We start from the raw sequence: 144,179 nt of genomic DNA, 5'->3' as shown, positions 1-144,179 counted from the left end.
GTAGCACTAGAAAGCTGAAATTTGGTACCAATATATATATCAACCACGCCGGCAAAATGGTTAAATAAAAAGTGGAAAAAAATGTTTTGTTAGGGTACCCCCCCTACATGTAAAGTGGGGACAATTTTTTTTTTCATTCCAACCACAACGTGTGATATATTGTTGGATAGGTATTTAAAAATGAATAAGGGTTTACTAAAATCGTTGTTTGGTAATATTAATATTTTCGGAAATAATCGCTCATAAACGAAAAAAAAGTGTCCCCCCCTCTAACTTTTGAACCATATGTGTAAAAATTATGAAAAAAATCACAAAAGTAGAACTTAATAACAACTTTCTAGGAAAATTATTTTAAACTTGATAGGTTCAGTAGTTTAAAAAAAAAATACGGAAAACTACGGAACCCTACACTGAGCGTGGCCCGACACGCACTTGGCCGGTTTATTTTACCTTCTTGACCCTTAAATCTTAATAACAAATGGTTAGGAGGCCATTGGAACTTTAAAATAATTTTGGCCAACTTTTTGGGTCAAATACCAGTCTGTGCAGCAGTAACAGATGGGCGATTATTCAATCTATCAATTTATTTTATTTAGGAAATATTGGTGACTAGGTTAGGTACTAAAAACTCACTTGCACATTTATTGAACTGTATCCTTTCCTATTTATATAGTACTGTCCAACATCTCCACCGACTTTTGGAATTCGCATATGTGTGCAGTCAACAGCCCCTATCACTTGTCGAAACCCACACAATGAATAAAAACCAGCAATCACATTATTCTGCTCTGCATCAGTTTGTGGCATTTTAATCCACTGAGCTCTTTGAGCAACTATAGCCAAGGCAACTTGTTTGCATATAAGTGATATTGTTGGCTGACTCATTCCACTAATATCTCCTGCATCATCTTGAAACTGTTGACAAAAAAGAACACTGGGTTACAAATTAAAAACAAGATTTATGAAGATACTTAATTAAAAATAATTATGAAGGTACACGCCCCTGAATATACCCAAGATGAAATTGATATAAATTTGAAAATTGATTGTCTATTTACCTCTTCACGGGCCCATGTTCTAATTGCTGCCAAAACTTTCAGATGGGGTGGTATAAAGCCACCTCTTGAATCACCAGCTAGGTCATTTTTCACCATGTCGATGATAAAACATGCAGTAGATCGATGAAATCTGTATTTCGATTTAAAATCCTTTTCCTGAAGTTCTTCCAGTGGATTCTTACGTATTTTATAAAATTTTACATGCCTGAATAATGGCATCAAGTTCCCCACCTCATTTAATTCATCTAAATCCCTTAAATCGTCAATAAAATAATCTCTCTCCATTTTCTTTGAACAACAGATAAATCACACGCGATGCGATGGTAATTATGGTAAAGCCGAAAAAAGCCATAGATTACAAAGAAACGTCAAAATAGACAGCTACTCTATGCTTACTCAGTCGTTAAACTATGTGGTACCTAGGATTAACTTTTACTCCGAGAGTAAAGTCTGATTAGTATACTCCCTGCTTACTCTGCATTTATTAATACTGAATTTCACTAATCATGAGTTACACCGCGGATTATAGTTACGACTACTTTACTCCATGTTTATTAATAATACTGTAGGGCAGCAGAGGGGGAGCAGTACCAATTTATAGGTGTTTTTGTTCCGCGATGCACTTAATGGTATTATTGGCCATGATCATCACAGGTATATGTATAGAAGTGCTCCAATAAAGGAAAAAACCTCAACTCCAAAAAATAATCCTGTTACTAAAATAAAGTATTTCATTAATAGACTTTGTTTATTTGTGATGTTCTTGAGTAACTAGTAAAGAAATAGAAATATTTTTTACAGAAAAAGGGTACATAGCATCTTATATAGAATTAGCTTTTGCCCGCGGTTTCGCTCGCGTACTAAAAGAATTCTTATTCAAACATATACAAATAATAAAATTTTCATTTGGATCCGTAGGTTTCTATGCAGACGTTTGTCTGCGTTTTTTTCAATTACTCATATTACTATTGTTTTTAAAAAAGAAATGCTTACAGTGGTTATACAAATGTTACACAGCAACCACAGCGTAGGTAGTAGGTACGAGTAGGTATGTATTCTATATACACTGAGGAAATTACATATTGTACAACAGAACTCACATAGCTCCGTATCTGGGCACTATTGTCGGTAGGTAAAAAGTACTTTCTCGCATTATTGCTTACAATTACAGATTGCCGACCGATTACCCCTATCCCTATCCCTAACCCTACCCCTATCCCTATTAGGGTTTGTTGGGATTTTCCGCCAAGCAAAGAACCGGGAAATGAACTTGAAGGCTGTAGGCATAAACCCTATAATTTATGAATTTATTATGCACACCACACTATTGGCGCTTTGTAAATAATTTGTAATTGTTCAAAAATACTTCTTTTCATTCATAAAACATTGTATTGTGTAGTTACTAAATAGTCATAAGTTTAGCATTTCAATATGTGCAATACTACTTTTATGATTAACACAGTAATTGTTATTCCTGTAATTGTTTCTTCTGCTGTATGTTGTATTAAATATTGTATGTTTGTGCTGATTGCCAAGTTGCCAATGCTCCCAATAAATTTAAAAAAATATTAGCTTTGTCAACTTTGACACTAGGACTTAGCTGAAATGTCAATCGTTGACGCTGAACCATGGACTTTCAATCTATGCGCTAAACGCCGATCGAAATTCAGTCTAGCTCTGTCATGTCAATACGGAAAAGTGATAGAGATAGCTAAGCTACGATAACGATGTTAATCATAATCGTTTGTGCATTTGGCTACGTGCCCTGCCAAAAAATTAGATACAATATTTACTTGTTTCAAAATGCTTTTTCTACTCACTTTTGTATCAAATTATAATCTTCATATACACCCCATAATGGCTTATCGCCTTCAAAAGTTCTATAAATGGAAAATGTTATTAGACTTTGTCGTTATCTATGTCGATGTCGTTGTAATTGATGTTTGATATGTACAAAAACGCTGAATTTTAGGTTTTTAGTTTTCGTTTCACATCAATTTATTAAATACTTAGCCTGTTACTCAAGAATATTACAAAATAAACAAAGTCACAGAATGAGATACTTTATTTTAGTAATAGGATAATTTTTTTGAAGTTTTTTCCTTTGGTTCACTTCTAATATATACGCACGAGATATGGTGTTATGGTGACTACAGGTACAAGTATTGTGCATTGAGGAACTAACATGCCCATGAATTGGTACTGCCTGCTGCTGTAGGTAATCAGTTGATTCTTAACTGCCTCAATCATTATCAATTTGAACAATCTTCTACGTTGGGTTTGCTGAATTCCATACGGCTGGCATGGAAATATTGTTTTCAATAATATCTTCTTTTTCTGAAAGCAACCAATATAATCATCTCAACTGTAGCTAAACAGTACAAAATGATGAATAAATATAACTCATTACCTTTGTAAAAGTATCAAACACTCGTTTCATCACTGGTTTATCTTTTTATCGAACTACTGACTAACTGCTACATTTAAGCTGTTCTTGAATTTCACGTAATATTATAAATTAATACATATTAGTCATAATTGTATTTAAAATTGCAAATATAATCGAGAAAATGTTGCGGGATTGTTATATAATTTGACAGTAATGACACATCACAGTGAATTGGTGGTTTACTTTTACGCTAGTGACTGTCAATGATTACTCACGTAAAGTATTGAGTTTTCACTAGAGACTGTCAAATAGTTCTGGTTCTATTGACTTCATACAATCAGAAAGAGAGCGCCTTAGCTGTAAAGTTAGGAACGTATTGAAAACTCGGAGTAAACACGTTAATAACTTATGGTACCGATGAAAATTTTAGTACGTGAGCGTTTCCGCTTGGAGCGCTGTTCAGTTTTTCCATACATTTTCCGTAACTCTCACTGAAAACGTAACGTATTTTTTAACTCAAAAAAGTCATGGTAAGGCTACGGTCTGAAGTATATAGTGAAAGTAACGTGTCTGTGGCATTCAAACACTTTCATGATACGTTTGTACTCTTCTATAATTTGTGTTTTCCCATCTTAAAAATAAAAATATCAAATAAATCTAAATCATGTAATTGGTTAACAAAAGGTATCATGAACTCTGTAAAAACCAAGAGACGTTTACGTTTTAACTATTACAAATATCCAAGAGGACACGCTAGTTATATAAATGCTAAGCAGAAGTTTAATAACTATTCAAAACTTCTTAAACGTTGCATACATCAAGCTCAACGATGTGCCAATGCAAGATATGTTTCCCGATCAAAAAACGTATGTAGAGCGACGTGGGATGTAATTAAAACCGCTACTGTTGCTCAATCACGTGATGCTTACATCGAAAAATTAACCGTTAACAATAATAATATATCAAATCCAAATGATATTGCGAATGCTTTTAACGATTTTTATATAAATTTAACAAATTCAGACCAGGCTAATAAGATCTCTACAATGCCTACATCTGCCAACTTACTAATACAACCGAACAACGCAAGCATGTTTTTGATGCCAACTGATCAGAACGAAATTTGTAAAACTATTAATGAGCTTAAACCCACAAATTCAGCTGGTTATGATGATATCCAGACCAACGTATTAAAGATATGCAAACATGAGATCGCGGAAGTACTCTGCTATTTAATCAATATGTCATTTATAAGTGGAGTTTTTCCTGTAACCCTAAAAAGAGCTTTAATTAAGCCGCTATTTAAAAAAGGTAGTAAAGAAAATGTAGAAAACTTTAGACCGATTGCGCTTATTCCAGTTTTCTCTAAAATATTTGAAAAAGTTTTTTATAGACGCATAACCTCATTCTTAAACAAGTTTAATTTAATTAGAGCGGAACAATTTGGTTTTCAGAAAGGTAAATCAACCACTTTAGCGGCATACACATTAACAAATGACATATTACAGTACATGAACCAGAGTTTGCCAGTAGCCGCAATCTTTTTTGATATGAGCCGGGCTTTTGATTTTGTCTGCCATAAAACCTTGCTGGCAAAATGTGAACTCTACGGCATACGGGGAGTCGTTAATGACTGGCTCAGAGATTATTTACATGATAGGACTCAGTTTGTGGAGATACTACAAATCAATTCTAACAAAACAGTAACTGCTTATCAATCGTCCACTAAGCTTAATAATGTCGGAGTCCCTCAGGGTAGTATTTTGGGACCTTTACTGTTCCTACTGTACATTAACGATTTACCAAATGTAACGAGGTTCAAATGTACTCTATTTGCTGATGACCTGTCCGTCGTCATTCCCTGTAATAACCCGAGCTCATATAATATGAGCATTAATGATACAATTAAAAGCATTGTAGCCTGGTTAAATCAGAATAATTTGAATGTCAATTTACAAAAGACAACGTTCATCCAGTTTGTAAATAGGAATGCTCAGAAACAACCTCTTACAGTTAGTTTTTCTAATAATAGTGTCATAGAGTCCCAGCAGACAAACTTTTTGGGTATGTGTTTGGATGATACTTTGTCTTGGAATGAACATGTCAATAAGGTGTGCGGCAAAATAAACTCGTTTGCTTTTGCCTTGTGGAAGCTGTCAAAAATTAGTAATAAAGAGACTGCATTACAGGCATATCATGGCTATGTTTGCTCTATTCTAAGATATGGTATTCTAGTTTGGGGAAATTCTAGTTATGCTCATCAAGCCCTGTTAGCACAGAAACAGTGTATCAGAGCTATTTGCAACGTGGACCTAATGACCTCATGCAAGCCTCTATTTACAAGTATGAAACTTCTGACCGTGCCGTGCATGTATTTATATGAAATTTGTTTGTTTGTCAGAATGCATCCCGAACTCTTTACTACTTATAAGGACATTTGTAGGTTTAACACGAGGTATCCAAATCGTCTCGTCATACCAGCTAAAAAGATAGTCTTGTATGGAAAGAGCGCTTATTGTATGGCGATAAAAATTTATAACTGTCTTCAAGATGATTTAAAAGTCTTGCCATTAAATGTATTTAAGCGTAAACTTAAAAGCTGGTTGGTACAGGAATGTTTTTATTCAATTGATGAATTTTTTGACTACTTTAGATATAATTAAAAGACTAGGACAATTGTAATTTGAAATTAGTTTAAGTATGACATATTGAATATTTATTAGCTTGGGAATTATAAGAATTGACATGTACCTACAAAATTTCGCTTAGAAAACTAGAGTTGTATATATTATGTTTGTGTTTTTTGCATGCCAGCTGCTGGTGAAATATGCATGTCCTAAATTATATTAAGTCCACCTTGTATACCATATTTTATGCAAAATAAAGATATTTGATATTTGGCTGTTGGCAACATTGATATTAAAAAGAAATGTTCTTAATTCAAACCATTTTTGTTTATTGTTTCCATAGGAACAAAAGATCTGCCTCTTCTAATATGTTCGCCTAATGTATCTGTTGTGCTAAACAAATAAAACTATTTTTTTTTCCTATCATCAAGATTTTAATTTACAGTTCGCTGGTTATCACAACCACTATGGCTCTTCAGTATTGTCCGCCCTAGGGTTGCAAATAGACAAAAAACAATAGTCATTTGTTATACAAGAGTGCAAAGTTGTATTTTAACGCCGAGTGTGGAATTGAAAAACGAGCAAGCGAAAGGATTCTATAGATGAACCACGAGCGAAGCGAGTGGTTCGAGAATAGAATCCTGAGCTTGCGAGTTTTTCAATTCCACACTCGGCGTTAAAATACAACTTTGCACTCTTGTATAACAAATGACTATTGTTTTTTGTCACAGAACACCCCACTAGAAGCCAAATGCAAGCGATATTGTTCGAGACGCAAATCACCAATCCTTGCGGGGTGAGGCGGGCGCGCACGGTGCTGCCATTGGTCGTTTCAAATAATGGCGCGCCTTTATGATTAGCAGTAGGGATGGGAATGGGACATGTCTATTATAGACAATGGAACCGGTACTAGTACTGTGGTGAATTTGTTTTGCAACAAATTATAATATTATAATTAAATTATAATAAGGCCTAGTTACCCTTCGGGTTGGAAGGTCAGATGGCAGTCGCTTTCATAAAACTAGTGCCTACGCCAAATCTTGGTAGTAGTTTCCAAAGCGGACCCCAGGCTCCCATGAGCCGTGGCGAATGCCGATGCCGGGATAACGCAAGGAGGATGATAATTGTGATAGCATCTCAATAAAAATCATTCTAGTAACTAATAACTAAACTGTGCATTTTTACTTACGTTTACTAAGTTAAATAACCAACTAAATATTCTAAACTAATCAATGAACTAAATACCACTACAGACTCTACAGATTCTAGATAATTATTCACTATTACAAATCTGCTTTCTTTTATATTTCATAAAATGGTAGCAAATGGTACGAACGGCAGTACGAAGTTCCCGCAACAGACATAAACTAACATGGCCCCATGCCTAGTCGTTTACGTGAAAGGGATAGCATATCACATTGTTAACTCGGTAAAGAGGGATGGACGCGCCTCGGCGCCGCTCAGCACAACCATATTGACCAGTATAAATGAACTCCGCGGACAATAAACAATATTCAACAAAATAATTAATTTGACTTAACTGTGGAATGTTGTTCCATCTTTTTTACATGTAGAAGTATTAGAAGACTTGCCACACCACTTTATGCTGTAAGAGACCATTGTTTGCAACCAAAATTGATTATTTAAGATTTTTTCCCGAGCGGACACGGACACTGTTAGCGGGTCGTATACTTGGGCGCTACTGATCGGTGTCGCACGCGTTCAAACTTTTATAAACCTGATTTGTCTTATGCTTGGTGACCGCGAGTCGCCCTGTAAGGGCCATCTTGTTGTATTGATCTGTGTTTTTTGTCTATTTGCAACCTCATTCTTAAACAAGTTTAATTTAATTAGAGCGGAACAATTTGGTTTTCAGAAAGGTAAATCAACCACTTTAGCGGCATACACATTAACAAATGACATATTACAGTACATGAACCAGAGTTTGCCAGTAGCCGCAATCTTTTTTGATATGAGCCGGGCTTTTGATTTTGTCTGCCATAAAACCTTGCTGGCAAAATGTGAACTCTACGGCATACGGGGAGTCGTTAATGACTGGCTCAGAGATTATTTACATGATAGGACTCAGTTTGTGGAGATACTACAAATCAATTCTAACAAAACAGTAACTGCTTATCAATCGTCCACTAAGCTTAATAGTGTCGGAGTCCCTCAGGGTAGTATTTTGGGACCTTTACTGTTCCTACTGTACATTAACGATTTACCAAATGTAACGAGGTTCAAATGTACTCTATTTGCTGATGACCTGTCCGTCGTCATTCCCTGTAATAACCCGAGCTCATATAATATGAGCATTAATGATACAATTAAAAGCATTGTAGCCTGGTTAAATCAGAATAATTTGAATGTCAATTTACAAAAGACAACGTTCATCCAGTTTGTAAATAGGAATGCTCAGAAACAACCTCTTACAGTTAGTTTTTCTAATAATAGTGTCATAGAGTCCCAGCAGACAAACTTTTTGGGTATGTGTTTGGATGATACTTTGTCTTGGAATGAACATGTCAATAAGGTGTGCGGCAAAATAAACTCGTTTGCTTTTGCCTTGTGGAAGCTGTCAAAAATTAGTAATAAAGAGACTGCATTACAGGCATATCATGGCTATGTTTGCTCTATTCTAAGATATGGTATTCTAGTTTGGGGAAATTCTAGTTATGCTCATCAAGCCCTGTTAGCACAGAAACAGTGTATCAGAGCTATTTGCAACGTGGACCTAATGACCTCATGCAAGCCTCTATTTACAAGTATGAAACTTCTGACCGTGCCGTGCATGTATTTATATGAAATTTGTTTGTTTGTCAGAATGCATCCCGAACTCTTTACTACTTATAAGGACATTTGTAGGTTTAACACGAGGTATCCAAATCGTCTCGTCATACCAGCTAAAAAGATAGTCTTGTATGGAAAGAGCGCTTATTGTATGGCGATAAAAATTTATAACTGTCTTCAAGATGATTTAAAAGTCTTGCCATGCATTGCATGTATTTAAGCGTAAACTTAAAAGCTGGTTGGTACAGGAATGTTTTTATTCAATTGATGAATTTTTTGACTACTTTAGATATAATTAAAAGACTAGGACAATTGTAATTTGAAATTAGTTTAAGTATGACATATTGAATATTTATTAGCTTGGGAATTATAAGAATTGACATGTACCTACAAAATTTCGCTTAGAAAACTAGAGTTGTATATATTATGTTTGTGTTTTTTGCATGCCAGCTGCTGGTGAAATATGCATGTCCTAAATTATATTAAGTCCACCTTGTATACCATATTTTATGCAAAATAAAGATATTTGATATTTGATATTTGGCTGTTGGCAACATTGATATTAAAAAGAAATGTTCTTAATTCAAACCATTTTTGTTTATTGTTTCCATAGGAACAAAAGATCTGCCTCTTCTAATATGTTCGCCTAATGTATCTGTTGTGCTAAACAAATAAAACTATTTTTTTTTTCCTATCATCAAGATTTTAATTTACAGTTCGCTGGTTATCACAACCACTATGGCTCTTCAGTATTGTCCGCCCTAGGGTTGCAAATAGACAAAAAACAATAGTCATTTGTTATACAAGAGTGCAAAGTTGTATTTTAACGCCGAGCGTGGAATTGAAAAACGAGCAAGCGAAAGGATTCTATAGATGAACCACGAGCGAAGCGAGTGGTTCGAGAATAGAATCCTGAGCTTGCGAGTTTTTCAATACACGAGAAGTAAAATACATTTGCACCCGAGTGTAACACAAAACTTTTCCCCTCACTATAGCGACGAAAGTACAACGCAAAAAACGCGTTTATCACTACTTCCAGTAGTTCCACAGGTGGTAAAACATCTTCATCACTAGATTAACCCACTTTTATCAATTTTAAAGCAGAAAATTTGCCTCTATTCAAGGTCAAATTACTTTATATATATATATTAGTGGATAAAATGCGTTTTTACCTGCTGGTATTAAAGGACAAAACACGTGTTTCCGAGCTAGTGAGGGGAAAATGTTTTTTTTTTCAGAATTGTGAAAAAAACATGAAAAAAAAAACGAGCATCATAGATTTTTTTTTCTAAATTTGTTTTTTTTTTCAGATGAACAAATAATACGATTATAATGGTTTTTTGTAATTTGTAACGTTTCAAGAACAATAACGTACATTTTAATTCGATAAACATTCAGTATACAAACGTTTATTGGGGAATCCCCGATGCAGCGTGGAGCGTGGAGAGTCCGTGGTGTTGCCAACAGTAAATAGCGACAACTGCTAACTACAGATTTCGTAAATGTTAGTTTGTTAAAACCAGAAATTAAAATTATTAAATGAAATTCGTTTAATAGTTAACATAAAGTCCGAAAAATCGTATAAAATATTAACTACTTTGCAAATTTTGAGATTTAGTACTTTAGAAAAAAACACACCTACTCCAAAAAAAAAACTGTTTTTTTTCACGGTTTTTTTTCATGTTTTTTTTTTCAAGCCAAAAAAAAAACCGTTTTTTTGCAACCCTAGTCCGTTCGTGCCATCGGCATTTCGTTCAGCTTTAGTTTGAAATCAATGTGGAGTTAGTAACATCATGTAGATTATCAAATTGTCTTTGTGAATTAAATTATTCAAAGATCAGCGGTAGTAGGCGTAAGATTATAACAGCCTACGCATGCATCATCCGTATACGTGGTTAGGTTTTCATAATCCGAAGTCTGAGTGAGAAGTCATATTACATGTACAAAGCTTTTAGCTTAAGTGGCTTGTTTTCTGCACATGCCGTGTTCAATTTATTGTTATTCCACATTATGAAGAGTGAAAGTAGCTTTCCATATGTATATATGTAGCTGAAGTTAATATAGGCAGTAACGAATTTAAGTAGCTCCAATTCTCCACGGGTTAATAAACCTCAATTTCATCTAAAGACCGGCGAGGCCGTCAAAACTAGTCAAAATCGCTGCTTACTTACATTGGTATATTTAATTATAAGTTATATTTATATCTATAGGTACGTAGCTGTTGTTCTAAACTGAGGCCAGCCGTATAGACAGAAAAGTTTAAAAACGCCGAGGAGGAAGAAATCTGGTCCGTAATTAAAGCGGGAGACGATTTAGCCAACGATGTCTATTAGAGACCACGTAGGGTTGCCAGTGCCACTGAATGTTACCGCTGTTGAAATTAACTGGAAAGTGAAGTTACCATTATAGTCTGCAATTTTTGCTAATAGGAATAGGTCAGTGAGGAACCTTCCATGTGAAACCAATGGTCCTAGGTTCGAATCCGAGTAAGGGGGGGGGGGGGGTTCTTTTATTGGCTACGTCATGTACATATAGATATCTAATTGTTGCAGCGTACAGCGTCAGGTAAACCCAGGTGTTGCTGGGAGATTGATTGAAACGCCTACGATCACTGAAGAGTTATGTAAGTACAAGAGAAGAGTCGTGTAATATAAGGAAACCTACAGATTTTCTAACTATATTTACTTACCGTACAGACTCATAAGTGTATGACCATGAATGTATGATTTGAAACTTAGAATACCGTGTATTTTTTTGCAGTCAGAACAAACCTTTCATTACGAGTGAATGATAATAAAACTACATTATTATATTATCAAAATACATAATTATAAGTTTAAATTGACGTTCAGGAATTGATCATCGGTAATAATTTACGTGACATCAGCTAGAGGCAACCCTGACATCAGCGACCTCATCAGCATTTTTCGTTTCAACAAATTTCTGGGCCTCGCACGTAAGGCCCATTTCATAACCAGGAAACCATCATTTATCGGAAACTCTTTTGAGTTGACATTCGAATAAAATGCATTTGCATAATGTCATTGTCATCGCGGAAAATGTCAGATACAGCAGGCACAAGAATGACGTCGTGCAAGAATGCCTTTACTTAGGTCAGGAGATGATATGTATTATGAATTATCGTTAAGAGGTGTAAAAAACAAACCGACCTTCAAACCCCTCTACCCCCGGCTTTAGAGGTAGGTACGGCCGGGGACTTTGGTTATGTTAAGGTCCTAACTAGCCCAAACAAAGTTACTAGTGCGACCGACCAGATGAGTGCGACCTACGTCAATTGTTTTGTTCTTCGCATTACTCTCTAGGGTACAGCGCAGCGCGGCAAATCTCGACTGGGGGGCAAATATAACTGGTCCATTTTTCCATGTTTTACAATGTTTGCATTATTAAATAGAGTGTCCACCGGTTAGTTGTAGAACTCAACATCATAGTGTAATAATGGAATAATGGAAAAAATGGATTAGTTACAATTGCTCCCCAGTCGAGATTTGCTCGCTGTACCTTATACATATACTTAAACCTTTTTACCTTTTTAATGCATAGTCTAACAGCGTTCAAAATAGTCATTGATTAATGGAAAAGTCTAGAAAACAAAAAAATAAACGTTTTAATTGCGAGAAAACACGAGGACTAAAGGATATAGATGCAATAACGTAGGCACGTGCAATAACGTGGACTAATTCCAATAAGGCCTAGTTACCCATTGGGTTGGAAGGTCAGATGGCAGTCGCTTTCGTAAAAACTAGTGCCTACGCCAAATCTTGGTATTAGTTGTCAAAGCGGACCCCAGGCTCCCATGAGCCGTGGCAAATGCCGGGATAACGCAAGGAGGATGATGATGAACGTAGGCACGTGCAATTCACACTCATTCAGTGTCAGTAAGAGAGAAAATCATAAAAAAATGAGTTCCATAAATAATATTGAACCTAAAATAACGTAAACATAACGTTGAAACAATAAAAGCTTATATTTAGACACGTCACACGCCACCGTTTCCCGGGTCGTAATTTGTCAATCGTAATTCCGGCGTCGAGTCGAGAGGCATAGGGCGCGAGAGAACCAAAGAAATGTTTCCCGTAATATCGGCGCGGAGAGACGCGACAAAAAGGCAATCGATCACGCTTCCACCTGGGTGGAGATGGCAATCCGAATGCCTGATACGCGTTAACTACCGAAACCGATGACAAACACACGACAAAATCAACCTTCTCGCTTCCCGGACTGGGCTCAAATTCTGCCGTAAGTCACAGTTATAAACACACGGGCTACATTTTACGCGATTCGTTTCGTCTGCCCCCTGCTTTTCGTCCGGGATAATGCTTCCTGTGATATTGGCGTAATATTTCTTTGCGATACCGTTTGTTATCTGCGTGTGGAACGGGCTCGTTTTCATCCATATTCGTTTGCCGAACGTTCGTTTTGGAATGATGTAGGCAACCAATAAATATTTTCGTACAAATACATCTTAACTATAGTAATCTATGAGTCGATTAGGTATTATTTTATCAGTAAGGTACATAGGGGCAAATCTCGACTGGGGGACAATTTTAACTAATCCATTTTTAGGGTTCCGTAGTCAACTAGGAACCCTTATAGTTTCGCCATGTCTGTCTGTCCGTCCGTCCGCGGATAATCTCAGTCACCGTTAGCACTAGAAAGCTGAAATTTGGTACCAATATCATTTCTCTAGAAAATTTCAGTCATTTGACTAAATCCCTGACTCTGTTTAGTGATATCACAAAATCGGCTAATAGACACGCCACGTTTTGTCATTTCACTAGATTTGTTTAGGGATTTGATAAAATCCCTGAACAACGACAGTGAGTTGACGAAACGAACTCAAAAAGTCAACTAGTTTTAACATTTCCCTAAACAAATTTAGGGAAATGATAAAGTCTCAACTGGTGATTTGATCAAATGTCTGAACTGGTTTCGTGAAATGACAAAACCAATAATCTAATATATCCAATTAGATTTATTAGACTCTTGCCTTTATCACTTGATTTGATTGAATCCTTAACTAGATTAGTGAAGTGGTTTTTTGAGAGTTTTTGGTTTTCTATAAATAAGAAAAAAATAGAATAAGTGAAGAAACAAAGCTAGAAATGTTTCATTTTAAATTATTTTCATATTTATTAAAACATTTTGTCTTTTCACTGAACTTGTTTAGCGAAATGAATGATAAAATGGATTCACCATTTTGACATCCTGCGTGATTTGATCATATCCCTTAGTGATTTGATGAAATCTCTGTTTTGACCATTTCCCTGCGACATGTATATCAATCACGCCGACAAAGTGGTAAAATAAAAAGTGGAAAAAAATGCTTTGTTAGGGTACCCCCCCTACATGTAAAGTGGGGACTGATTTTTTTTTCATTCCAACCCCAACGTGTGATATATTGTTGGATAGGTATTTAAAAATTAATAAGGGTTTACTAAAATTGTTTTTTGATAATATTAGTGTTTTCGGAAATAATCGCTCCTAAAGGAAAAAAAAGTGTGTCCCCCCCTCTAACTTTTGAACCATAATTTTAATAAAAAATATGAAAAAAATCACAAAAGTAGAACTTTATAAAGACTTTCTAGGAAAATTGTTTTGAACTTGATATGGTTCAGTAGATTTCGAGAAAAATACGGAAAACTACAGAACCCTACACTGAGCGTGGCCCGACACGCTCTTGGCCGGTTTTTTTCCATTATTACACTATGATGTTGAGCTCTACATATATCCACTGAACACGCCTACCATATATAATCGGTGGACACTCTATTTAATAATGTAAACATAGTAAAACATTGAAAAAATGGACCAGTTACATTTGCCCCCCAGACGAGATTTGCCCCTATGTACCTTATCACTGATTTATTTTTGAGATTTAGTTCTAGAAATAGGTAGGATCAATCTTTGTTATAAAGCCTCCTACACGGTTGTATTTTTATAACTGGCAATGAATGACATGGGTTGGCTGAGTAAAAACGCTTGGTGTTAATTCATCGAAATTAATAAAGAGGCAAGATTAAGGGTACCTACACGTTTTTATTGTTTTGGTTTCTGTATCTATATGACTGTATTCTCAGTTACCACCTCCGTAAGTATTCCCGCTTATAAAATTACATCATGTAGGTAGAACGCTATTCCCTTTCTTATGTTTATCTAATAACCTTTAACTACCTAATCATTTTGTAAGAGCTTGTCTATCCTGGTTCTCAATTATGTACCTACACATTTGTTTCGGGTTTGGAACTTGTTGGCAAAAAGAATATAAGCAAAGTGTAATTCATTAAAAAATATGTTTTTGTGTCAGGACTGTGATGTAGGTAACATCAGAAGAAATAAATTGAAGCATATTTCTATTGAGAGTTAATTAAATTATTTCCGCATGCCGAGTACAGTCTTAAAATTGAAATATTTCTTGATTTCTCGAGTTATGTGAATACTAAGTAAACACACCGTAGGATCCATCGTGTTTTTACTTAATTTGAAATGGTGCTCCCGTGCTCCACACTGGCTGTTATAAATGTTATTGACAGCCAGTGTGGGAGCTACATCAAAATTATATTAAATACTTTAATGTTACATTTGTGCAAAATATGAATATGTGAACACTAAATAGTTAATGAGTTATTTTCGCATAAAAAGACAATTATTTACTCAAAAATACAATCTTTATCTGCTTTACGCATGATGGAATGAGATTTTTCCATAGTTTGTGTGTTTCCATCATAAGCTAGCTATGTCGCTGACAGTATGTCAACAGGCGAACCACTGTCAGTGAAAATATTTCCTATGACAGTACGTCGACAGACAGCACTGTCAGTTGAAAGCCTAGACGTTCACATATCCGTATCGTAAGCATCGGATTCATTTTCGTCTACTGACACATACGGATGTTGCGGCGGTACTACGGTTCGGATTAATTGTGGATGCACTTGTCTTGTGTGACTTTTTACAAAAATAACAATCAAATACGTAATGTGTGTGCTGTGGGTAATATATTAATGTCCTTAGTTATAAAATTGAAACACAGTAAAATTCTATTTATACAATAACTGTTACAACTTATCCGACTGATCTATCGTCCAAAGCACATTATCACGTTGTAAAAAGAACATCCGTAGTTATTAGGGGGTTTTATAGGTTCCCCTCTCAATAATAAATGACGTATTGATATTAATGGATTATTCTTTGCGAGATGTGGATATTCTGGAACAATTAACAAAATATATTACTTATCAACGTGATACGAACTATGACATAATATTTATAAATAATGGAACAAGCGCTACATATTAGTAATATAAGAAAATTCATACGCTTTAATAACAATGTTTTTTTTAACGTATACTCGTATTTGACGTCACGACAGGATTTGTGTTCATTGAACATGAAATTTTAGTATGTAGAAGACGTAGAAGCACTTACCATATTCCTTTAATTCAGTAATATCCGCAACATCAATTGGTATAATTACTAAAATAAATAATACAAAATATGACAATAATGCTACCAATTTCATTTGTGTTATTTTAATGTGGTTCAGAGTAATTAAAATGAACACAATGTTTAACATATCAGTGTCATTAGACACTGGTTGGGTAATCACAAAATACGATCAGAGGCTATTTTTCGGTCCAGAGATATTATAAACAGTGATCGGAACTGTGGGAGCAAAACTTTAACAAAACTTGCTAAGTGGACATTTTAGAGTACTTACAGCCATGAAAATATTAATATCCTTGTAGTAATGTATTAATCTTGGATGATTCAGGCATAGAATCAAATTTAACACTGATCTGAAAATAATAATCTTGTTTTTATTTAAAATTTATGTCAGCTCTAAGGTTTTGTTAAAGTTTTGCTCCCATAGTTCCGATCACTGATTATAAAACATGCATCCAGAGCAAAACAGATTATAATATTAAGCAAGGTAACGTCAATTTATTAGACGTCTTTCACATCACGGAACAATGGTATTCCGGACCTTTGGGAGGTCTACGCCAATACACTCTACGTATTAGCTTCGGCTCCGTGTCCGAGTAGAATAGACGTCGAATCGAAGTTTGCTCCCTATTGCTACTTCTATGAAATATAATGGGTACATCGAGCGGATGCTGCCGTTGCCCGTGTAAGGTTTTAGAGTTGGAATCTAAATATGTTTTTTTCGCAAAAAAATCACTTTTGACACAAGCTTTTATCGCCGACTGTACGTTTCTTTCAACAGTCATCTACTGCTCTCCGAGACGTTTCTAAAAACCCCTTACTCGATAAGGATACGACATTTTATTACAGAGTTCCTAATGGCCACTTTCTGCTCTATCATCAAATCAGCTCCATAATATCATAATATTGCATTGTCATGTCGTGATTTACATATAGGTATGTGTGCAAAATTTTAGCTCAATCGGGAATCGGGAAATGGGTCTAAATTGCATGATTTGATTACAGACAGACAACAGATGAACTGCACTATTAGTGCGTGAAATAATTAAAAAAACCGCCTTCAAAAATAAGCGCATTACAAAACACGGAGAAACTAAAAAGCAAAATATAATAAACCTTTGAATTCAGAACTATTATCGGATTGCAATAATCTAAACATCCAAATTATAAACAAATCAATTATTTTTGGAGTCGGTACCAGCCCTGTTCCTCGTCTTGCTATTGCCTGTTTGCCCCACCCAACCATACGCAGGCTAGCTCCGACTCCAAAAATATTGGGTTGGTAAGAAAGTAATGAGCGATCGATTGAATTCCACATAAAATTTTTGAGAGAGTTCTAGAATCTTCTATGGACGAAAGAATATAAAGGGCGAGTCGCATAGTTTCTCGTCAGTCATTCACTAGCTGTCGCCGAGCTAATATAAGGAAGAAAATGGACGAATTAAGATTGCATGTAAGGCATTGCTTACTATATGAATTTCAGTCTGGCCATTCAGCCGCCGAAGCAGTGCGTAATATATGTCAGCGTGTTGCTCCTGAAGTTGTGTCTGAGGCCACGGCGAAACGATGGTTCCAGCGGTTTCGTAGTGGCGACTTTTCATTATCAGATCAACCTAAGTCTGGTCGACCGGTGAAGATTGATGTAGCCAAATTAAAAACCTTAATTGAAGGAGATCCGAGGCTAACGAGTCGTACTCTTGCTACCGAGTTAGGCTGCTCTCATGTCACCATAGAAACACATTTACACGAGTTGGGAAAAAACTACAAATACAGTGTTTGGATACCGCACGAACTTGATAGAGATCAACTAAACCGCCGTGCCGATATCTGCATACAACTTCTGTCTTTTCGCCGCACATTCAACTGGTTGGACCATCTTATCACTGGAGATGAATGATGGGTCTTATATATAAATCACACACGCAAACGTCAGTGGCTAGCTCTAAACGAAAAAGGAATAGAGGCACCAAAAACAGAGCCTCACCCGAAAAAAGTTATGCTGTCCGTTTGGTGGGATATTCATGGTATTATTCACTGGGAACTCCTACCAAGTGGAATGACTGTTACCGCATCAGTATACTGTAATCAGCTTGAAAATTTAAACCAAAAAGTCTGTCAGAATCGTCCACAGCATGCTAAAGTTTTTTTCTTACACGACAATGCTCGCCCACACATTGCAAAAGTGACTCGGCTAAAGCTATTGGAGCTAGGTTGGAAAGTGATACCTCATCCACCGTACTCTCCAGACTTGGCACCTACGGATTACGCATTGTTCAGATCGCTAAGCAATGCCTTGAATGAAAAAAAGTTCGATGATCAAGTCCATCTACGACAGTACATAGCTGAGTTTTTTTAATCTAAACCTAAGAACTTCTTCGCCGATGCTATTCATTTTTTACCAGAACGATGGAGACAAGTAGTAGATAACGAAGGCCGTTATATTTTTGATAAATGATTAAAATAATAAATTAAATAAAAATTACAATTTTGGTTATGATTCGCTCATTACTTTCTTACCAACCCAATAATTTGATTTGTTTATAATTTGGATGTTTAGATTATTGCAATCCGATAATAATTCTGAATTCAATCGCTTATTTTTGAAAGCGGTTTTTTTTAAGTTTATTTATTTGTTGATTTTTAGTGCTTCCTATTGATATTATAAGTATCAGTCCGAATATGCGTACAGTAGTGAAAGAATTATCCTTTAACTCCTAATCATTGAGGAGTTGACCTTCCATCATCAGCTGAGCCACATAAAATTATTACCATCAGACGTAAATACTGGTGTACCTTTGAAAAATACACTAAAAACATTACAAGTGCCTATAACATTTGAAGAGTCCCCTCGATTTCTCCAAGATCCCATCATCAGACCCCGACTTGGTGCCAATGGGACCATCTCGTGGTTATACCCGTCCGATTAAAAAAAAATTGAAAATCGGTTCACGATTCTCGGAGATATCAGATAAAATGCTTACAAAAAACAATATAAAATAAATAAAAATAAAAAGAACATTCAGTCGAATTGAGAACCTCCTCCTTTTTTTGAAGTCGGTTAAAAACCGGTCATCTACCTTAAAATAAATACCAATTTTGGAAATTTTGTTGCCAGTACTCGTAAACTCGCCTTATAAGGTCCCATTCAAGTGTTGAGGGGTGTGCACCCAGTTACATAACTAAACTAACTAACACACACAATAAAGTGATTACTACTACTACTAAATAATTATATTAGTTACACGTACTCAAATGCCCTGAGAATCTAAGATTCAATAATTGTTGTATCTTGCCTTGCCCTGCTACCTATCATACTAATAAATAATTTATTTGCATTAATATTAAGTAACTCTCGGTATTTAAATTGATCTCCTGTGACGAATCTTGGATCACTCTAATCCAAGTCTCAGTCGCGAGATAAAGCTGAAACTTAACCCGTTCACTGACGGTACGTCGACAGGCGTCAGCGAAAATACGTCGCTGTTAGTGACAGTACGTTGACAGATATAGTACTGTCGTGATAGGGTTATAATAGAATTATAAAGTAGGGATCTAAAATCTGCATTATTTTGTAATATAGAAAGATTGTTGGTTATCGCATTGAAAAACGGTTAATTAGTCTGTGTAATTTATATCGCGCTCGACTTGGCGGGGGCACTGCCGTGCCCCCAGATTAATATTATTTTAGGGTTTTTCTTGTAACTATGATTAAAATACTATAATCTCTGTAAACATATTTATAATGAAGTCAATATACAAACTTTGATTGTATGGATAAATCAATTATTTGCTTGCCGATTTGTACCATATCCTTTGCATATACAAATAAAATATATATATATATATATTTTTGGATCACCATAAGTACGTAAATATGCGCTGTAACATGGTTTATACACACACACACACACAGCCCTTGTCTGTACAAACACCGCCGTTATCTTGATATTTGTGTGCATGCACTCTGCAGACCCTGCTACAATTATTTGAATCGCAATGTTCGAACTTCGACCTAGCGTTTGTGTATGAGATGCTCAGGCGCTGGAAGACCGTCAATTCACGAAACGCTAAAACGAAGTAATAAAAATCTCTATCGCGCTTGCGTACCTATTGGCGCGACAGAGCATATCGTTTCGTTTGGCGTCGGAGAAATGCCATTCGGATACGGGGCCAGGCGCTGGAAGACCGTCAAATTCTAATTAAAGTAATAAAAAAACCGGCATAGTGCGAGTCGGACTCGCCCACCGAGGGTTCCGTACAAACTTTCAATAATCACAAGTTTCTCAGATAACTCTAGACTGTATAGTATACAGTATATACCAATGACTATTGTTGTATACAGCGCCATCTCTCGGTGAATTTGCTAACTAATTTGCGCGATCTGTATGGTATGTTGGTTTTTCAGGGACAAGTCTTTATGTTTACCGATTTCGGCAGTTTTTATTTTATTTCAAAGAAGATTACGTAAAATCTTGTATTCTTTTCAAGAAGGATATTATACATGCAAAGGTGGCTACCTGTATTATATAAGATAACAACAATTGTGATAATTATGTTTAATCTAATTTTGCGAACACTTATTTACAATATAATAGAATCACAATAAGTCCCATCTAATATTTGTTAAAAAATTACATTTTGCCATTTCTTTTATGCAACATTAATAAAGAAAACTATTGGCTATACGCATTCAGAAGTTTAGTGATTCCATAATTAAAAATTATATTTGACATAGACTTTTTTTCAGCTCAAAGCTCAAACAAATAACTTAATGCATTTTTTTTGGCGCGCTAGATGGCGCTACTAGTCGAGGAATTGACTCGATTAGGGCTGAGTTATGAAGGTGTTAATCTCATTAGTGGTTCAAGCGAAGGCACGGACACCTAAATAGTAAGTACATTTTTTTACTTTTGTGAATAAATTACATACCTTTTAATACAAACGCGTCTGAAACCCCAATACAAAAATATACGAGCATAACAGCCAATGTGAATGCGTGAAAACTTTTCATGGCTATCACTTAGTAAATGGGGAAATTATTCTGCCTCCATTTGGAAATACACGTTGGCTTTAAATGCATTCAATTACAAACATTTAATGAAAACATGGACACAATTAGCCAGTTCTATTCGCCGTGTGTTTATTGCTCGTACCTTATTTGTTACGCAATACGTAACTAACTGAAACTTCTGTAGTTTCATGTGCTTTAAACTTGTTGAGAAAACAAACGCGAGTTTTTTTTTTGAAATAGTTTATCCATACTTCCATGCTAATATTATAAATGAGAAAGTGTGTGTCTGTTTGTTTGTCCGTTTGCCGTTCGGTTACGCTGGCAGACCAGAGAAGTGATCAACCTAATCCAACATACGGACGGTTACCGCCAACGGAGGTCACTATTTATTTCAGTTATAAGTATTTCAGGTTGTTACGGATATTAGGTGTATTACATTTCATGTAGGTACCTATGACTATTTATAACAGTTCAGAATTCATCATAACAGTTCCTAATATCAACTGTAATATCCTAAAAATGATCTTTGTGTTGGTACTCATAGCCTAAGAGAAGTAAATAGAATGATGCTCTCATAATATTTGCATATACATAAATCCAATCATAATTTTAGCTCGGCAGGTACACATTTACACAATTCCAAGTCTTTTATTAAAAAAATGTATTTGCTTGACGCGTATTATCTAAAAAAATACTTGTCTGGGTTTTAGAAACACTGTTTTGTTTGTGATATATTATTATAATGGTTCTCGTATCATTTTTCAACAGCGTTTGCCTGCCTTAATTATATTTACTATCTAAGGTGAGTAAAATTGCGACTTTCATATTAAGAACTATGTAGACAGAGATATAAGTTACAAGACGAATTTCAGTTTATATAAGTTAAACAATAGGTAAACACGTTTAGGAGTGCTATTATACTCGTATCTACACGAGTTTTGAATTACAGATTTGCATATGTATTGTAAAATGTTTTACAGTATCATAATGGCACTTTAAAGTTTCGACATGAGCGAAAATGTTCCTTTAGTTTGCGCACTAGTGTACTAGTAGTAAAGAAGCTACATTTATCTATTGTACTGCACAGTGAGCTGCGAAATCGCAGGGAGAAATTATGAATGAATTCATTTAAATTATTATCCATGCACTTTTGCAGCTCACTGTACATTTATGTACCTACTGTAATAGTACATTACATCAGAGGCCGGGAAAATGAGGATTTCCGGCCAAGTGGATATATACGGCCGAGCGAGCGTGCGAGCGAGGCCGGATAGGGATACGAGGCCGGGAATCCGTTTTCACGCCGAGGCATGTATAGTGCTTTTCTCAAACATACAATGAAATAAAAAAAAATGCTCTAAAGGACAATATTTTATAAAAAAAAGTTACTTTGCAGGCCTAGGCCTGAAAAATAATATGAAATCCCTTTACAGTCCTCTCGAGTTGTTGCGCCCAAAAAGCGATACTTCCCAGCCCATTTTAAGGAACGTAAAGACAATATTTCATTGCATGTTTGAGAAATAGTACATTACGATGCAAAGCGATAACAGAGGACATTCGTAACGTGAGGCGATAAATTAAAACACGACCGAAAGCAGTGTTTTAAATTGATACTAGTTACGAAGTCACTATTCTCACGTGCGACATACGAATCATAGCCCCAGTACCTATATCCAATATAACCATGCATCCCGAGCAATCTCTTTGAAGTTTCAATATAGGCACAAATTGCAGTAATTCGAGAAAGTAGCACCATACCATGCTCTGTAATAGTACATTATTAGAGGAAATTCGAAACGAGTGGCGATAAATTAAAACACGGCCGAAGGAAGTGTTTTAAATCGACACGAGTTACGAATATTCTTTTCGCACGTGTATCGTACAACGTTTTTCAGTACATATGGCCCTCCGAAGTTTCGACCTGACAAGAAATGAACCACTTCTCGCACTAGTGCTTATAACAAGCACCATCTGTTCTGAAAAATAACATTTCAATTGCAACTGGTTGTGAAAAATAAATAAATCCATGAACGGCTGGATTGGTCCATTTCGCTCAACGAGCTATGGAGAGGGCTATGCTTAGAGGGATCCATCATGATGTGATCCGTCATTAGCTCACCGATTAGCAAATTGAATGGCAGTGGGCCACGTTAAGGACATTGACACGCCCTGTGACAAGATGGAGTGACGACATCCGCAAGTTGGCTGGTGTTGGCTGGATGAGATTAGTGCAATAAGGCCTATGTCCAGCAGTGGACGAGGATAGGCTGATAATGCCATTCTTATAACCCGCCATTCTTATAACCCCGTTGCCTGCAGCTAGCGATGCACTCGTAAAATATGCATCCTGGCGGAGGCTTCACGTGGATAGTTGTTTTTGCTTGGCGCTTTTCAAGGTGATGCGAAGATTCTGCAAAAAATTAGAAAACAACATTTAAATAAACAAATACAGCTGATACCATCTATAGTTGTATTACTTAGTATTATGTATAAAGCAAGCCAAGCGTGCAATCTATGTAATCCATCGCGCGCGTGATGCGAACCAACCAATTGCGTTTGTAGTGAATTCTTTGAAATATATTTTCGCTACACTATTCTAGTCAGAAATTGGAAACCCGCTGAGGTTTTAGCTTGTGCATATATTATTAATTGTTAAAACAGAGAACTGAATATCTAAATACGTAGGATTATGAAAATACGTACGAAAATATTTGTTTAAAATCGAAAATACGTAGGAAAATGTTTGTTTAAAATCCAAACTAGATTGCACCGGTTGTTTGTTTACAAGGCCGCGATGCTATATTTCAAGTCAATGAACCCAAGATTCAATAGGAATAGTTTTTGTTATACAAGGGGGCAAAGTTGTATTTTAACGCCGAGTGTGGAATTGAAAAACGAGCAAGTGAAAGTATTCTATAGTTGAACCACGAGCGAAGCGAGTGGTTCGAGAATAGAATCCTGAACTTGCGAGTTTTTTAACACACGAGAAGTAAAATACATTTGCACCCGAGTATAACACAAAACTTTTCCCCTCACTATAGCAAGGAAACTACAACGCAAAAAATGCGTTTATCACTGCTTCCAGTAGTTCCACAGGTGGTAAATCATCTTTATTACTAGATTCACCTACTTTTATCAGTTTTAAAGCAGTTAATTTGACTTTATTCAAGGTCAAATTACTTTACCCACTAGTGGATAAAATGCGTTTTTACCCGCTGGTATTAAAGGACAAAACACGTGCTTCCGAGCTAGTGAAGGGAAAACAAAATTATACGACCGGATGGAACGAAATACAAAATATATCTTATAGATTTATTGAATTTCCCTATTATTTTATTTAAGGTGTGTAAATTCATAGTGTAAATAGGTACATTTTATAATAATTTATTACGTACAGTAGGAACATTTTATAATAACGTGATTTTGGTTTGTCAACGCCCTGCCCTGGCCCCGTAGCCGAATGACATTTCTCCGACGCGAAACGAAAACGAAACGCCGCGAAAGCTTAGTCTGGCTCTGTCGCGCCAATACGCAAGAGCGATAGAGATAGATATCTACTAGCGTTTCGTTTCGTGAGCGTTTCGTGAGCGTTTGTGCCATTCGGCTACGTACCCTGTTTGGCTATGCAGCAGTAAAGACTAATTATTAACAGATTTAGGTACATTATCATCTATTTAAACTTAATTTCCTCAACTATTATCAGTAACTCTTTGAATAACGAATACTTATAATACATACCATCGGTTCCCTTGGCAATAGAGGCTGCCACCAAAAGTAAAACAACAAACACCAAATAAGTATTCATCACGAATGTCTTCTGCTTTCTGCTGCTTTGAAAGTCCCACTTATGAATTTATACATTTTCAAATCTGAAGTATGCATCCGCTAAGAGTACCAATAACTTAGTAGAATGATAGAAAAGATCAAAGTTTGTCATTTGCTCTCAATACATTTCCGGTAAATCAAAGTGAAAGTCACAACTGATCGTTAAGAAAGCAGCAATGTAGCAATAAAATTCATCTTAAGATAAATTCTCAATACAAAGTTTGTATAAATTAACGGAGCGAAGTCCCGAGATCGTGTCTTCTATTGATAATGAAATGGTAAAGGTGACGCAAAATTTACTCTATTACTTAAACCTAGTGTCTAAACGAGACTAGTATGAAGATATTCACTGATAGCATTAAGAATTCCGATAATGAGAATGTTCTCATTATATAATGTTTACTTTAGATTAGGTTTTCAGTGGAAAGGATATGATAACTATTGCAAATATTACGACAAATATAATAAAAACAATAGATAGGTATGCAGGGCGAAATAAAAAAGACCAGCTGTACTATGCATAGTGACTTTTGAGGTGATTCTTTTCGACGTAATTTCGCTCATTTCTATAGAACAATTTTTTTTGCGATTTCATCATTGGTCCCATAATAAAAGTTGTTCATTATGACCTCAAAATTCACTATGCAAAGTATGACTGGACCTTCAATTTGATGATCATGGGTTCATATTCGAATCGGAGCGGACACAACATGATTATGTTAGATCTCTTACATGTTCATCATTGGTCCCATAATTATTTTATCATATTCGAATCGGAGCGGACACAACATGATTATGTTAGATCTCTTACATGTTACATACAATATTATTTTATCAGTATACTATATTGTTCTCACAGCCTGTGTAAAGACGCAAAAATTCACTCCCAAAGTATTCGTACATTTTCCATTGATAAGTCAATCTGAAACCAAACTAACCCAGTTAACCGCCCGCGGCCGGTTGGCCGACCTGACCTCCGATAAATTATAGCCCGTATTGCCCCAAAAATATGCTGATTTTTCCTTACACACAAACGCCGGGATTTGGTGGTGAATATTTTAATGTCAGCCTCATTTCATGAGAATCGAGGTGGCACTTATTTTGCCCGAGTAAGTTTTATACGACTCCCTTTATGCGATATTACGTAAATACCCTTCAAGCAGTGCTAAAAGTAAGTAAAACTATTAATATTGTGATCCATATTCTTTATCTCTGTTGTCCTTAACTTATAATTGTCGTCGGTTAGTGCGATATAGTTACACATGAAATAAAAACTATGAAAACGTATTAAATCGCATAACAACTCTTTACAGCGTTTTTAACTAGTCAACGGGTGACTGAAATAGCCATTGTATGTAATGAACTACCTAAGTAACTTAGAAAAAGGGGTTATTTATCTTTACACACGCAGTCTGTGCATTTACTATTCGCTTAAAAACTAGTTACAGTTGCAAAACAAAACTTTAATTGAACGCATTATTAGCTCGTATCCCAACAAAGGATAATAGTGTACAAATCCAATTTAACTTCAGACTTCTACCATCGGCTTGAGATCAATATCTCCCTCCTTAAGGTCAACTTGTAGGAGAAATGATACGGTGGAGGGATAAGTTTGCAACGAATTGCTCCCTTGGTGTAATAGGGACTCATGTTACCGTAAACAACTTAGTCAGATATGACTTTATATTACTGATCGGGACAACAGTACGGGAGCACCATAAACCATGGAGGATCCTAACACAATTAATATTTAGTTTGGAACTTGGTATGATGCCATCAGATGGCATCAGATTCTGATGATTGATGTTCATAAAATAGTACTATTACGATACTAGTGTGGAAAAGAGGAAATTAGGAGTGGCGATAAATTAAAACACGACCGACAGGAGTGTTTTAAATCAACACCAGTTACGAATTTCCTCTTTGTATTTATTGCGCGTGTATTATAGTTACGACGTTTTTCAGTAAATATGGTCCTTTAAACTTTCGAGATACGCACATGAAGTACCAGTGTCTCGCACTAGTGCGAGAAAGTAGCACCTAATATTATGTCCTGAAATAGTTCTTGCTTTCAACCAATAAGTTAGACTCGAAAGTAACTAGAAGTATTATTTTTTCAAAAACTATGTTAATTAACTTATTTATTAAAAGAAGTTGTTTGAGTCGTGTCTGTCTGTCTGTGTGTCTGTCTGTCTATCTGTCTGTCTGTCTGTTTGTCTGTCTGTCTGTGTGTGTGTGTGTGTGTCTGTGGCATCGTAGCTCGCGAACGGATGAACGAATGATAGTCGGGAGTGTTTTTTATTAGCCATGTTTCATGAAAATCGGTCTACTATGTCGCGGTCGGGGGTTTTTTCAAAATTTTAATTTTGTGGTTAGGTTAATTTGCGATGAGTATTAGGAATAAATTATATAGTACATGGTGTGAATACTCATGGGTTAGGAAAATAACAACATCCTTATTTTACGTATGTATTACGTAAGATTTTAAAAATTAGAGGTAATATCTGGGGAATTAATTAAGAATAACATTCAAGTTAGTGTCAAGTATACAAGGGCCTTTTGTATCAACCTCCTTGTCATACTGCGATCTATCGCAAAAATGCGTATAATATGTGCATTGCTTTATATAATAACCTTCCTGATGATATGAGGCAAATGGATTATAATAAATTTTCGATAGTGCTGACCAAATGGCTAAATTCGCTCGCTTCTATTTTATTATATCACGTCTTTAGATAAAAAAAACTGTTATAAATACAAAAAAAAACTTTATTTCTGGCCTTGATTCGAAACCCTGACACCTGTGATGTGCTTGCGAACATTAGACCGACCTCTTACAACTGAGCTTCGCCCAGCCGGTCGGCGGTCGGCGAAATTAACGACCATATTTTGCGTTTACTAACTCGAAAATCCGCGTTTTCCGGGATCTAAGGCTAAGCTAGATCGATTTTTCACCCCCGGAAACCCCCACATAACAAATTTCTGCGAAATCGTTAGAGAGGTTTCCGAGATCGTCGGTATATACACCGTGTTTTATTTTGTTTTCCGTTAAATTCGACACGTTGTTAGGTTCATTATAAGGAACCACCCTGTATATAACTTTTAGTAAAAATCGCAGAAAAAATGTTTTCATCATTTTCATACATAATTAATGAATTAATGAATTAATTAAGAATAACATTCAAGTTAGTGTCAAGTATACAAGGGCCTTTTGTATCAACCTCCTTGTCATACTGCGATCTATCGCAAAAATGCGTATAATATGTGCATTGCTTTATATAATAACCTTCCTGATGATATGAGGCAAATGGATTATAATAAATTTTCGATAGTGCTGACCAAATGGCTAAATGATAATTGTTTTTATAGTATTAAGGAATTTATGGACTTTAAACTGTTACTGTAATTATAATGACTGGACATGTACTAATTTTATAATTATCTTGACTACATTTATTTTATTTTAATTTGCATTGTAATTTTATTGTGAATTTGTATTGATTGTAATTGTATTAATTTATGCTATGGAAATGCTATCGTGTTGATAATGTTTTCATGTTTTTATAATTTTTGCATGTCGTTCACCGACTGAATACTGTCACCTAATGTACCTCAACATCATGTACCATATTATGTTAATATTAAGTATTCTAGCAAATAAACTATTCTGATTCTGATTCTGATTCTGTAGTTGACGGCACATGTCAAAACAAATAACATTAGGAATTGGTAAAGGCTACGACACACGTGTTCAGCAATTATCTTTATTTTTTTAATAACTCGATAACCGCAAGAGTTGAGACGCTAGTATCTTAGAGAAATCAATTGTATTTAATGTAATGAATCTTCCCTTATAGTTAACGGAATTAAATAAAAACAGGGTGCATATATGTAAATAAATATACAAGAATTGCTCGTTTAAAGGTATACGATAATGCAATATGGTTTCCCAGTTTATTTACCTTGCCAGAATTTAATTAAACGAACCTAATTATTTGTTGCTTGAAGGGTTTTACTGAAGACTTTTAATAATATTATTACGCCTGATAAGTTTCAGAGTAGATATTTAATGTTACGTATGAATTTTTAGATGCCAATCTACGTAGGGTAAACTCGCCTCATTCGGTGACACGCCTAATTCGGTAAAACAACCAAAAGTCGTCTTTCAGAATAGTGCTTCAAAGCATGTTTCACCGAATAAGGCGTGTCATTGAATAAGGCGAGTTTACACTACTTAGATTATTTCAAACCAACATAAACCATGCCTTGAATATTTTCTTTTTCTATAGGTACCGATGCTGACATCTTGATGACACAATATTTATGAAAAAGTTCCAAACCAGGAAGATTTTCAATGTTAGCTACGTTTCGCTAAAGTGCAATGTGGATTTTTCGTGAAAAATAGATTTTTAGCTAGTTTATATACTGAATTATATAAAAAGTACTTACAGATTTCTTACTTATCGCGACTATCAGAGAATATTGCAGATCAAAATCAGACTCCCCATAGAAAACAACCTGATAAACATTTTAATTTTTAGCTACAATTATGAGAATTAAATGATGATTTTCACGAGTATTATCATCATCTTGAACAGAAAAATTACATTATTTATTTCTTGCTTTATTGATAAGCACATCAATTTATAATTTTCTGCCAAGAAATTTCCGTATATACTTAATTATTTATGATTGCTAAAGTTTTTTGGTTCACTTCACCAAGATATATTTTTATCATGTTTGTGCTAAAATTGGACGAATGAATCCAATTTTGCCAATCTTCCAATAATGAGGCAGACATTAATTAGTTCCGCTATATTATAATCACGTGTAAAAGGCCCAGGTTATAGGCAATTGAATAGTTTTTTTTAATACAAAATAAAACACTAAACAATTTCAAAGTTTTTTAAAGTATAATATGACACGTGGCAACCCAAGAACAAATGGACCTCTCGTTCGTTTTTGCCCAGAACGTGCAAGTTGTGGAATGAGCTACCTTCTGTGGTGTTTCCCTTGCGCTATGATATGGGGTTCTTCAAGAAGCAAGTATTTCAGTATCAGGCGGCTCGTCTGCTCGTTTGCTACCTATTTCATAAAAAAAAACGGCCAAGAGCGTGTCGGGCCACGCTCAGTGTACGGTTCCGTATAGTTTCCCGTATTTTTCTCAAAAACTACTGAACCTATTAAGTTCAAAACAATTTTAGAAAGTCTTTATAAAGTTCTACTTTTGTGATTTTTTTCATATTTTTTAAACATATGGTTCAAAAGTTAGAGGGGGGGGACACACACACTTTTTTTTCCTTTAGGAGCGATTATTTTCGAAAATATTAATATTATCAAAAAACGATTTTAGTAAACCCTTATTCATTTTTAAATACCTATCCAGCAATATATCACACGTTGGGGTTGGAATGAAAAAAAAAAAAACAGTCCCCACTTTACATGTACCCTAACAAAACATTTTTTTTTTTTCACTTTTTATTTTACCAATTTGTCAGCGTGATTGATATACATATTGGTACCAAATTTCAGCTTTCTAGTGCTAACAGTCGCTGAGTTTATCCGCGGACGGACGGACGGACGGACAGACATGGTGAAACTATGAGATTTCCTAGTTGACTACGGAACCCTAAAAAACACTATTGTCAAAACATGTTTCTGTATTTATTGTCTTCTGTAGTAACAATTTAAAGGTCAAAGGAAAAAATAATTAGACAGATAGTGATGAATCAATACTTAAATAAAAAAAATACGTCTCTTGTATAACCCTTAACCGATTTTGATGTACCTCTCGTTATAAGAATAATTTAACATTTCAGTTCAGCTTTAGTCTGGCAGCTGCAGTCCTGCAGTTGTAGTCGTGCGGTTAGAAATGGAATGGGACCTTCAACCAGCGGCAATAAGAAGGCCCACTCAAAGGTTATGACAGGTGGCGCCACCTTATTAGTCCATTGCACAGATAAAGAAGTTTATACGTGACAGCGAGAAGATGATATTTATTTTTCTCTCTCTCACATGTGAATGACAGTAGCATGTCAGACACTTTGCACAGGCGCCGCCTGGCGGGATAAAATACTAGTGTGTCTCCTCATTGGCAAATCACTATAGAGTTGCATCCTATAGGTTGGTACATAAACGTCTTATAAAAATACCTTATTCACGAATATTCAATAACTCTCAAATCCAGAAAGTAGGCTTGTCTGCTCGATAACAAGCATTCAGCCATTGATAAAAGGTTTCGCACTGAATTATCAATGTGCTGAAGCCGAATCGAACGAGTGCCTCCATTGAAAGATCGAGCATATTTGAGAGAATGAAGTGCGCTTTCTTGTTGGAAATTGTTATTGAAACTGAATTCAAGTTACAGTTTTTGGACTAAAAATTAAGTAACGAGCTCTCTTTTATGAAGAAGTAATTAATATAGGTGAGGTTTTCAGACATTTGATTTAATTTGGAAGCGTGCTGGGCCCATCACCTGATGGAAAGGAAACGATGAATTGGTTATGAAGATGGTTTATTTCTAGACCGGAGAATGGAAAGGCACTGATACAAATTAAGGAGATGTTTATAGTAGAAGTGCAAACGAATAATCCACAACGCACCAGTACATTCCTCTAACTTTATCTTGAAACATTTAAATTTTAGGTATGTTCTAAGTCCTTTTTTCTACAGTACTCCAGGCCCCGTAGCCGAATGGCATTTCTCCGACGCCAAACGAAAGCGATACGCCGCTGGCTCTGTCGCGCCAATACGCAAGCGCGATAGAGATAGATATCTACTAGCGCTTCGTTTCGTGAGCGTTTCGTGAGCGATTGTGCCATTCGGCTAGCCAACCAGCACTTAAATCTGTCAATTAGATTATTGTCAGCAATATCCAAATTAACTTCATTTGAGTAACGATAAGAAAGTCTATTTGTCTATAAGTTCATATGATTTTGACGACCGGTTTGGCTTAGTCGGTAGTGACCCTGCCTGCTACGCCGCGGTCCCGGGTTCGAATCCCAGTAAGGGCATTTATTTGTGTGATGAGCACAGATATTTGTTCCTGAGTCATGGATGTTTTCTATGTATTTAAGTATTTGTATATTATATAATTATATCGTTGTCTGAGTACCCATAACACAAGCTTTCTTGAGCTTACCGTGGGACTCAGTCAATCTGTGTAAGAATGTCCTATAATATTTATTTATTTTATTTATTTATTTATTTATATGATAACTGCTGAGCAGTAATCATATGAATATAGGAGTTCTGTTAATTTTTTTAAAGTACATTTAACAGATTTGTTTTCAATTGCAGTTATAAGTAGCTATTTAAAAGTAATTAATATTTTGGTTTATAATTTAAATCAAGACTGTACCTACTGACATGCGTTTTAAATATTAGATATTGCAAAACAAAGGTAAATATTATAGCATAATTCTATCATATAATTTATCATTCGACACTTAAATATTCTTGAACGCAACTACATTTTTCGTAATTGAGAACCGGCTTATTCTCTATTTGTTTTGTCTATGGCTTGTTCGGCGCGTGTTGGTCGCGTGTTTTGTAAACTTTGTCGAAACTATTTTAATGTTTTGTAGTTTATTATCGGTCGACGTTATTGTGCAAAATCTTAAGTTATTAATTATTATGAGTGATTCTGATGAATAATGTACTTAACTATAAATCAAGGCTATATGGCGCTGCTGTTACTGACAGTTTGTTACCTGAAAAGTCGAAGAAAGCGTACATGGAAATTAACCCATTTTATTGTTCTCGGATGTATTTGGCTGTCGTAGAAAAAGTATAGTATACAATTGTAACATTATGAAGGCTAACCTAACCGCGGTACTCAACTTTTATAGCCTTCATAAAGTTACCATTATAATAATATACTATTATGTAGCGACCTAATTTTTTTTTTTTTCATTTAATAAAGCATGCTGATTTTTACAACAATTTTGTACTATTATTTATTAGGTTATTTTTGACGTGGAGGTAGCGAAATCACCAATGTTGAAATGTACATAGTTAGATATGTACCTTTAGAAGTTTTGAGAACTTTAAAGTAATGTGTAGAAAATTTTTGCTTTGACATTGTAAAACCTATACTATACCGATTTTACATGACTCCGTAAACATTTTCCTGAAAAATCAGGAACAATTTAACACACCTTCTTCACAATTTTGAAAGAAAATGACAGTAAACTCAAGAGTATAAAAGTGACTTAAGAATTTGGTTAGAATAAGATCTTCTATAAAAAATTTGACTGAGTAATAATTCGAATTCCCTACTTCCTTATTGTAAATCTGCAAAACAACTTCCATATGTACTACTGGAATATAATTCTAACTCATCAAAACCCGGGTCAAACCGTGCCAGCCTTTCCGATCCCAAATATCTCCTTTATATATGCAAAGACAATAAAATACGAATTTAAATTGAGATTTATAGACATTGCGGGTCCATTGTAGGTCCCTAGAGATCCCTGGATAGATAGGAATACATGACACTATTAAAACTACAGGTAAGTTGCTGCTTACGGATTTACCGACGAAGGTAAAAACAATGGTATGAAAAATCTTTAGTTTTTCATGTTATACGTAAAATTATACAGGGATACATTGCGACAAGGGGAGGACATTCAATATTACTAACGAGAGTAAGTTAAATCGCGACGGCTTGCCGGAGCGATTTAAAGACTCGAGTTTGCAATATTCATACTCCCCGATACACAATCATGTTTTTCATCACACCTGGCAATATACTCGTAAAAATAAAATACAAATCCACTGTATTGCACAACCTCAGAAATGTACATACACACACATTACAATAAATTTGATTACAGAGTAAACAACAGTCGGCCTTATCGCTAAAGAGCGATCTCTTCCAGGCAACCTTTAATACTTATGCAGAAAATACTTATGTATTTAAAAAGATTAAAAAGTTAAATACGGTACTAGAAATTTCATAACTCCCATGGGAAAATGATTGGGAGCTCAGTCTACGTAAAAAATCACATTTAGTGTGAGAGTATAATAAAAAAAATCATACCCCGTGATCACTCGGGCAAAAATGGTGTCAGATAACAAAAAGGGCTATAGTCAACTGCTGAAAACATCAAAGTAGGTCTGTACTGAAGTGCATCGCGACTCGTACTGTCGGCCGTCGTCGGCAAAGCGATTGATCACGTCGCGGGGCACCCTCGTCGGCTCTCGACTAGTCTCGACATTCTTCGGAATCAGCCTGTCAATTAGATCGCAGCTTGCGTGGAACGAAATAAAGTCGGTGGCTTTGAGCTAATTTCTATTTATACATAAATATAATGGTTGAAACATCATGCTACCTACACAAAAACATAAAATGAAACAGCTTTTTTCGTAGATTGGTCGCATAGTAAAAGTTGCAGGTGACAAAAATAAATAAATAACTTGTTTACTAAAATACGTCAAGCTCGTCAGTGGTAAAAGAATGAAATATTTTTTTAATTGAAGATTAACTTGGCGCGCCAACATATTTTTGATTTGACTCGTTAAATTATATCCACTGTACTGATATAGTTGCTGTACCCGATTATAGATTTACATTGACCTTTTTCTTTTATGAATAACAGATTAGATAGCGATAACGATTAACATGTAAACTTATTACTCGTATCTACTGTTGCGTAAAGAGCAGCTTTTTTGTTACGTGTTCGCTGAGATCACAATTTTTCATTGCGCTACCTCGGAAGTTTAGTTCGCTGCAAGTTACGATGTTTTCTTACTTTTCTCCAACTTTTAAACGTCTAATAAAAAGGAAAGTTTTGCTATAAACACTGTGGAGCCACTTTGTTTTAATCACTTTATTTTAGCTGTCTCCTGCACGTGGGTTTGATTATTCTTACTAACAAATCATTAGTCCACGTTATGATATTAGGCACATTTATATACTTACTAAGTATTAGGTACGGTCACGGAATTGTTGATCCACTTCTGGCTCATTTTATCCTGGACACGTCATAGACTAAACTATGAAATACTTAACAAACTGATTGCGACATATAAATGGCTCAATAATTAAAGTCCTATGTGTACAGTCACCCAATTGCAACCCTAGGCCACTGTAGAACTATGTCATAGTGACGTTATAAATGAGATTGTAAGAAATCTCTTACTGCTTGTCATTTTGACATGGTTGTAGAGTGGCCTAGGGTTCCAATTGGTTGACTGTACCTATAAGTACAATTAATATAACAAGTATCATCACCTAATGTACTGGGTCCAACAGCGTTTCAGAAAAATCTTCAATTCTGTGTAATCGTAAAAAATGAGGAGTCCATACCTACATAACATGGAAAACTTAATTAAACTTTGACCTTTCTTACCGCGAACTCTGCAGATTTATCTATATTTAGAAAAGATATTTAGGGCATCAGATAGTCAGGAACATTTTGTTTGTTGTTTCATCCACTACTATCTTTGATGCTGATGGTACTGATCCCCAGTTATAAAGGGTAGCTAGGGATCAGAAGAATGAGTACAAAATACATAAGGAGAAACTGAGTACCCATGTGCGTAACTTTTTTTTTTGCAATTGACAACGTTTCAAAAATTTCAATGTCCCTAAATCGAAAACCATTTCGAGATATATCTCGAAACCTCTACCTATAGGTACGCCTGTAGATCACAAAAATATTTTTTTTTTTTTTTTTTTCCTTATTTTTAGTAGAAAATTCTTAAAAATAGTTTAAAGGGGAAGTGACGTTACACAGTTGAGTTAGGCTATTCAGATCTGCCACTATAACCAAAAAAAATCTTCCGGTTGGATGTCACTTGAGTTTGACTGTGACACTTATCATTGCTAGTAGAAAAGCGGATATTAGAGGTAAGGAGCGAAAGCTTTAAGTTTCAGAAGTGCGGATATAAAACCAGGTGGCCCTGCAATTGCAGGTACATAAGGGTTTGACACGTCATTTTCGACTGTTCTACTTTGACAGATTTCTCTCCTTATACTTCTACATTCCATAGCTCGTAGTTATTCAAATATTTGTTGACAGTGACACTTGACAGTCAGACGTCTCGGACTGTTTAAGCTGTCTAAGCTGACTGTTAAAACTTTTTTTAGGAATGATTTTGTCGTTGTCTTAGGTGTATGAAACAATACATGTGACGTCATAAAACTGTGTCTTGACGTTTGTAACTTACGCTCTTTCTGTTCGAAGTAGTAATAACCTAACCTAACCACAAAATTAAAATTTTGAAAAAACCCCCGACCGCGACCGATTTTCATGAAACATGTCTAAGAACACTCCCGACTAACTCAGCTTTCAGACAAAAAAAAACTAAATCAAAATCGGTTCATCCGTTCGAGAGCTACTATGCCACAGACAGACACACACACAGACAGACAGACAGACAAACAGACAGACAGACAGACAGACATACACACAGACAGACACGTCAAACTTATAACACCCCTTCGTTTTTGCGTCGGGGGTTAAAAAGGGATTTTCGCATTAAAATAACAGTTTTTGGGAAAAATAAAAAAATACGTGTACCTTTAAAATATTGAGTTCTTTCAAACCAAACAATAAAAAGTAGTAGTCGAAAATATGATATGTTGTCAATTGATAAATTTGTGGATTTCATCGGTACGACTCAGATATATACTACCCTGCAATCGGGAAGATAAATTATTAATTACGCTTACTAGAATCAACAATTACATATAAATGGCGTTTTAGCTATCAGGTAAAAGTACCTATTCTAAAACTTCAAAAATGCATGGTGGAGACCTGTTATGTACCTAGAACCTGTACCTTTTGTACCTAGAAATGATACACAGACGTACGTTAAATAAAGGTTAGGTATATCTGTTAGAGTTGCGAATGAAAATAAGATATATTTCAGAAGAATATATACGAGAACAGGGGAATTGTTCCCGTGTGTATTGGTCTCGAAGAACAATTAACAAAACCTTGATGGAAACAATCAAGTAGGTACTGGTCAGAACTCACAGTTAATGCATACTTAAACAAAACATTTATCACTATAAATTGTTTCATTTTCCTTTAGCAACTTGTTTGAAAGTAGCATAAATATCTGCCGTAGCCATAATGTCTCGATTCTTATTCTGTAGCAGCGTTGCTTCAACTTTACATTTTTCAAAGGGCCACACATTCGGAAAGTTTGCCATTGGCACCGTTATATTGTTCAGCTTTTGAAATCCCTGAAAAAAAGGAACATAATTTACATTTATGAAATAAAAGTATGGAAACGGATGCACGGCCGGTGTGATATGTTATTTATCTTAACATTATAGCATTTTTTTGTAAAGTTTAAGCGCGCAGAAATTTCATAACCTGATATTAAGGGATCCGTTACCGTTACATATTTCTGCCGTTCCTAAATAAAAGATACTATATAGTCGCTGAAGCACAAGGACGCTTCAACAGGCTATTTATATAAAGATACGAGCAAATATCGTTCTTTGATAAAAATCTTTTACTTAAGGACCTCAAATTTAATTAATTAACTACTAGGATACTTCTGCAAGCAATATGACAAATGTTTAAATTAAAAGCAAAATGTAACAAAATCCACTGCTTTGAGTAACATTCATTACACCTAATTTAATTATGTTTGTCGAGAAATACCTACACGTGTATTTAGAAGTAAAAAAAAACCGGCCAAGTGCGAGTCAGACTCACCCACCGAGGGATCCGTACAAACTTTCAACAGTTAAAATAATCTCAAGTTTCTCATATAACTCTAAAACCCTGATAGGGAATGTCCCAAGATTTCTAGGATACATTTTTGAAACCTTCCATTTCCGTTACCGACACACAAAATGTATTAAAAATGGTAACGGAATAGGAAAAACATTTGGACACTTTTTTTCTCCTATTAGGATTCTTATTAGGAAACCACATAGATTAAAAATATCCAAAACCAAAGAAAAGGGGTTGCAACTTTGAATACAACAACGGTTTAAGAACTCGCATGCAAACCTTTGAACCAGTGGGCCCATCCCCTAATCTACTTACCGGTGGTATTGGACAAATCACACCAATAAGCTTGAATGCTCCGCCAATATAAGGATCCGAGTACAAAGCGTCGCAGATCTTCGGAAACTTCATCTCCACAAAACTGCGTTTATACTCATTGTGAAGGAATTCGAAGAAGATTAGGTTGAGCTAAAAAAATATATTTTTATACATTTCGGTTTCCATAGCGTGCCCGTACGTCCTGACGTACTTGCGCATGTACAAAATCAAGTTTTGATAAATTTACTATCAAGTATTTCAAAGCTTATGTGTAATATATTTTGAAATTTGCCAGTCGCTTTTTGTCGCGGAAATTATTACGTCACAGTTTCCGTCACACCTCCACCATTTATTGGCTTGCACTTGTCATTCCATTTATTTGTGTTCATCGACATGCAACTGACACCAAATTTATCCATTTTCGAGATGAATTTGTGCTGTTAACTAGGTATCAGTTGACGTTGTGACGACTTTTTGACAAAATACCGACACACTTACTATGAGTTCAGATGAACAAAGCCCATGGGCACCCATCGACCTCACTGATCCATGAACTTAAAACCTACCCAGGCAGACAGGCAAATAGTGTGATACACGTTCGCACTTACAAATAGTGTGATAGCGACGGCCAGATGTTTTATCATTTATCGCGCGACCATATTTGCCTGCCAGAAATATATGACTATTGTGAAGAGGTCGCTGTTATTTTGATGTATACGGTGACACTTCAGTTAAATAGTTTTAAAGAAAATCCGCAACATGGTACGTATTAGATATACATATAAGTATGTCTGCCAGGCAAGTATGGTCGCGCGATAAATGATAAAACATCTGGCCGTCCCTATCACACTTACTAATAGTGCAATAGGGACGGGCTGATATTTTATCGTCTATCGCGCGACCATGCTACCCCTGCTGGTCAGGTTTATGTTAATAGGTATTAGGTATAGGTATGGCAACGTATTAATTGCTCCTAAAAATTCGGTTGGTAAAAAATACAAAAAAATAAACTATGCTAGTTTAATAATTACCGATACGTTGTTTCCAAATTCCATTTTAGTATTTGCTTCAATGTTAAGGTAGTATCCACTCTTCCTGCCGTACCTCCTCACGTTCATTAGCGCGGTTTTCTTGTCTATGTATTTTTCGTTGACGTACGTTAGCATTGCTCGTTCGGGTATTACTTGCAAAGTCTGATTATGTTATATGATAATTATTAATGACACAGATACATAATCTAGCACAAAAAAAATAAGTATAAAATAAAAAAAAATAACGATAGGGATTTCCTAAGCGTAATTTTATATAACTTTTTGATAACTTTACATTAATGAATACAATAATTAATTTCATTTTTGAAACAAGGAAGAATAAAAGGGTAGTTCTGCGATTATGAAACAAAAACTAGAAATCGGAACCTCTTATATTAACAAAACAATTTAAAAAAAAAATCACCAAATGGTCAAAATATTATGAATTATTTTATTTTCTTCAGGTAATGTAATAAATAACGTACTTTACTTAGGCAAGTCTAAAGTGTGACAACAACGTCAATGACCGGTTAACAATAATGGCATGTACATTGAAGCTAAACCTTTATTTTGTATTCGCTCGAAAAATTTTTAAACCGGTTTTAAGAACTTTCATAAAAGTTTCGTTCGATTAAACGGTTTAGAACAAAATAAATCGGTTTATATCGCAGTATGATAGGTAATACTGTTCAATTCTTCTCCTATCTATAGCAGCCTCTAAAGCGCCCTCTTCGGATATAGGCCTCCTCTTTCCTCCACGCTTGTCGGTCATTAATCCGCAAATACTGTTCTAACCAAACATTAAAAGTAGCTGCGTAATTTTTCTACGCGTCGATTTTAATCTCGTCGAATAAACCACATTTTGGTTAAAATAAAGTTCTCATGACGTTCGCGTTCTTTAAATAGTCTTTGTACAATCTAAATAAATGGTTTTAACCGGTAAAAACTAAACTGGTTCCGAGCCTTGGTTGAAAATAATATAATTACCAAAGAATGATTTTGTATACTTCATTTCCCACCCCTGACTAAAACTAAAACTAAATGAGATATATCATATAACTTACGGAAATATTTTCCCAGTATACCATGACGAAAAATAACACAGGTATCAGCCCATACATATTTGAAATTGATTCAATACTGTTTTTTTCCTTTGTAAATAAACTAATGCAACCATTTAAAACCGGATGCTTATTAAATTACCCAAAATTACTGTACTTATTGTGTGACAGTTTGATGCTATCAACTAATAATCAATGAGAATTATTTAGATAAAATTTATAAACCGTTTTAGAGCTAAAAATTACATCATTTTTTTAAAATTAATCTCTTATTTCTTATCTGCTACTTTCATTTCAGTCGAGAAACGTGTTTTTTTTTCGTTTTCCTTTAAGTTAATCGGAATTTGATGATACTCCCTCCCGGCCGATTTCGACGACGGCGACTGTTTCAATTTTAACGTAAGTTTGGCGAAAAAAAATTAGAAACTGTAAAACTATAGGTATTCTTTGTTTTCAATAAATTAAATTAAAAAAAAAATCCATTTCGTTGGTGCGCTCGCATGTAACTCGCATATCTAAGTTAGACTCCTTAGTCCTTAATAGGTCTGATACCAATCGTTAATTAAGTTATGCGCCCGTATGGAACACACACACTGTATAATTAATCAATACCAATGAATTCTGGTAAGCATAAGTATTTGACCTTATTCATTAATTGACAAACGTGTCGCAATCAGGTCATCTGGTGATATAATTTAATTGGGTCAACTTTTTAATTACTCCGCCAATGAAGCAAGTAATTTGGTGGAATTTTTACCTCCATTCCGAATCGTATGCTTTTAAACAAAAATTTACGGCGGAAATTCAATGAATTCAGGCCTGAAATCAAATACAGAAATACATCACTCCGTATTTGACAGGTAAGACTTCCTACCTTGGAAAAATCAAGACAAAATTTACGCTAATAAGATCATCATCATCATCATCATCATTTCAGTCATTAATCGCCCACTGCTGAGCATAGGCCTCCCTTCGTGTACCTACGCCACTTATGCCGGTCCTGGCCTAATCTCATCCAGAATAGTGCCCCGCAGTTTTTCGAATATCGTCCACCCAACGAGACAACGGATGCCAGGCGCTTCTTACATCCGATAGCGGCCACCATAACCATGAGTATTTTTTACGCGATTGATACCTATTCAGAATCGCGAAATCTTTCTATCCTGAAAGGAAAAAAAATGCCACCAGACTTCCGTAAATTTTTCAAACCTTCCATTCCGTTACCGCCATACAAATTGTATGAAAAAATGGTAACGGAATGAGAAAAAAAAGAGCTCGCGAACTTTTTTTCTCCTATAAGGTTTGAAAGAGCTCGCGATTCTGAGTGGAAACCACACAAAAATTTCCAAATCCAAGAAAAAAATGGGGTTGGACAACTTTAAAAAAAATGGGCCGACTACTAAAACCTTACTTTGACAAGAAACCTCTATGATACTATTATCTATGCCTGAAACTAAATAAACTATAGGTCAATAAGTAGTTTTATACCTATATTAAAAGCGGTGTATATAGAAAAAGCCCATAACCTATGTTCAGTCTTACCACTGAAGTATAAACTATAGATAAGCTTTCGCTTTAGCAGATTCGACATCGTGAGGAAACCGGACTAATTCCAATAAGGCCTAGTTACCCTTTGGGTTGGAAGGTCAGACGGCAGTCGCTTTCGTAAAAACTAGAGCCTACGCCAACTCTTGGGATTAGTTATCACAGCGGACCCCAGGCTACCATGACCCGCGGCAAATGCCGGGATAACGCAAGGAGGACGATGATGAATTATTGCTTTAGCAGATTGATCTGCGATACGAGTTTGAGCCATATCAATGTACGATTTCACTTGGAGGTTAATTAATGTTAGTCTCAAACTCAATACAAGCTTGCAATGCACAAAAACCCGAATATAAGGGAGGATACTTAGTACTAATAATTACCTAATTGTGATTACGTCAGATAAGCAAGTTTTCTCCAAATGAGGAAGTAGGTCAACCATGACAAGGATTGATTGAGATTTATGACAGCTGCCGTGCTTGTAATTAGCCACCTGGCGGGAAATAATGAAAAGAGGTTCGAGGGCGCTAACGGGATCCTACTATTAGCCTTCGATGTTCGTCATTATTTAAGTATAAAGTTTTTGTAGACATATATTTAAAACTAGCTTTTACCCGCGGCTTCGCCCGCGTAATAAAAGTATTCATTAAGATTTTTATTTGGATCCTTAGGTTTCTCTGTAGGTATATTTATCTGCGATTATTTCGATTGCACATAATACTTTTGCTTGCAATGATTGTAGAAATATTACACATCGACCATAGCGTAGGTAATTCTATATACGCTGGGGAAACCTTTATAAACATCCCACATAGCCCGTATTTCGACACTATGATCGGTGGGTAAAAAGTACTTTTTTCTATTATCCCTTAAAAATTTTTACATTTTGCTTATACTTATCGCAAACGTAATCTTCAAGCAAGCAAACAACGATCATCTTAGAGCACATTGATTGTAAGAGACCGCCGACCGATTATCCGTATCCCTCTAACGATACCCATATTATCCGTATCCGTATCCGTATCGCTATCGCTATCGCTATCCCTATCCCTATCCCTATCCCTATCCCTATCCCTATCCCTATCCCTATCCCTATCCGTTATCAAGATGTTCAATGATTTCTTATCAAGTGCTAAAATATAAAGTTTCATGGTTTTATCTTTTAAAATTAAGAAATCCCATACAAACTTTCAACCTCTTTTCAACCCCTTCATCCCTTTTTTTCGAAATAAAAAGTAGCCTATGTTCTGTCTCAGGGTCTAAAGATTGTCTGTTCCAAATTTCATCAAAATCGGTTGCGTGGTTTAAGCGGGAAAGCGTAACAGACAGACAGACAGAGTTACTTTCGCATTTATAATATTACTTGCTTTTACCCGCGGCTTTGCCCGCGTAATAAAAGTATTCATTAAGATTTTCATTTGGATCCGTAGGGACCGTAGGTTTCTCTGTAGGTATATTTATCTGCGATTATTTCGATTGCACGTAATACTTTTGCTTGCAATGATTGTAGAAATATTACACATCGACCACAGCGTAGGTAATTCTATATACGCTGGGGAAACCTTTATAAACATCCCACATAGCCCGTATTTCGACACTATGATCGGTAAAAAGTACTTTTTTCTATTATCCCTTACAATTTTTTACATTTTGCTTATACTTATCGCAAACGTAATCTTCAAGCAAGCAAACAACGATCGTCTTAGAGCACATTGATTGTAAGAGACCGCCGACCAATTATCCGTATCCCTCTAACGATACCCATATCCGTATCCGTATCCGTATCCGTATCCGTATCGCTATCGCTATCGCTATCGCTATCGCTATCGCTATCGCTGTCGCTATCCCTATAGCTATCCCTATCGCTATCCCTATCGCTTTCCCTATCGCTATCCCTATCGCTATCCCTATCCCTATCCCTATCCCTATCCCTATCCCTATCCCTATCCCTTATCAAGATGTTTAATGATATAACACTTTAAGTTCTCGCGCTTTGTACACATATTTAAAGTCACAACATACAGGTCGAACGCGATTAATTAACATTATTTTTACCTTTTTTCCCAACGTTTCGATTTAAAGTCACATACAGGTCGAACGCGATTAATTAACATTATTTTTACCTTTTTTCCCAACGTTTCGGCCAGGTTGCACTGGCCGTGGTCGCGGAAGACTGACGTCCCAGCAAAATGTCACCGGAGATGTAAACAACACAAAACTACCCGATATTAATTTATATAAATGTTCGGGGTAGACAAATAAATATAATCTACCCGCTTTTAGTTAATGTTTATTTCCCACCATGTTTATTTTAAAGGTAATAATCGCGTTCGACCTGTATGTGACTTTAAATATATGTTTAATGATTTCTTATCAAGTGCTAAAATATAAAGTTTCATGGTTTTATCTTTTAAAATTAAGAAATACCATACAAACTTTCAACCTATTTTTCAACTCCTTCATCCCTTTTTTTCGAAATAAAAAGTAGCCTATGTTCTGTCTCAGGGTCTAAAGATTGTCTGTTCCAAATTTCATCAAAATCGGTTGCGTGGTTTAAGCGGGAAAGCGTAACAGACAGACAGACAGACAGACAGACAGACAGACAGACAGACAGACAGACAGAGTTACTTTCGCATTTATAATATTAGTATGGAAGTATGGATAATCGCATTTACCTACTCCGTGCACTGTCAGTGCACGAATTCTAGCCGCCGCGAGCACTCATTTCTGATGACGGGTCTCGAAATGACTCGAAACATGTCGCGATATAATAACGTGAAATATATCGATTGTTGTATCACAGTTTATACTGACAAAAAAATCACTTTAGTTACGTGTATGGACATCCCCTGAAAAATTTTTTAGAATTTGGCGTCTTAACTGTGCAGCGGCTTACAAAATAAAGCTACTAGTATATGTATTTTTATGGGATAGGAGGCAAACGAGCAGACAGGTCACCTGATGGTAAGCGATCACCGCCGCCCATGGACACCCGAAACACCAGAGGTGTGTTTCCAAATACTATAAAAGTATACCTTTTAGTTTTCGAGTAAAATGGCTGTGACTAGAGATGCATGGGCCGAATATTCGGTACATATTCGGTATTCGGCATATACGGCGTTTTTCAATGTTCGTATTCGGCCGAATAGTTCGGTTACATTGCCGAATATTTACCGAATAAACAAAGTAAATAAATAGCGTAAGTTGTTTCGTAATTCATCGAATAATGACATCATTTTTCAGCATTCTAAGGAACCCCCAAAGGGAGTTAAAAATGTGTTGAAATATAAGTACCTACAATAATTATGTAAAAAAAGTAAAAAAAACGTAGCTTAAGAAAAAAAACCAAAATTTTCTTCTTCACTAAATTATAGGAATATTAAGAGCCTTAGTACCCATTACTAATCATTGAAAAGTGTTTAACTCTAAGCCAGGATTTAAAATATGGCGGAACCGAATATTCGGCCGAATGTTCGGTTCGGTAACAGCTGAACCGAATGTTCGGCCGAATATTCGTATTCGGCAAAGTCCATATTCGGTCCATCTCTAGCTGTGACCTATGGACGAACAGATAGATGCGCGAATATAACGAAACTACCTATAAGGGTTAAATTTTTGCCATTTTGGCTACGGAACCCTAAGTTGCCGACAGCTAAATGCATGTCAAAATCGGCCTGTTATTATGTTCTAAAGCTCATTACACGACTCACTGCGCACAAAAGGTACGAAAACATAAATAGCTCACTTATAATTAATAATTTTAGCAGTATAGTAATTTAACCTAAAGTAGAAATAATGGCATTTAATTAAAATTATATGTATATTATAGGACATTCTTACACATATTGACTGAGGCCCACGGTAAGCTCAAGAAGGCTTGTGTTGTGGGTACTCAGACAACGATATATATAATATATAAATACTTATATACATAGAAAACATCCATGACTCAGGAACAAATATCTGTGCTCATCACACAAATAAATGCCCTTACCGGGATTCGAACCCGGGACCGCGGCGTAGCAGGCAGGGTCACTACCGACTGCGCCAGACCGGTCGTCAAATTCTCTGAACCAATAATTAAATCCACGTTATTCAAACCAAAATATGAAACCGAATATTGCATTTAAACTAATGCTCTCTATAAACCTCAACTTTGTAAGGGCCAGCCGGCCTAGCCAAAGTGACATTCGTTGACGCTACGGGGCGCGATCGAAACGCAGTCTTGGTTTGTCACTACAGGGTGGCTAGCCGAATGGCACAATCGCTCACGAAACGCTCACGAAACGAAGCGCTAGTAGATATCTATCTCTATCGCGCTTGCGTATTGGCGCGACAGAGCCAGCGGCGTATCGCTTTCGTTTGGCGTCGGAGAAATGCCATTCGGCTACGGGGCCAGAAGAGCAATAGGGAGCTAGCTCTACGAAACACTTGCAAAGCGTCAATTGTGAACGTTGGCTAAGTATCTACTAAACTTCAGCGATAAATTTAAATCGCACTTCGTGCAGCTGAGACATTTACTTGCAACTTTCTCAGAAGCGAAGCATTCAGCTGCAATACGTATTGTAAACTTCAACGTCATTCACGTATTGGCAGCAATGACGGCTTTAGTTGTTTTTTTAGTTAGTTGAACATTTAAATTAGGCAGTAAAAATAATAAATTGAGATAGATATCATATCCGAAAGAAAAAAAACCGACCAAGACAAGTGCGAGTCGGACTCGCCCACCGAGGGTTCCGTACAAACAATCTTTCAAACTACCCATATAACCATAATCGGTCGCCGTTCCAACGCAAATCCTCCTATTTTGTGTACACACAGGTCTTCGGGTCTCAATGCTTAGTCGCAGTACGGTCGACGTTTAGTCGCGGCGACCCAAATGGGGACGATTGGTAACAGGCACAAATGGTCACAGAAGTGACAGAAGTGTGCACTACGCGTGCACACATTGTTACCGTTTGGCGACTACTTTCCCAAAATCATTCGTTCATTTCATTCTTTTCTAATGGCGACTGTCAGAGACGTCAAAGTAAAAAAGAAATAAAATCATTTGACATTAAAATGTAATGGCGTAAGAATTTGTTAAAGATAAAATATTGTTTGCATTTGTAATATAATGTGGGCTAATTACCATGGCCAATTAAATTGCTCGAGTGATTTCATAAAATAAGTCTAAATTTATCAACGCGCCATCAATTTACCTCAGTTTAACCAGTAATAATATTATTGACTACTCGGTGTTTGCGTGTTATGTATATTGATTGGTGAAGTTTTAGTGCTCCGGTGCATATACTATACTGAAATAATAAAAATAATGCCTAGAAAACCAATAAAGTTGTTAAAATATGGATTAAGACGGTAATATTCCATGTAAAAAATAGTCGCCAAACGGTCACCAAACGGTCGACAAACGGTCGCAAAATGGTCGCAGCGTACACGCGTGACCGAAAGCAGTGAATATTTATTATATTTTCAAAATGGCTTCTTGTATTATTTTTTTCCAGGTATCCTCAAACTTTATAAACAATTAAATATGCCGTCGTACTCAGTTGCCCTCACTAAAGAAGATTAAAAAAAAATTGTAACGTGCGTACCGAGCTGCTGGGTTGTAAAGGATCGGGGATCATATTATTATCGTCTTCTATAGAGCAACTAGTATTTTGCGGCATTTCACAATTGACACTTGTTGAAGTAGTCGTCATTAATATTACTATCAACATAAATTTCAGCGGTCTGTACTTCTTTTGTCAAGATTTTTGTATAGATAAGTGTCTACAAATTTGTAATGTTAAAGAGACATAAATAAAACGTAGTAGAGTAAATAATGTGTTTTTTTTTGTAACCCAAACAAAATACTTGTAGATACAAGTGCGGAAAAGAGGAAAATCGATACGAGTAGCGATAAATTAATACACGAACGAAGGGAGTGTTTTAAATCGACACGAGTTGTGAATGTCCTTTTCGCACGTGTATCGTACGACGATTTTCAGTACCTAAATCTAAGCTAAGAGTTTCGACCAGACAAGAAATGAATCATTGCTTGATTTGCTCGCACTACTGCGTTAAAAAAAGCAGCATCTGTACTGAAAAAAACTATCATTGCGCAACAGAAATTCTATTAATATCACAGTAAATACTCTATTTCATTTGATTCCTACTTTTATTGTGTAAAAGCAACACTACACTTCATTTTTATCGATGATGATGATGATGATGTATTCCTGTAATGTTATCCCTCACTAGAGACATAGGGCTCTCAGAAGAATCTTCCACTTTTCACAATCCTGGGCGACTGCTTCTAAATCCTTCCAGCCTAGTCCACTTGCGCCAGCCTCCTTTTCCACTGACCGCCTCCACGTGGCGTGGCGTGGTTTTTATCAATAAGAATTAAAAATTATATATTTAATACATTAAGTAACTATAAAGTGCTTATCTATTTGTATTATCATTCTGCACTTTTCTTAACTTTCCCACATTTCTATAAAATGTCGAAGAGTGCTTAAATGGTCGTCGTCGTTTATTATTATTTGATTCGCTCATATTTAAATGATTCAAAGCAACCAGTCCACAACTTCACAAGACAGTTTGAGAAACCTTCGTATTTCAGATTGTCATTTGCGGATACAGTGGTTTAGGAGCAGTTCGGTAATCAGACCTACACATGTGTGTACAAATTCTGACAATGTCACTGTCAGAAACTGTTCTGACAGTGACAATGACAGCCACAAATTCGTCCACATGTTGTTACCGTTATGTGTGCAAACGTCGACTAATAAAGTGTCGTTAAAAGTCATTCTGACAGTGAAATTGACAGCCACAAATTCGTACACATTTTGTTACCGTAACGAGTGCACACGACGACTACATTTTGTTATTGTATCAATACGGTCGCATTGTTTGCACGACGTTACCACGCGTTATGTCACATTTGACAGTTAAGTTACTGATTTGAAGATTTTGCGACTGAAACGGTTGTATGGGTACCTAGTAAAAATAATCTCATATTTTCATATAACTCTAATGACTTGACTAGAAGACAAAAGTATAGGCACTAATGAGTATTATAGTGTATAGCGCCATCTCCCGGTCAATTTGCTAACTAATTTGCGCGACCTGGTTTTTCAGAGATAATTCTTTATTATGTTAACCGATTTAAACAGTTTTTACTTAGTTGGACAGAAGATGGTTTACGTAACATCTCGTATTAATTTGAAGTACGATATACATCCGCAAGGGTGGGTAAATTGAAAGTAAAAATCTAAAAAGTTTTTTGTGAATTAAAAAAAAAGTATTCAAAATACAAACACGATTATATTTTTCCTGTAATAAATAGCATAAAACCAATGTTTACTAAAATTTTCATAATTTTTCGTTAGTAAGCTTCGGAGATAAGGGGGGGAACGGTATTTTTTTTTACATTTTCCTTCAAAATTATTTTTTTTTCCACAACAAAAAAATTATAAAAAATAGTTTATTTATGTTCAATTTGAGCTCTTTCCAACGATACCACACTTGACCTAGTAACTTGAAATTTACAGTTTGCCCCCCTTTCATTTTGGCCATTTTCTACAATTAAAATTAATATATTTAAAAAAATTATACTTTCTATTTGTAGAGATTTACAATGTTCACAACTATTCCAAATTTCAAGGTAATAGCATTAGTAGTTCTCGAGATATTTAGGAATGTGACAGACGGACAGACAGACGGACAGAGTCGCACCATAAGGGTTCCTGTTGTACCTTTTTGGTACGGAACCCTAAAAACGACAAGGCCCACTGGTGGCCGAGCCGGGAATCGAACCCGGGTCTTCAGCTTACGCGGCTAACGTCTTACCACTAGACCACCCGCCCGCCCTTTGACTACTTGAAAAAAGAACAAATCAAAAAATATTCAATAAATTAATTTGATTTGTTCCCTAGTTGTACAGTAAAAATAACCTTATAAAAAAGTTCGTTTCGAATTTACTTAAATGACATTTTAAATGTTTTCTTAACACATGCTGATAAAAAGCTAGTGTATTTATATTTTAAGGAAAATTGTACGACGGAAACATACCACAAGAGTTTTTTTTGTTATTTTTCGCTTGTTAATAATTTTGTTCATTATAAATTATAAAATAGGTACCTACATTTTGTGCTCTTATTTGTTTGCGCAGGTGCAGTGACCTTTATAACTTGAATGACCCCCAGTTTACCTCTCCAAATAGATTATTTCCGATTCACAAACCCATGTCAAATAGTAAAAATCAGCGTTTTTACATAGCAATTCTGTCTCGTAAAAGTGACAGTTAGATCGGAAATGTAAGAGTCGTGGAATGTGTGGGACCTTATAAATTTTGTGACTCTTATAGACTATACTAAGTGATAATTCAGTGTCATTAAGTACATTACACAAGTATTAGTAACAAGCATGGCAGGCAAGCATTACACAAGGGGAAACGCTGCAAGCATTCTGGGGTCTATGCCGGAGGCAGGGGATCTGAGGGCGGTTTTTTATATTTAATTATAACACTTGTGTTAGTTTTAGTCTTAAGGGTTTTAAGATTTAATTTTAAGTTAGATGTATTGCTCAAGTTTGTATGGTAACATTATGTTTTTAAATAACGAATTACATAGTATTAGTGAAAGGGGAATTTGTAAGTCAATTCGATTAAAAAAAACTACCTTCTGTTTTCTGAATGGATGTTTTATTTACCTCATATTTTCTTATGTTTGTTTATAAAGAAAATATGTATTCTAAATGAACAAAATTGTAATAAATAATGTAAAAAGAAAAGTAGAATATTTACCCTCGCTTTCTTTTTAAAACATAACGTATTACGTAAGACATAACCCAATTTATGTTCGAACCTTGGCGTTCAATCATGAAATTGACATCCCTTGGTACGCGGAATTTCTTAAAATAATCCGACCCAGGCAACAGGTGCTACGTGATAATGACTAAACAGCATTTGAATTTGTGATGACGGTACTCAACGATAGGGGAGAAGAACGCTGGAGGCCAGATTAAACAATGCTAAGAGATTAAACAAAGATACGCGTTTGAAACAGAAAGGCAAGTTGCTGTTGCTATAGCATATAATCTAAGAATTCATTTTAATTAGTTACTCGTCTCAAGTTTTGCTTTCATGCCCGTCTTTCTACGAGTTCTCACTAATCGCTGCGTTCAAATTTAACTAATGAATACTTTAATTGATGTATGTATGTAGGTCAAGTTACACATTAATTGCCTATTTGACTACGGTGAAATTTGTCGCCATAGTGATACTTCGCCGTTTATTGCACGAAATAGTAGGTAAATATTGTCACTGAGGCAAAATTGTCAGTGACACTAAACATATCACTTCTAACTGTCAATACCGCCGCAACGAAACAGGCCACTGATGACTAATTTAGATACTTGGCAGTTAAATCTACACACTAACGTGAACAAAAATATTAGGACACGCTTTTAGTAGGTACTTACCTGTTTGAGTTGTCAGATACTTTTGTTTATGTAAGTGTGTAGATGTACCTGAACACATAAGTTATAATTTATATCCCAGAGGTTTTATTCATTGCGTAGTTTTCATCATAACAACAATAAAGTTTCATTAATCTGTGCTAAAGGGGGAGTGACGTCGCCAGCCTCCAAATGTAACGGTGTGCGTAATACGGATCCTGGTTTAATGACATGAAAAATTAAGTTGCGTCGCATCTCGTGCCTTTTTGGACGGCTGAGAATTATCTTTGGTCGCCGCTGGCAATAGCCTTTTTTGCAGTTATAGGACAGTATATTGGATTTATAGAGGACAATGCAAAGATGTCGTATCAAAACTAGGTCAGTTTGAGTCTAATTGTATTGCTTGTAATTTGATATGGTCTGGCAAAATATAAGTAAACGGATAGCCATTTTTTTTATCTTTTTCTACATTTTCGATGCAATTTTATCAATTCATTATAAAACTCTGACAAAACTGTAGTTTTGATGGTGGTTTAAATAAAAACATTATTATTCACCATCTCTAAAAAGGTAACCACAGTTAAAATTAATATTTTTGTTGTATTACTGAGAGAGATGGTATTGATATAAATATTATTAGAAGTGTCGTCAATACAAAAATATAAACAAGAACTTAATTTCTTTGCCTATACGAAAGAGGAAGGAACACAAGAAAAACAGAAAATAAAAAGTACACAAATTTTTGAGGTTTACCAAAATTGTTATTGTGATCTATATTAATGGTATGATATGGTGTATTTCGAACAAGATTGATTGCATTATGACTATATTAGGGAGCTGAGTTACCTGTACTATGCAATTTACCTGCAATTTCACGTATAAACCGACATGAATAGCATGCTACCTTCCTGGAAAACGCTAGTTCCATATATTCCGATTCAGCTGAAGATAAAGCCACCGCAAACTGCTTCTTGGACTTCCAAGATACGTGACCTTCGCTTAAGATCTAACCAGTATTATAGGAGCTTGAGACAATCAGGCAATACGCCCAGTCCGCATCGCAAGATTTTAATGGATATTCAGTCTTCCTAAATCAATGACTAGTTTATTGTACCATTTCAGATACTGCAGAATGGCACAACAGTGTTTCTTAGTAAACATGCTGAACTGGCTCAATCTCTATGGGTCCAAAAAACTCGAAACGTAAGGGATATCCGGTGGTGAATTTACTGTCACATACATGACGTCTTATTACATTTTGATAAGAATAAACTCGATATCCGGTCGTGAGGTTACTGTCAAATACACGAAGCATACTATTAAGTTGTAATAAGCTTAAGATCCACTTCACTAACTTTTCTCCTTTTATTTTTACTAGGAATTCCGATGTGGAAAGTATATAAATTCACTGATTTAGTTCAACAGGAAATTAATACTTAGTAATATCAAATAATATTTCCTTAACAAAAAATATGTATTTAGACGAACATTGTCTGACCTCGAATTAAATTCAAATAGCACTATTACTTCATAGACAAATTGGATAACTATTCTGAAAATTACAAGTGACTTAAAAATATATTAATATTTATTGAGCCTCAGAACATCAATTGATCGAAATTAAATCTTAAACTACTAGAACTTGAAATTAAAAAGATAATATGTATTTGTATACGTACATTTATGTGTACCATCGAGTACATACCCTAATAGAGCAGAAATGTTATTTAATTTGTTCGAGAACGATCCCGCCAACTCGCGGCTACTCATATCCCCTCTCACTGCGCTCCCATTGGCTGATACAAGGTCAAGTAATAGGTGCTAGAGATGAGGTAGTGCGTAAGTAAGGTTTATCGATAAGGATATTTTAACCCCTTACGCGCTTTATGCACCACCGTGTGTGCAAGCCCCAAAAGTCCGTAACATTGCATGCACACACGGTGGAGCAGAAATCTATTACATACTACTATATATTATTATTAGTATAAAACACGGTATACAAAAAGGGAAAACTATATTTTCTTGGAAGTAAAAATGGTATAATAATCAGATTATAATTATTTTAAGTAAAAGTTATAAAATTTTCCAATCCCTAATTATGTATCTTCGAGTTTCTCAAGTTGTGTTTTTTATTTCGATTTAAATAGCAATTTATTATTTTACAAATTACTTGAACGTAATATTTAAATTAATACATATATCAGATAGAGATTTTACGAAATTCTGTCACCTAAATATACCCAAAACATATCTAATTACACCTAAGAAATAGGTACCTAATATACAATAAAGATTAAATAAATAAATAATCAATCAAGCTTAACATAATCGATAATATACAAATATTCGACATAAACCATTAATGCAAACATTAGTGCAAGATAACTTTCTCGTTTCTTTATTTAAATAGAGTGTGTTCATTATGTAGTAGGTTAGGTACACACAATAATATTCCTTACTCATTACTTAAATATCGATACACCACTTGATGCTATAAATTAAGCATGTACAACACTAGTGCAGACTGGAAAGAGATGGTGTGATGTGAATTGAGTTACGTGGAAGCAAGAGATAACGACATACGTCTAGCCTGCGTCATCACCTTTCACTTTTGTTGTTCAGTTTAACTTGGCCTCCGGACAAAATTTAATATCAAGTAGTTTATAATTTAAAATCGTAACTTACCGATGAAAAGTTATTCCTTATGTTTTAAAGTCTGTAAATGTTTTGCTGTTTTTTCTACGAAACTGAATAGAACAGCACGCCATTATAATAATAGTAAAACAAACTATAATTTATTTCGTAATTCGCAGAGACGTACGCACGGATCCAATACTGGTTTTGTACTGTTTTAGTGAGAGCGTGCGCTAACATTTATAAGTGACAAATCACATATCCGTTGCGCAGACGGACAGCCCCGGGTATGTCCTCGATGATGTGTACAAACTGCAACACCTTTAACTCAATGGGCCGAGTCAGTACAGACATGTACATTCCAAGAACTGGACATTCGGGGCAAGAATGGATTATTAATGTACATTTTTTCATTAATTACGGGGCTTTTAACATCAATCTACTTTCTGAAATAATTTTAATCTTTGCGTTTTTTGCTTAATCTAAAATCTCCAAGCATCGAACGTACCAATCAGCTTGTGCAATCCAATGAACCGACTAGCTTAGAAACGGAACTTTGCCATCGCCCAGTCACCTAAAGACTTAAGTAGCACGAATTAACTAAAACATACACCCTTTCGTCTAAACAAGTCAGTGTTATAATAAAGTGAGCGATACTTTACGCCGTCGCCATCTTGTTAGCGCCACGATAATCAAAATGGCGGACAACTCGGGCTAACAAGCTGCATTTATCAATACTGATGGTACTCCCGTTCCCAATGACCGACATTGTGATTTTTAATTAAATCTACAGCGATAAGCTTTTGTTCCTTCGTTCGTACAGAGCCTAAAGAGGAATCAGTTTAATGGTATGAAGGCTGTGAAGTAGAAGTTTTTTTGTAGCTATTTTTTTTTTTGAGAATGATCGTCCAACGCCTCCAACCCTCCATGCAAAGGTCGAAATCGAAATGTCGAGAGCACACTCGAAACGGTGATCTGATTAAGAAAAGTAAAAATTATCGATGTTATTTTATCCAAATAGTGAAAATACCTGCATTATGTACTATGTTTTTCTTTTTAAAAGACCGCAACCAAGAAAGTCCACAACCGAGGTGACTGTATACGAGTATTATAACATTAAAATAAAACTCTGGTTTAAACAACTAGACAAGACATAAAACTATTTACAAAAAGTCTAGTCTAGACATGTTGAACCTAGGAACTGTAAGTTATCTTTAGAAATAAACAACGTTGTTAGTTTTCAACACACATGAAAGCGGAGCAACTAACATCGCTAGTACACGAAGTGCATTTCGCCGTCTGCCAGGCTGACGCAGACTTTCTGCGCGATTCGAACTTTAAGATAATGTCAAGGAACCTATGTTAAATAATATGAATGAATTACATACACAATACATTATTTAAAATAACTAATATTATAAATGCGAAAGTAACTCTGTCTGTCTGTCTGTCTGTCTGTTACGCATTCCCGCTTAAACCACGCAACCGATTTTGTGAAATTTGGAACAGACAATCTTTAGACCCTGAGACAGAACATAGGCTACTTTTTATTTCGAAAAAAAGGGATGAAGGGGTTGAAAAAGAGGTTGAAAGTTTGTATGGGATTTCTTAATTTTAAAAGATAAAACCATGAAACTTTATATTTTAGCACTTGATAAGAAATCATTGAACATCTTGATAACGGATAGGGATAGGGATAGGGATAGGGATTGGGATAGGGATAGGGATAGGGATAGGGATAGGGATAGCGATAGCGATAGCGACAGCGACAGCGACAGCGACAGCGACAGCGACAGCGACAGCGACAGCGACAGCGACAGCGACAGCGACAGCGACAGCGACAGCGACAGCGACAGCGACAGCGACAGCGACAGCGACAGCGACAGCGACAGCGACAGCGACAGCGACAGCGACAGCGACAGCGACAGCGACAGCGACAGCGACAGCGACAGCGACAGCGACAGCGACAGCGACAGCGACAGCGACAGCGACAGCGACAGCGACAGCGACAGCGACAGCGACAGCGACAGCGACAGCGACAGCGACAGCGACAGCGACAGCGACAGCGACAGCGACAGCGACAGCGACAGCGACAGCGACAGCGACAGCGACAGCGACAGCGTCAGCGACAGCGACAGCGACAGCGACAGCGACAGCGACAGCGACAGCGACAGCGACAGCGACAGCGACAGCGACAGCGACAGCGACAGCGACAGCGTTAGCGATAGCGATACGGATACGGATACGGATACGGATACGGATACGGATACGGATAATATGGGTATCGTTAGAGGGATACGGATAATCGGTCGGCGGTCTCTTACAATCAATGTGCTCTAAGACGATCGTTGTTTGCTTGCTTGAAGGTTACGTTTGCGATAAGTATAAGCAAAATGTAAAAAAATTTAAGGGATGATAGAAAAAAGTACTTTTTACCCACCGATCATAGTGTCGAAATACGGGCTATGTGGGATGTTTATAAAGGTTTCCCGAGCGTATATAGAATTACCTACGCTGTGGTCGATGTGTAATATTTCTACAATCATTGCAAGCAAAAGTATTATGTGCAATCGAAATAATCGCAGATAAATATACCTACAGAGAAACCTAAGGATCCAAATGAAAATCTTAATGAATACTTTTATTACGCGGGCGAAGCCGCGGGTAAAAGCTAGTTTAAAATAAAATAAATACCACTAGAACCGATATATGAATCGAATACGCCAAAAGACCCCTTTAGATACAAACATAAACTCAAACCATGTTATATAAAACGGCTGTGAGCTGCAAGTAACAATTGCTTCAATCCGAATTTTACCGGAACCTGACATTCGCGATTAAGCGTATTTATAAAGTTGTTATCAGCATAAATCTGTATTCTCAAAGGGGTAGAAAGAATACATGAAACTGTTCAGGTTACAGTGTCAATTATTGTGATATTGCAGATCAGCAGTCATCACTAACATCGCAGTTGAAGCCATATCCCACAGTCGACTTCTACGACACCTACATGACGGAAGGGGTCAAAAGGGGTAGTGACATTCTTACGTGAAATTTTTGTTCGATCAAATAATGTTTTTTTTTTTTAGTAGGTATGTATAGGTAGACGTTTCCACGTCACACCTGATGGTAAGTGATGATGCGGTCTACGGTGTTTGACACTCAAGTCCCATCCATATCGTATTTATCTAAATATATAAAAGAAGAAGCTGACTGACTGACATATCAACGCACAGCCGAAACCCCTGGTCCTAGAGATTTCAAATTTGGCACGTAGGTTTCTTATATAGGGTAAAGGAGCACTAAGAAAGGAATTTTCAAAATTCACCTCCCAAGGGGGTCAAATGGGGGTTCAAAGTTTGTATGGGGAAACAAGATTAGTTTGCCTATTTTATTCGAAACTTCTCAGGAAGATTCCTTATGACATATGACTGAATACGTGTTTCAGGTTTTTTGAAAATTTAACCCCTAAAATGGTGAAAAGGGGGTGATAAAGTCAAAAAATCAATATGGGTATCGTTTTTATGGTTTATCGGGTCGCTGATCACGATAAATACAACGTTTTTAAAATCTAACGAGGCGGAAGTGAAATACCTTCTCCCCTGATGTGGTGCAATGGGGTTTAAATATCAAAAAAATATATAAAAGAAGATATTGACTGACTGACTGACATATCAACGCACAGCCGAAACCGCTGGTCCTAGAGATGTCAAATTTGGCACGTAGGTTCCTGTAGAGGAGCACTAATAAAGGATTATTCAAAATTCGCCTCCTAAGGGGGTCAAATGGGGGTTCAAAGTTTGTATGGGGAAACAATGTTAGTTTCACTGTTTTATTCGAAACTTCACAGGAGGGATCCTAAAAACATATGACTAAAGACGTGTTTCAGGTTTTTTGAAAATTTAACCCCTAAAAGGGTGAAAAGGGGGTGATAAAGTCAAAAAACTAATATGGGTATCGTTTTTACGGTTTATTGGGTCGCTGATCACGATAAATACAACGTTTTTAAAATCTAACGAGGCGGAAGTGAAATACCTTCTCCCCTGGTGTAGTGCAATGGGGTTTAAATATCAAAAAATATATAAAAGAAGAAACTGACTGACTGACTAACTGACATAATATATCAACACACAGCCGAAACCGCTGGTCCTAGAGATTTCAAATTTGGCACATAGGTTCCTTATTTGGTGTAGAGGAGCACTAAGAAAGGATTTTTCAAAATTCTCCTCTTAAAAGGGTGAAATTGGGGTTCAAAGTTTGTATGGGGAAACAAGATTAGTTTGACTATTTTATTTGAAACTTCACAGGAGGATTCCTAACTAATATGACTAAGTACATGTTTCAGGTTTTTTGAAAATTTGACCCCTAAATGGGTGCAAAGGGGGTAAAGTCAAAAACACAATATGGGTATCGTTTTTATGGTTTATCAGGTCGCTGATCACGATAAATACAACGATTTTAAAATCTAATGACGTGGAAAAGAGATTTTCTCCCCTGTTGTTGTGAAATGGGGTTAAAATATCCAAAATAGCCATAAGTATAGCTTTAGTTTTCATCTTTACTTCTGGTTCAAGAGATTTCAAATTGACACGGAAGTTCCTTAGAGGAGCACTAAGAAAGGATTTTTCAAAGTTCACCTCCTAGCATGATAATTTGACAGGGGCAAGGACAGGGACAGGGACAGGGACGGGGACGGGGACGGGGACGGGATAGGTTTAGGGATAGGGTTAGGGATAGGGATAGGGTTAGGGTTAGGGATAGGGATAGAAATAGGGATAGGAATAGGGGACGGGGATAGGGATAGGGGAGGGACGGGGGCAGGGACGGGACGGGACGGGGACGGGGACGGGACGGGGACAAGGATGGGGACAAGGATAGAGATAGGGACGGGGATAAGAATAGGGATTGGGGTCGGAATAATCGGTCGGCAATCGATATCTAGGCAGTGTAAAATGCAGGTGGCTCAGTGGGAAGGGATTAGTAAGTAGGCATCGGCGAGTATCCTGCATCCGTAATAACTATTACATTCAATGTGCTGTAAGAAGATCGTTGTTTGCTTGCCTTTGATATGTTTACGTTTGCAATAAGTATAAGCAAAATGGAAAAAATTGTAAGCGATAATGCAAGGAAGTACTTTTTACCCTACCGACCATAGCATCGAGATACTGGCTATGTGGGTTGTATGAAGTTTCCCCAGTATAAATATTTATATAGGTAAAATACATACATATTCGTACCTACTACCTACGCTGTGGTCGCTGTGTAACAATTCTACAATCATTGCAAGAATTTCTTTTAAAACAATAGTAATATGTGTAAGGTACAGTCAGCCAAAAAAGTGGTTTACCACTTTTCGATCAATAGAGTCGAAAAGTGGGAAACCACTTTCTTGGCTGACCGTACAGCAAATAGATCAGTTACAATGCCCCCCCCCCCCCAGTCGAGAATTGCCCCGCTTTACCTTAATCGAAATAATCGCGGACAGATGTACCTACAAAGAAATCTACGGATCCAAATGAAAATCTTATTTTTTGTAAACGTTTCAATAAGAATACTTTTATTACGCGGGCGAAGCCGCGGGTAAAAGCTAGTAGTGCTAATATTGTATGTATCTTAAATTTCGAATAGTGCCGTTTGTAATAACTAAATATATAGTTCATCGGAAAAGGCTTTGTACCGTAGAGGTGTAATCCTAAGAAGGTAAGTATTTATTTTGTAGTTAAGAACAAAGTGAATATTTAAATGTAAGTATTTGTTTTTTTTGCCAACCGTACCGTTTGCCACGAAAAGTGCACCTTGATAACGATCTCTAGTAATAACTCAGCCATGAGCTTTATTTATTCAGTTCTTGAATCAAAACCCTTCGGAACAACTGATAAATAGGTATTTGTTCTGTAAAGAGGCAATGTTGTTTAACAGCTTGATTCAACCAGTTAGTGAAATATTCCAAAGTTGAACCGGTGGTTTGATAAGTGGTATCTTGAGCGTCGCAATCAATTATAGGTTTATGGAAGCGTTATAAAAAAGGTAAAATAATATTATTTTCGACTAAGTTAAAATAATGTTGACTTTAAAAATATACTTATAAAGAAAATAAAGAATATAAAAATATAAAGAAAATCATATATGCATTTTGCACACAAAAACGCCTTAAATATGGATATGCATTTAAAATATTTGCATTTAAAATTAAATAATATATTAAACGTATAAAATCATAAGCAAAACATTTATCTCGGGTCTAATCGTAGAGTTAGGCACTACATTCCACCACTTGTGTGTGATTAGAATGCACATAAATGAATTATTTTATCATAGTAATGTTAGCGCTAGGCAAAATAATTGGATTGGTTTAATGTTTTGGGACAACTGAAAGTTTTCATTAACAATTGAGAATGTTTAGCACTTTTTTACAAATTACGGAATAGTTTAACATAGTAGTAATTTTTTTTTTTCAAAGTTTTCCACTTTTTTTTAACATGGATATTTTTACGCGATTCATACTCAGAATCACGAGGTCTTTCGATCCTGATAGGAGAAAAAAATATGTCCCAAGATTTCCATACATTTTTCAAACCTTCAATTCCGTTACCTACATATAAAATGTATTAAAAAATGGTAACGGAATGGGAAAAAAACCTTGGGACACTTTTTTTCTCCTATAAGGATTGAAAGAGCTCGCGATCCTGAGTGGAAACCACATAAAATATTCCAAATCCAAAAAAGTGGTGGGACAACTTCAAAAAAAATGGCCCAAATACTACATAGTTCAGGAATGTGAATTATCAGCAAGTAATCAATTTCTAGGCAGTCTCATGTGGCTACCATGAGCTTATACGAGTAATACTTTACTTGATAGTGTGAAAATACATAACGAGACATGACATTAATTGTATAGAGAAAGCGAACACCTGAACGGGGCGCTGTTCAGGTGTTCAAACGACTACTTGGGTGAATCAACTTTTCTTTGCCAGCAAAATTTCGCATACTTCGACTACATGTGGTCAAAAAATTTAATTGGGATTTAGTCTAATTAATGTATACTTATTATATTAAAGACAAATATACTAGCTACGCAATACAACATGTAATTATAACATTTCCTATTTTATAACTTTGTTTCGAGCAGTGACCCAGTGGACATAGCTGTCCCTCACTTTTGTATGAAAAAAGTGTCTCTTCCACTGGGTCACATATTGTTTTAATTAAAAATTAATCGTTTTTAAATTTTTCCCTAATTGGTATACGTGAAACAAGGATCTTTATTCACGATGGTAAGGTTAAAAATCACAAAAGTAGACTTAATAATAAGTAAGGGTAATTCTTGCAAAAAGCAAGAAAAAGTTGATTCACCCACTTACTAACCAATAATGTCATATTTTTTTTCTTGACAATCTGATACAATTATCATTCAGGATTTTAAACTGAAATTCACAATGTTAAAATAATTAAGAAACCCGTATTTTACCTATGTGATATTAAAGAGAAAACGATACCAAGATATTTTATGGCAGGGGCGGCGCCGGGGAGAGTTCCGTCTAGACTTGTGAATCTTCTGTGGAGTGTAAAATTAAATTTAGTACAAAGGTTTTCCACTGTAAAATATATACCTTCTGTAAGTAGTTACTTGTTTTACAAGCGAACAACGTTGTTTTACAGCTCGTGCTAATGTTGATCACCGAGCAAGCAAACCTTCTAAAATAGAATAGTGGCATGTTAAGCACTGACCTTGTCAGGGTTTCAATGTATCTTTTTTCCAAATTTTACATCAAACGGAACATGAAATGCTGGTTGACTGGTAGAGAATGCCATTAAGTTTGTAAATTTTTGTTTTATTTGTGCAATAAAGTTTAAATAAATAAATAAATAAATGTGTGTGTCTAAGCTAAGATCGCTTTCCATTTTCAAAATTTCATACCTACTTATGTAAGTTTCAATGAGCTTAAATTATGCGTCCATGTTCGTTAAAACCATAAACAAATTGCATAATTAATCTAATGTTTAATTTGTTTATTTTTTGTATGTCTTTTGTATTTTTTTTTGTAAGTCTTGTTTTGTATTTTGTAGTTTCACAGTGCCTTGGTGTAAACTGTAATGCTGTGTTACTTTTTTGATTTAATAAATAAATAAATAATTATATTAAAATGATAAAAAATTAAATAACTACGGGCCATTTTAGACACCGCGCCGGTTCCATATTTTTTGTTAAAAGTATTTATATTTCTGCGTTACATGCCAAAAACTAGACAAAAATTGTTTTTAGGGTTCCGTACCTCAAAGAGGAAAAACGGAACCCTTATAGGATCACTCGTGTGTCTGTCTGTCCCTCTGTTACAGCCGATTTCTCCGAAACTACTGGACCGATTTACTTGAAATTTGGTACACATATGTAAACCTGTGGCCCAAAGACGGACATGTAATTTAATTAAATGAAATTTAATCATAGGGGTCACTTTTGGGGGTAAACTTGAAAATTAAAAATCAAAGTTATTAAAACTATATTGTGTTATATATCAAATGAAAGAGCATTTTATGAGCATTTGAAATATATTTTTTTTAATTTTTAATTTTGGTACTTTAGAAGTAATTTAAGAAAATAGACAAAAAATGACCATTCCCCCCCCCCTTATCTCCGAAACTACTTAGCGTAAAATTTTCAAAAAAATACACGAGATAGCCCTCTACCTATAGATTACAGGAAAACCTATTAGAAATCTACAGTCAAGCGTAAGTCGGACTTACGAGAAAAAAACTCAAATTAAGATTTTCACTTACTGACGCTGCAAGCAGTACTAAACGTCTTAAAATTTTGTAAGCGTGATGGACAGGTAGAAAGAAATTCATTTCTGTCTTTTTCTTTTTAGAAATTGTTCAATTTTTTTTTTCATTTGCCAAAATGACTTAAGTTTCTACTAAAAAGGAGGCGCTTAAGACCGTTTGTAAGTGGACTGAGCAAAATTTTGTTCAAATCGGTCCAAAAAAAGGTCTCTGTTGACGAAAACATAGAATTTGTGCCAACGACAGCCCAAATCTGAAGTCCATTTTGCTCTATCTCTTATCGTTTCCGAGATATATACGTAAAGTCTTGAAAGTGCGAAAAGTTAACTTTGCTATCACAGTCGTTCAGGCGCTCATGAGTTTTTTGTATGGAAAAGTCGAAAACCGACTCGCACTTGACCAATGTTCATAGAACGTGTTGTGGTTTTTTACGCGGGTCCGCGACTGACGACGTTCGAATGTTTTGTTCGGAAATGTTTGAGGGTGGTTTCTTTGAAACGTCGCCGGCGGCGGGTGGTTCGACGGGCGAAGGTCACACGCCGCACGCGACGGTCTGTATTCGTTTTGTACAATAGCAACGGACGGCGGGTGGCGTCTTGATATGGAAAATGACTGACTTCACTAAAGATAATGATGAACTCATTGAGGTAATACTAGAGAGGACACTGCGAGCAAAACGTTTGCGCTACAAACATAAGTCCATTGGACTTATGTTTCTGCCTGCACACAAATAAAATGTAAAAATGCCTTCCTGCGCAACAAGATGCTGTTTAAGCCATACGAGAAAATCGAATAAAACTGACGTGTCACATTTCATCGGTTAGTATACACGCTATGTTAATCGATCTTTATTTAAGTAATTATTTCAATTAAGGGACGCGCTCCTCAAACGCGAAGCTATCGCTGCCATTTTGTTGAACGAAATCATAGATTAACCGCATCATAATCGCACAGACTTGACATGTAGGTAATGAAGTATAGTAATTGTGATTATATTCTGTTTGTAATATATAAAAGAGAAATGTTAAATTTATTTCACGTTATACTTATGAATACTACACAGTTCTAACACGAGTTGTAATCGATATTTTCATACAATAATAACCTACGATTTTCTTCAAGGGCAATTAAAGTAGGTATATGAAAAAAATCAATAATGTATTTTTGTTTCACTTAGTAGAACTTAAACATAGCACAATGTATGATAGTGCTAAAATTAAACTACTTACCCCCTTATTCATAAACGTTCACTAAAGTTATCAAGCCGATAAAGTTCGTTTGTCCTTTTCTATCACACCAATACGCCGAAAAGGGACAAACGAACTTTATCGGCTTGATAACTTTAGTGTGCGTTTATGAATAAGGGGGTTAGTATTTTACAAAAAGTATAAAAAAAGGTCTACATTAAGAGTGTCGCGTCTAGGTGGTCATTGGTCAAGTCTTACTCTATGACACGGTACCTCCCCACGCATGCGCCGCGCGCTGCCGGCCGGAGCACAGACTTTGTTTGGGGTGTAATTTCTAGTATGTTAGTACATAGTAATTCAATGGATGAATTGTACTTCTGTGAACTGTTTTCGATATACTTATCGAATATAATATATGATGTAATTTTTTCTTTACTACAATGCAAGTGTTTGAGTACCAAGTTAAAAATTTCACTTTCTTTTTGCCGGTTTCATACAAAAATATCGTTTGACTTGACTGTCTCTTTTTTTTGGGTAATATCAATATTTATATGGACGGATTAAGTCGCGTATAATCTTCTTCCTCTAAGAATTACAATGTAAGTATTTTTGCATTCATTTTGATCAGAGCACAACACAACAGTTCAAAAATCAGTCTACCAGAGCTTCTGAGTTCCGTCGCCGACGACGGGTGACCAAGGGTCAGAAAACCCACGCACCCGCGACCGACAGCGTGTGGCACAGCGGCACATGCGGCTCACATCCAAACGCCGCCGGGCGCGTGTGACGGGCCAGAGAAACCAGGGCCTTAGGGCTAGGTGATTATCGCCGCGCCGCAGAGGACGCGCTGAGGGGGGGCGGTGCCTACAGCAGTTGTAGTTGTATGCATACCTAGCTCACGCACACAGACGCGTCCGCTGGCGCCGCCAGGGGCGGCTCACTCCGCTATCCTATCGTTGCGCTACAAGTATATCCTGGCGGCCGCGAGCTGTGGCCGCGAGTTCGCGGCCTACTCAGGGGTGGTGCACATTCTCACGGAATGCACGTTCGCACTTTCTATTGTTACTTTACGTCGCGAGGTTTTTTAAGCGATGTCCACGGGTGGAATGGCTAATAATACTTAATTAAATAGACATATTGAATAAAATAAATACCAAAAGATATTCTTATACAGATCTACTACTGATTAAGTCCCACGGAAAAGTTCAATAAGGCTTTTGATGTTGGAACCTTGAACAAAAATATATAAATACAGCGTATATACCTAGAAAGTACTCAAGACTTGAATATAATAATATAACATTTAATGTGAGTATTAATTCGTTTGGATCCATTGGTAACCCTATCACCGGACGCCGCGCACGTGCGGCTCGTTTCTTTGTAAGAATGTTGTAGGTATTTAAAAAGACGGCATTTCGGAAACATCAAAGCAGTGGGCCTTCTTTACTTGTGCTATTATATATTCTGTGGCGCCGCGCCGGTGTCCACGTGCGCTCTCTGCAGTGTGCGCTGCCGCTGCCACGAAACGTTTACCTACTCCGTGTAATACTGATAAAAGAAAGTATTGACGTGAATTCACACGTTTCGGAAATGACTGTAGGTATTTTAAATATTTTAGCACAATATGTTTTTTGCCTCTTATTGCCTATTATACAATATATACATACCTACTATGGCAACTCTATCACAGCGCAGAATATGCAGAAGCCACATGGTGGTCTGCGACAGAAACTCAATAGACATTTTTAGAGTTTTTAAAATAAGTACCTAAGTAGGTACGTGAAGTAACATGGTAAATTAAAAAAATATCATTAGATACTTATTGCGAAGGTGTAAACAATTCCTTCGTTTTGCCACATATCAATAATTATCTATCTATATTAAATTCATTAATCCGTATACATTACATTTTTACAGTACGGTAATACTCACCCCGTTATTCATAAACGTACACTAAGTTATCAAGCCGATAAAGTTCGGTTGTCCCTTTCCGACGTATTGGTGTGATAGAAAGGGACAAACGAACTTTATCGGCTGGATAACTTTAGTGTACGTTTATGAATAAAGGTGTTAAAATTTATAGCTACGAAATTTTACATGAAATCATAAAACACCTACTTTAAAATAAAATAAAAAATGTTGAATTTGGTTAACATTATAAAAGACCTCACGCAAGCTGTGCTAATTAGTTCGCGAATTCGTCGAGAGGTGGCGCTAAACACAATTATGCTCATTAGAGAACCTATACTTCTAGCCTAGCCCAGTCTTTAGACTTATGTGAGTAACGTAAAAGTACCTAATAGTTTTGTAGGTACGGAACCCTTGGTGGGCGAGTCCGACTCGCACTTGGCCAGTTTTTTTTTTAAGGACATTTAGCTCGCGGTACAAAAGAGTAGCGAACTGTGAAACAAGTGGCAACTCAATTTATCAGCAGCTTGTTACCGCTGTCCGCGATCGCGATAGCAACTGTCCTTTTTACTCGTTGTGTAAGAAACCCATTTCAGCATTATCTTGGTACGCGGCACAGTGTCTGGTCTACGACAGTAGCTATAAAGTTATCTCAAAACGTTTAGGATTCCACATTAAAATCCTGGGTAGTTACTACAACTTAGGTTGAATTTAGTTTTAATTTTAAGCCTAAACAGTACTCATGTCAAACTTCAAATACATAATAATATATTGAAAAACTATTTATATTGAGGGCTGTCGTATCAACCATAGAGTATATTTAATAGTATGGTATAGAGTAAGTTTTTCAAATGCAGCGCCATCTATTATTAAGTTACGACAACTTTTCATGTGACTTTCTATGCCTAAAGGTTCCTTATACCACATAAAGTATGTGGACCCTTTAAACATGGAACGCCACATATTTATGGCGGGATTTTTAATTAGGTTTGATGTAATTATTCACCAACCAATAACATAAATAAGTATTTTCTACTCCCGTGTTGTTATTCGTCATTTACAGTGTCATGCATAGATCGTTAAAACCCTACATAAAAGATGCCCGCCCCCGCCCGGCGCCCGCGCACCCATGCATACGATATAGCTCTTAAAGCATTGTTAGGAAGCCTTTAAGGGATATAGCGTGGGTGCGCGGGGCGCCGGGGGCTGGCGACGTCGCGGGGGAGTGCGAGCGACAGGGTGAGTGCAGGAACACAGGGGAGGCCGACAAGTCAAAATACAGGAAATAGTGCGAATTTCACGAAAGTTATTCTAGAAAACTATTAAAAAGTAAGTGCATGGTCGTAGAAAAAGTATTGTATGCAACGGTGTTTAACTGAGTCAAAAAATACTCGTGGCGTCTTTATTAACAATTTTCGGCTTCGCCTCAAATTGTTACTCACGCCACTCGTCTTTTTTGACCTCACTTAAACGCCAGTTGCATAAAATACTATTTGTACACGGACTTATTTGCCAAAAAATATGACAATAATAAAATTTCAATTTATTTACATATAATTAACCATAGAATTTCGTTCGCTAGTTTACAGGTGGTACAGCGACATCTAGCGAAAAATTTGGACATCGGACAAAAATATTTATATGTACATTTTATTTTACGACAAGTCGTTAGCCAGTTTGCGGCAGTAACAGTGACATCTAGCGAACAACTTGCACTACGGCATATATGTACGTAATTGTTTTTCACGCCCTCCATCGTTGAGTTTCCTAAACATATCCTAAGTACATCGGATTTACTATTTCCTTTGACTGAAAACACCGTGGTATAAACAGCGTTTAGGAAACTTCTTGCCATACATTCTCTAACGGTAAATATAAATGATTTCAAAATTATCTATTTAAGTAAATAACTTTTATTTTCTTGCAGAAAACTGAGAAAAATGTTTTTATATATTTGTTGACTCATCAGGTTGACTTGTTGTAGTACAGTAGATGCTGTTTTGTGGAAACCAGCTGGAACAAGCCCGAGCATTAGGAAGAATCTTATTGATATCCATGAGTAACCGGCGTGTATCTGAAAATATGACGATCTTGTGTACTTACTAATTTCTTCCAAACACACAAGAAGAGGTAAAGTAACCTAAAACACTGCTAGGTTACCTACAGGAGCTGGATGTTTTGGGTAGAGTTACTTTCGTTTAACACGCAAAATACGCACAAAGGCGGGTTGTCGACTTGCGAAAAAGGCCCAAATAAAACTACACTCGCTCGAATCTAGAGCAGAGCCCAACTGGGGAAGTACCTCCGCCTTACAAATGACCGCTTTCCGCCGTTTTTAATGGGTTGGCAACGCGCATGTAACACTCCTTGAGTTGCAGGCGTCCATAGGTTACGGTGATCGCTTTCCATCAGGATGACCGTATGCTTGTTTGCCACCGACGTAGTACAAAAAAAAACTACCCAACTAGTTTCTTTTCAGCTGGGTTAGCGCCTAATTGGAGCGGCAATATCTCAACGCGACTTAGATCACACGTCTTTTTCTATTTGTAAGAATGACATAATATATTTCGCAGCGACATAATCTCACGCCAATTATGTGCTAGCACTAGCACTGCGGTTCAATATGGGTCTTTACTAATAATTTACTACATGATTAGTATCAGAGAACATTCTACGACCACTGATCGGGTAAAAGTAATTTATTCCGCCATTCGATTTTTATTAGTCATAAGAAAAAAAAATATGGGTAATATTTCTGTTGAGACACATAGGCTGCCATTTAAGTTGGGTACCGCCAGCGTTAAACAAATCCTAAGAAGATAATAAACAGGTAACTTCTCCATTAAATAAAATTTTAATATTCTGTTCTATACGTTAATGAAACTGTATACAGAGTGGGGCCTGTAACAAAGGCGAATAATTAAACTGTAGGCTATTCTCCTTATACTGATCAACATTTGTTCGGCGACTTTTAAAAATAACTTTTATTTTGATTTTTATCACCCTTGAAAGCTTTTTCTAAGAGGTAATGTATTGCGAATTCTGTTAAGTCTAAAGTGTGACAGACAACGTCAATGACAACAATAATGGCGTACATTGAAGCTAATATTTATTTTGTATGAAAAATTTAAAATTTAAAAACTTCATAATTTTTAAAAGTCACTGAACAAATGTTGATCAGTATAAGGAGTACAGCCTACAGTTCAATTTTTCGCCTTTGTTACAGGCCCCACCCTATATTTAGATAGGTACATACCAAATTGAATATCTGTCACTGGAATCCCAACAGCTAAATAAATAAATAGACTAGTAACCAACAAACACACTCTCATTGTTACGTACTTTTTCTGAATGATTAATTTAATTTGAACGGTTTAATAACAGGTAATCTTGCATATCAGGGTACCTTGGCAGAGTTACAATCGCTTACCTTTCGTAAGCGTTTCGTATCTAGCTCTCCCGATCGCTCTTCAGGGACGCGACAGAGCCAGCCAGCATATAGATCTCCATGACATGGCGTCGACGATTGTCACTTTGGTTAGGCCGGCAGCGCCAAAGTTAAATTTATGTCTAGCTATTATGAGTTTTATTACTTTCTTATCAAGGTAAATGCAATCAGAACGCTATTCATTCAATAAATCATAATTCCGATTGTAAAATTAGTGTAGGTAGATATGCAATTAATGTGCCCGTTAACATTAATGACAATAATGACTTTCCGAAACGACGAGACGGCATAATAATGAAATAAATCATTACATATTAAAGTATTTATACGTTCTGACTGTTCTAATCCTGATCGTGATACTTGAATATGCTGATATTTATTTGTTTTGTCAATTTTCTTGCAAATCATGAATGTTTCTTAGAAATAAATTTCAGAGCTAATCAAGTTCGATAGTTGGTAATAAATACCTTACATTTTTTTCTATTCGTCCAAAAACTCTTAAGGGAACACTGACTACTCGTTTTTCGGAAGGCTACACTGTCAGTTATTTCACCACAGTCATAAGATTACATCCCATTTATAATATAAAAAAAACACAAAAGCAACTGCTCATAAATATTTATAATAATAAAAAATATTTAAATATTGAAGCTGTAGTCAAATACTTTACATACATACAATCACGCCTGTATCCCATAAAGGGGTAGGCAGAGCACATGAAACTACTAAAGCTTCAGTGCCACTCTTGGCAAGTAAGGGGTTGAAAGAATATGAAACTGTGTATGTTCTACGTAAATAACAAAAAGAAACCAGACATTTTTCACATTACACACGGTCTTAAAAAAACGTTTTACAGAAAATTGTTTGTTTCTCTACTCTGATATTCTGCCCATTTCTCCCTGTGAACTCTTAATAATAAATAGAAAATATTAATTGCCATAATAGTGAAAGCGTAGCAGAAACAAAACACCATCAAATCTTTCAAAGACAAATCAGAAATCTTGTACACTTGCACTATGATGGGCGCATACATTATTACCCCGGTACAGACAAAAGCAAATGTAGCTAAAGTAATGCGTTTGCATTCACAGGGCCCACTAGTAGTGCACAAGGCATATAATACTCTTACATACATTATAAAGTTAAGTAGAACCAACACCACACACACGTAACTGATATATTCTAATTTAGTAAAATATCCAATAGTTATCCATACACCAGGTAGGATCCAACAAGAAACGGTCGATTTTATATAAACGTACTTAACCTCGAGTGTGAACACTTTTGCAAATTCAAGGTAAAACATACCACTGACCACAATCAACCAATGAGTGAAAACCATAAAAATGTAATATATCACATAATTGAAAACATCAGCCTTCTTTTGAGCAAAAACTCCAGCTAGAAAGGCTGTATTCGCCAGAAGTAAATTCAGGAATGCGAAATGTCTGAAGACACGGTAGCTGGGAATCAGGATCCAGAAAATGAGTCCAAACAGCACACTAGCCATCGACATTGAAGTCACTACACTGAATGTTAAAGTCAGAAAAACTGATTTCAACATGTCACTAATATCCTTGCAAGTAAAATGTCCCGTCCCGTTATCGCAAACCGCCTCAAAATTGTTGACATCGTTCTCTTCATAGTAAGACATTTCACTACACTAATATACTCACTACACTAAATTACTAGCCTTATATCTCTTCACTAGACTACTTAGCGTATACAGTGTATACAAATGACTAGTGTATTCGTAATTATGAATTTTTCCTTATACGCTGGTAAATAATAATAAATATCACTTCAAATTATATTGTATGCCTAATTAAATCGAACATTGCCGTCGCTTTTACTTCCACTTCAGTAAATCAAACCGACACATGGAATATGAATTGAAAGATAATAATAACTCTCACGAAATTAACGAACCGTACTCTTCTACGAATATGCATGTACGTAATTATAACCAATAATGGCATGCAATAAGACAAAATCATGCGTAATACAATCATATAAGGAAAATATAAAGACGAGACATTATAACAATTTATAGAAAGCCTCCAACTTTAGTTATATTTACCGTTAAATGGGGCGATTAGGGACAAAGCAGACATTTAAACCTCGATAAAATTTATTATTACATACGGGGCGCTGGTTTTTATACACAATGTACCGGCGGGCTCGTTTTTATTTTTGTATTTTAGTCGCTACCTGGCTGTTTAATTTTATAAAATGATACTCGTAACCACAATACAGGAGAGCCTTGTTGGGTATGTGGCAATTAAATAATATCCATTAGGCCGAAAATAAAAGTATTATGTCAATTTACCAATTTAATTTTTTTTTTAGGCCAGGTCAGAAGTACTCGAAACCGACGAGCTTGTATGAGAAACGTTATGAAGCGAAAATGATTTGTCAGGATCGTAGTAAATGGAAATCCGTGATCTCTGCCTACCCTTCTGGGAAACAGGTGTGATTGTATGTATGTATGTCAATTTTGTGACAATTCTATTTTAGTTAAAAATTTACGCTTCCGGCGGGACTTGAACCCGAAAGCGTAAATTTTTCCATTTTTTCCTTTAATATAAAAATGCTTAAAAAAGTAATTCTATTTTAGTTACATTGCTTAAAATAATGCATTGAAAATAATAGTTACTTAAAAAACCAAACTCGGAGAAATGTTTTTTTTTTAGGATTACGCAGGTAATTTTAGAGGATCACAGCCAATATGCTCAGAATGCCAATATGTTCCGGTATTTTTGGCGCTTCGGTTGTCACAGTGTATTCCATGCTGCTGACGAGCTACAAAAGTGCATGCCTATTTCGTTAATTAAATGGATGCGCAATGTGCACTTTGTAGAAAAATATACTTAATGGACCGATTAGGTTAAAATATATATTTTGCTTGCACTAAAAGTTGTCTTAATAAGAAAATCAAATACAAATGACAAAAGAAAACAGTAATAATTATAATTATTATATAATAGTTACTTTTGAATGGTATGTATAAAATCTTGGTCTCCTAATATTTACCCTTATTAACTAACTTATAGCCATTTTTGAAAAATGTTGGTATAGTAGATGGCACGACAATCCCTACTCCAGACAAATCCAGAACTAGTTTTCTCCCCGTGCCATAGTAATAAGCCTGCAGCACCAGCTTGGAACAATAACTGGGATTCGTACTTCGCAGGTCAGGAGTTATAAGGTAAGTTATGTGTTTAGTCTTTTTGGCGCCGCCTGAAGGGTTGTAGTAAGTGTGATCAGCCCACACGGCCGCTCCGTTAGCAGCCGCACGATCAGGGCAGCGATACAGCACTGTTGTCCAATCTGACGCGTGCTGGTCAAACCACTTATCGATATAATGCAGGTTTCCAAGAGAAAGATAAACCCACTTGCTTTGTTTTTTTGACCTATATTTGTGACGTGTATAAGAAAAATATGCAGATTACGAGTATCTTTAACCTAGTGTAGCAACCGTAGTGATAAACTAAACGATTTAGAAGATATATGGTTGTAAAGGACACGTCAAAATGCTATAACGTCCTTTACACCCATGATTTGATAGGGTCGTAAATGACAGTCTTAGATGATTTTTATACAAAGTCGGGGCGTAATTGTAACCGAAATGGTACAAATGTTGTGCTAAGTTTACAATTAAAAACTGGAAAAATGTATCAAAACGTACTTAATACCTATGGCATAGAATAGCTACATTAGTTTAATGCAGTGTATTATTTATCTAAGCTATCTTAGCAACAAAAAAGAACAAGACTATTTTATATCCAGTTTTGTAATAAAGAAACAATATTTGCTTAAAAACTATACTTTGGCAACAAATTCAAAGTAATTTTTTTAGTATTCGCCGCTGTCTGAATAGTCAGTAGGTTACGCATTCAGCCTTTAATTCTAGCAGGGAAACGCTTTCGTAGTATTATTATACTGTGGCGAGATGTAGGTAATAAAAAAAACACTATGGTAATCAGGGTACGTACCCAAATGCACAAACGCTCACGATAATATCTATTTCGTAGCTATATATCTTTATCGCTCTTGCGTATTGCACCAGACTGCATTTTTGTCGGCGTCTGGCGTCGACGATTGCCATTCAGCTACGCCGGCAGTAAACTTTAACAGTAGACTATACTAACATTTAGTGCGACAATAACAGGTGCGTTTCGCTAGCGAATGAGCGTTAGCGTTTGGTGACTTGGCTATGTACCCAGGTACTTAAAGCATTGACTATAATATTTCTAGGATTGAACTCATAATTAAGATTATTCTTATTTAACAGGTTTTAGACTAAATAACAATCTTCTGTTTTAAAATTATCAAAAATATGAATCAACATAGTAGGTAGTCTTGACTACAGTTACTATTATTTATTAGTTGGTCACAGTTTGTATACGCGTCCTAACTTGCGTTTATAAATAGGTACTTAACTCTTTAGTTATTCTTAGAACTTCTTTCTACTTTAGACTTAAAATTACTGTCGTATTAATATAGTCTGTTGTTCACAGTTGCTGATTAAAGTTTACGTGATTACCATTAGTGTTTTTATATTTACTTAAACTACGAAAGTGTTTCCCTGCTAGAATTAAATACTGAATGCGTAACTTATTGAGACAGCGGCGAGTACTAAAATAATAACTTTCCAAAATATTAGATAGTTTTTAAGCAAATTTTGTTTCTTTATTGCAAAACTGGATATAAAATAGTCTTGTTCTTTGTCTTTGCTAAATATTTAGATAAATATACACTGTAACACTATTGTGGCTATTCTATGTCATATTAACTACGTTTTGATACATTTTTTAAGTTTCTCAATTGTAAACTAAGCTAAAAACAGTTGCCATTTGTACCATTCCGGTTACATTTACGCCCCGAATTTGTATAAAAATCATCTAAGACCGTCATTTACGACCCTATCAACTCTAATTGTTCAAAAAAATCGTGGGTGTAAAGGACGTTCATAGCATTTTGACGTGTCCTTTACAACCATCTAACTTCTAAACCGTTTAGATTATCACTACGGTTGCTACACTAGGTTAAGGATACTAAAAATCTACATATTTTTCTATATACGTCATAAATATAGGTCAAAAAACAAAAAAGATATAAACATTTTTCTAAAAAAAAAGTTGTTTTTTGCTTCTCCTGAAAACCTGCATTTTGTCCTTTACGCCAATTGAACCCAAAGGTATCGTTATGTTTCGTAATTTGTCTATTATTGTCTTTGATTCCGTTCTGCCAGCCTCTGCCGCCTGGCATTTCCAAGACCCAGGTATCTGTAGTCATGATCGCAGCGTGCCCGATCAGACCGCCGATGCCCCGACCAGTAATCAATATGTCCCCCTTCCGAACGGTATTGACGAACCGTCTCTTGTTGTCCGCCGTACTGCGCTTCGTTATTTTCCTCGCGAACAAAGACTCCTGTGTATCGGGCAGAATTCCAAAGTTATTTAAAACGAGCCACTCTTCGTAATTAATCGGCTCAGTATCATTCATTGCAATGTATTCCCCGAACAAGTCTCTAAAGATATTCTGTTCATCTTTCAGAAATGACTGAAATGAATATTTTTCGGGATTTATTATTCCCGAGTCGACGCCAGTTTGGTACAATTTACTGGTGCTGTTTAAAGGTCCGTCACTTTTGTCTGAAAATAAGAAATCGCAGTTATAAATATGAATTAAAATACCATTTATTCATAAAACTTAGATTTATTCAGAAAACCATGACCAGATTGTTTAATTTATGTTATACTTAAGTCTTATTTATTTTAAAATGACTTATTTCAAATAATTAGCAAATAGAAGCTTGCAGCGTGGTACAATTTGATTGAAAAGCAGACTCCCAGTAGGTCTTCTCACAATTGGTTTGATACGGCATTTTTTAATATAAAATTCAGGAATAACATAATATTTATAAAAAGATGCGAATGTATGCTGCACTTATGCGAATTCATATCACTATCAGCGTCGAGTGAGTTGACTCAAGCACAAGTTAAAAGACATTCAGAATTTATCAAAATGTCCATTTACCAAAAAATAATAATTGATTTCAAAACAGCATGCCTCCAATAATTTTTTTTTTTTACGAAGTACTCACCAAACCCTACAGCGGGACTGAAAATCCCGCTCGCAAGCGCGATGCAGATGATTCCACCAACACACGGGAACGCTTTCATGGCGGCTGTGCGTTTAATAACGGTTTGATAATTCCTCCACTTAATATATGAGACTATGCGATAACTCTGATTAAATGTGTTGGATACTGCGGAATAGGGGATGTCCTGACAATGATCTGTGTCTGTTAGTTCTCATGATCAACTACATCTACGGAATTCTGCAACTTGTGATGATTTATAGTGGCGCTTGTGTGAAAATGCCATAAATAGGCACTAGGCAGGTGTTAAAAAGATACGTTTATCAGCTATTAGCGCCAACAATAATGATTGAGCAAACGAATGATGTTTTCTGTCTGAAATCTCTTTTGTAAACAGAACCCACCCACAATTCATGACAATATTACACCATTTTGATAGCGGTTAACATTCGAACTCGGTGCTCCCCTTAGCGTGTGAACTGTCTAAATTAGCTATGTTACGAACTTGACTCTAACTTACAAACAATAACCCATAATGGCTTAGTTTTTAGATTGCCGCTCAATTCATCCAAATGGCCTCCGTCCAATAGCGGACGCATCTTGGCTGACGATGAATGAAGCATCCAACTCGGTAGCTTGTTAAATATTATTTAGCTCTAAAAATTTAGGTCACTAGGTTAACTAAAAATACATAAGTAAAATAAAACAAACGTGGTAAGAATGCTTCATTTAGAGCTTATTAAAACAACATAATAAAACAATATAAATAAATTATAAGAGTATGGAACGGATCACGCGTTGTAGGGATATTCGGCGCCCGTACTGACTCTGTAAATTCCAGACCTGAAAAGAAATATATTTAGTTAGGTAGTTATTCGAGACAAGACAGAGCGCCTTTACAAGAAATACTAGCAAGGATGATAAAGAGGTTATTTTTATGCCCCAATAGAATACTTAGAAAAGTTAGAAACCTTTCTAGTTTATTAGATTTGACTAACACAAACAAGTATAAGATAAAAGATTAAGTCATGAAGTAAACCTCGTACCCTTCTTTGCTCAGGTCATTAGTGCCCAGAGCAAGAGCTGGACCACTCCTACATCCATTGTTAATCACAGCGTCATAATCGTCACACTTCAGACCCATGAGATGTCCTCCCATGTCCAAAGCCGCCGCAAACAGCTGCCACGCGCGATCATGGCCGCACTGATTATCTGTGCAGCCCGGTTGATTGTCGCCAGAGTTAGCGAAGAAGTCTACCGAGCCAAGGTTGCTGCCGATGCCAAGACCGCCGTAGTCAGTGTGGATGACTTCAACGTAATCGGCGTCAGTGGATCTGAGGCTGCGGGGATTCCCCACCCAGCTGTCACCAGCGGGGGATAAACCTGGGATATGAGAAAAGCAAATATTAGGTACAACTTATATGTAGGTACTATGACACCACCCTGATTGATGATGACCTTTTATACCAATACCTAATGACAAATAATTGACGACCGGTCTGGCCTAGCGCGTAATAGTGACCCTGCCTGCTACGCCGCGGTCCCGGGTTCGAATCCCGGTAAGGGCATTTATTTGTGTGTTCCTGAGTCATGTATGTTTTCTATGTATATAAGTATTTGTATATTATATATATCGTTGTCTGAGTACCCACAACACAAGCCTTCTTGAGCTTACCGTGGGACTCGGTCAATCTGTGTAAGAATGTCCTGTAATATTTATTTATTTATTATTATTATTAAATATTAAATTACCTTTAGGAAGTTTCAAGCTATCAGTGGTTATAGGTTTTATTTACCAAAAGCAAAAATACTAGTTATTAGTTCATATTTCTTATACCTCACTACATTGTGTTTATTTACCCGTAATTCTTTGGACTCGAGTATTCGCGTCTCTGCTAACGAGACCTGCTACATGTGCTCCAACATCGAAACCTAGGATGTGAACGAGTCTCCTATTGATCTTGCCAGCGTTATCCAAGCGACCAATCAGGGTTATGATGTCATCCGCGATATATGGCACGGAGTTGACAATTGTCGCGTAGTCCATAGAAGAGATAAACGGCCAGTCCACAAGAATTACAACCAGATTGCCGTCACTATTGATAAAAGCTGAAAAATTAAGCCAATGAATTATTAAGAGCAAATCATTGCATTAAACTTACAATTTCAGATAACTTATCTTAGTAATACGTCTTTATGGGTCTATATTTATTATAAAATACTTACATTCTCGGAGTTTAATACCGAAATCACTAAAAGCATTGCTGTCGCGGCCGTGGATCACTATAGCAACGTTTTTCGTCGCATCGAGAATCTGCAACTGACTAACAGCTGCATCGGAATTTGCTAAGTCAATGTAATCGGTTCCATTGGCAAGAAGATCTCTGTAAAAATGAATGTAGGCCAGTGAATGAATGATGATGATATGTGTGTAGAGGTAAATATTTGGAACAACTTTTTCACTTTGTATCTTTGTTTGGTCAAGTCAAGAGATGCCCATATGAAAAGTCCCTAGCCGTATCGTTTGAGCTGAAGAGGAGGTTAGGCGTTGAAGGTCCCATTTTTCTGTTTTTTGTTATTATCTCTTAAACTATGCCTCCTAGGAACTCCATAAACGATTTAGCTAGTTAATCTTGCTACAAGTTTAATCACACCTATATTTAATTACATGATGGATTCATTTGTCATAATATAAGTATTTGATTTTTTTTTGTGCGTAAATTTAAATATTTGTAAATGTTCAGTACACACATACCGCGAAGATACATAGTATCTGTTAAGAGTTCCCAGAAACCTGTGCTGTATTCTCTCATTTGCGACTGCTACATCGCATTGACACACTTTTACTGAAAAAAAAATACATAATTATTATTCATTCTGTCAAAAAGCGTAGTAAAACTTGAAATCGTACATTACAACTTAAGTGCATACTATAAAAAATTACATGTATAAAATATTTTGGATATATTTATGAAGGTAAGTTGGTTAATTAATAATAATACTCAATAACTTCAAATAATTATATCAGATGAATCAAGTAAATATTGAATGAATCACCATTGGGTATTTACCCGAATGAATGACTTGTTTCGTTTCAATTAGACTTAGCTGAATGTAACAAAATAGTTTATGCGACTGCCTACATATTGAAATGTATCATAATAAAACCGCCTTCAAAAATAAGCGTGTTACAAAACACGGAGAAACTAAAAAGCCAAAAATAATAAACCTTCGAATTCAGATTTCTTATCGGATTGCAATAATCTAAACATCCAAATTATAAACAAATCAATTATTTTTGTAGTCGGTACCAGACCTCCTCCACCACCTCCACAGACCTCGGTTCGCCTTGCTATTTCCAGTTTGCCCCACCCAACCATAGGTACTTACGCAGGCTGGCCCCGACTCCAACAATAATTGATTTGTTTATAATTTGGATGTTTAGATTATTGCAATCCGATAAGAATCTGAATTCGAAGGTTTATTATTTTTGGCTTTTTAATTTCTCCGTGTTTTGTAACATGCTTATTTTTGAAAGCGGTTTTATTTTTTGTTAAAAAGTTTATTTATTTGTTGATTTTTAGTGGTTCCTAGTGATATTATATGTATCAGTCCGAATATATGTACAGTAGTGAAAGAATTATCCTTTAACTCCTAACCATTGAGGAGTTGACCTTCCATCATCAGCTCAGCCACATAAAATTATTACCATCAGGCGTAAATAATGGTGTACCTTTGAAAAATACACTAAAAACATTACATGTGCCTGTAACATTTGAAGAGTTCCCTCGATTTCTCCAAGATCCCATCATCAGACCCCGACTTGGTGCCAATGGGACCATCTCGGGGTTATACCCGTTCGATCAAAAAAAAATTTTTGAAAATCGGTCCACGATTCTCGGATATATCGAGTAACATACATACAAAAAAAAAATAAAAAAAAACATTCAGTCGAATTGAGAACCTCCTCCTTTTTTGAAGTCGGTTAATAAAAAAAAAATTCAGTCGAATTGAGAACCTCCTCCTTTTTTGAAGTCGGTTAATGAGTAAGTAAACTTACATGTGACAGCAGCAATTACGACTAAAACAATTTTGGGATTCAACATATTGAACTGTTGGAACCAAACTGAATTGATTGAATTTAATAACTAGTTACCTTTTTATAGTAAAAGAGTCTTATAAAACATATTATCATACTAATAATCACATATCTGATATGTATTGATAATTATTTTTCATAGATCTTTATCTAAACATGCTTTCTCTGCCGATTAAGGGGAACTACCCTAGAGTTGATTTTTTTTATTATCTTTCTATCGAAAAAAATTTTTGTGTAAAATTGCTCAAGATACTGACCGTAATTAAGCAGCAACTCAATACAAAACTATGGCTTATATTTCCTAGTTTCTGCTTAGATAGAACTTTTGTCAAGAACAAGAACATGGGTCAAGTTTTTTTGTATGAAATGGCGACAGGTTACAGGCACAACTTGCGATCCCCGAATGCCTCTCAGGCTGAAGGGAAAAATTTATAAATCAGTTATCCGACCTGTCGTCCTGTATGGAAGTAAGACAAGTGCTAGGCCACCAAGACGAATGATGAGAGAAGACTGCATGTGAATGAAATGAGATGTGTATGTTGCGATGGATGTGTGGTGTGACAAGACTGGATAGGATTCGGAATGAGTATATAAGAGGAAGCCTGAGAGTAGCGCCAGTGACAGAGAAGTTGAGAGGAAGTAGATTAGCATGGTATATGGGCATGTAATGCGGAGGGATGAAAACAATGTTATAAAACGAGTGGTAAATATGAAGGTGAATGGATACAATGGTAGTGGAAGGCCTAAGAAAAGATGGATGGAATGTGTGAACAATGATATGAGAGTGAAAGGTATTAGTATGGAAATGACGGCTGATAGAGAGGATTTGAGGAAGATGATCTGCTGCGCCGACCCCAAATAATGGGAAAAGGGCAAGGGAATGATGATGACGGTCAAGTTTTTTTGTAATTTTAAGTATACTCTCAATAATTTGCGACCAAAATTCAGAGTAACAAAGTAGCAACAACTTTATAATCTAATTATAATATTATAGCAACGTATTTTATTTAAGGAAATGTACCATACAGCAGCGGCGTCAACGATGCAATAGTAATTTCGCAGCTGTTGACATCCGATTGTCTCGTTTAGTGTATTCTGATTAGTACGGTTACCATGGGCTGTCTTAGAAAGTGAATGAGTTTGTATATATGTTACTAGTTAGTTACTTTACTTAGAAAGTGAATGAGTTTGTATATGTATAGGCATCAAAATATGCAGTAAAATACAATTTGCCGTTTTAGCTTCCATTTTCAGAAACCTGGTTGAAATAATGATAAGGAGCAAATATTTCCCTCGCGGTAACCATTCATTTCATGTTGCAAAGCTGGAAATTTGGTTAAAACTTAGTTTAGCACCACACATAATAGGTATGAAACTTCTGACCACATTTCGCTCGCGTGACGTTTGAAGGAGAATTTAGGAATAGTGAAATTATATAAACGAAACTGCTTTATTATGTAACTAGCTTTTGCCCAAGGCTTCGCTCGCGTTAGAAAGAGACAAAAAGTAGCCTATGTCACTCTCCATCCCTTCAACTACCTCCACTTAAAAAACCACGTCAATTCGTCGCTCCGTTTTGCCGTGAAAGACGGACAAACAAACAGACACACACACTTTCCCATTTATAATATTAGTATGGATTTCGAATGCTTCTTATTCGATTTGCCCAAAATGAGTATCTACGAGTATAACCATCACACTTCAATAAATGCGAACCATCTTTTGTTAATTATGTATTGTTGTCAAGTCACATATTTTTATAATATTTAAAAGATCTTACAAATCGAATACTTAAGGATTCTGTAACTTTATCTTATTAAAATGTAATACTTGTTTCCCTCTTTTTTAAACCTAGGGTCATAAAGAAAAGGTCAGACAATTTAATCTTGTAAAAATAAAACCTTAATAGAATCAGATAAGCCGCTTCTGAAATTCCAGCGAAGTCTACTATTCTTAGTTAAAAATAGAGAAAGTATGGAAAGTAATGATGTATAATATAATTGAATTTGTCCTTAGCGAAATAGTAAAAAATAGGAAAAATATATCATTATTTTAGGTACTTAAACATGATGACGTTTGATCTATTAATTGAGTGTATAGAATTCGTCTGGTAAGCTCTCTAGTAAATAACATTATTTTGTGATAACAATTCTTAGAATAAATTATGAAAAGGCAATCAGTAGTAGTTCACCAAAGAAAACACTAATAGGTAGGTTAAAAGAAAATGAAATTTATTTATTCATCGAATAAACCTTAAATTGTTTAGGCATCGAAAAAATCACATCGTCATGTTCGTAAGATACTATTACGAACAGGAGGATGTGATGTTTTCAATGTATAATTTTATTGTCATCTTGTCTAATCCCCCGAGCGTGGGATATAGGCGGAGGGCGTCTGGTCAGCTGTCAATCGCAGAGAAACATTTGCAGGAACTTCGCATGCATGCACCGCCACTTTTGCCTCTGGTCAAACATAGGTCTTCACAGTTGTAACGGCAATGAGACTTTTTCTGAACGGCATTTACCCCTGAAACAAATAATTGTGCATGTTAGGCAACTTATTAGTACGCAACGTAATTTAACCTCTATCAGTCATATCTACATTTACCATATTCACGCTAAAAATAGTGCATTATAGGTAGGTACCTATATTGCCGACAAAAGCAGCGCCATCTATGTGTGGTGTAGTGTATGCGCGTTCTTAGGCGGTCGCATTTTACTGTATGGGATGGTATGATCTTATATTTAATCTATGATATTACACAGGACTTTATGATTTGATGAAATTGATGTATGTAGATATCGACAATCGGTAGTGACGCTTCCAAGTGGACCATATTTCTTACATTAAATATGTAAACCTAAAATTTGTAGGTTTTTCAGGGAGCTATATGCATTCTCAACTATATATTTAATATATCTAAAGGGGATTCAATACCTAGGTAGCCTCCATAGAATTTTAGACAAGTAACAAAAACTAAACAGATGAACCTATACAATCATGACGCGCCACACGCCCAAACATAATTATATAAAACTCTAATGCACTCACATGGATAACAAATAATGCAGGTAATGCACCTAGGAACATACCTTGAAAGTACACTAATACTAAAAACACTGCAAAACAAATCTTCATCACGCGAGTGTATTTCATGGCTAAATGCATCTTATTACACCTTATCGTTCGAGTGCCCGAGAGAACAGTCACTTCACGGAATGCAATAAAGGCGTAGGTAAACTATTCATCTTTGAACGCACGTCAGATTTAAATGAACGTAAGAAAAATAATGCTTTCCTAAACTAACCATTATTATGGTCTAGTGACAACAATACTGTGAGTAAAACTGAGGGACTACCGCGCGAACCTCTTATGACGAGTTGCCTCTGTGTCGCACTTATGTATGAATTTACAAGCGTGAAAGAGAATGAACAAGTCGAACGTGGTTCGTGGTAGGTCTTCTATTACCAGTTCGCATGGTTCGATTATTGACGCAATTCGTAAACTTCAAAGTGAACAAAATCTGTAGCGAAACTAATTAAGATTTTTTTTTTACTTCAACCTTATAGTGAAAATATATGGCATATTTTCGAATGTTTAATAATTATATCATTATTTTCGAATGTAATTATATTATATATCATTAAGGCCTTTCAAAACGCAAGTGCAGCTAATGCCATTTGAAATTAGAACTAAGTATTAGAAGTAGTTTTATGTAGACCTACCTTTAAATGTTATACAATTAAATCGAACTTTTATTTAAGTAGTATATCTACTGTCAGTTTTCAGCATATTTACTCACAGTTGGTAGTGCATATTTACTCATATTAAACCGTAAGAAAAGTGTGTGAAGCGAAAGTATGTAGTAAATGGAAATTGATCACCCCTCTGTGATTATGTATGTATGTATGTAATAGGTATGTTATAAAAATAATAAAAACTATTATAATCTAATCTATTTCGAATAAATATGGAAAGTTTAGATATACGAACACTTCTAATGCTATATGTAGTAATAATGTTTGATTTTTTTTTGCTGATTGAAAATATCTGAAAACATTTATATATTTCGTTGACTTTTATTTCATCTAAAATTGCTTAATGTTCATTTACATGAAGACTTACTCTATATTATGTAAACTTGTTATAAAAATTGTTCATAAATCGTCAAACCCAAAAATAATATAGGGTTTCTTTCAATTATTTCCATCTTTTCATTCATGTTTATTGATGCCAATCTAGGTAAAGCTTGAGATGTCCTTTAATTTTGGACGAGACAGTACCCACGCAGATCAAAGGCTTTTTAAATTACTGGACCGTAACGCCTACGTTAGCCCAGATTCTACCAAAATACTTTTATATTTTATGATTTATTATAACAGCATTGATATCACCCATTGTTTCGCCCCATGGTTGACTGGTTTAGAATCTAAAGGCATTAAGTCCGCTAATTGTACTTTTTTATGTGCAATAAATTTTAAAATAAATAAATAAGTATCATAATTTTATTATTTTTGAAAAGGAATACTTATCAAGAAAAAATCAGTTTTATTTATCGGAATAGCCAATTAACATTTCATGTAACCATTACGCAATCCAGACATCGTTAAAAAGTTTCGTTCTCTTCAGATACTGAAGCTTTATTTGAAACCGGATAAAAAATCAGAGGATTCTCGTCACGCGTGAATTCTTACCGTTGAGCTAAGAGGAGGCTCGAGCAACCCCGTGGGAAATTTAAAACTGTCCTGGAACACGGCAGTGTGAATGACGTTAAAGAAACTACGTTAAAAGGGAAGTCGCAATCGAAGACAAAAAAGTCTTGAGTCAAAGCCAATGCTCTGATAGGTAGTCAGTGAGATTATTTTCATAATTTACTGCATACGCGAGCGAAAACTGAAATAATACCTACAGTCAAGTGCAAAAATATGTCATCGAAAAAATCGTCTCATAAAATATTGTACTACGCTCTTATTACACCGGACTAAGATGCTATGGGACCACTAGATAATTTTTGTAAGTTGAAGTCAACCAAAACATAAAAAATGCCTCGTTACGTGATATTCAATTGCAACAACACAAAAATTATGAACAATCAAGAGCCTGAGACATATTTAAAATTACAGGCAAGAATCAACTTCAGTACAAAATTTGACACGCTCGGCCCCTATACAAATATATGAATTTGTTTCTTCTACCTAAATTAAGTTCTGTGTATGGGACATATGTTTGAGTAAAATGTGTACACTTATATTTTTACAGTAGACTGTAGATAATTATTAGGTGTGCTTGATGCTTGATGAGTATTATATTTTTTGGCTTGATGTCAGTTCGTCCCGCAAAATGTGTGACCGTCAAGTCAGATCTCGGAATACTGCCCATGCTCATCAAACATTGTAGAATTATTGTTACCATACATGTCATGCAATGACGTCACTTTTAACACTGGCAATTCAGTACGTGGCGAGCAAATATATGAATTTTAACACTGGCAAGCAATTCACGTTTTTGACAGGCGTAACTGTGTATCACAGTGTGACATCGGATAAGAACGATTTGCATCGGGAAGTCAGTCTACTAATGTGTGTTCAAAGTCTGGCATTCACTAAGACTGTTATTATAAAAATTATAATTGTCAAAATAAAGTAACCACACCTACAATAGACAACCTACAGGTAATCCCCGGCTCCTGTAAAAAACCGCAGAGCAATATCACAAAAAAATTAGACTTATGCCACAGTCACAAAATGAGTCACTTCCTGCAGGAGTGTGGTAACTGGTAAAGTCCCTATCGGTCGCCCGCCTCTATAAAATCATAAAGCAAAATATCCCCGGCTTTAGTACTTAATACGTTGTCATAATGGGAGCTAGGCTGTTTGTGTTCCTCTTGTTATTCGTGTTACTGGGTGTAGTGAAAGCCGCTGTTGTCATAAATGTATTTGAAGAGGGTAAGTACCTACTACTTATACTGTTCAAATAGGTAGTTAAAGAAAATCCCAAGTAGGTACATAAGTACAAGATTAAACTCACTCGTTGTATGTACGCTATGTCACCGTGACCATAAAATCGGTTGATAGGTACAACGTACAGGAAAATCACACTATGGAGGTAAGTGTCATGAAGAGTAAAATTAATTCAAATGTTTTGTGTTCGTGCTAGGTAGGTAGGTACGAGATATGTCAACTGTCTATCAAAATAAGTTGATCATTAAAATCTATACTAATATTATAAATGGGAAAGTGTGTGTGTCTGTTTGTTTGTCCGTCTTTCACGGCAAAACGGAGCGACGAATTGACGTGGTTTTTTAAGTGGAGATAGTTGAAGGGATAGAGAGTGATATAGGCTACTTTTTGTCTCTTTCTAACGTGAGCGAAGCCGCGCGCAAAAGCTAGTTAAATATATTTTTACCAAATTTTACATCATCACAGTTGCAATGGTTAAATTCGCAGTGATGGACATGGTCGGCTGGTGCACTTGGTAACTCATTGGACCGGCAATCCAAGGATGTGGGTTCGAGTCCCACGTTGGCCAGAGTCGATCACTGTCTTTTCATTGCGATTGATGTTTGCATGTATAATTTGCGAATTATATTTGGAGTGGTACGTTCCACAATAAAAAAAGGAAAAATCTATATGTTTAGGTATATTTCAAAATTTAAAATAAAATAAAATAAGCCTGTATTACATTTACATAATGTACTTAAATTATAACATGTTTTTCCTTTTCCGACGATTGCATTTTGTAATAACAGCTTGACTTTCGACAAAGGCCTTCTCTAAAGATCAACTCTAAAATTATTTCAACATAAATGGATATATTGACATACCAACATGTAAATGTGTTCAGCGTAAGGTTTTAAAAAATATATTTTCATAATTTTTGAAAATGGTATCAATATTAACATACCATAAATACTTTTAGCATCTTTGAATTAAACGAAAACGATACCAAACCTGTCCTAGTCGCTTTAATGATAAAGATATCAAGAAAAGTCACCCCCCTATCCTTAACATTTGCATGTGACTTCACTTATTAAATATATCCTCGGGTCATAAAGACCAAATGCGTCAAATTCAATGCCTTGTTCTCGTCACGCACCATTTTTAGACCTACACAATCAACTATTGTTTGTGTATGTTATGTTACCCTGACCATAATCATATACGAGACAATCACAAACCTACAATATTGAATTCATTAAATAGTTTGTTTTGTGTTCGTGCGAGGTATGCTATGTTACCTTGGCTATTATTTATTTATTTAATGAACCAAATTAGCTCAGTATATTTAGCTAACTTTAAATTGAGTACCCAATTTTAGCCATAATTGTTAATGAAAATCCGAAGACCGGGCAAAGTGGAGAAGGCTGAGCAGGAAAGCGGACCCTGGCGCTAGGCCGGGAAAATGCTAGTTTGAAGAAGAAGATTGTTAATGAAAATTTATATGTTTAGCCAAAAATAACCCAGAAGTCGTCGCAGACGAAGACATACTAGGAGAGGGGTGCAATGAGCTGGAATGCGGAATCGCTTGTCGCGCCCAAGGATTTGCGAGAGGCCTATGCATCGCGGGCCGATGCCATTGCTTCCAAATAACAAAAGGTACTTACTTACATTTAATTCACATTATTAAAAACTACTTTTAATATTTTCTCTGTTTCAAGTGTGACAACTTTTCACCACCAAGAAGTAGAAACATTTCACAAATCATTTTGCACATTTTGTCCTCCTTTTCAAGTAATATTATTTTCTACGAATATTATGTAATCCTAGTAAATTTATAAGTATAACGTATAACAATACATATTTCATATGTGCATTACAGATAATGAATACACCTTGGAGAGTGGTTGCAACTACCAAGCATGCGACCAGCTGTGTCGCCGACTAGGCTTCACAGGGGGCGTTTGTGTCGGCGACAGGTGCAAGTGCGACAACTTTTCGCCACTAACAGGTAGAAACATTTCACAAATCATTTTGCATATTTTTCCTACTTGTTAAGAAATATTATTTTCTACGACTATTATATTTATAATCCTAGTAAATTATTATAAAAATGAATAATCATTTGCATTACAGATGAATAATTCACCTTGGAGGGTGGTTGCAACTACCAAGCATGCGACCAGCTGTGTCGCCGACTCGGCTTCACAGGGGGCGTTTGTGTCGGCGACAGGTGCAAGTGCGACAACTTTTCACCACTGACAGGTAGAAGCATTTCATAAATCATTTTGCATATTTTTTCCTACTTGTTAAGAAATATTATTTTCTACGACTATTATATTATTTATAATCCTAGTACATTATTATAAAAATGCATAATCATGTGCATTACAGATAATGAATACACCTTAGAGGGTGGTTGTAACTACCAAGCATGCGACCAGCTGTGTCGCCGACTCGGCTTCACAGGGGGCGTTTGTGTCGGCGACAGGTGCAAGTGCCTATATACGTATGCCTATACGGTCCGCTTGATGGAAAGCGGTCACTGTAACCTATGGACGCCTGCCACTCAAGGGGTGGCACATGTGCGTTGCCGTCTCATTAGAAACTTGTACAAACCTGTACTTATTTCTAAGCAGGGTCCGGGGTGCCGACGACTCAAAGGACAATAGACAATACTAATTAGTTCCGTAGGTCCTCCCGTCTTCAGCATACCGCACCCTCGTTGAGCTCTGGCAGCCTTACTCACTGCCAGGAACACAACACTATGAGTAGGTAGGGTCTAGTGCTATTTGACTGCGGTCTTTTTTAAAGCGGAGGTACTTCCCCAGTTAGACTCTGCTATACCTTAGATTAGAGTATATTCAATTTAGTATGGTATAGAGTTATCAGTCAAGATATTCAAATGCAGCGCCATCTATTATAAGTTTCGACAACTTTTCATGTGACTTTCCATGCCTAAAGGTTCGCACAAGTCACAAGTAAATAATGCTCATTATAGTACCTATACTTCTGACACACCTATTGAAATATACTTATTGAAAGAGGCGCATTCCTAGCACACAGTCTTAGCTCGTGTAGGTGAACGCGTGCTATGCTTGTATGAGTGAAAGATGACAGGTCGACTGTTCGTGTTTTTGACAGGCGGTAACTGTGAGGTAACCGAGAGGGGGTGGGCGGCACTTTCAGCGGGGAGCGGGAGTGGCCATACTGTACAATAGTACTCTTTATTATACTGTGCTTCTTGACAAGTCTTATATGAGTACCATGAGATTATTTTAACCATTGAAAGTTTGTACGGAACCCTCGGTGGGCGAGTCCGACTCGCACTTGGCCGGTTTTATTAGTTCTTTAGTAACTGTTTACGAATATTATGAAAACTTAATTCTTTTAATTTTCATTACAGATAATGAATACAGCTTGGAGGGTTGCAACTACCAAGCATGCGACCAGTTGTGTCGGCGTCTCGGCTTTGCAGGGGGCGTTTGTGTCGGCGGTAGATGCAAATGCGATATTATGCTTGAACTAAAAGGTATACGTATAAAATGAATGATGATGATGATATTACGGAAGTAAAAAATTGCTAGAGTAATGAAAAAGTCAAAATAAGACGCTGAATTTTACTCCACGTAACAGTTAAGGGCTGACAACACCCAACTGCGCAAAATTGATGTAACTTGCGCAGTTTTTTAAGACAAACTATTAGTTTTAGTAAGGCAAGTAAATTATATGTTATTATTCATTATATTTCAACGAACATAGACGTACTCGATACACGATTTAACGAAATCGGCTCGATAGAAAAAAATTGCAAAGATTGGTCAATTTAACGGTTCTATGTCGTTCAATTATACACTTAGTTGTCTTTAATTAAAATTACAATAACAAAAATATACATATCTAAAACACTAACGAAACATATTGCACAAATAACGCATCTTTCTATTTTATTTTAATATTTTTCCGTACTTTTCGTACCTAGTCGCCCTGTTTTAGTGATATCGCGCTCTCACTTACTCCCATGCGAATAGACAGTGTACGCTAGCGTCAAGGTCATTGAGTGTTGTCAGCGTCTTAATAGAGGAATCAAACAGGCCTTGACTATTTATTGTGTACTAGAAAAAACGAACTGTCATAGGGCGCAATTCGAACTAAGATACGTTAAATGTTAGCTCTGGATACGATATACATATTAGTGTCGCAAAACACGCAAATGACGTTTCTTCAAAACAAATCACTTTGGTCATTCACATAACAGATCCATATCTGAAGCTAATATTTTATTTTGATGTACTAGTATCTTTAGTAAGAAATGCACTGATATATATTATTGCCTACGCATAATCTTATCTAGTTCTTGTTACTTTATTTATGTTTTGAATGTATCAGTGTTGCATTTTTGTTTATTCTTTGTCACCCATTACCCTAAATTTTAAATTGTTAAATATCTGATATTTAATCATTTGACGCCTTAATAAAATGTTGATTTAGTTATTAACTTTCCAGATGATTCTATGACAAAACTGGAAGCAGTCGGCGGATGTACTAAAAAAGCCTGTAGGAATGTATGTCATAAGTTAGGGTACAAACATGGGATATGTATTTTCGGAAAAAAATGTGTTTGTTACAACGTAGTGAATAACAAAGGTTAGTAAGGAAACTCACTACTACAATTTAGATAAATTCTGAGATAAATAAGTTAATTTTCAAACGCATGCTGCACCAGCATCTGCTGAGTGCGGCACAAGTTAATTAGTTCTCCTTCGCCCGTATGCATATTGTTTATTATATATTATTTGTATTTATATTTGTTTATAAGTACCTATATGTGTAATGATATGAACGTATTATATTGATTGTAAATAATATTGCTATACTTGTCAATAGTTGTCATGCTTTCTAAATTTATTTTTCTCACTGCACCCACATTCGCGAATTTCTGTTTGGCCCTATGGTTGACTGATAGAGAATGCCTTAAGGCATTAAGTCCGCCATTTGTACTTTTTTCCAATTGTGCAATAAAGTTTAAATAAATAAATAAATTAAAAAAAAAAAGTACCTACCGTTTCCCTAAATGTCTATGAAATATTTAGCTTTTTAGTTTAAAATCTGTGCATCAAAAAGTGATCTAAAACTTTTATTGCTTGTTAAGTAAATCAGGTACTGTGTTGAACAAAACTCAGTTGTTAACATGTATTAAAATATTTCAGATAACCTTGAAAGATTGTCGTGCAATGATTCATCATGTGACGCCCTGTGTCGGCGAAAAGGCTATCTCTACGGCTTGTGTATCAACAACAAATGCGTATGCAGTAAGGCCTTAAATGAACTTACAAACTATGGTACAGAAATTAACGATGATAATAATAATCGTATAGACAATGAAACAATTTGATATTTTATATAAGTTTTTTTGCAAAAAATTCATTTTTTGGCTCAAGCTTTTGTCGCCGGCTGTACCTTTCTTTCAACAGTCATCTACTGCTCGCCGAGACGTTTTGTAAAAAACCGCTTACTCGGTGGGGATACGACGTTTCATAACAAAGTTCCTATGACCACCTTTCTGCTCCATCATCAGATCAGCTCCATGATACCATAATATTGCATTGTCACGTGATTTACATATGTGTGCAAAATTTCAGCTCAATCGGAAACCGGAAAGTGGGTCTTTAGTTTCTACGTTTTGACCCAAACTAACATACTAAAATAAGGCAAATTGAATAAAAGCTTGTAATAATAAGATGGATGTTTTCAAGATTATTATCCTACAACTACATGTTGTCCCACTGATGGGCAATCGATCTCCTTTCGTCTCGATGTTAAGTATTTTCCGGCCTGTCGCTAAGACATACTCCCAAGGCCTGTAGCCAAGAATGCAATCATTGATGCTACGTGGTGAATGTAATCAAATTGATCAACTGGCTATGTCGCACCAATGCGGAGGAGAAATGGACAGATATTAACCACGATACGACGAGCGTCAACAATTGTACTCTTGGCTACATCCCGCCATTGAGCCTGACCATCCGGCTGTTTCAGTTATGATCTGACAGATCCTTGCCCATCTTAAGGCCCCCGAAGAAAAGTATCGTAGGTAATGTTAGGTAGGTACTTGATCGATATAAAACTATTTACCTTATTGTGTTTTGCACTGTATTTTGCTTATCTCTCTATACGCCCTTGAGGATTTGTTGGAAATTAAATGATACAAGATAACCTCATTGTTGAAATGCTTTAGAAGAGGAGGAAAATAATATTCAGCTATTGTACTATTTGTATTCATTTTTTAATAAAATAGTTTCTAACAGTTATTTTTTTTTATTTCGAGCAGAACAATAAATTTATTAATAAGGGTAAATGCTCCCAGTATTGACCCGATGTAAACCGGTGCTAAAAAACAGAAAAAAAATTGTTATAAATTTAAGTTTGATATGATAAAATATACAATATGCGACTGTCTATCTTTATATAAAACGATCATTATTATCAATTATAATGATTAAATTGAATTGAATACATAACGGTAGAAAATTTTCAGTAAAAATAATTATCTTGTTAATTTAACACTATAGGTAAAGGTAAAACAATATGGCAGTAATATAATAATGATCAATCAATCACACAAACAATAAAAACACAGTCTGATCTAGATAACTTACTTAAATTTTACCAGTGCCAGTGTCCCCATGACCGCAGGTGGAATCATCGTACAGCGATCATTGCTTACTTGCGACATATCCAGACACTTCATAGCTATTAAGTGGCCACCAGCATCCACGGTTCCCGCAAAGAGTTGCCATGCTCTCTTATGATGGCACTCGTTGTCAAGTGTTCTACAGCCAGGCTGCCTGTCTCCTCCGTTAGGGAAGAAATCCAAGGTGCCAATGGGTTCACCGATGCCGTAAGCTGTACTTCCAAACGCACCGTTTCCATTTGTGTGGATGACCTCAACTAACTGAGCATCGGTAGCATTAAGACGTTGTGAATCAGCTCCCCAACCATCACCAGCGGGGTCCAGAGCTGAAATATTTCAATACAGGTGTAGTGGAGCCAATTTAATATGAAGCAGATGATTGACTTATTTAACAGAAGCGAGTCCTTAACTGAGGATTTCTTTTCAACATAACCAATTTTATTACGTATGATCGTAATGCGTATCTCTATTATTTTTACATAGGATATTTTTTGCTCATCTTCGCATGCAGTCAACAGCTGCCTAAAATAGGATGGAAAGGGTTTATTCAAAGCCGATTTTTGTCATAAAAAAAAATACATACCATCATATCATATCATATGAGCATACCTGTAATTTTCACGGCTCGAGCAACACTGTTGCGACTCGCAATGCCTACAATGTGTGCTCCCAGATCAAAGCCGATGAGATGAAGGCGATTTGGGTTCAACTTAGATGCTGCCATCATATTTTCTATAAAACTTCTTATTTCGTTTGAAACACATGGTACATAACTCACGGCATCTTCATAGGGTGCAAAGGATAGAGACGACCAGTCTACTAAAATGACGATCATTTGTTTGTCTGCCGTTATAATAGCTACAACAAAAAAAAAATTAAACATTCGGGAAATATAGAATACATTATATTATATATAGAATACCTAATATAACATTTGTAAATAAGTTAAGTCTGACGTTTGGGCAACATCCCATTCAAACTTCGAAGCAACATGCAAATCGAATGCAGTGTTCTGTGAACATCAAACTAAGTACGTAGGAACAGTCAACCAATTTGAACCCTAGGCCACTGTAGAACTATGTCATAGTGACGATATAAATCTTATTGTAAGAAATCTCCTATTGCTTGTCATTTTGACATGGTTGTAGAGTGGCCTAGGGTTCCAATTGGTTGACTGTACATAGGTACCTATATTTTAAAGAATTGAACCTTGTATTTTTGAAATAAATAAATTATTGGACACGCCTAGTTTTCACTCGCTTTTTAAACTAGTTATTCAATTGAGTATATTTTTAAAGAAACAATGTATATTGGTACTTACAATGTTTCAGAGTGTTACCAAACTCAGTGTAGATGCCACTTTCTCTACCATGCACTACAATGGTCACATGTTCGTTCCCAGTGAGATCTAGGGAAACAATACCAGCTTCTGAGTTTTCTACTATCATGTCAACTCCTGCTACTGCATGTTGCCTAAAAAAAATATTAAATAGGTATATGAAAATACGTCATATCCAACTGTCACATTTACATAATAATAAGAGAGCTTCAAATCTCTACAAGATAGATGCGAAGAAAGTAGGTACCTATTTTATATTTTGTATTATAGAAAATGGTCCATAGTAGATAATAAGCACATGATGGACACGACAGTATCTCTTCTACAAAATAGACTTTAGAATGAGATGGGTAGTCTATCTCGTGGGTAAGATACTGTCGTGCCTATTATATGCTTGTCCCCGCAGGCACCTGTGTTAGGTATCTAAATTATATGTACAATACCAATCTAGACACACGGTAGCGTGTCAAGCCAAGTTCAAGTAACAGAACTGGCGAGCAGCATCGTGTGTTATATTACACGAACCATTTGGAGCCACTTTTGACCCCCTTATAACTCAAAAACTATTTTACATAAGCGTGTCAAATTTGGCTCATATATTGAGCCGTCCGTGGCGGCCGTCAAAGGTCCGTTCTAAAATTTATTTATAACGACATAAAATATCATTTCTTCTTATTACTTAGGATAGTATATTGTAGGCTGACTTGGCTAATTTTCATATACAAATTATATTATAGCCCTCGCAAGTTCTAAACTTGTTACTTCTTATTTTATTATTCCAAAATTTGGCTTGCTGGTAGAAACTAAGCATCGAACATAATTCGCCAAGTCAGACCTCAGGCTACAATATATTATCCTAAGTAATAAGAAATAATGATATTTTATGTTGTTATAAATAAATTTCCGGATGGACCATTGAACTTGGCATTGGCACCCATTTAGATTTCACTTCTTTTTTCGTTGAAGTCAACAACCAAGGCACATGCACATTATTGAACTTGGCTCTCATTTTACATTTATGTTTTAGTAGTAGTAGTAAAACGCTTTATTGTACCAGAAAATAATACAACACACAGGAAAAAGAGCTTATTACAAGTACAAAGTGATACAAGTTTTTGATGGGATACATATTATGTACAACAGGTATCAGATAATGTGGATGTTATCTTATAAGATATTATCGCACTATGTTCATAAATACATAGTACCGGTACCAATATTAGGAAAACTTGCGAAATTGATAATTTACTTCAAGGCAATTTCAAGGTAAAAGTGCCGAACGAAATATATACATACTAGTTACTGGAGTGGCACTGTAAGTAACGGTATAACCCAAACTATTTTCTGTATTGAGTATTCTACTGTGGGCAAAAAGTCAAAAACTCTGATAGCGCGGACGACACAAGCAATTTCATTCTATGGTACCTAAATCGAGTCATCCAAGATGACGCGCAAATTCGTCAAAATGAAAAGACATTACAAACCGAGAAACGCGTCTTCATGAAAGAAACGTTGTAGTCGATAGTCGTGATCATGAAACAAACCACTTACCAAGAAGTTAGATGGTATCTGACGAAATTCGGAACATTAACATCGTTGCATATTGCTGGTTGCTGTGCCGTGTTCTTGCATACTAAAATAATATTGAAATTATAGTTCACTAGCTCTTGCCCGCGGCTTCGCTCGCGTTAGAAAGAGACAAAAAGTAGCCTATGTCACTCTCCATCACTTCAAATATCTCCACTTAAAATATCACGTCAGTTTGTCGCTCCGTTTTGCCGTGAAAGACGGACAAACAAACAGACACACACACTTTCCCATTTATAATATTAGTATGAATTTCCGATTTGAATTGAATTAATACAAATCTTGCCCAAGCTGTCTCATCACTTACGATCTTAGTAAAAATTGAATGTTTAATGTAAACAATTATGGTTTATATAATGTGTAAAACACGCATCTTTCTTTAGGTAGGTACTTAATAGCAACACTTACAACAAGAGGAAGCCACAATAACAAGCACTTGTCGCCACATGTTTTTAGACTTTTCTAGATTACAGTAATTATAAAAGCGTCGCATAAATTACCATTGTTTTATATGCAAAATCACGACTGATAAAATGGATTATCTGGAGATATGGATTATCATTTATTAGTCTGTAATATTGAACTACTTATAAGTTTTTAAATTTCACTATCTAACCTACAACAAATTTCCCTTATGGCCCTTATCAAATAACAGATATAGGGGAGTCACCTGATGTTCATGAATTACGTGTAAACATACCGATATAAACCGAATTTAATCCATTAAATCATACTAATCAAACTATATAATATAATATTGCTTTGCTAATCTACGAATAGATAACGTACTTTTCAATCAATCAACCCTTTTTACTTACTTGCATATATTTTTTTTAGTTTTAGTTGTTTGACGCTACTGTCGATCGAAAACAACTCTGGTTTCCGGTTTTGTCGCACCACTACGATAGAAAGCTAGCTTACGAAGCGTAAACTGCGTAAACGATTGTTACCTTGGGAAGGCACCCTTGAGTTTTCGCGTCTACCACGCAAGTATCTACTTATACCTATACCTATTGATGCGAGCGGGACACAAGCAGAGAACGAAATGCAATCAATTCCATATCATTTAGATACACATACATACATACAATCACGCCTGTATCCCATGAAGGGGTAGGCAGAGCACATGAAACTACTCAAGTTTCAGTGCCACTCTTGGCAAATAAGGGGTCGATAGAAAACGAAAGTGTGACATTGCAGTGACAGGTTGCCAGCCTCTCGCCTACGCCACACTTTAACCCATATCCCACAGTCGCCTTCTACGACACCCACGGGAAGAAAGGGGGTGGTGAAATTCTTAACCCGTCACCACACGGGCATCATTTAGATATCGAAATATAAGTTTGAATTGGCGTACATAGTTTACCAGCTCTTTACGTAACCTGATTTATAATTGCATGAGAATCCTTATTTTCTTTCCCCTTGCAACTCGTCGAGTTTCACAAGACAAACACAATGTTACGAGCTTGGAGTAACATCTCGAGATTCTCAAGGGGTTGGATACCGGCGGCATTCGTTAAAGTATTTATATACAGTAAAGCGATTTTGGGATTAGAACAAAATACGTTCAGGTGATAAAATGGATAACAATCCGAATAAAATGTGAAAAAATAAGATGCAATCTTATCCGTAATATCCATTACGCCGTGTCTTGCGTGGGCGACGGTCGCGCGATGGTCGCGCGACGGCGATGCGACGCATACGAAATCAAACCTTATCGCTATGGAAGTAGACGATGCGATGAGACGCGACGGCGACGGCCGCGCGATGGTCGCGCGACCGTCGCCCACGCAAGACACGGCGTTAGTGTTACCTATTAAATGTTACAATTTAAATAAATAACATAGTCGTTTAATGTTATGTTTTAAAACGTTTTTAATAAACACGATTTGAAAAAAAAACATAGGTCATAAAGAAAAAGCGATCAGGTGGCGGAGTCAGGAATGGTGCTCAGCTTACCTCTACACCTCCCGACCGTCGATCGAGTTGTCCGTCCAATATTCGTTCGTTTAAAAATGTATTTAATACCTATCTCCAATTGCTAATTCGAGTCCAAAAAAACTACTACGATGTTGCCACTGCAATAAAATGTTTGTAAAATAGTATAATCCTTTTTTATAAAAACACACGCCAAGATAAATTATTTTATTTCAATCAATCCTTTGATTTATATATTTAATAGTCTTTTATTATTTACATAAATACTAGGTCGCTAGATTTTTTTTTCTTTTTTTCCGTGATTTTTAGTTGTAAAGTTGGTATTGCGCTTGTATCACTTCAGGTATCAATAACATTTGGTGCTATATTTTGCGGTATAGAACAAACTATTGATGATATAGATATTGTGACCAATTTTTTATACATATATTTTACAATTAGCTAATCAGCGAAATAGTGTATAGTGGGCTTTATGGTTGCCACGGCCGCCATTGTTTTGGAAGCGGCCATGACACCATGGTCTGTCAAACTGTATTTGAATTTGACATTCTTATTTGACGTCTAACTTCTGTTCTGATTGTTTGAATGTTTTTTTTGCTCCGTGGTGATTTTTTGCCTTGTTGAGTTTTTGTTTTTTGTTAAGTTTTTGTTTCCTGTTCAGTTACTGTTATTTCAAATCGTTGTTAAGATTGTGTTGATTGATTGTGTGATGTTGATTGTCACAAATACACGAAATATAATGCGAATTACCAACATTTATCATTAGTGGCGACCGGTGGAACTAATTTGACGTATGAGAATCAAAACAAAAAAAAACTAAAACGAATTTTAACTTCACAATTTTATCATCAAGTATTCTTACTTTTTACGACTTTGGATTTCTTACGTGCCAAATAAAGAATGTAGAAGGTTTGCGAAACCTGAAAAGTATTTTGACAGTGACATAAGTGACATTGACAGCTGTGACATTGACGTATCTGTCGTAGTTTTTTTGGACTCGAATTTAGCAATTGGAGAGTTAGTCGTATTTTCGTGCCATAAATAATACACTTAAACAAAGTTTATAGTACATATATATTTATTGTCTATTTCCGAAATAAAGAGATTGCAACAAATCGTCACTACTTTTACAAAATCTCGTATCTCACGCTGTTCCTCAAAGTTAAAACGCAGTAAGTCTATATGCATTCCATACATACTTACTACAATTTTCTTTTCATTGACAGACGAAGATACAAGTTTTTTTAAAAGTAGTGACGAAATATCGTAATAGAGAGTAGATGTAAAATTATCTTAAAGTTTAGTTAGTACGTGACTAAACTCATAAAAAGATCCGAACTCCGCATAGTACCGAAGCATCAACTCAATTTAAAAACTATAGTGTCTGAATGCCACGCTTGGAATTGTTCAAACTTCAAGCGGATTAAGGCACCTTCCTGATACGACGCAATGCGTCACAATCAATATTGAATGTAGTTGCGTAGTTTTCAGTCAAATATTTGGCAATAACTTGGCTACCGGTCTAAACCCAATAAGGCTTAGTTAGTTGTCCTTCGGGTTAAAAGGTCAGATAGAAGTCGCGTCGAAGAAGGATGATGATGATTTAGCAATAAGTTATCTATACAGCAAAGGGTGTTTAAGAATTATTACGAAACAACTGTCTTGTCCTGGAGTTAATTTTTTGTCAATTTCTTTCAGGTAGCGACTGAACGTTCAAGTGATGGTAAAATCCTTTGAACTAATTCAATTCAAGAAATAAAACTATGGAAACGGATTATATCATAATGAATTTACAACTCATCCCGACGTTTCGAGCACTTTACAGCGTTTGTGGTCAACGGGTGACTTGAGGAAAAAATTACAATGTGCAAAAGCTACCCTACATACAAGAAAAATGAATCAACCATAAATAATATAGATTTTTAAGGTTGGTTCACACACTGTTAAACAGCGTGTTTGTGTGTTGTGTTGCTATGTGTTATACGCGATATAGTCCGTTTCTATAGTTTTATTTCATGAGTATCTATCACAGTAACTGAAAAAAATATTAATTCAAGTTGTTCTTGGGTTCCAGTCCCAACAGACACCGTGAATTTTTCCACATTTAATTTTATTTTAATAACCTAACCACAAAAATAAAATTTTGAAAAAAACCCCGACCGCGACATAGTGAACCGATTTTCATGAAACATGGCTAAGAACACTCCCGACTAACTCAGCTTTCAGACAAAAAAAACTAAATAAAAATCGGTTCATCCGTTCGGGAGCTACGATGCCACAGACAGACACACACACAGACAGACAGACAGACAAACAGACAGACAGACAGACAGACAGACAGACAGACAGACAGACAGACAGACAGACAGACAGACAGACAGACAGACAGACAGACGGACAGACAGACAGACAGACAGACAGACACGTCAAACTTATAACACCCCTTCGTTTTTGCGTCGGGGGTTAATAAGCTAAACAGCATCGTTTTCTGACATTAATTCTGCTGAAAAACCTGCTGTTAAAACCTGAAAGTCATTACGGATCATAAAATATTTGGTAAGCATTTAAGAATATTCCTATTGAGGGGGTGCTTCTACAGCATTGATGAGATATTTACTTGTACAGATTAAACTGATTTATTTATTATTTTATTTTATTTTTTGAATCTTAAGAGGCCTTACTCCTAAAGACGAGCGTTTTTTGCAAAATGGAACCTTTTTCATTCAAAATTATAAAGAAACTATAAATGATTATTAAAAAAATGATAATGTTCCTAAAAGTACATATCTTAAGCTAGAAAGTCAATTGGTACTACTTTAAAATATGTCTTTTTATACTTCCGAAAAATCAGTTTTTTCGGAAGACGTTTTCAAATTTCGTAGTGGGATAGCTCGTTTAGAATCGTGATTGTGCTGTTAAAAATGTTATTTGGGGTAATAAATGATCACAATCCTATTTGTTATATCCTGTACGAGTTAGCTAATACTTTGACATTTTAAGATTTACTTGAAATGGTGGATAAATAACCTTCCGTATCTTATCCTAAACTAGAACTTCTTATTGACCTATAAGAAAAAAATCATACATATAAGACATACCTTTCTGTCGATAGATATGTTTTTAAAACACCTAAAATTCGAATAAAAGACACTGTGCTAACGCGAGCCCGCTCAGTCTGCGCCGAGCGCTCGAAGACAACGGACCTGCGTTTGATCGTCCGGCGCACCTAGCTTTCGTAAGCAGCTCGATAGTTCCGAGAAGTGCCGTAAACTGCGACTAAACAAATCTTGATCCTTTTTACACCTTATGCAATTTTAGCATTCGAGATGCTTTTCATATGATTTTGGATTTTAAGTTATACGTGAAGTTTGTTGAGAGTTTGAATTATTATTATATTTTGGGACCAGGATGAGGTTCTGGTTCTCATGATGATGGAGTCAGGCAGGAGATGTTCAACAGAACTGCTATTCTACTTATCATAACTCCACCATGTTTGGGCTCATTAGATTTGGGCTGATGAGCACCATCGATCTAGATGAGGTCCAAGGTCTCATGATGGAGTCAGGAGGTGGTCAACAGAACTGCTATTCTCCTCATCATAACCCCATCATGTTTGGGCTCATTAGATTTGGGCTGACGAGCACCATCGAACTAGATGAGGTCCAAGGTCTCATGATGGAGTCAGAGGTGGTCAACAGAACAGCTATTCTCCTCATCATAACCCCATCATGTTTGGACTCATTACATTTGGGCTGACGAGCACCATCGAACTAGATGAGGTCCAAGGTCTTATGATGGAGTCAGGAGGTGGTCAACAGAACTGCTATTCTCCCCATCATAACCCCATCATGTTTGGGCTCATTAGATTTGGGCTGACGAGCACCATCGAACTAGATGAGGTCCAGGGTCTCATGATGGAGTCAGGAGGTGGCCAACAGAAATGCTATTCTCCTCATCATAACCCCATCATGTTCGGGCTCATTAGATTTGGGCTGACGAGCACCATTGAACTAGATGAGGTCCAAGGTCTTATGATGGAGTCAGGAGGTGGTCAACAGAACTGCTATTCTCCTCATCATAACCCCATCATGTTTGGGCTCATTAGATTTGGGCTGACGAGCACCATCGAACTAGATGAGGTCCAGGGTCTCATGATGGAGTCAGGAGGTGGCCAACAGAACTGCTATTCTCCTCATCATAACCCCATCATGTTCGGGCTCATTACATTTGGGCTGACGAGCACCATGGAACTAGATGAGGTCCAAGGTCTTATGATGGAGTCAGGAGGTGGTCAACAGAACTGCTATTCTCCTCATCATAACCCCATCATGTTTGGGCTCATTAGATTTGGGCTGACGAGCACCATCGAACTAGATGAGGTCCAGGGTCTCATGATGGAGTCAGGAGGTGGCCAACAGAACTGCTATTCTCCTCATCATAACCCCATCATGTTCGGGCTCATTAGATTTGGGCTGACGAGCACCATTGAACTAGATGAGGTCCAGGGTCTCATGATGGAGTCAGGAGGTGGCCAACAGAACTGCTATTCTCCTCATCATAACCCCATCATGTTCGGGCTCATTAGATTTGGGCTGACGAGCACCATTGAACTAGACGAGGTCCAAGTTCTCATGATGGAGTCAGGAGGTGGTCAACAGAACTGCTATTCTCCTCATCATAACCCCATCATATTTGGGCTCATTATAAATATGTGGAAGGTCGTTAATAATAATAATAAATGGAAAAAATGTTTTATTAGGGTACCCCTACATATAAAGAGGGGGCAGATATTTTTTTTCATTTCAACCCCAACGTGTGATATATTGTTAGATAGGTATTTAAAAATGAATTAGGTTTTACTAAGATCGATTTTTGATAATTTTCATATTTTCGGAAATAATCGCTCCTAAAGGAAAAAAGTGCGCCCCCCCCCTATAACTTTTGAACCATATGTTTAAAAATATGAAGAAAATCACAAAAGTAGAACTTTACAAAGACTTTCTTTGAAAATTGTTTTGAACTTTATAGGTTAGTTTTTGAGAAAAATACGGAAAACTACGGAACCCTACACTGAGCGTGGCCCGACACGCTTTTGGCCGGTTTTTATGTTATTTTAATACTTTTCTGTGCTATTCATACATTGTCACCCTAGGGGATTCAGTATTGACAGCTTCTTTTTTTTCTTTCTGCATATATTTCTTTCCGCTTGTAAGTTTATTGTAAATAAGACTGCTTGCACTTACATTGACATTATAATTACATAATGCTATTAAATTAAATCTAATGAAGCGTTGTTTTATTTCCTAAATCTCAAAACCCTCTAAATCGAATATGTATGTATAGTAATGAGCAAAAATTTTACCGCAGGCTTTCCAAACCGACGATGTTTGATCAGCTACTTTTAGAACGAACATGTACATATTTTGATTTTCACCCTTTAAATTTTAAAAACATTTTAAAGTTTAAAATGTTTCTAAGACGCAATGTTTTGCAAATTTGGTCACGCCAAGCACAGTTAAACTGTGGAATGAATTGTCGCCAGCGGTATTTCCGGACCAATGCGACCTTCAAACCTTCAAGAAAAGAGCGTACATCCATCTTAAAGGCCGGCAACGCACCTCCAACACTTCTGGTGCTTCTGGTGTCCATGGGCGGCAGTCATCGCTTACCATCAGGCAGCCTATCTGCTCGTTTGCCTCCTATCCCATAAAAAAACGTTTAATATTTTTTAAGAAAAAAAAACCGCCGCCTTTCGGGTTCTGGTGAAAGCTACTTGCGAATGTTGGATTATGTAGAAATGTGTAGGTATTTTTTAAAACTGCTTTTAATGCTTTAATTATTTGATGGCAACACAAATCAATATACGTATAACGCTAAGGTTTGAGGAGTTTCTCAATTCCTCATGAATCCGATTATAATAAATCGAAGCTTGACAAACTTTGACTTGAAAACTCAATATGCTTAACAAACATAACTAAATAAATGTCACTGTTCTGAACTTAAATGCATGCTTTTCTTACAAAAATACCAAAGTCACTATGAGTGTGCCGTTCAGATTTGAGGAGTTCGGTTCTGACCATCATCAGCAGTTCCACTGCACCAAATGTCACTGTTCTGGACGTAAGTGCATGCTGTTCTTATAAAAATACCAAAGTCACTATAAGCGTGCCGTTCAGATTTGAGGAGTTTGGTTCTGAGTGTTCTGACCATCATCAGCAGTTCCACTGCACCAAATATCACTGTTCTGGACTGGACGTAAGTGCATGATGTTCTTATAAGAATACCAAAGTCACTATAAGTGTTCCGTTCAGATTTGAGAAGATCGGTTCTGACCATCATCAGCAGTTCCACTGCACCAAATGTCACTGTTCTGGACGAAAGTGCATGCTGTTCTTATAAAAATACCAAAGTCACTATAAGCGTGCCGTTCAGATTTGAGAAGTTCCGTTCTGGCCATCATCAGCAGTTCCACTGCACCAAATGTCACTGTTCCGTACCTAAATGCATGCTGTTCCTTTAAAAACACAAAAATCACCATACGTATGCCTTTCAGATTCGAGGAGTTCCCTCGATTACTCCAGGATCCCATCATCAGAACTGGGTTCTGAGAAAAATGGGACCAATCTGTATTCATATACATTCAATTTTTTTTTTTTTTTTAATCGGTCCAGTAACAACGGAGATATCGAGGAACAAACATAAAAAAATGAAAAAAAAAATAAACATACAGACGAATTGAGAACCTCGCCTCAAATCTCTCAGATTTGAGGCGACGGTTAAAAAGTGACACATCATGAGCAGTTCCAATGCACCAAATGTCACTGTTCTGGACGTAAGTGCATGCTGTTCTTATAAAAATATGAAAGTCACTATAACTGTGATAATTTCCGAAAATATTAATATTATCAAAAAAACCGGCCAAGAGCGTGTCGGGCCACGCTCAATGTAGGGTTCCGTAGTTTTCCCTATTTTTCTCAAAAACTACTGAACCTATCAAGTTCAAAACAATTTTCCTAGAAAGTCTTTATAAAGTTCTACTTTTGTGATTTTTTTCATATTTTTTAAACATATGGTTCAAAAGTTAGAGGGGGGGGGACGCACTTTTTTTTCCTTTAGGAGCGATTATTTCCGAAAATATTAATATCATCAAAAAACGATCTTAGTAAACCCTTATTGATTTTTAAATACCTATCTAACAATATATCATACGTTGGGGTTGGAATGAAAAAAATTATCAGCCTCCACTTTACATGTAGGGGGGGTACCCTAATAAAACATTTTTTTGCATTTTTTATTTTTGCACTTTGTTGGCGTGATTGATATACATATTGGTACCAAATTTCAGCTTTCTAGTGCTTACGGTTACTGAGATTATCCGCGGACGGACGGACGGACAGACAGACATGGCGAAACTATAAGGGTTCCTAGTTGACTACGGAACCCTAAAAACGATCTTAGTAAACCCTTATTCATTTTTAAATACCTATCCAACAATATATCACACGTTGGGGTTGGAATGAAAAAAAAAATCAGCCCCCACTTTACATGTAGGGGGGTACCCTAATAAAACATTTTTTTCCATTTTTTATTTTTGCACTTTGTTGGCGTGATTGATATACATATTGTTACTAAATTTCAGCTTTCTAGTGCTTACGGTTACTGAGATTATCCGCGGACGGACGGACGGACGGACGGACGGACGGACGGACAGACAGACATGGCGAAACTATAGGGGTTCCTAGTTGACTACGGAACCCTAAAAAACAGAAATCACTATTAAACTATTCTCTAATTTTGAAATTAGAGAACTTGAGAGATTTTGAGATTAGGGAACTTGAGTTCCTAACTAAAATTTTCCTAATAAAAAAAAAACAAATTGATCCCGCTACAAACTTTCACTCCCTTTTTCCCTCTACTAGGGGTGTAAATTTTCATAATCGATTCTTATCTCTTCGAAATTTTGTTAATGCAATCTATACAAATTTCGACTTTCTAGCTTTCGTAGTTTCGGCTCAGCGGTGTTGGTTGTTGAATCAATCAATCTTAATTATTGACATGTTCCGCTTTTATTTTAGAATTGAAAATTGCATGTATTAGTTTGTAACATTTTTCTAACACAATAATTTATTGTTAAAGAAATAAATGAAATGAAATGAAATGTTAGTTTGTCGAGAATCTTGGCCTAGCGAGTTTTGCGAATTTAAACGAGTGGCACCGAAACTTCAGCATATTCATGTTCTATGCCTACTGGTGTGTATTTAACTCTCCAAAAATAAGTACGTTTACAAAAATATGGACCATACGGATCTTCTCTATTTGCTTTACAAATCTTTAAATAAAAGATAACATGGAGCACTTAACATTTATTATCACAATTTGTAACGTTAATAAATCTCGAAACGCCTCAGGAGTTGTACGGATACGCTCTGCCCGTATTGACCCGGTAAATTCCAGTTCTGGAAAAGAAAGACAATAGATTACAATTTAAACAATTGCAAAAGATCCTAATACGAAACTTCGGGTTTACCACAAATGGGTTTGAAACCGTAGGCTTAAAATAACACCAAATCTATATGTATACGTATTACTGGGATCTCAGAGACGGCTCTACAGGTCTGGATCAACTACCTATATAACCCCATATTTACAAAAAATCTCCAATACAATAAAATCAAACTAATCTAATCAATCTTCGAAGGCGAAAAATCTTAGCTACGTCTTATTGTTAGGTTCGGCAACGCGCAAGTTCCACTTCTGGAGTTCCACCTCTACTGCTAACCCGTATGCTAGTTTGACACCTGCGTAATGAAAAAAAAAACATCTTTTATCCGATTTTCAATACCACGAGGCGTAAGCCGATAAGTAAACGACGAAGTAAACCTTTAATCAACTAAGTAATTTTTTATCTCCGCTGAAGGCTTCGTCATATCCCATTATAACAGACGTCTCCAATGACCTAGAAACGTCTAGCCGAGCTTATTCAGAAACATGCTGTACAATACCAATAAGATAAGACTTTAGAGACATTAGGTATTTAGGTATAAACGCTCGTCAAGGTAAGCTCTCTTGATATTAGTTTGTCCAATTTTGAGTTTATCTTTAACAAATATATCATTATTATCTTATCTCTATAACAGTACTTCAGCTGATGCTAACATGTCCAACCCCTATCTCTTCCCACCCTAAATTACTTTAAATAATAAAGTACCTACCTCATACAATGAACGTTAGATTTACAATTTAATAAATAACGTGCTGGGTGCTATTGTCACATGGCTTGAAACTGGCATTATATTTTACATTTGTGAATACGCCCCTAAGGTATAATTAACGCCCAGCTAGCCGAAAACGGTCACGTTCATAAAGTCTGTCGTTGAATTCGTCCTGCAAGCGTAGCCAAGATGTCAAATGATCGCATTTTGGTTTGACAGTAGCCCCAATACTTACCTATAAGTAATAAAAGGACAACAAAAGTATGGTATAAGTGACAGTTCATAATCATAGTAATTTTCATCACCTAGTTAGGTAAAATAATTATGTTTTAACAAAGTAATACGGGCAAACTCGAAGCTATTCGAATTTTAATATTATTATGATTGTGATGTTTCGTTTTTATATTTATGGAACGAGTATTAAATACTAAGCGCTAAATGGAAAATTGATTATTCAAATACAGATATGATCCCAGATTTAAATTGATTACTGATAAAATTATTTTACTAGTGACTTACCCAACTTTAAATAAATCATTGGTACCCAAAGACACAGCGGGTGCACCAACACATCGGTTCCTCGTCATTTCCGCAAGAGTTTCACATCTAAGTCCCATCAGATGGCCACCCATATCCAGTGTCGCCCCGAACAACTGCCAGGCTCGGTCGTGGTTACACTGGTTATTGGCACAGCCCGGTTGGCTCGTGCCAGTGTTCGCGAATATGTCCACTGTGCCAATCGTCTCCCTGATGCCAAAAGCCCTTGTGCCAGAATAATCCGTGTGGACGACTTCGACGTAATTAGCGTCGGTGGCTCGTAGACGACGGGAGAATGAATCCCAATTTTGGCCGGCGGGAGATAACCCTGTGTAAAAGTTAAGAATAATTTGTATAAACCATAATTTAAATACCTAACTAAATGTTGTTGTGGTGTTGGTGTTGTTGTTTTCCGCTTTTGAGAAAAGGCCAGGTCAGAAGTACTCGAAACCGACGAGCGTGTATGAGAAACGTTATGAAAGTGTGTGAAACGAAAGTGGTTTGTCAGGATCCTAGTAAATTTAAAACCGTGATCCGTGAACCTACCCCTCTGGGAAACAGGCGTGATTGTATGTATGTAACTAAATGTAATATTTTGACGGTAATTGTTGCAACAGCGTTGTGCCTCCTTAAGGGGAAATTGTGTGATATGAAAGCGAAACGAGTCGACATTGAATTCGCGGCCAGCATGCGTCGAATTCGCCGCGAGTAAGCAACGAACTCGCCGCTTTTGCAACAAATATTTTTGACTTCAACCAGCCAGTTTTAAGACATTTTACAGCTATACGATTCATTAAGTTTAGAATTAATCTTTTCTGTGATAAATTTACCTACAACTAAATTCTCACCAGTTATTCTCTGTACTCGAGCCCGCGAGTCCCTGCTAACAAGACCAGCAATGTGCGCTCCAATGTCAAACCCCACAATATGAACTAGGCTGCGATCAATCTTGTTCGCAGCGCCCAGTTGGACTATTAAAGCGATGATATCGTCGGCGACGAATGGTACGGAGTTGAATGCTGTTGCATAATCCATAGAAGCAACTACAGCCCAGTCTACTAAAATAACTACAGGCCAGGGTCGCTTGTCATAAATGCTGAAAAAAGACCAATAAGAAAGGTTTATTGTTGGGCGCACAATGCAAAGTTGTGATATTTTTTTATTAAAAAAGAAGATATTAAATTATTTTCAGAGAACATATTATATAATTTGCATTATACTGATCTACCTCAAGATCAAGAGTAAGTAATAAAAAAAAACCTCAAGGATGGCTTAACGGGGCTACAAGTCTTCGGAAATCGTCATAAGTAAGTATACTGAGAATTTTTAGCCCTTGCCACATTGACTAGATGACCGAGTGATTTAAGTATTCGTCTGGTAAACGGAAGAAGCTGATAAGAATCCAGCTCTGCACGGGAAGCATGGTCGCGCGATAGACGATAAAATATCAGGCACTTACAAATAGTGCGATAGGGACGGCCTGCTATTTTATCGTCTATCGCGCGACCATGCTTCCAGTGCTGGACACTTGGGGGTCTTGATAATATTTTACTTGTACATGACATTTTATTTCAGTTTAAGTTACATGTCAGACTTTACTAACTTACATGATCGTAGCGACTGTCCAAACTCGCTGAAGGCCGAACTGCCTCGTCCATGAATTACTATAGCGACGTTCTGTGACCCGTCGAGAAGATCCAGATCATCAATGGCTGATGCTGTGTTTACTAAATTAATGTATTCAGTGCCATTAGCAAGGAGCCCCCTGTCATTTAAATTTATATTAATAATAAACATATATACATTTCAATTTTAAAAACGCGTATTGCATATTTACATAATATACAAATACATAAAGTGGTAGTTCATTTGAGTTAACTAGGAGACCCTGTGTTTCAGGCGGGATTGAATAGAGATTAACGTAGGAAATTGGAATCAACTAATTATCTAAGGTACATCCGGGTAAATACCGACTGGGGGCAATTGTAACTCTTCCATTTTTTCCATTATTGTACTATTAAGTTGAGTTCTACATCTACATGTATCCACTGAATACGCGTGCCTTCTATAACCAGTGGACACTAATAATGTAAACATTGTAAAACATGGAAAAAAATGGATCAGTTGCATTTGCCCTCCAGTCGAAATTGTCCCGCTGTATCTTAATTTAATGTTGTTTAATTATCATAAACATATTACGAATAGTGTTGTGGACTTGCCGGTGCGTCATGTTGCCAGAACTCAACAAAAGTGCGGAATGTTGCAGCGTTTTTGCCATGTCAGATCCGATATCGGATGTAAGACCGATATTCTATATATTAAAGATGCCATCATTTACAACTACCTTTTACTTGCTTTCTACATCCGATATAGGATCGGATAATGTCAAACGTTTATTCTATTATATTTATTTATTAATGTGTTATTTATTAGTTTGACACTTGGGGTTGAACCACAGAACTTAATTTAGATAGAAGAAACAAATTCATATATTTGTATAGGGGCCGAGCGTGTCAAATTTTGTACTGAAGTTGATTCTTGCCTGTAATTTTAAATATGTCTCAGGCTCTTGATTGTTCATAATTTTTGCAATTGAATATCACGTAACGAGGCATTTTTTATGTTTTGGTTGACTTCAACTTACAAAAATTGACGCCCGAAAGCTGCAAGCTGCGAGTAAAGACGGACAACTCAGTTGATTTCACTGAGTTTATTTGACACGCTAAGTAGATACGTTTGCTTGATCTATGGTATATATGACATCTGTGGGTTGAACAATGCACATGTAACACTTCTGAAGTTGTCTGCATCTATAGGTTACGGAACCTGCATGCGGGTCATATGCTTGTTTGGCATCGAAGTAGTATATAAAAAAACACTTGTGTAAAGCCATGTTATCCATTTATATCTTCAATAAGATAACACTTTTTTATACGATATTATTTATATCGTACAATTTAAAGCAATGCTCTCAAGAAGCTTGTTCTTGTAATATATTGTGCTATGTCCAGTATATTTGATTGAAGAAGCTTACCACGAGGATACGTAATATCTGTTGAGCGTTCCCAAAAACCGTGATTCAAGTCTTTGGTTCTCACTGTAGCTTCCTGTTACTGAAATAATTAAAAGTATTCACGTCATTTACGCTTTTGAAAATATTTCTTCTGACTAATTAAGTATCGTTTCACGCTATAATCGTTGACTTTAATTAAAATTACTGAAATTAAATCATGTCCTATAAAAAGCAGGGAAAGATCGCAAGTAGGCACTTCAAATTTAATGCGTTTTAAAATCATGTTTCATTGTTTATAATGAAACGTAAAATCCATATTTTAAAAACTTACGAGATATAGCGAGTAAAATAAATGCACACTTTTCAGTCCACATTTTGAACTCTATTAGATAAGAACTATATTTATTTTTGTTACGATTACCTATTTAAATACTACAGATATGGGAGTTAAAAAATATAATCTAAGATTATCCCTTAATCGGCTATTTGCAATGAAATTTGAATTGATAAAATTTGATTGTATCAAAGGAAATAATGCCAAGCGGTAAACATCAATCGCAATATCCATTAATAAATCATGATAATAACATGTTCTGAATAAAGAACATTCCTTCATTTATTTGATTTCTGATTAAGTAGTACCTACCTTTATTTTACGAAATATATCACATGTAATCTTTACAATATTAATAATATGTCAATTTCAGAAAGGTTGAATGATGTCTGATCTGTGTGGTGACACTGGTGACGGTTAAGAATTTCACTACCCCCTTTCTTCCCGTGGGTGTCGTAGAAGGCGACTGTGGGATATGGGTTAAATTGTGGCGTAGGCGAGAGGCTGGCAACGTGTCACTGCAATGTCACAGTTTCGTTTTCTTTCAACCCCTTATTTGCCAAGAGTGGCACTGAAGCTTTAGTAGTTTCATGTGTTCTGCCTATCCCTTTATGGGATACAGGCGTGATTGTATGTATGTTTATGTTATGAATGATTTCACTTTAATGGTTATGTGATGAATAGATTCATACTACCTATCGTAAAATTTTCTAGAAATTTCGATGCAGCATGGTAGATATAAAGGAGTTTAATACACACATTATCTATTAGTTACATGATCAATTAAAGTTCAAAACACTGCTATTAAAACTAATTAACTATTCCAGCTATATTCTGATATAACATGATAACGATGAAATGTATGTCTGTTGGTTGTAATAACCTTCCTAACTTACTAACATTATACCAAAGACATATGTAACTCCATATAGACGTATAAAGTCTAAGAAAAAACGTACCTCAAAACCATAATGAAAATGGGACGGTGGCCAAGATGGCGTTACACCTTTAGGGAACGCTCGGCTAGATGGCTCTAATAAAAATATTTGACATTTTAACACATATCAAGCTAAGAATATGGGCCAAATTGTCAAAACTGAGGTTCAAAAGTTTTAAGCCTGTGTCGAGAGATGGCAGTCTATGCACTGTGATTACACATTTTACTTTGACAGTAACTTTCTATGATACTCAATCCTCTTTGATTATACTTAGGTACCTACACTAAACTTGAACTAGTACTACACACGTTGCAGTTCAATGCGGATGCATATTTTATCATTAATAGCCATAAGAAATAAAGGATTTAATAAAATGAATATATGTATAAGTATTTGTGGCACAAGATATAAGAAGATTCCTCTTTTTTGACCTACACATGTGTCATGTAGGTATGTATTTAAGAAAGTGGTGTATGTTGTGAAATAAATACAATATTTGGTTTTATTTCTTTATTTATGGACTTCAAGAGACTAGAATTAAGTAAGGTACAGCGGGGCAAATCTCGACTGGGGACAAATGTAACTGGACCAGTTTTTTCATTTTTTACAATGTTTGCATTATTCAATAAAGTGTCCACCGGTTACATAGTAGGCGTGTTCAGTGGATACATGTAGAACTCAACATCATGGTGTAATAATGGAAAAAATGAATCAGTTAAAATTGCCCCCCGGTCGAGATTTGCCCCGCTGTACCTTATGTAAGAAAATGACTTCATTCAAGCACTGAAAGGGTAAGTGTTTCCAGTGTTCACCCGATAAAGGCCCCTCCTGAAAGTAAACAAAAATACAACTTGTTATTAAATCCTAGTGACAGCTTCTTCTTAATTATTTATGTATTAATTTGACGTAAGTATTTATTAACTGGATTTAATATTTAATTAAATAACCGAGCTTAAAAAAATAGAAATAAATATTAATATTATTTAGACGTGTAGTTTAAACTACTGTATTTCGCTTAATATTTTATGTAGGTACATAATTATTATAAGTCTAAAAATGAATCCTCGTATTATCACAATTTCTCAACTTACTGCATTTTAAGAAGCGCTAACGTCCCCATGATCACCGGCGGTGTCCCCGTGCACCGATTGTTGTTGACTTCCGTAATAGAGTCGCATCGCAGAGCCATCAAGTGTCCACCAGTGTCCACGGTCGCCGCGAACAACTCCCAGGCCCTATTATGGTTGCAAGCGTTATCACTGGCCGCACAGCCAGACTGCCTAGTCCCTCCGTTCGGGTAGATGTCTATTGTGCCAAGGGCATCAGGGGTGCCAAAAGCCCTTGCTCCAGTTGTATCAGTGTGGATTACTTCCACGGTGGTGGCGTCATTGGCCCTAAGACGCAGGGTGCCGGAGCCCCAGCGTTGGCCAGCGGGGCTCAATGCTGTAACACCAACGGGACATATTACAATGGATTATGTATTGTGAAGTCACATAAGCACAAACCTCAAAAAAAATACTTGCACGGTTAAAAGTGTCAATCTTCGATCATTGTCTTGCAAAATATAAATACTGTCGCATCTTAGTTAATTTCTAGCACTATAGTTACAATCCAGGTATTTAATGGTAATACTTATCGCAATATTACTAGCGTTAAATATAAGAATTAGTTGCATTTATCAACTACATTTTTACCTGTGATTTTAGCAGCTCGAGCCGTAGTGGCAGCGTTTCTATTAGCTATGCCCACGATATGAGCTCCCAGATCAAATCCAATGAGGTGAAGGCGAGACGGGTTCAAGTTGGCTATCAACCCTATGAAGGATCGTAGTTCAGTTGCAATTGAGGGTACGACCGACACAGCCTGTTCATACGAAGAATAGGAGAGGTATGACCAATCTACCATGACGATAACCATGGTCTTGTCTGCATTAGCAAGTGCTGAAAATAGAATTTGAAAAATTTATGGTATTGTGAATTTTTTGTTCATTAAGAAATATAAAAGAAATTGCTTATTCGGAATTTTCCAGTCTTTTCTCGATCTCGGATTGGAGTTGAATGCTATAGAATTTTTTCGTTATAAACTATAAAACTATTTATGGAAATGTATTTTGCCTTCCTACTCCTACTCCTACTCTTACCTTATTAAAGTTATTAAACATTGGTTCTTAAGCAAACAAAATATCAAAAATATGGAATCGTAACTTTGAAAATTGCATTAAATTATTAATTTGGAAATTACATACTGAATACTAGTTAATTGGTTACTTACAAAATCGGAGAGTATTTACAAAATCACTATATACACTGCTTTCTCGTCCATGGACTATGATGGCCACATCTTCATTGCCAGTCAGGCCGAGTGGGATTGCCACACCAGGGGAGCTTATAATTTGCTCCATATCCACGCCGCTGGTCCATAAAGCCTGTTACGTAATAATGAAAGACTTTTAAAATGTCTTTTGACATCACAATTCATGTAGATATTTAGGACAAAAACATGTGAGAGAATTTTCCGCATTTGAGTGGGAAAGATCACTTTTTGTGCATATGTTGAAAATCTATGTCAGTATTATGACGTTTAGTTACGTAATTTATTGTTTCTGCCACTCAACACATTGCATTGCAGAGCAAGAGATTATAAAGTTTAAATCCGTCGGAGGAAAAGTTCTCACCATGACGTTCGGAAGTATGTGGGATTTGTAAGCCGTGGGGTTCTGGAATCCACTGCTGTTTCTGCCAGTGATGCATTCAAGCATGATGAAACTGCAAATATGAGATGTAAATAGGTGTGAAATAGGTAGTTATTTGTTTTACATGGGGGCAAAGTTGTTGTTTAACCGCACGTGCCAATATTGATACCTGAGCAAGTGAAAGATTCCAATATTCAGGAATCTTGATCGTTGCGAGGGTTGGTGTGGTGAACAATAGTTCACAATTTTAATTAACTATCGGTTGATTTTAAGAATTCAATACAATTAGACATTTCTTCAGCTTACTTTTGACTTGAAATAAAACCTCTAGGTACTATACGTAGTCTAGCTTTCTTTGTTGTTTGATATAACTGTTTAAAAATATGTTACATAAATATATGTTATAAATGTTGACGAAATGCACATACGAGTAGCTACGTACTACAGTGGCCATGAAAATGTATTTTTACAAAAAAATTACAAAAGTAACAATAGTAAACAAGCAAAACTTACAAAGACACGCGGCAACAACTATCAAGTTTACTCGCCACATGTTGAAGCTTAACTGGTGTGCAGAATAAAAGATGACACATCGTCAAGTTCTTATATTCTATAATTTCTAGATAATGTAAATTATATCTTTACAATCTAATTAGTATTTGATGCGGTACTTCCCGTTATGTTAAAAGATCTTTTATAGATAATGGGGAGTCACCTGCGAATAACAAATGAGTATTCGACTAACATGTCGGTGACCGTAGTCTCAAAGGGCGTAAGGGACAAAACATGATTTTTCAAGAGAGCAAAAAAACTATTTATTTTTGAGAAAAAAATCATGACTCTTTTATTTTTTTATGAATTTTGGTGCTAGTTTTTGATTTTTTTATATATTTTGAGCTTTTAATACTAAATAATAAGTATTACGCTAAGTGAATAATATAGATAGATGTACGTTACGCCAAAAACAAATTGAGTTTTTGAGAAGATTTGTATGTTACACCAAAAACAACTATATTCAGTTCATGAATATTTAGGCGTATCGGACGCAAATACTTGTATTATGAGAACGATTTGGCGTAATTCTTACACTATTCTTAACAATAATTTTGTAAAATCTGCGACAAATTTCATGCAAATTGCTATTTTACTGCGTATTTCTTTATTGTTATGTAATTAAGAGGGAATCATTTGTTTATTTTGGAATTAATCAAATTAAAACTTCATAATTAAATTACATAGTGCTTAAATAATTTAAAATTTGTCGTATATAGCACTGAGTACTGTAGTAGGACGGATCGCTCAATGTATAAACTATACTTTTTTCGAGGTTTTCGAAAACGATGGGTGCGATTTTGATGCCTCTGGTGGAGGCCGTTCTTAGAAAAATAATGAAAAAAGTATCAATTATTGGTAAGTGCCTCCACAAAGCTATTGAGAGTAATAAAAAATACATTAAAAAAAGTGTTTTGGAACTTAACTCTTTAATACTATATTGGTCATAACTCAATGGTCAATTGGTCATGTATGTTATTGTTTATTATTATTGTTTACTATTTTTTTTTAGATTTTCACTGTGTTCATCCATAACTCCTGTAGCGTTACTATAAATATCGACGAGGGTACATACTAGTACAAAGCAACATACATAGCCGAGTTATTATGTGTTATATTTGAATATAGTGTTTTTGTAAAACATTAAAAAAGGAAACTGTTATTTTGAGAGTTTTTTTTTTCGATAGCTTTGTGGAGGCACTTCCCATTATTTAATATTTTTTACGTCATTTTCACCCTATAGAGCACTAAATCCGCACCCATCGTTAAAAGATTTCTTAAGTTCAGAAAAATGATCTGCCCTGTAACGTACATAAGATTGGGGAGTTACGCCAAAACACACCAAAAGTATTTTTTAGCTTGGTGGATACGGCAAAATGATCTTTCAAACTGGGTAGAAATGCTGATTTTTTTAGGCCGTATCGGACATTTTTTCAAAGGTATCGAGACGTCGAATATACCATTCGATAGAGAGAAAAAATCTGAGTATAACTGCATTCATAACTCATTTTCGCCATTCTGTCCCTTACGCCCTTTGAGACTATACGGTCATCGATGTGGAGATCGACGATCGAAACTGAATTTTTGGTGTTCAGAAGGAAGTGAGTGTACTGAATAACAGAAACCTTATTGTAGATCTTATAATTGCGAGTGCAGACTTCTGGCCGAAGGGTGTAGTCTTTCGACGGTTCCGGGGCAACTTGCCGAATTCTACGCCCGGACAGACGACGCGACGCCACGAAGCCTCGACGTTACGTTGTCACCTAAATTTAGATGACGTTTCTTACTTTTATGTGTTTATTTTTTATGCTCTTATGTATTTTTAGTTAGTCAGTGCTTTGGTTTTTACTGTCATACTGTGTAACATATTTGAAATAAAAATAAAAAATAAAATAAAAATAAAATAATAATTAACTATCATTCTAAGAACCTTACTTCACTTTTTCATATCTATATTCCTCGTATTGATAATAAGATCCGAAATATTTTTTACAATTTGAACATGGTGGCTTAGATGATGATGATGATCATTCACTTTGGATGATGCAGGTTTTTGCAGATTCTCGTCCACAGTGTGTAACAACACAAACAATAAGAGTTAAGTGCATTCAAATTTTTTTTATTTTTTTACTATGAGGACTTATACAGGGTGTATTTTGCTAGCGGGTCAGTAACGGCAGCTATGAGATCCCGTAGTCCTACATGAAAATGGTCTAAGGGGACCATCCATCAATTTCAAATTGATGAAAAATGGTATTTACAGATTTTGGAAAAAACATACAGGGTGCGATAAAAAGGGCATTTTTGACATTTTTGGTGCATTGTCGTGAGTTGACCCCTAAGCAATTATTGATACTTAATAGTAATGGAATCGATTGACATCATTAAAATACCATGTGGAAAAAAAATGTTTTCACACAAATTGTATGGGAAAAGTTTTTCGCGATTTGTTACTTTTCTAGCCGGAAATTTTTTTTGGTCCCATACAAGGTTTTGATCCTGGATATGAATGGGATCGATTGGCGTCAAAAAAAAAAGTTTGTCAAAAATGCCCTTTTTCTCGCACCCTGTATGTTTTTTCCAAAATCTTTAAATGCCATTTTTCAACAATAATCACCTTGATAACTGATAAGTGATATTAAGTTGATAAGTCACTTACAACTGACGTATAGCAAGACATGCCATGACGTCACAATGAGTGATCAGGATTACACTTCGAGAATTGTATGTATTTATTTTGTTAGAAAATTAGCAAAATTTAATTACGTAGAACTTTAAGACGCTACAGTAGCGCAAATGCTAAAATTTAAAAGAGCCCCCTTTTCAATTTGGGAATTTTAGTTAAATATACTTACTAACTAGATTTATCGAAAAAAATTGACCAGTCAGAACAACTCAGTTAAATGATAGGTATTGCGAATATCTATCTATCTGCCTGCGCCATTTCCCATCATCTGGGGTCTGCTCTCCTTGTCTGTTTTCTCCATTCCGGGCGGTTTTGGGCGATATCTGGGTTTATACGTTGTTGTTTCAGGTCTTTTTGGACCGTTGTTAACCAAGTGGCGGTAGGCTTTCCACGGCCTTGCTTCGTCACAGGTATGTTTAGGGCTACACGCACCATGCGGTCTTCAGGACGCCTGAGGATATGTCCATACCAGCGTAAACGTTTTTCTTGGACTTCTTCAACTATGGGGGCGATTTCGAAGCTACCTCTGATATACTCATTTCTGATTTTGTCGTTTTTTTGCGCCCTAATAAGGCCGTTTTTGGACATTTTTGAAGGGCTCTAGCATCATTAGAAATAAGAATATCAAAAAAATGAAAACGGTCCGACACTGATCAAAATAATAATAATCTGTGCTGAAAAAATCATTGATCTACCTTCAAAAACCAGGGAGGAAATAGTCGAGAGAGTTTGTATGGAGTATTGACCCCTCCTGTATCGTTTTAAGACCTGAATACATGTATTATATTTTTCACCACACCAACTGGTAAAGGCTTTCTTTGCTATTCGAAAACAGATAGCAAAATTGCATTTTATCCACAAGGGGGCAAAGTAATTTCATACAAATTTTAACTCGATGTCTTAATCTGGCTGCTAGATTTTTTTTTTATTTGAAATTTTTGAATCATAAATATTGAATAAATTGATGGATTTTATTTATTTTGATGTTTTATAGTCAGTATTTTGTTCGTGTTGGTGTGGTGAAAAATTTTGTGTTTCACTCGGTGGCAAAGTTTGTTTAACCTTCGTGCCTTTATACCCTCGCAACGCTCAAGATTCCACTTTTTGAACCACTCGCTACGCTCGCGGTTCAATATTGGAATCTTTCGCTTGCTCAGGTATCAATATTGACACGTGCGGTTAAACAACTACTTTGCCCCCTTGTAAAACAAATAACTATTTCGTCGTTATTTTTTTTATTATAAACTGGCCAGTGATTGACTTTATTCGCACCTGATGGAAAGTGACGGGTTCAATAATAGCCTATTCACTATTGACTTGAATACACCCAGATTGTAATAGAGCCGGAATCACTTATTTTGTATTAAGTATGTTCATCGAAACACTCTGATCTCGGTCAATATAGACTGGTAGAAAATGCTGTTTGGCATTAAGTCCGCCTTTTGTACTATAAGTTCTCTTTCTTTGTGTACAGTAAAGATTAAATAAATAAATAAATATAAGTCTAACACAAACTAATCACTTTTTGCAGTAGATAGATTTCCGCTTAGGGAACGTACCCAAACTACGTGACACGTTTAGGAGGGGGGTCGTCGAAATACTACGCTTGGTCACAGAGGGGGAGGGGGGTCTTATTTCTTGTCACGTAACCTGTGGAATATTGGCCCAGCCGTGGCCAGCAGTAGGACGCGGTCTTGGCATATACTACGCTTGGTCACCCAGGGGGGGGGGGGGGCAAAAAACGGCACAAATATGGTCAAGTAGTTTGGGTATGTTCCCTTAGCACGCTGCACGCGCTTACACACACATGTACGCACACCTAGACTCAAACAACCTACAAGCAGGCTCAATGTTTAACCCCCGACGCAAAAACGACGGGGTGTTATAAGTTTGACGTGTCTGTCTGTGTGTGTCTGTCTGTAGCATCGTAGCTCCTGAACGAATGAACGGATTTAGATTTAAATTTGTTTTTTATCATGCAGAAACGTCTGCGAGCGATATTACAAATTTTAAAATGAAGGAAAAATGGAAAAATTCATACCTCCGGCAGGACTCGAACCTGCGACCTCTGGCCTTGGCCCCAGCAGGTTCCGGAGGTGTGAATTTTTCAATTTTTCCTTTAATTGAAAAATACGATTTAGATTTAGTTTTTTTTTGTTTGAAAGCTGAAGTCGGGAGTGTTCTTAGCCATGTTTCATGAAAATCGGTCCATTGGTCGGGGTTTTTTTGAAAATTTTTAATTTTGTGGTTATAATATATCAACAAAATAGGTTTTAAAATAGGTTATGATAGTTATTCATGTGACTGGTGCATTATAGGCATTAAAACATTATGAGCGTTTTAGTCATACATAGTAACTCCTTGTATACTTACTTAATGTGCCTATCTCGAATTATTAAAGGGATCATTCACATATTACGTCACACCAAATTTCAGGTTTTTGGACCCCTCCCCCTCCTATGTCACGCTTTTTTTGTATCCCTTTAACTGGGATTGTCACATTTAGTATGACCCCCCGCTTACACTGTGACGTAATATATGGATGACGCCTAAGTACCCTTTGTTCATATAAAAAACCGGCCAAGTGCGAGTTGTACTCGCGTTGCCAGGGTTCCGTACACCATAGAAAGGGCTTAAGCGCCTCCTTTTTTGAAGGCGAAGTCATTTTCAAGAAATTTGGTAACGCCTTATAGCGGTATTGAGTGAAATTCGTAATTTGAGTTTGTCCGACTTACGCTTGACTGTAGACTGTAGAGAATAGGTGTTCCTGTAATCTAGAGATTGAAGGCTGTCATGTGTATTTTACTTGGAAATTTTACGCTCAGTAGTTTCAGATATAGAGGGGGGGGGGGGTGATCATTTTTTTTCCTATAATCTTAAATTACTTGACTAAAAAATATCAAAAATATATTTTTTACTTTTATTTTACCCCCCAAAAGTGGCCCCTATTAGTTAAAATTTTCTTAATTACATGTCCATTTTTGGGTTACCATATGTATTGTGTGCCAAACTTCAAGATAATCGGTACAGTAGTTTTGAAGAAAATTGGCTAGGACAGACGGACAGACGCACGAGTGATCCTATAAAGGTACTGTTTTTCCTTTTTGAGGCGCGGAACCCTAAAAGTATCATAACGTCGTGTTATTTAATTTAGAGATGTGTGATTCTCTGAACTGTTACTTTGACTCGCAGGGAAACATTTATATCAACTCTCAAGAAGTAGGAAATTGATTTTTCATTCTCGACTTTTTACGATGTGATTGATATACTTCATAACAACAACGATACAGAAAAACAATGATAAGAAATTTTCTAGTAAATAATAATGCTTCTCAGCTATTCAAAGTTTCCTAATGTACAGATATTTATTTTATCGTAGGTATTACGGCTTACATCTCTCCTTGTAATATGGAAATGGATTCAGGTAATAAAAACAGTTTGTAATCATTTTATTTTTTTATTTGGGTGCTTATGGTTCTAAATTAAAGCTTAAGCGCTGTAAGGGTACGTGTTGCCAGTGTTTACTCGAAACAGGCCAGTCCTGAAAAGAAAAAATGTGTGTTACTTTTTCTACAAAATAAGATATATTTGAATGAGATTTTATGAAACAAAAACTTAAGATATTTATTTTTAAATATCACTGTGTGGTTGGTTGGTTTAGGCTGTCTGGTTTCACCATTTGGGAAGATTTCTATGTCATCAAAGTCATCGGTAGACGTAGTCATATGTAGGCGAATTAAGAACTATGGGACATATTTTTGAGCATTTTGTGCACACTCATATTAAGGATACGTTTCTACAAAAGACCAAAAGTCCAACTTACTGCAATTTAACAAGCGTCAACGTTCCCATTTGCACAGCCGGTGTCCCCGTACACCGATTGTTGCTGACTTGCGTCATTGTATCGCATCGCAGAGCCAGCAGGTGTCCACCAGTGTCCACGGTCGCCGCGAACAACTGCCACGCCCTGTTGTGGTGACACGCGTTGTTGCTGGCCGCGCAGCCAGGCTGCCTAGTCCCTCCGTTAGGGTAGATGTCTATGTCACCGAGAGCATCAGGGGTGCCAAACGCCCTGGTCCCGCTTATGTCTGAGTGGATTACTTCGACGAAGTTTGCATCGCTAGCTCTGAGGCGTTGGGAAGAAGCGGTTCAAAGGGCACCAGCGGGGTCCAAAGCTGTAATAACAGGTATACTCGTAAATATTATATTTGTAACGAGATGAGAAATGTGATTTTTCAGATCAAGTTTGCTGTAGCACCCTCGTAGACCGTTCGCTGCAATTAGTGATGTCCAATATATTTATAATGCTTAATGGTTTTTTTGAAATTAATGTTTTATGACTAGGTATTACATGAGATATAAGAGAATATAAGTATTAGGTATTATAAAAGACCCAAGACCCAAGTGTTACACTCAAGGTAGACAATTTAAATTGATCCCATAGTATATTTGTTTTGAAGAAATAAGTTTCTAAATAAATAATAAGTTTATTTTAGAAAAGCCTGTTTCGAATAAAAAGTAATAATTTTCTCTCCACCTGACCTCTAAACTTTTATTATAGTTGTGAACGACGTGGACGTATCCACTTTTATCTGACTATATGAGTACCATAAGATTGAGATGATATCTAACGCACCTGTGATTTTTATGGCACGAGTAGCAGCATTTCTACTCGCAATGCCCACAATATGAGCTCCCAGATCAAAGCCGATGAGGTGAAGGTTCGACAGCGCTAAGTTACCATCACTGACCAACAACGCTATGAACTCTCTAAGGTCCGTGGCGATGAAGGGTACGGTAGCCACCGCCTGTTGGTACGATGAATAGGAGAGGTATGACCAATCTACCATGATGATTACTAGATCAGGGTCCGCCTGGGCGAGTGCTGAAATATGATAATTATGTATTAATTATAATTATGCCGACCGATTATTTTGACGACCGGTCTGGCGAAGTCGGTAGTGACCCTGCCTGCTACGCCGCGGTCCCGGGTTCGAATCCCGGTAAGGGCATTTATTTGTGTGATGAGCACAGATATTTGTTCCTGAGTCATGGATGTTTTCTATATATATAAGTATTTAGTATCTAGTATTTATATATTATATATATATATCGTTGTCTGAGTACCCACAACACAAGCCTTCTTGAGCTTACCGTGGGCCTCAGTCAATCTGTGTAAGAATGTCCTATAATATTTATTTATTTATTTATTTATATTTAATTATGGTTTTGGGCAACTATTTAGAGACTAGTAAGTAAGGATCGATGAAAACAAAAAAAGTAACACAATATACCAAAGAACTCAAGCAAACATAAGTATGAAAATTTACGTAATACTAATGTTTAATAGTCAAGATTCAATAAAATACTAGTCAATTTATTACTCCAATGTTTTTATTACCTACTTATTTTAGTACCTAATTATAACTTGTACTAGTGTAAGAATCTATCTTGCAAAAGTTGCAAATCTTAACAAAATCATATGTTCTATGTTATTATTTAATTGTATTTCACGAGTACGCATAAGTCATAAATAGACTTACAAAATCGGAGAGTGTTTCCGAAGTCACTGTAGACGCTGCTCTCTCGTCCATGAACTACAACAGCTACGACGGTGTCGGCAGTTAGACCGAGCCCGGCCGCTCCTGTATCAGATTTTTCTACTTCTTCCAAGTCTGAGCCATCCACCATATGTGCCCTGTCAAATCCATTATTATTATTATGAGTCTATTGTGTCCCACTGCTGGGCAAAGGCCTCCCCCTTCTTTCTCCATTCTTCTCGATCTTGAGCTAAAACTGGCCAGTCTGTCAAAAAGGAGTCCCGCCATCGCCGGCGAGGTCTGCCGGATCCTCTGTTCGACTCATGGGGCTCAAATCCATACTTATTATTATTATAAATGGAAAAGAGTGTGTGTCTGTTTGTTTGTCCGTCTTTCACGCCAAAGCGGAGCGACGAATTCGCGTGATTTTTTTAAGTGAAGATAGTTGAATAGATGGAGAGTGACAGAGGCTACATTTTGTCTCTTTGTAACCCCCCACTTCCCTAAAAGGGGGGATTTTCGAATTTAACGCGAGCGAAGCTGCGGGCAAAAGCTAGTTATAAATGTAGAAACTGTCTTCCATTGCTATTTGAGTAGAAAATGGGGGTTAGCAGCATTTGTGTGGTAGGGCACAGCACAGCGGATATCGTCTCGCTCGAATCTAGAGCAGAGTCCAACTGGGGTAGTACCTCCGCCTTACAGAAGACCGCAGCCAAATAGCACTAGACCCTACTCATAGTGTTGTGTTCCTGCCGGTGAGTAAGGCTGCCAGAGCTCAACGAAGGTGCGGTGTGCTGATGACGGGAGGACTTACGGAACTAACTTGTTCCGTCTATTGTCCTTTGAGTCGTCGGCAACCCGAACCCTCCTTGGAACTTGTACACTCCTTTTTGCTATGTACTTAACACAGCAAAAGGGAGTGTACAAGTTTCTAATGGGGTGGCAACGCGCATGTGACACTGTTTGAGTTGCAGGCGTCCATAGGTTACGGTGACCGCTTTACATCAGGCGGACCGTATACTTGTTTGCCACCGACGTAGTAAAAAAAAAAAAATATTAATATACGATCTGCGATATTAAGAAGCGGTACTCTCATTGAACTATTTGAAACTGACTTCTTGGTCTGATAAGGAATTTTCATATTTCATAAGTTTACTCACCACGAAGATTGGAAGTATCTGATATTGGTTAAGCGGGCGGTTCTGGATCCCGCTGCTGTCTCTACCACGGATGCACATTCACATGCTGAAACTAAAATAACAGTAGATGAGAATAATGATAATAAAGTGAGTAGACCACTAAATAAACTCGATCCAGGGCATCCTAAATATCGTTAAGAGGACAGACTGGAGGAAAATTTCAGTAAGCTCCGCGTTGTCGTAGGCTTGTCGTCGTAACGCTCTGGACCGAGCAATGTGACATGTTTCTCCATTTTGGGATGATTGAGTAGGAAAAGAGTCGTAACTCCATACATCAATAAATGCGGGTTATTTGTAGTGACGTCAATCACGCGTCAAATAGCGTAAATTATCAGTACCACTACTCGATACTAGGTGTCAACAGTGTCTCGTTTGTCAAAAATTTAATATTAGTACAGTTTACAACTTATATTACAAGCAGGAATTGAAAACAGAATACTGATTAATACAATTGTAATATTGGCTAAGAATTGGTGAGCATTAGACTCTTCGTTCGTCGCGACATCTATTGATAAATAGCAGTACTGATAATTTACACTATTTGACGCATGGCTGACGTGTGATTGTCGCTAGATGTCACTACAAATAACCCGCATTTACTGATGTATGGAGTTACAACTCTTCCTTTACTTATTCCTCTATGATTTTGGGTTAGGTATTCGTGGCATCCATGTTACCTTGACGTTGGGTAGGAGTAGTAATGTAGAAATTGCAGAACATTCCCAAAAAGCGGAAACATTCTTGAGAATGTTCGCAGAACATTCCCGCAACATGCAATTTATTATTTAAACAAGAGAATATACTTGAAATAATGTTTAAATGGGCATAATATAAAACTATATGTTATTATAGGTATAATATTGTCTATTACAGTTAGCTATTTTGTTGATAAGTGATAAGTTACCTAAATTCTCACTATAAGTTGTTTAAATTCTCACTATACTTCAGGGAACATTTCGACTTTCAGACTTCACAGATTTAGTCCTGACTTTTTTAAATTAGGTACCGAACTATTATTTCTTGATGCCTGTTTTTGGTCATGCCAATATTATGTATATACAAAAAAAAAACAAACAAAATAAAAACAAAAAGATCGCTGTCAGGATCGAACCTGAGAACATCGGCATACGAAGCCAGCGCACTACCACGGGACTACGTCTTGACTTGCTGAGTTCGACGAAATTATGGTATAAACTACGAAGTTACCAAGTATTCTGATAAATTCTCGTTCTCGAGAACATTCTCAGAAGTTACCGAAAATTCTCATGAGGAATGTTCTGCAACTTTGGAAACTTCTCGACCGTGCATTGCTAGGTAGGAGTTAAAAGATTATACTTTAATTATCAAAAAATGTTACCGTCCTTGATAACTAGAAATTTCATAACGTTCAGGGCTGACGGCCTAGACGGCCAACTCGCATGCGATTTTAGATACATTACGGACTGTTGAGGTTACAAACAACTCAGCGCGCCAATCAAATACGCAATGAAACTCGTATACGAATTCACGTACCGTCTAAATGGGCCCTGAGTCAGTCATATTTGCTCAGGGTACGTACTACGTAGCCAAATGGCACAAACGCTCACGAAACGCTCACGAAACGAAACACTTGTAGATATCTATCTCTATCGCTCTTGCGTATTGGCGCGACAAGCCAACTACCTTTTGCGTCGTTTCGTTTTCATTTCGCGTCGCAGAAATGCCATTCGGCTACGGGGCCAGGGATAGTATATTTACAGACAGATCAAATATTTAAAAAACACTTACAAATGCACGTGGCAGCGAGAAATACCAAATTTATTCGCCACATATTTGGAGTTGTCACTAGTAACCACCACCAACTGGCATTAGATGGTTCTACAATTATATTTATGCTAATGATAACATGACCTTATCTATGATATCTGCATTCAATCTAATAATTGCTGTGATCTTTAATGATTATTACTTTAATCATGTAGAGATAAGAGGGAGTCACCTGCAAATATTTGCCTACTTTCTATATGGCTGTAATAAAATTGATAAGCTTAATACGTATATACAATTAATTGTATAGGTACTCATATTTAATACGTAGTGCATTAAGACACGGAAATAAGACGTGTGACCTTCTAAGATTAGTGCAGTTGATTATCTACGCTTGTACTTAATATTAAGTTATCTATGTATTTCGTCATTGAGAATACCAAAAATCTAAGTAAAATGTGCGCCATTTTAAACACCTTATGTGTAACTGAGACACCAGCGCGCTGATTTCCCACCTTCCTCACCTGGCATGATATTCTCCTCTCGCGTCGGACTTACCAGTAATTTGTGTAACTAAGTGCCGCAATCTTACGGACGCTGCCTAATACATCATATAATTGATGTCAAAGGCCAATGATGATGATGATGATGTCTGATAATGAAACACGTAATTCTTTTTTTGAAATAATAAGATTTAGCTCGGATATTTAAGGTATTTTGTGTAGCTCGGGGCCGGTAAAAGTGACGTAATTGAAAAAAGGAGGCCTACGCTCCCTACGCTCAGCAGTGGGCGATGGAGGGTTGATATGATGATGAAGGTATTTTAGGTGTGGATTGAGAGAAAAAGTAAGGGAAGAGTTGTAACTCCATACATCAGTAAATGCGGGTTATTTGTATAAGCATAGTTAAGTGACATCTAGCGACAATCACGCGTCAATCACGCGTCAAATAGCGTGAATTATCAGTACCACTACTCGATACTAGGTGGCAACTGTGTCTCGTCTGCCAAAAATGTATTATTAGAACAGTTTACAACTTATATTACAACCAAAAGGAATTGAAAAGAGAATACTGATTAATACTATTGTAATATTAGCTAAAAATTGGTGAGCATTAGTCTTTTCGTTCGTCGCGACATCTATTGACAAGTAGCAGTACTGATAATTTAGATTAAGGTTTGTGTCGTAGGGTTATAATGTTGACGTTCTAAATCTAGCATATTTAAACCTTCAAGACTAACATAAAATACGAAACAAATTAATAAAATACAGACAAAGAAACGTGTCCCATTGGCGTTGCCCGAAGCGAAGCGAAATCGAAAAGGAACAGATACATTTGCGAAGAGATTGCTATTTGCCTTTGAGAATAGAAACAACTATAGTGCAAAAGTGGTCCGGCTATGCATAAGACAAACGCGGTATTCTATTTAATTTACAATAAAAATAATACTTATTGCTTCTTTACAGTAGCGGTCGTATCATAATATCATTATTTTTAAACATGAATGCAACTGATACCTTACTTGTTTACTGAGATTCGAAATATACAAGAGAAACGAGCAAATAAATTGTTTCGTGGTAAGCGATTACTGTCACCCCTGAACACTCGCAAAATCAGAGAGTTTATATTTCGACAGTGAAGTACCATGAACTCCCAACTAACCCATGTTTTCATACTTAGTTAGAGTTCTCATGGCTCTTCGCCATCGACTTGTTAGTTCCTGCCGGCAAAGGAGTACGCGCTTTTCTTGAAGCTTTAACAGTCTTACTAATTCAGAAATAACGCAGGCTTCACGCGGGGTTTCCACGTTAGGCCGATAGTTCACTGTCATATGTTTATCATATAAATATGATCATATAACTGTATGCCTCCCTTGTTCTCCAACGTGAAGAAAAAGGACGCCATGTTGCCTATATATAATAATCATAATTCTATGATAAACATATGATAGTGGACTATCGGCTTTAGAGCGAGGTAGGAAGATTTTATAATGGTCTTTGAGCGTAATATTTTCATACAGATAAAGGGTGTCGTAGTAATTCTTATGAAAAACACAGAGCAAAAGTGATATAAATATTAGGTATAAGATAAGTGAGGTTGTTACGCTATTACAAAGAGGTGATGGACTGACGGAGGACTAAATTAATTAAGTACTTCCCTTTCATTCTATGAAATAAATTATCCAATAATTAGCAATCTTGACAATTAAAAGATTATAATAATTAACTTCATATTTGTCCCATTCGCGGTAGAGACGGCGGGGAGCTGGGGAACAGACGCGAAGTGCTTTGTACGCGAATTGGGCCGCCGACTCAGGCAAAAAGGAGAAAGTCCCCGCTCCGAGTCGTTCCTGGTGCAAAAGCTGTCCATTGTAATTCAACGCGGAAATGCTGCGAGCGTCATGGGCACTTTTGCACCGGGAACGACAGGGAATAGTTTATTTGGATAGTTTTAAGTTTTTATTGTTATTAGTGTTTAGTTATTAGCTATTGTAATTTTCTAACATTTACATGAATCATTATATTATTTAAGTAAGTAAACACTTTATTGTACAAGAAAAGAATACAACACATAATATTTAAAATAAAAAGTTTCAGTACTTCATATCTTTATTGCCAATTAATATATCACGATAAAACTTACCTATTAGGATTGTAAAGTTTTTTCTTAATTTTCTGATAACGACAAGGATACTATCTTAATAATAAAACTACCGTGAGACACTGACATATTTAACATGTAAAATCGGGTAACTCACGTAAAATTGTCGAAGGTCGCTGCATTATGCCGAAATTACTTTCGGTGAGGGTAGTTACGCATCACCCCTGCCGCCGCCGACCCCCGCGCCGAGCCAACGGTCGCATCGAGCTGCGGCCCGCAGTCTGCGTCGGGATACCATCGGCATCGCGCGTGCTCAATGAAAATGCTCCTCATTACGGAGCGAAACATGTCGAGCGACCTTCGACAATTTTACGTGAGTTACCCGATTTTACATGTTTAAGGATACTACTATCGTACAAAATCATAAGTTTGTATTTCAGATTTCTTCCAAGAATTACTTACCAGTACTGAAGTACGCCGAAGCGAATTATTCGATTCAATGGGTAAGAAAACGTTAAGCGCATATGAATCTTGTTCATGCATGCATTTGTACTCGTATATTCTGCCTTAACAGGGTTGAATTGTGTTCCCTTGTTAGAGGAATTGAAAATATGAACTGATTTGTAAATTTTATAACATCTGTACGTCGGTATAACATATTATATGTCAGGTAAGTACATTACCTATAAAATGTAATGACTAACTAAAAATTATAATAGAAAACCGATAAAATGTTTTTTTTTTATACCACGTCGGTGGCAAACAGGTATACGGTCCGCCTGATGGAAAGCGGTCACCGTAACCTATGGACGCTTGCATCTCAAGGGATGTTACATGCGCGTTGCCGACCCATTGGAAACTTGTACCCTCCTTTTTTGAAGAATCCCATACTGTAGTTCATCGGAAATACCTCGGCAGGGAGCTCATTCCACAGCCGGAGCGTCCGCGGGAGGAAATTCCTGTGAAACCGCACGGTACGCGACCATTTAGGTATTAAATGTAGTTTTACAGTCAGATATCTAAACAGTTGTTTTCTTGTAACTGACTAGCGAGAACTTAGAAATCACGCCAAAGTCAACTTTCAAGTGCTTTGGAAGCTCAAGGCACTTGAAAGCAAACCTATATCTCTATCGGCATCAAAATGAAATCACATCATCAGTCAATTATCATTTGCGTGTTTATTTATCGCTAATTTTAGTCAGAATTTTACAATTGAATGTCTTTTAATTTCTAAGAACAAATATACTAGTTCAAGTTCAGGTAGTTTTACTTGTTCTAAAAACAAACTCTTTCTTCTTCTTTTTAACCGCCTTCCAAATCTCAAAGGAAGGGGTTATCAAGTCGTCTGTATGTTTTTTTTTTTTTTTTTTTTTTTTAATGTTTGTTCCTCGATATCTCCGTCGTTACTAGACCGATTTTGAAATTTATTTTTTTTGATTGAATGTATATGCATACAGATTGGTCCCATTTTTCTCAGAACCCAGTTCTGATGATGGGATCCTGGAGAAATCGAGGGAACTCCTCAAATCTGAAAGGCATACATATGGTGATTTTTGTGTTTTTAAAGGAACAGCATGCATTTACGTACGGAACAGTGACATTTGGTGCAGTGGAACTCCTGATGATGGTCAGAATGGAACTCCTCAAATCTGAACGGCACACTTATAGTGACTTTGGTATTTTTATAAGAACAGCATGCACTTACGTCCAGAACAGTGATATTTGGTGCAGTGGAATTGCTGATGATGGTCAGAACGGAACTCCTCAAATCTGAACGGCACACTTATAGTGACTTTGGTATTTTTATAAGAACAGCATGCACTTACGTCCAGAACAGTGACATTTGGTGCAGTGGAACTGCTGGTGAAGTGTGAGCCGCCCCTGGTTAGAGTTCCGTTCTGATAATCATTCTCATCTGTAAGTACTTCAGAATCATCCAGATTTCAAAATTGGTTCAGAAATGACGGAGATATCGAATAACAAACATTAAAAAATATACAGACGAATTGATAACATAATCCAACATTTGAAAGTATTTATCACCAGAACCCCAAAGGAAGGCGGTTTTTTTTTCTTAAAAATTATCTTATTTGAACTCTGATATACCTTATGCTGTCACAATGAGCTCTAAATTCAATATTTTATTACGAAAGTAAACTTCGAACAATTAGATAGCAAAATGATAGTTTTGTGAAATAATTCCCCTCAAAATTGTCACAAAGACGAAAGGGGAGGAAACGCCACAGATCAATCAGGCTGTCAGGATTTAAACTCGTCCGGAGAGCTTAATGAAAATGCATAATGCATATTAAAATATTATGGGATTTTGCAATGGCTGGACGCTTGCAAAGTTCCGTCTACCGTGTACAAGTCGGTGGATAGAAAATTTGGAAATCTACTTCATTAAAATAACTGTAACTAAACGGTGACTTTTGTATTTTGGTAGTGGTGGTTTGTTATATTTATTTGCGTGATTTTCAAGAAAAGAGCGTACACCCATCTTAAAGTCCGGCAACGCACCTCCAACACCTGTGGTGTTTCGGGTGTCCATGGGCGGCGGTGATCGCTTACCAGGCGACCTGTCTGCTCCTTTGACTCCTATCCCATAAAAAAAAAGTACAACGGTGCAAATCTCGACTGGGGGACAATTGTAACCAATGCATTTTTTCCATTTGCATGCGGCTTTGATCGCTTTAAATTCGAAACTTGTGGAATGCTCCATACAAACTCCCCCCCCCCTCCCTTTCAGGGAAGTAGGGGGTCTCTATCCCCTCAACAATCTCCTCTTAAAAACACACGTCAATTCGTCGCTCCGTTTTGCCGTGAAAGACGGACAAACAAACAGACACACACTTTCCCATCTATGATATTAAATTATAGTAAGTATCTAGTATATATATTATAGTATAGTATGGATGATGTTGAGTTCTACATGTATCCACTGAACACGCCTACTATATATTATAATAACCGGTGGACACTCTATTTAAGAGCCCGTCACGATGGGTAAAAATTCAGTATCTGTCAAATTACCCCATTTACACACACTAACGCACGTCACACTCACCAACATACTTTTCGCACACTACCGCAATTTACTGGAAGAGGTCAGTGACCTAAGTGAGAGGAACTTAAGACAGGTCTATAGTTTCACTGAAGATCAGTTGTAACGTTAAAATCCCATCGAAACCAAAAAAAGGGAAATATGAGCCAAGTTCAATATTATTATATGCCTTGGTTGTTGGCGTCAACGACAAAAAGCAGTGAGATCTAAACGGGTGCCAAGTTCAATGGCAGTCCTTAAAATGTTTTATGACAATTGATGACATAGGCGCTGGTAATGGAAATCGAACAATCCTTTGATTTGTAAAGTTTTTCTTGAGTGTTGTTAATATTATAAGCACGAGACTGTGATAATCAGACACATCAATAGACAAATATAGTTAATTCGTCGTAACTTTAGTGAATAACGTGAAGTTTTTAATATTTATAACCTAACCTCAAAATTTGTACCATCACCTGTGATAATTTAACATGGCCACGAAGTGTGCAGGCTGTTTTAAGGATACCAATCAAGATGAAATGCTTGAATGCATCGCATGTAACGACAAGTACTGCGAAAGGTGCCTAGTTATCAGTATAACAGACATGTCCGACAGCCAGGTAGCGACTTGGACCTGTCCGGCCTGCTGCAGCAAGAAACCAAAAGGCAATAATATAAACACACCAGTTCGCAAGGACCTCAGCCCGCCAATTGATAACATAACCCGGAGGAAAGCCCAGCTACGCCCAGTTGACCAGTGCGGCTCTTGCCTGACCAGGGCCGACCTGACAGAAATCGTGCGCCGTGAAATACGTGAAGCGATAAGCGAATCAAAAAAGGACAATAGGGCCTACTTTGATGCTCAGTTCAAGGACTTTAACCAGAAAATGGCTAAGTTTGAGTCTTCTCTTGAGTTCATAAATCGCCAGTACGAGGATTTCAAAAAGGACTTTCAAGACGGCAAACCGGAACTCCAGCGACTTGCGGCTGAAAATAACCACCTCAACACCACAGTGCAAGAGCTGACTGTCCGTCTTAACCAGCTGGAACAGCAGGCACGCGCTAGCAACGTGGAGATCCAGTGTGTTCCCGAGCACAGGGGCGAAAACCTCGTATCTTTAGTCCAGCAACTCGGTTCGACCATCGAACACCCGGTGCAGCAGCATGAAGTTCTACAGTGTACGCGTATTGCCAAACTTAACCCCAGCAACCCAAGACCACGTTCCATACTAGTCAAGTTTCCATCACCGCGCCTTCGAGACAGCTTCATCGCGGCTAGTCGCAAGTATAATAAAACCCACGCCAATGACAAGCTAAATACGAGCCACCTGGGCATAGCTACAACACAAAAATCGCAAGTGTTCATAGTTGAGCACATGACCAAAGAAACCAAAGAGCTTCATTTGGCCGCAAGGCTTAAGGCCAAAGAGATTGGCTATGCCATGGTCTGGGTCACAAATGGTCGAGTATACCTAAGGAAATCTGAAGGCAGTGAGCACATTTGGGTTAAAAACCTAGAAACAATAAAAAACTTAAAGCAATAATAGTCTAAGTATAAGTAGTTTAAGTACAGCCTAGCAAACACTTGTATTTTTCCTTCTCGTTATTATGTGTTATAAAAGTCAATTTTCACTTATTTATTTACATAACTATCTGTTATCAGTGTCATCACACTTACAACCAATATGTTTCGATACTTTAGAATGTAGCATGAAAACTAAACTAACATGGTCAATAAAAGCAGGTTTACAATGTAATTGTACACATAAAAATAATTATTCAAATGATATGTGCATGAGCTGTGATTCTAACTGTAAGATATTCTTAGGAACATACAAACGCATCCTTACATTTATATACATGTACAGTTTACAAGTGCATAAAATTCCTGTTACTGGTTTAGATGATGATTCCCTAGTGTGTTCGATTTTAATATGTTTACTGATAGTGATAACGCACGGCCACGGCGGCCGCCACACAAACAAGTTGCATGTTTTTATTGTAGGGCAGTCTCATATTATAGTTGCTTATGTACACATATACTTAGTTGTTAGCATAATTCTTCGAATACGACTTGCAACACACAACACACACGACAATAAAATACTGTATCCTTGCATGATATTAATATTATGTATTCATATAAATATTAAGTTACGGTCTATAAACAATAAATATGATTTATCTACTGACGATATTTTTATTTTATTTCTTATCTCAAGCATCTATATACATCTTTATGTCTGTCTAAACATTTCTAGGGTTGGGTTTTATTTATTTAGTAACATATTATTCTTCCCAGCTGATAACAACATTAACTTTATCGTGTACTTTTACTTCATAATACTCGTGGAACCTGTCTGCCTTAATACAGCTAATTGTTATAAAAGAGATTGTGGAAGTGTTTGTATTAATAATCTTATACAGGCGCTTTAAATACTGTGGCTGACGATATTGACGCGACTCAGCTGTGCGATAACAGACAGGTTTCATGTTAGGCGTCATCCATATATTACGTCACAGTGTAGGGGGGGGGGGGGTCATACTAAATGTGACAATCCCTGTTAAAGGGATACAAAAAAGCGTGACATAGGAGGGGGGAGGGGTCCAAAAACCTTAAATTTGGTGTGACGTAATATGTGGATGATCCCTTTAGAGGAATGTGTCACGATTAAAAACACTTACAAAAAACCTTTTATGTTGATTACTCAAAATATACGTAGCCACCAGTGCAACCTTGATTATTTTAAATGTGTGTTAAAACGAGCGAATATCGAGCCTGATGCGATAGTGCTTACGGAGTGCTGGCTGCAGTTATGCCCCCAGTTGCCGTCTTTACAAGGTTATAACTGTTTCGCATCAGACCTACATTACTCGCAAAATGACGGAGTGATTATTTTTGTTAAAGATACCTTGAGTGTCAAGGTCCTAAAAAATAATATTAAAGAGGCTAATGCTCTGTACCTAAGAATTAATAACGACATAGACTTAATAGGAATATATAGATCACCTAGTTACAGTAACTCTGCTACATTCTCAGATTCGTTGGATACCTTTTTATCACATTGTGAAGACTGTAGGCATACCATCATAACGGGTGATATAAATATAAATATTACACAAAATGCCTGCAGTGGCGGCGCTGACGACTACTTAAATGTCTGCTCAGAGCACGGTTTTTACTCAGGTAACATTTTGCCCACTCGTGGTAACAATTGCCTAGACCACGTCATGATAAGATCCAAATTAAAATCGTCAGTCATCACGTGTAATGAAGATATCACAGATCATCTTCTCATTATGACACTCCTTGATCTTACGGTGTCGAACGAAAAACACAAATATTTTACGAAGCTTGATTTAAAATCGATTGATTCCGATATAAAAAGTATAGACTGGTCTCCTTTATACCTAATAAATGACGTAAATGCTGCATGCGAATCTTTCTGTACCTCTATCACAAATATAATTAAAAAACACAAAAAATGTATCTCCACCAATAACTCAAAACATACAATTAAACAATGGATTACTCCCGGGCTCTTAAAGTGTATACGGAAAAGAAGTAAATTGCATCAACAGGCAACTAAAAACCCTCACGACGAGGTCATTCAAACACAATACAAAAAATATAGGAACACTTGTGCTGATATTTTAAAACAAGTGAAAGCTAAACATCACCAGCGAGAGCTTTTAGAAGCTCGCCTTGATGCAAAAAAAACATGGAAGACGGTAAAATCGGCATGCAATATTACACCCACCCGCTCCCCGGTTTCTGAGCTCCTCAAACTTGACACTGACCCCAAAATTTCGTTAAATAGAATAAATGCGTATTTTAGTTCTGTCGGCAAGAATTTAGCAGAGGTGACGCTTAATGCAATGGGCGTAAATGAAGCACACTTGGCCAAAATGCACAAGAGTGAAAGTTCTCCGGTTTCGTCATTTTTTCTTCGACCAACAGACACCGATGAGGTTTCCTCTCTTATTAGACAACTAAAAGCTGGTAGCTCCCCGGGACTAGACGGCATCACACCAGACGTATTAAAAATGACTATAACTAGCGTCACCCAGCCTATCACTTATTTGTGTAATCTAAGCATAACTTCTGCAACCTTCCCAAGTCTTCTCAAGCTAGCTTCTTTAACACCGATTTACAAGGCGGGCTGTAAAGAACAAGTCACTAACTATAGGCCAATTTCCTTGCTTAGTATAATTGGTAAACTCATTGAAAAAATTATTAATGCACAATTGCTGTCGTTTCTCGAGCGCAATGGCAGCTTGTCGCCTAACCAATTTGGTTTTAGACAAAAACGATCAACTGAACAAGCTGTCGACTTACTTGTTAGTAAAATAGTAGATTCTCTGGATAGAAGTGAAAAGTGCATAGGAATATTTTTGGACCTTGCCAAGGCCTTCGATACTGTTTCGATTCCGATCCTATTGGCTAAACTTGAGGGCCTTGGCATTAGGGGACTTGCGCTCAAGTGGTTTGAATCCTACTTACGAGATCGTAAGCAGTGTGTCCGGGTGGAAGAACACACTAGTGAATTCGCTAACGTGGTTTTCGGGGTCCCCCAGGGAGTGTACTCGGCCCTACTCTGTTTTTGACATATATTAACGGTTTGTGTAACCTTAAGCTAACAAACGCTACAACTATCTCGTTTGCCGATGATACAGCTATTTTGGTACGTGGAAAAAGCTGGCCAGAGGTTCAGAGGACGGCGGAGCTTAACTTGAAACTAGTGATGGATTGGCTCGACTCCAATTTGTTAACATTAAATGTGCAGAAGACGAAATATCTGTGTTTTTCGATCGATTCCAGAGGCCAACCGCATGACGGATTTTACATTACGGTTAGACCGCAGAGCACGTTGCTCGGATCTCCCACTCGCAACAACGGTAGCTTCTTGGAACGTTCCAATACCATACGATACCTTGGTGTATTGCTTGATTCTCACCTGACTTGGCGGCAGCACATCGAGTCACTTAAAACTCGAGTCCGTAAGCTCATGTTTGTCTTTCGCACATTAAGAAATTTTGCCTATCCCGAACTTTTGAGGACAGTCTACTTCGCTCTTTGTGAATCCATCCTATGCTATTGTAATTCAGCTTGGGGAGGGGCGGCAAAGACCCATCTTATCGGCCTAGAAAGAGCCCAACGTTCTCTCCTTAAGGTTATTTACCGTAAACCGTCTAGGTACAGCACAAAAGAGCTTTACGCAGATGCGAATGTTCTCTCGGTTCGTCAGCTGTATTTCCGAAAAATTATGTATAATTACGGAAAACTGCATGATAAGGTCTTTGAAGCAGATACAAGACGCCGTCAGCGCTGGAAAACCCCAAAAACACGCACAAAATTTGCCCATAGATTTCACCCCTTTATTTGTCCGCTAGTCATGAAATCCTTTTGCAAACTTGATTCTACAAATAGACCACCTAGCAAACGGTATCTTACCAAGTGGCTTTCCCAGCTAGATTACCAAGACACTGAACTTCTTCTGTATGTGGCAAGCTAAGTATATATTTTATTTTATTTATGTTATTTAAACTTTGTTTAATGACGCCAATTTATAAGTATAGCTATATAAATATCTATCTTCTCATCTTAATTTATTATCTCATCTTAATTTATTATTAATATCCTCATATCATATTCATATTATAGTATAAATCTCTCACACACTAACACATACATACCCGTACATTCAAGTAAATACTCGTACGTACACGCAGCTCAGTGTTGATACCAAATTATTTGAATTTAAATATATTACGTTACACAAAAAATAAAAAATGTTATTTGTAAGCTCTTTGTACTTCCTTATGCAACTCGCTCTACGAATTGTATAGTTTTATAATATAGGTTAAGGCACTAGTGCGATGAAACTGCGTCCTGTAACACAGGGTTTCCTAGCTCAGGACACAGAGTCGTGATTTTCTGTAATTGTTAATTTATATAATAAACTTTTTTCATTTTTTCATTTTTTAGGGTTCCGTAGCCAAAATGGCAAAAACGGAACCCTTATAGTTTCGTCATGTCCGTCTGTCCGTCTGTCCGTCTGTCCGTCTGTCCGTCTGTCACAGCCGATTTACTCGGAAACTATAAGTACTACAGTGATGAAATTTGATGGGAATATGTGTTGTATGAACCGCTACAAAATTATGACACTAAATAGTAAAAAAAAGAATTGGGGGTGGGGCCCCCATACATGTAACTGAGGGATGAAAATTTTTTTTCGATGTACATACCCGTGTGGGGTATCAATGGAAAGGTCTTTTAAAATGATATAAAGTTTTCTAAAAAACATTTTTCTTAAAGTGAACGGTTTTTGAGATATCAGCTCTCAAAGTCGTAAAAATATGTCCCCCCCCTCTATTTTTATAACTACGGGGTATAAAATTCTAAAAAAATAGAGGTGATGCATGCTAATTAACTCTTTCAACGATTTTTGGTTTGATCAAAGTATCTCTTATAGTTTTTGAGATAGGTTGATTTAACTGTAATTTTGGTTAAGTTATTGGTTTATTATATTTGCTGCTACGGAACCCTTTGTGCGCGAGCCCGACTCGCACTTGGCCGGTTTTTCATTTTCAAAATATCATTTCTTATAACTTTTATAATAGAATAGAATAGACGTGATATGTCATAAGTAGTAATATACTGATTCATGATTGTTGTAGCATATTTAAACAGATGTTTTTTTAAATACATGTATTAAATCCAAATTCATCTCGAAACGTATTAGACGTTAGAGTATCACATAGTGTCAGAACATCTTGATTGTGTAACAATGGGATTATCTCAAGGAAAGCAGGACGATAGTAACTCTCACAGTGCTATAGCTATAGCAAAAGTAGAAAATTTGTCTAATCAAGTGGAGTCAAAACTAAATTATGTCGGAATTGGACTCATCGTTTTGGGAATAATTTTGTTTTTGGCAATGTGTTACATTGTAAGAACGAAATGTAAGCAATGTGCAAGATCGTGGGTACAGAGAACTGTGGAGAACATACCACCCACAGCGATCAAAGTCCATACTGTTCCTGCTAACCCACAACAAGTGTATTAACAATAAGTGTCATTATGTGAAGAAACATGTTTAGCTTGTGTTATTAAGTTTTAAGTTCTCAGAACTAGATGTATGTTATTATAAATGAAACAGTGTTTGTGTAATGTAATGTAACTAGAGCGGATATGATTTCGCAACTCTTGTTTACCATATGAACGTTAGCTTGGTAAGCGTTCCTTGAACCTTTAGCACTGTAAGGTTTGTGTTACATTGTTAGCAAATACTTGGCTATTATTAGCTTTGATTATTTTTTGTATGATGTTGTATTAATTTGGACCTTTTCTTTTCTTTTTGAAAAAAAGAAAAGGGGGGGAATGATGTAGGGGCACGGCGGTGACGCATGCATTAGAGTCAGCAAATATGAACTTATTACTTTGGAGCTTTAGCTAACAGTCAGTCAGTCACTGAGCGCGAGGCATACAGCGCGCACACAAACTAGTAGTCGTACCGCGGCACCGCCTGGCCCTCACATAGTTTTTGTGTATTAATAATTGTAACCTTCTGATCATATAAAGTCGGATTAAATACAGAGTAATATCGGACATTTAAAGTTTAATTTATCTCCAGTAAAGGTTACCCATAGACTTTTTAAAGTTCGCCACAGTGAATCATTATAGTAACTATTTAACGTTTGGCAATAAACGTTAAAATATAATTAATTTATTCGTTAACACACACTCAAAATAAACGTTACAAATAATAAGACATAAACAAGAAGGAGATTCAACGAAATGGTCTAATCTTCCGATCAGACCATCCGGTGAAACAATCACGACAGGCACATAATATGTATGTCACAAATATCAATATAAGAGCCAAATTTAAGACGTTTATGTGAAATAGTTTTTGTTGTGAGGACGCCCATAGAGGCTCCAAATAGTTCGTGTAATATTACACACGATATTGTCTGCCAGTTCGGTTACTTGAACTTGGCTTGACACGCTGCCGCGTGTTTAGATTGCGGACAGTGTCAATTTAGTGTTACCATCTCACACGAATTGACTCCGATTATTTTTCAAAATAAATTTGTGCAAACACCATATAAAATCAAAACAACTCTGGTGTAAAAAAACAGTGCTTCGTTTATTCTAATTATAAATGGTTAAACCCTTTTCCGAATGAATTAAAATAATTCACTGTTCCTGATCGGTTTAGCCATTATAACATCCGTTATAAATGCACTGAGACAAAGGTTGAGGTTATGTATGAACAGAGGTTGACAGTCAGTTTACATGTAAAATTGTTGCCATATATAGAATTCTTCATTAAAATAATAATTTTCAAAATTTAGTTAAAGTTGTCTGAATCTAAGGTTACGTGCCCCGTGTGCAAACACCATTTAAAAATTATATTGAACGTTAAGTCATACAGAACAATTTTGTGATAAGATAATATATTATTACAATTAATAATTTCGCCATTTACGTAAATAATCGTTTATAGAATATAATTATAATGATTAGTTCTGTTAGTTTTTTCATACGCCACACTGAATGTCTCTTCGCGAAAGAGAATGTTACACACACTGACACACTAAATAATGTGACCAGTATAATGAAAATAAAGTCCAACGAGTTAAAATTAATTTTAAAACTCTTTCATTTTAATAAAGTTTAGAAGACAAAAAATACCTATATTTCTTATCATTGTATTAAAGTTACATATATTTTTTTATTTCTCAACAATAATGAGTAGTAAACAACACAAAAAAAACGATTTTAAATTGAAACTCTTTTAGACGTGACGATATTTATTTACCTTATTACTTTTGAATACATTCATAGCACTGGCAATCTTTTTGTATCCCAGTGTCAAAAACAAATGTCATTGGAGCAAATTTGGCGACACGTCCGCTCCGAACGAGCCCGATCGGGCGTCTGACTCAATAGAATCTGTTCGCAGTTTTGACGTTTGTATGGAAAATTTACGAAAGTTTATATTCAACATTGATTTTATTCGTTCTCTTTGTAAGGAAAAATATGAAAAGGTAATAATTCTGTAGTCCAGTTATCTAGCTTATAAAATAACATTATTTTAAAACTAAAACACGGTCGTACATATTCAAATTTATGAAGATGCCGACAGGGGCCGACCGCATTTTAGTTACAACTTTAAGTAAGTATGTATCTAAAATTGGAAGTGTTTCCTGATTTGTATTACACACAATTTTGCATACACATACTTAAAGTTTATAATTATCAAGAAAGCCTTTTGTTTGCCTAAAAGGTTTTCGAAGTAATTGCCATTTGATTCGAAGTATTTTTAGACAAATATTGATGTCGTTTAACTTCCATTTACTGTATTTTATTAGCATGATAACACACATGTAAACTACTGAATTTTTAGTTTAGGATATAAGTAATGCAACAGCACCAATTTTAGCAGCCTAAAGTATACAAAATTGAGCTCAGCTCACTCAGACGTGAGCACTATTTGCGGGTTTTCTTAAACTAGCGTCAGGAAAAAAATCATAATTAATTCAGGGAGTAACTTTTCCTTGATGTTAACTACTGATTTTGTACATAAGAATACGCGCTGTTTAAAACAAGTGCTTTTCTTATCAATAAGTATATATTGAAACTAAAACCGGACGTAGAAAACTACCAATTTTACGATTTTCTACTTTTTGATATTGACGGCCTCTTAATAATGCAAACATTGTAAAACATGAGATCAGACATTTGCCCCCCAGTCGGGACTTGCCCCGCTGTACTTTATTTATTTTTGCGGTGGGATAGGCGATAGGGTGGGAAGTTGGGAACTGACTAGCACCTTTTAACTATTCCCTGATAAGCAAAGTAATATTTTTAATACTTTCTTAAGTAAGTTAGAATACATTCAGCTGCAAATAGCCATCACTTAAATGTAAATAAATATACCTATCATTAAATCAATTATTTCTTATCTTCTCTTCTTTTATTTCTTACTGAGCTCGAGAAATTTCATCATTTCTAAAAACTGGCTTACGAGTTACGTCATGTTTATATTTTCTGAAAGTGCTTGCACAAAAAAACGAGTGCCACATTATAAATGTATCACGAACGTGATCCTATTTAAAATGCTTTCGATAAAGCTGAAACGCCGATATTTGGCATGAAAGTTAAACGCCTGTTTTAAATTCATCGGTGTAAATAGATACACAAGTGTGACATCTGAAGTTTCAGATTTAAGGTTATCTTCGAATGGTTTTATTTATACTATATACGCCGGTGACAAAAAAGCAGACGGTCTTTACCCCCAGAAGAGTTACATTGAAATCGCGTTGCCGAGCCTATTGGACGTAGTTACGCAGAAACGTTCCATTCCACATGAAATTGTCATTAAGTTTTAGAGCTTGTATGAAAAACAAAAGTCTTTCATTTCAATGACAATTTCAGATGGATTGGAACGTTTCTGCGTAACTACGTCCAAATACTCCAAATATGGATACTGATACGCAATAATGTGTCATCCAACATGCATTTTGCAATAAGATGTCAACTCAAAAATTTGACAATTAAAGTTGACATTATTGCATAACCTAACCAAACCACAAAATTAAAATTTTGTAAAAAACCCCCGACCGCGACATAGTAGACCGATTTTGATGAAACATGGCTAAGAACACTCCCGACTAACTCAGCTTTCAGACAAAAAAAACTAAATCTAAATCGGTTCATCCGTTCGGGAGCTACGATGCCACAGGCAGACACACACACAGACAGACAGACAAACAGACAGACAGACAGACAGACAAACAGACAGACAGACAGTCAAACTTATAACACCCCGTCGTTTTTGTTAAAAATTCATGTGAGAAGATAACGGAATTCAATAAAAACACGGTGTATCTGTATCAGCATTACCATACACGTTAGTGCGTGCTGTTAGTTAGCTGCGTTAGTGTTGCTGCGTCATTGCTGCTGCCGATTTAGTTGTCTATCAAAGGTGGAGGAAGCAACAAAGTCTTGACAGAAGGTACAATGTAGCTGCATATCCTTACATCACACTTATATAGTTACGACTTACTTGTACTCATACTTTACTTTGATAGCCGCCATATGCTTCAATTCGCTGAATGATTAAGTAGTAAGTAGCTGTAGTGAGTAGTGAATGACTTCCTTCGCTGCCTGGCAAAAAACAGTTGTAAATTAAAAAGTGGCAAAATCGTAGCGTCATCCCGTTTTTAACCCCCGACGCAAAAACGACGGAGTGTTATAAGTTTGACGTGTCCGTCTATCTGTTTGTCTGTCTGTCTGTCTGTCTGTCTGTCTGTCTGTCTGTCTGTCTGTCTATGAACCGATTTAGATTTAATTTTTTTTTGTCTGAAAGCTGAGTTAGTCGGGAGTGTTCTTAGCCATGTTTCATGAAAATCGGTCTACTATGTCGCGGTCGGGGGTTTTTTCAAAATTTTAATTTTGTGGTTAGGTTATCTTACATATTTACGAGTATAATGATTTGAAACGGACAACGGACGACCCTACGATGTTGGCACTTTAAAAAAAAATTGCCAGAGCCTGTAACTAAACAGCTCTAGGGTCGTAGCTTGAGAAATAACGGTAAGTTACCCAGACTATCAAGCGCCTGGTACTGTTACCAGTTACAGCCTGTGAAATTGGTCAGGAAATGATGATTATCAATTCCTAACAGTATTTCCTAACACATATAGCTAAACATCAGCCTTCAGAATTGAAGGAAAGTTGTTATTAAAAAAAAACTTGCAGCACCAAAAAGGCCGTCGGGCCGAACTAGTATACAGACATTAACAGTCGATACTTACTCTACATAATCCCAAAGTTTCATCCGTGAGAAAATTAGGAAGATCTGGCGGCTCTACGCTTTACGTCTATAATTTAATTAAATTTTATTTATTTATTCCATCAGGTAACAAAAGACCCATTTGGTGAACTTTAAAATCACATACAGCATACACATACACTTAATAAGCAAAGATTTTATGACTAAATGCCAAACGATTCCGTCCTCAAAGTTAAACAAAACGAGCAGTCTTCAATTTTATTCTGCTAACAATTTTAGCCAGTATCAGTGTTGGCAACTCGAACTGAGTCCTAGCTCTGCTCTGGACATACTACAGTAAGGTTACAGATTACAGTACAACATCATCATGACATGATAACGCAAGGAGGCATTTGCCACGGCTCATGGGAGCCTGGGGTCCGCTTTGACAACTAATCCCAAAATTTGGCGTAGGCACTAGTTTTACGAAAGCGACTGCCATCTGATCTTCCAACCCGAAGGGTATCTAGGCCTTATTGGAATTAGTCCGGTTTCCTCACGATGTTTTCCTTCACCGAACAGCGACTGGCAACTATCAAATGACATTTCGCACATAAGTTCCGAAAAACTAATTGGTGCGAGCCGGGGTTCGAACCCGCGACCTCCGGATCAAAAGTCACACGCTCTTACCGCTAGGCCACCAGAGCAATCGTAACAAAAGTTTAGTATAAAATGAAATAGGTCCATGAACAAAACTGTTAACTAAAGCGATAATTAGTGAGTTAATGTGTTGAATGCAAAACAGTCTACTGTAATTGTGCCAAGTCGTGCTTGGTCCATATGCTCACCCAACTTCCTCCGACGATGTATGAAACTTGCCCGTTCCCGAGTTCAACTCCATGGAACTGACGTTACTCCGGAATAATGTTTCCTCGCTATTAATACTACAGTTTAGCCTATAAGACCTGAGCCTCTATTTAAACGTTTTTGATATTTGGAAAAGTACGATTATGTAAATTTCACTGAAAATTTAAGTACTTAAATAGATGTATATGTAAGTACTTATACTGCGCTGTGCATCTGAATCAGAACGTATGTATTTTTTAATTGTTTCTTTTGTTCAGTAAATAATAGACGTTCTTATAAGGTCTAGAACTTGCAATATCTACGTAGACAGTTTCAACGACATTTTAATTTTGTTAGTTCAATTTAAGTCAACCTTAAATAGATCAGAAATGGTCGCAGTGATACATAAGTCCGCCTTGTGTACAATTGTATTTTCTTTGTGCAATAAAGATTAAATAAATAAAGAAATAAGGCGCTATGAAGCCTTACATAGCCCCTAACAAAGAAGAAGTACTTAAATTCTGGCAAACCGTTTACGTGTG

At 36.4% G+C, this 144,179-nt stretch overlaps 11 protein-coding genes and 2 long non-coding RNA genes across 15 annotated transcripts in view; 1 reads left to right on the top strand and 12 right to left on the bottom strand.

The window, feature by feature from the left end:
- LOC125228705 (putative nuclease HARBI1) overlaps positions 1 to 1,616 on the bottom strand; it is a 3,267-nt gene extending 1,651 nt beyond the window's left edge. Inside the window, exons 1-2 of the mRNA XM_048133362.1 lie at positions 1,059 to 1,616; positions 634 to 915 (exon numbers count right to left, since the gene is read on the bottom strand). Coding sequence (XP_047989319.1) covers positions 634 to 915; positions 1,059 to 1,343 — 567 coding nt within the window. The 5' untranslated portion in view covers positions 1,344 to 1,616. The remainder of the gene's footprint in view (positions 1 to 633; positions 916 to 1,058) is intronic.
- A 22,002-nt stretch (positions 1,617 to 23,618) lies between these two features.
- Positions 23,619 to 25,161, bottom strand: LOC125228704. Its single transcript, XM_048133360.1, has 2 exons — positions 25,075 to 25,161; positions 23,619 to 23,746 (listed from the first exon to the last, which is right to left on the bottom strand). The coding sequence occupies exons 1-2, from the start codon at positions 25,139 to 25,141 to the stop codon at positions 23,619 to 23,621; spliced, it is 195 nt and encodes a 64-aa protein (XP_047989317.1). The 5' UTR covers positions 25,142 to 25,161.
- Positions 25,162 to 37,192: 12,031 nt separating this feature from the next.
- Positions 37,193 to 39,343, bottom strand: LOC125228703. Its single transcript, XM_048133359.1, has 3 exons — positions 39,209 to 39,343; positions 38,178 to 38,327; positions 37,193 to 37,360 (listed from the first exon to the last, which is right to left on the bottom strand). Exons 1-3 carry the CDS (start codon positions 39,341 to 39,343, stop codon positions 37,193 to 37,195), a joined length of 453 nt encoding a protein of 150 aa, XP_047989316.1.
- Positions 39,344 to 67,658: 28,315 nt separating this feature from the next.
- Positions 67,659 to 69,189, bottom strand: LOC125228495. Its single transcript, XR_007177294.1, has 2 exons — positions 69,022 to 69,189; positions 67,659 to 67,839 (listed from the first exon to the last, which is right to left on the bottom strand). It is a non-coding gene; the product is annotated as an uncharacterized LOC125228495 (long non-coding RNA).
- A 2,655-nt stretch (positions 69,190 to 71,844) lies between these two features.
- On the bottom strand, positions 71,845 to 75,896 carry LOC125229047 (uncharacterized 30.3 kDa protein-like). Its single transcript, XM_048133822.1, has 3 exons — positions 75,323 to 75,896; positions 74,424 to 74,870; positions 71,845 to 72,570 (listed from the first exon to the last, which is right to left on the bottom strand). Exons 1-3 carry the CDS (start codon positions 75,399 to 75,401, stop codon positions 72,236 to 72,238), a joined length of 861 nt encoding a protein of 286 aa, XP_047989779.1. The 5' UTR covers positions 75,402 to 75,896; the 3' UTR covers positions 71,845 to 72,235.
- A 131-nt stretch (positions 75,897 to 76,027) lies between these two features.
- Positions 76,028 to 79,459, bottom strand: LOC125229046 (lipase member H-B-like). The gene is made up of 6 exons (XM_048133820.1): positions 79,380 to 79,459; positions 78,075 to 78,165; positions 77,546 to 77,703; positions 77,180 to 77,428; positions 76,366 to 76,702; positions 76,028 to 76,162 (listed from the first exon to the last, which is right to left on the bottom strand). Exons 1-6 carry the CDS (start codon positions 79,423 to 79,425, stop codon positions 76,111 to 76,113), a joined length of 933 nt encoding a protein of 310 aa, XP_047989777.1. The 5' UTR covers positions 79,426 to 79,459; the 3' UTR covers positions 76,028 to 76,110.
- Positions 79,460 to 81,628: 2,169 nt separating this feature from the next.
- On the bottom strand, positions 81,629 to 82,832 carry LOC125229219. The gene is made up of 2 exons (XR_007177373.1): positions 82,511 to 82,832; positions 81,629 to 81,944 (listed from the first exon to the last, which is right to left on the bottom strand). It is a non-coding gene; the product is annotated as an uncharacterized LOC125229219 (long non-coding RNA).
- A 2,395-nt stretch (positions 82,833 to 85,227) lies between these two features.
- Positions 85,228 to 91,663, top strand: LOC125228806 (tenascin-like). Its single transcript, XM_048133491.1, has 6 exons — positions 85,228 to 85,363; positions 86,867 to 87,013; positions 87,237 to 87,365; positions 88,761 to 88,886; positions 89,861 to 90,001; positions 90,565 to 91,663. Exons 1-6 carry the CDS (start codon positions 85,276 to 85,278, stop codon positions 90,747 to 90,749), a joined length of 816 nt encoding a protein of 271 aa, XP_047989448.1. The 5' UTR covers positions 85,228 to 85,275; the 3' UTR covers positions 90,750 to 91,663.
- Positions 91,619 to 95,497, bottom strand: LOC125228805 (endothelial lipase-like). 2 transcript variants are annotated; one of them, XM_048133489.1, is made up of 6 exons: positions 95,383 to 95,497; positions 94,939 to 95,020; positions 93,370 to 93,521; positions 92,658 to 92,906; positions 92,014 to 92,374; positions 91,619 to 91,744 (listed from the first exon to the last, which is right to left on the bottom strand). In XM_048133489.1, exons 1-6 carry the CDS (start codon positions 95,465 to 95,467, stop codon positions 91,699 to 91,701), a joined length of 975 nt encoding a protein of 324 aa, XP_047989446.1. In that variant the 5' UTR covers positions 95,468 to 95,497; the 3' UTR covers positions 91,619 to 91,698. The 2 variants fall into 2 exon arrangements, with proteins under 2 accessions (XP_047989446.1, XP_047989447.1); XM_048133490.1 differs by having other exon boundaries at positions 93,388 to 93,521.
- Positions 95,498 to 105,260: 9,763 nt separating this feature from the next.
- On the bottom strand, positions 105,261 to 110,722 carry LOC125228838 (lipase member H-B-like). Of its 2 annotated transcripts, none has more exons than XM_048133526.1 (6): positions 110,704 to 110,722; positions 109,696 to 109,774; positions 108,269 to 108,426; positions 107,510 to 107,757; positions 106,644 to 106,989; positions 105,261 to 105,368 (listed from the first exon to the last, which is right to left on the bottom strand). In XM_048133526.1, the coding sequence occupies exons 4-6, from the start codon at positions 107,694 to 107,696 to the stop codon at positions 105,317 to 105,319; spliced, it is 585 nt and encodes a 194-aa protein (XP_047989483.1). In that variant the 5' UTR covers positions 107,697 to 107,757; positions 108,269 to 108,426; positions 109,696 to 109,774; positions 110,704 to 110,722; the 3' UTR covers positions 105,261 to 105,316. The 2 variants fall into 2 exon arrangements, with proteins under 2 accessions (XP_047989483.1, XP_047989481.1); XM_048133524.1 differs by lacking the exon at positions 110,704 to 110,722 and adding an exon at positions 110,006 to 110,060.
- A 929-nt stretch (positions 110,723 to 111,651) lies between these two features.
- LOC125228803 (lipoprotein lipase-like) lies at positions 111,652 to 114,298 on the bottom strand. The gene is made up of 6 exons (XM_048133487.1): positions 114,152 to 114,298; positions 113,621 to 113,711; positions 113,218 to 113,371; positions 112,641 to 112,886; positions 112,038 to 112,389; positions 111,652 to 111,774 (listed from the first exon to the last, which is right to left on the bottom strand). The coding sequence occupies exons 1-6, from the start codon at positions 114,229 to 114,231 to the stop codon at positions 111,723 to 111,725; spliced, it is 975 nt and encodes a 324-aa protein (XP_047989444.1). The 5' UTR covers positions 114,232 to 114,298; the 3' UTR covers positions 111,652 to 111,722.
- A 6,019-nt stretch (positions 114,299 to 120,317) lies between these two features.
- Positions 120,318 to 121,025, bottom strand: LOC125228702 (lipase member I-like; the record flags this gene model as incomplete). The annotated part of the gene is made up of 2 exons (XM_048133358.1): positions 120,318 to 120,417; positions 120,700 to 121,025. Coding segments are annotated over 2 exons (378 nt in total), but the record flags the coding sequence as incomplete, so codon positions are not given.
- LOC125228745 (lipoprotein lipase-like) lies at positions 120,920 to 125,524 on the bottom strand. The gene is made up of 5 exons (XM_048133412.1): positions 125,383 to 125,524; positions 123,577 to 123,667; positions 122,420 to 122,574; positions 121,513 to 121,761; positions 120,920 to 121,051 (listed from the first exon to the last, which is right to left on the bottom strand). The coding sequence occupies exons 1-5, from the start codon at positions 125,423 to 125,425 to the stop codon at positions 121,026 to 121,028; spliced, it is 564 nt and encodes a 187-aa protein (XP_047989369.1). The 5' UTR covers positions 125,426 to 125,524; the 3' UTR covers positions 120,920 to 121,025.
- Positions 125,525 to 144,179: the final 18,655 nt, after the last annotated feature.

This window comes from Leguminivora glycinivorella, chromosome 8, assembly GCF_023078275.1.
Source record: "Leguminivora glycinivorella isolate SPB_JAAS2020 chromosome 8, LegGlyc_1.1, whole genome shotgun sequence".
Lineage (NCBI taxonomy): Eukaryota > Metazoa > Arthropoda > Insecta > Lepidoptera > Tortricidae > Leguminivora > Leguminivora glycinivorella.
The sequence above is the reverse complement of the archived record's forward strand: the minus strand, read 5'-3'. Positions and strand labels throughout refer to the sequence as shown.

Bases quoted from the DNA above. Each gene is read 5' to 3' on its own strand.
- LOC125229047 (XM_048133822.1), bottom strand. From the start codon at position 75,401: ATGAAAGCGTTCCCGTGTGTTGGTGGAATCATCTGCATCGCGCTTGCG. The intron at 74,871-75,322 runs GTGAGTACTTCG...TCTTATTTTCAG, and splicing joins CAGTCCCGCTGTAGGGTTTG to ACAAAAGTGACGGACCTTTA. The intron at 72,571-74,423 runs ATAACGATACCT...TGCATTATATCG, and splicing joins TAATAGACAAATTACGAAAC to ATAAGTGGTTTGACCAGCAC.
- LOC125228805 (XM_048133489.1), bottom strand. From the start codon at position 95,467: ATGCGACGCTTTTATAATTACTGTAATCTAGAAAAGTCTAAAAACATG. The intron at 95,021-95,382 runs GTAAGTGTTGCT...ATATTATTTTAG, and splicing joins TATTGTGGCTTCCTCTTGTT to TATGCAAGAACACGGCACAG. The intron at 92,907-93,369 runs GTAAGTACCAAT...TTTTTGTTGTAG, and splicing joins TGGTAACACTCTGAAACATT to CTATTATAACGGCAGACAAA.
- LOC125228838 (XM_048133526.1), bottom strand. From the start codon at position 107,696: ATGGATTATGCAACAGCATTCAACTCCGTACCATTCGTCGCCGACGAT. The intron at 106,990-107,509 runs GTGAGAATTTAG...ACTTTTACACAG, and splicing joins TCGAGTACAGAGAATAACTG to GGTTATCTCCCGCCGGCCAA. The intron at 105,369-106,643 runs GTAAGTCACTAG...TTTCTTTTCCAG, and splicing joins AATGATTTATTTAAAGTTGG to AACTGGAATTTACCGGGTCA.
- LOC125228704 (XM_048133360.1), bottom strand. From the start codon at position 25,141: ATGAATACTTATTTGGTGTTTGTTGTTTTACTTTTGGTGGCAGCCTCT. The intron at 23,747-25,074 runs GTATGTATTATA...AATTTTTTGCAG, and splicing joins TATTGCCAAGGGAACCGATG to AATCTTCGCATCACCTTGAA.
- LOC125228803 (XM_048133487.1), bottom strand. From the start codon at position 114,231: ATGTGTCATCTTTTATTCTGCACACCAGTTAAGCTTCAACATGTGGCG. The intron at 113,372-113,620 runs GTGAGAACTTTT...ATTACGTAACAG, and splicing joins ACATACTTCCGAACGTCATG to GCTTTATGGACCAGCGGCGT. The intron at 112,887-113,217 runs GTAAGTAACCAA...TTCTATTTTCAG, and splicing joins TGTAAATACTCTCCGATTTT to CACTTGCTAATGCAGACAAG.
- LOC125228745 (XM_048133412.1), bottom strand. From the start codon at position 125,425: ATGTGGCGAATAAATTTGGTATTTCTCGCTGCCACGTGCATTT. The intron at 123,668-125,382 runs GTAAGTGTTTTT...CTGTTATTTTAG, and splicing joins TCTCGCTGCCACGTGCATTT to TTTCAGCATGTGAATGTGCA. The intron at 121,762-122,419 runs GTAAGTCTATTT...ATCATATTTCAG, and splicing joins CGGAAACACTCTCCGATTTT to CACTCGCCCAGGCGGACCCT.
- LOC125229046 (XM_048133820.1), bottom strand. From the start codon at position 79,425: ATGTTGAATCCCAAAATTGTTTTAGTCGTAATTGCTGCTGTCACAT. The intron at 77,704-78,074 runs GTATGTGTGTAC...TCATTTTTACAG, and splicing joins AGATACTATGTATCTTCGCG to AGATCTTCTTGCCAATGGAA. The intron at 76,163-76,365 runs GTACGAGGTTTA...ATTTCTTTTCAG, and splicing joins AATGACCTGAGCAAAGAAGG to GTCTGGAATTTACAGAGTCA.
- LOC125228703 (XM_048133359.1), bottom strand. From the start codon at position 39,343: ATGCTAACGTACGTCAACGAAAAATACATAGACAAGAAAACCGCGCTA. The intron at 38,328-39,208 runs GTAATTATTAAA...ATATTTTTTTAG, and splicing joins AATTTGGAAACAACGTATCG to CTCAACCTAATCTTCTTCGA. The intron at 37,361-38,177 runs GTAAGTAGATTA...CCTTTTTTTCAG, and splicing joins TGATTTGTCCAATACCACCG to GGATTTCAAAAGCTGAACAA.
- LOC125228806 (XM_048133491.1), top strand. From the start codon at position 85,276: ATGGGAGCTAGGCTGTTTGTGTTCCTCTTGTTATTCGTGTTACTGGGT. The intron at 85,364-86,866 runs GTAAGTACCTAC...TTATATGTTTAG, and splicing joins CATAAATGTATTTGAAGAGG to CCAAAAATAACCCAGAAGTC. The intron at 88,887-89,860 runs GTATACGTATAA...TTAACTTTCCAG, and splicing joins TATTATGCTTGAACTAAAAG to ATGATTCTATGACAAAACTG.